Source organism: Agelaius phoeniceus, chromosome 5 (assembly GCF_051311805.1).
Source record: "Agelaius phoeniceus isolate bAgePho1 chromosome 5, bAgePho1.hap1, whole genome shotgun sequence".
In the NCBI taxonomy this organism is placed as follows: Eukaryota; Metazoa; Chordata; class Aves; order Passeriformes; family Icteridae; genus Agelaius; species Agelaius phoeniceus.
The window spans coordinates 14,679,179-14,822,036 of NC_135269.1; the positions used below are offsets into that span (position 1 = coordinate 14,679,179).

The window sequence follows — 142,858 nt, forward strand, 5'->3', positions numbered from 1 at the left end:
GGGGTTCATTATCTGATAATGAACAATAGATCGATACCGTGAGCTGCAGCCTGATAAGGTTTGTTTCACAGACACCTACAGAGCAGCCATACCAGCAGCCTCACATGCAACAGAACTTTGTCCTCTGAATCAGTTTTCCCCTGAACTTGTCAGCATCCTTTACAGCAGGATAGTCAGGCTCTGAAATGGAAAAAAATGATAACCAAAACCCAACCCTGAACTAAACACCATTTCCTTATTTGGGGTTTTTCTGAAACTTTAGTCCATAAAGGAGAGGTAGAAGGTGGATTGTTTGAATTTTCACTCTCTTTCCATTACTGCACACACACTTCAGCAGTCTCTTCTCACATAATTTCCTCCTAAACCAGTCACAGCCATCCAGAGGTAACCACATACAGTCTTGAGGCTGTTCCCTCTTGTCCTGTCCATTGTTCCCTGGGAGCAGGGCCTGACATCCCCTGGCTGTCCCGTCCTGTCAGGGAGTTGTGCACACCCAGAAGGTCCCTCCTGAGCCTCTTTTCCTCCAGGCTGAGCCCCCCCAGCTCCCTCATCTGCCTTTTCACAAGCTGTAATCTGGATTGAGTTTAATTTATTGCATGATCCACCTTCACCTTGTGTCTTTTGGGTTCTCCAGGTAGAGCCTTGCCTCAGCCTCTTCTTTCCTCCCAGGAAAGGAGTCTGGATTAATATGCAGACCTTACAGAACCCTGTGAGGCCCCTAAAATACCAGGGGCTGTGTATCAAACATCCGTATGTTTGGGGAGGGAGGAGTGGTGTTTTAGCCTTGAATTTTCAGGCTTTTTGGCAGAATGTGGAGATATCTGAGGGTCCAGACTCTCTTGCAGCACCTGCAAGGAAGGATAGTGGGATTTTTGTGTGGGATTTCTCTGCACATCATGTAGAGCTTGACAGCCTGGAGCTTCAGGGGCTCTGTGGGGGGAGGCAAAGGGATGTGAGCTCATGTCATTCCCCATCCTGACGTGCTCCTGGGTGCACACAGACTCCCCCCTGCCAACTGCCAAGCCTGAGTGATGTCACTGAGGGATGTTCTGGTGGCAGCACAGTTACCAGCTCCAGCTATGCACAGAACAAACATGGTGACAACTGCAGATCCCACCTCTTCTTGTGGGTGTGACAGCATCACTGTCACTGCATGGGAGGCAAAGGCAGACTGAAAACAGCAACGTGGGCTGCAAAGCAGAATCCAGCAAAGCAGAATCCAGCCCCTCCTGCCACAGAACAGGCAGCTCAGCCCAGGACTCCAGCTGCCTCATAATGCACATTTGAAAGAATTTGAACTGCCAGTCTAACAATAAAATTCCCAAAGGCTGAGCTGCGGCACAGAGGCTCCAGGCTAAACTGAGGGAGTCCCATGAGTAAATGTCCAGTTTAGGTTTCAGTTCTAAGCCTCTGCTGTGTCACATTGTCACTGTCATATTTTCTGAAAAATCCCTTTGCCAGGATTCCTTCTCCTGGGAAGCTGAGAGGCCTCAGAGAAGAATGAAAACAATAATTATCTGATTGCTTCTCTCTGTTTTGCTGCTTTGGAATGTGGTCTGGAGATTGTTTATCTAATAGGTGGTTGTTTGATTGGTTTAATATGAATTGTTTTGACTCGATTTTAATGACCAGTCATGGTCAGGCTGTGTCAGGACTCTGGAAGCAGTCACGAGTTTTCATTATCATTCTTTTGTAACCTTCTGTCTGTATCCTTTCTCTATTCTTTAGTATAGCATAATATAATATAATATAATATAATATAATATAATATAATATAATATAATATAATATAATATAATATAATATAATATAATATAATATAATATAATATAATACCATAAAATAATAAATTAGCCCTCTAAGAACATGGAGTCAGATTCTCTCCTCCTTCTTCCTGGAGACCCTGAAAATACCACATCACAGCCTGTTTGTAAGGCAAGGTGCAAAAGCAGCACCCAGAAGGCATGATCAGAGTTAGGGCTGAAACACAGACACCTGTTGCTATAAAGGAATGTCTGTGCTTGGTTATCCCACACTGCAGCAGGAAAAAAGATGTCCTTTAAACTTTTAAACTCACAGGCTGAAATTTATTTATCTGTTAGTCCTTCCCTGCTGTGCTCTATCCTACCATACAGACACAGCCTGCCTTGCTTCAGGTCTAGTAGAGCTCCTGTCTCTTACCCTGGCTGAGAAAGTCTGGGGTTCAGGTATCCCTTTAACCCGTGGGTTTGAGAGCCCTTAGCAAAGAAGGGCATCAATTCCAGGAGGCAGCTGGAAGAGCAAAAGTAGAAGGACTTGCCTGAGCCCATCAGCGGGCCAGGGGCAGGGGCCAGAAGGTGCTCAGCACTTCTGTCCCTCAGCATAGCATCCTTTTCTGGAGGTGTGCTGGGTTGGGCTGGGACAGAGCCCATTTCATTCACCATGGATTTGTGCTGGGAGCAGTGTGGGTGACAGCTCTCAGTAACACAGGGGTGGTTTAGCTGTTGCTGAGCACTGATTGCACAGCATCTTCTCTGCTTCTCACCCCCACAGCAGCCAGGAGGCTGCACAGGAGCTGCGAGGGGACACAGCTGGGACAGCTGACCCCAGCTGACCAAAGGGATTTCCCACATGGCATCATGATCAGCGTTTAAAGCTGGGGGAAGAGGGCACAGGGCGGATGCTTTGGGTGTTTCCCAAGTCACAGTTATGTGTGATGGAGCCCTGCTCTCCTGGAGATGGCTGAGCACCTGCTGCCCATGGGGAGCTGTGAGTTAAATCCTTCTTTTGGCTTTGCCTTGTGTGTGCAGCTTTTGCTTTATCTATTAGTGTTATCTCAGCCCAAAAGCTTTCTCACTTACTCTTCTTGTTCTCCTCCCCATCCCCCAGGTGTGAGGAATAGAGTGTTTCTGAGCTGCTGATGGGTTAACCATGGCAGCAGGCCAGGCTGATTGCTGATACCTCACGCATTTGTGGGTTGTTGCTTCAAAAACTGTAGAACCTGAATCCAGATTTGCCAGTTCCCTTCTTTCCATGTATTCCAGAGCTCTTTCTGGAAATACATACCCATGTAGAGTTAGAAATCCCTTAGCCATTAATGCATTTATTTCATGTCAAAGTGCTTTGGGGTAAAAAATTTCTGTCTGCTTGTGAAATTGGAGGCAAAGCACGACCATCTATAAATTCTGTAGATTGAATGGACAAATGGTGCTTGTAAGCACACACAGCTTACAATTCTTCCAGAAGGTATTGGAATTAATACCTAATGGCAGGAATGAAGAACAAAGAGCACTCCCTTCCACAAAACTTCCAGTGCTCTCTAGCCTTATTTCTTTACAAGTATGTGACACCTTTAATTTTTTTCCCCAGGAGGCAGAAATACAACAATGAATGAATTTTTCTTGATAGTTTCAAGATTCAAAAACTTACCACACTGGCCTCAGGACAGTTTATATAACCATGCAGATGTTACAGTCCCTAAATTATGATGTTTGCATTGGAGGGGGGGGTTTGACTTAAGAGAAATTTGTTGTATAAGAATCCAGTTTGAGCAACAAAGAGTGAGCAGTAAGATTATGTATTGCTTGGATGGAATTAACACATTGGAATTAGCCAAGCCTATAATATTTGCTACCAGTGAACTGCAGCAGTGGAACTGGAGTAGGAGGCTAAGTGTGAAGCAGGGTGGTAACAGGAGTGCCCAGTGTTGTGTGGATCTTGAATGTGGAAAAACAAGGAAGTAGAAAGAAGAACAAGAAATCCTTTTCAGTTCTAAGTTTCTCATCACTGAGAGGTTTCAGTAAAGAATCCCAGGATGGGTCAGGCTGAAAGGGACGACAGTGGGTCAGCTGCTCCCACCTCCCTGCTCCAGCAGGGCTATCCTAGGGCACAGGATTATGTCCAGACTGGAATATCCCCTGTGAGGGAGACTCCACAGCCTCTCTGGTCTCTGTTTCAGGGCTAAGGCGCTGCCTAGGACAGAAGTTCTGCCTCCTGTCCAGGTGGAACCTCCTGGGCTCAGTCCCTGCCCGTTCCTCTGGTGCCATTGCTGGGCCCCTGGAGCAGAGCCTGGGCCCTGCTCGGAGCCCTCCCTGCAGGCAGGGACACCCAGGGCTGAGGGCCCCTCTCAGCTGGGGCTCCTCTCCAGGCTGGACAGCCCCAGCTCCCTCAGCCTTTCCCTGCCAGAGATGCTCCAGGCCCTAAATCATCTCTGCAGCCTCCACTGGCCCCGATCCAGGAGCTCTCTGTGCTGTTGTAATAATGGACAAACTGGAACAATTGACATCACTAACACTGGACACAATTTATCCTGCTATGCTGAGAAATTGATGCTGGCTCTTGATTTCTCTTCTGTTAAAAATTGTTCTTATATAAACATCCAGCTAGTATTGCTCATGAACTGAACATCAGAGCTAATTAACTGTTTGGAAACGAGATGTCTGAGTTCTCTGAGGGTTGGGATTTTATGATCTGAGCGGATCTTCCCTGGGACACTTCAAAGAAATACAGTTTAGCAAGAGAAGCTTGAAAGCCTTCCACCACAAACCTTTGTACTTTTTTCCTTGCTGTTTCTGGTGCTTTTGATAAAATCCCCAAAAGTTGTTGAAAAGAGCTTAGGGGACAGTAAGTTACTGTCTTACAGTGTTAATTTCAGTTATGCCTAAATATTCCTTAGATGTCGTTCCTGCAAACGAACCAAGGTGATACAAACAAAAAGCAAAACCAAACAACAACACGCAGATGCACACAGAGAAAATTCCCCAAAACGTATAAAAACCATCAAAACCTATAAAACCCCCAAAACCTATAAAAGCCACCAAAGCCTAAATATTCCTTAGATGTTGTTCCTGCAAATAACCAAAGTGAAACAAACCAACCAAACAAAAAGCAAAACCACGCAACAACACACGGACACACGCGGAGAAAATCCCCCAAAACCTATAAAAACCACCACCAAACCCAAGATGGTCCCTAGGTGTGATTCTAAGTGTGCTGAAGGAGAAGGGAGCTGCAGGTGGCCACTGGGCTTTGAACTGAAGCCAGGCAGTAGCAGGACTAGGAAAGAAACTGTGCAGTATAAATTACACAGACAAGTGAACTCCTCCTCTGTCCCTTTTCTCTTCCTCTGCCCTTCTCTGACAAACTCCAGACCCTTCTAGCAGGTAGTTTTAACACTGCACTTCAATCTCACAGTCCTCAAAACCACTCTGCCATTGCACACACACTCTTTCCTGCAGGGAGAACAGATTTGAATCCCTCAGGCCTCTTTTACTGGATTGGTGGATTTAATTTCATTTAGCTTACATTAAAATCAGCTGTCTTAACTTCTGGGGTTTTTTTTCAAATGCTGGATATTGCTTCTTACTTTACCAAAAGAAGACGGTGTGCATAGGTCTCATTAAATAGCTGGAAAGGACATTTAAATACATATATTGATCCTTAGTTCTGCTTTGTTCCTGCCCACTTGAGGAACTTTAGGTACATTTGAGCAGCTTAATGCCATTATTAAATGGAGACTTGTGAGGCTTGGAGCTACAGAAACAGCTTGGTTGAAACCTTACAGTTTGCAGTACTTCTGTAGCACTTCAAAAGGACAACCCTGGGCTTTTTGTAACAGCAAAGATTTGTTAACTTTGAAATTCACAGGCAAGGTCTTTTCCACAAAACCAAAGTGGGCATTCTAGCAAGCCCCTGGTGATCTTTTAAGGGCTTTGTCTGGAATATTTCTTTCTGGAAATTGAGAGTTCAGTGGAAAGTTTGGGGGTTTTTCCTTCTGAAATGGTTATAGTGATTTCTGTCTGCTGTCAGATGCAGCAAGGTTCAACCAGATTTTTTGGGGGGTCAGGATTACATCCTGGCTTTACCTTTAATGTGTCAACAGAGAGTCTTATGGTGATAAATCAAGGGAGTGCAGTCCAGGGAGGATCAGCCCTGGAGTGGGGGAACAGTGTGTGGTGAAGGAGAAGCAGAGAGGAGTTGTTGTGGACTGACCCCATCGCCCCATGCCCCTGTGCCTCTGGGTGCTGGGTGAGGAGGGGAGTGAAGCCAGGAATAAAGCAGTGAAATTGAGGGAAGAAGGAGCAGGAACAAGGTGTTGCTTAAATCTTTTTGTTTGCATTTCTCACTTTCCAAATCTATTTTAATTTATAAAAGTAATTCACTTTCCATAAGTCAAGTCTGTTTTGTGCATGATGGTATTTGATAAGTAATTTATCTGCTTTTATCATGACCCATGACCTTTTTCCACTTATTTTCTCCCCTGTCTTGTTGAGGAGCAGGAATGAGAGAGAGGTTGGATGGGTGTCTGGCTGCCAGCTAAGGTCAATCCATCACAACCATCTTACCAGCTATATTACTTTACAATTTCCTTTTTTTTCTTATAATTTTCTTATATATTTGCTAAGCTATGCAAAGTTCTAGTAAAACAAAGGCAGTGGATCCTGTGGTTATCTCAAGAAGCTGTTAAAAATATTAGCAAGAGACCACCTATGGGAATATTGACAGAAATCGACTCCTAAGTGAATTATCCTCCTGAACAGTAACAAACCAGTTTTAAAAGTCAGGCACCTGCTAAATGAGCTGTTCAAATATTTTAGTCTTTTGTTTCACTTGCACTAAACCCCCTTTACATTCTGAAATTAGTTTTTGAAAGTTTGGAGTAGAATTGAAAATATTTTCATGTAATGATACACAAAGATAGCAGAAAGCCCACCCAGGGAAAGGAAAACCAGTCTCTTAGTCTGACAAGAGTAACACCCCTCTCATCTCCATCCAAGTTAAACTCAAGGCTGTTCACAGATGGGCAGCAGAAATTGATACCAGCGTTGCAAAGATGAAGGTCAGAGACAGTGCCAAGCCCTGAAAATCCAGAGCACTGTCTCAACAGAAGGATGAAGGTCCCCAAGGGGAGCAATCCAGGAAAACACAGGCATGTTTGCATTTAAACATAATGTTCCTCTGGAATTTTCTGAGTAGGTGTGTACCTGCAGATGATGTGCAGCGTTTTTAGAGACCACAAACCTTGTTCCTCTTCTGCACATTCAGAGAACTGGCTTCATTTTTGCATCCTCTTCTTGTTACTCAAACAGGCTTCACGCTTCAGATTTTATTTCACCAGAAAGAAAACTTCAAAGCCACTCACACACACATATAAAATGCTTTATCACTTCCTTTTCTTTTGTGAAGTCCAGCACATGCTTTAACTGAATAAACAAAGAGCAATTCTGAGAAATGCAAATCCTTTCTTGGCAACGTGGTGTTGTGAATGCAAGGCAAAATCATTGGGATTTTTCCTTTATTTCAGAAGGATATTCATATTCCTTTTACTGAGATGATAGATCCAGGAATAATGGCAGAGATAAGCAGCCAGGCAAGGACAGCAAGAAGCCAGCCTACAAAAAGGCAGATGCTGAAAGGAAGTAAAATGAGAGAACTCTAATTCCTATCAGGCTGGCAACCTGTCATTAGTGGGAGTTCCACAGGGCTCCATCCTTGGCTCTGGTCTCTTCCACATCTTTGTAAATGACCTGGACACAGGACTGGAAGGGGTACTAAGTAAGTTTGCAGATGATCCTAAACTGGCAACAGTTAGCACAATGTGTAAATGCATTGTTCCTTTTGACATCCTATTTTGTTCTTCTAGCTAGGAAGCATCCAGTTCCTAAATGCTACAATATTCTGTTGGGTCAGTGATGCTGCCCATAAAATATAAAAATGCTATGAAAATCCTGAACCACAAGAGCTCAGAGTTTCTGCTCACACAACTGGTGAAGACTTTTTGCAGTGTTTGAGCTTTATGTCTGAGAAATCTCTTTACATGCCTGAAAGCAACCATGGTCTTAGCAGGTCTTGGTGCTTCATTATCACTCAGATATGTTGATAAAATCAACCTGTTTCAGTCTGATGTAGTAACATTTACTTTCATGAATGTCCTTACAGTGCAACATGTAATAAAACCCCACTTCTCAAAATTCCACTTCAAAACATGGTTCATGTAAATGAAGATCAAAATTCCTGTAAGTGGCTTTGGAAGCTGCCTAGAGGTTTTATGATACAGATCAAAGGGCACTAAAGATGCTTTAATAGAATGTAGATGCTCTCATACAGTCAGAACAAAAATAAGAGGAAGTAAATTTTGCAAGGCTTTCACTTTACTAGTCCCCATGGGAGCTCTTATCAGGCTACTGATGTTCACAGGTTCAAAACCATTCTTGTCTGGCAGCACTGTGGTCATGAAGCTGGCACCCTCTTTTTCCATCCTGTATTCTGCCTTTGGATTTCTTCTGCAGCTTCCATGTCAATTTTGCCTTCTGCAGAGCAGCCTGAAGCAATGTGTTGTGTTGTAGAATCATGGAATGGTTTGTGTTGGAAGGGACCTTCAAGATCACCTTGTTCCACCCATGGGCAGGGGCACCTTCCACTAGCCCAGGTTGCTCAGAGCCCCATCCAACCTGGCCTTGGACACTTCCAGGGATGGGGCAGCCACAGCCTCTCTGGGCACCCTGTGCCAGGGCCTCAACACCCTCACAGGGAACAATTTCTTCCTGATATCCAATCTAAACCAATTCCCTTTCAGTTTAAAGCCATTCTCCCTTGTCCTTGTCACTAACTTTCTCTCTCCAGCTTTCTTACAGACCTTCCTCAGGCACTGGAAGGTGTCCAGCTCTGAGGTCTCCACACCTTCTCTTCTCCAGGCTGAGCAGCCCCAGTTGTCTTAGCCTGTCCTTGTAGGAGAGATGCTCCAGTCTTCAGAGCATCTCTGTGACCTCCTCCAGACCCATCCCAACAGATCCCTGCCCTGTGCAGATCCCCAGAGCTGCACACAGGCTCATTTCCTGACCACCTCCTTCTAAAACTTTCTTACTGGGAAATAGGCTCCCATTCTGCAGCCACCTGTTATTTGTGGATGATTTTGAGAAAAAAATGCAAATAGAGTGTGAGGAAGCCCTTAGACAACCTGATTTGAGCCACCAGAACATAGTACTGTAGTTTCAGCAACCTTTAAGTCTCTGAGTAATATGAAAATGGTTGCTGCAGGAAGTGGAGGTAATTTCTACACATGGGCAGCTTCTCTTCTCTTCTTGCCAGGGCTGATGTGAGCCCTGACTGTCTCACCCATGACCTTCCAGCTGTTTTAAGGCTGGATGGATCCACTGGTATGAAGTCAGAGGTGAAGCCTTGAGAGTGGAGATGAAAGTGTCTCTAGTCTTGACAAATACACACCTCTTCTCTGTACTCAGGCTTTCCATTTGCAGCACCTTCTGTGCCAGTCAGCACAAGTTCTTTAACTTGCCATTTATGTCCAGTTGGTGCTCTGTTTTTTGCAGGAGGAATCCTTATAAATGGGATGGGAAGTTGGAATGTGAGACCTCAGGCACAGTTCTCACAGGTATTTGTTCCTGCACTAAATGTTACATGACCCCCCACACTGCAGAGGATTATCAGGGGACCCTCCAGGAATCCTCAGGGATGTTGGGGTTAACAAGGGAAGGAAGGAAGGTGTCTGTGGGTGCAAATAGCCCTGACACAGGGGAAAAAGCTGCTGCTGCTTTTATCAGAGCCCTGCCCCAGCAGCCACCTCAGTGAGTCCTGCCATGGGGCAGCCCAGCAGCCTGGCTGCTGTGGTGATACCCATGAGACAGCTTCTGCTTCACCAGCTCCCCTTCCTTCCCCTCTGAGAATGAGAGGGGCTGAGAGTCCTGGAGACCTGCCTGGTCAGGAGGGCTGTGAGGGTCACCCTTTTGGGTTTGAGAACATCAAAACCTCAGAGGCTGTGGACAGCACTGATGGACACTACAGCCACTGCAGTTTCTGCACCCTAAAAGCTCTGGACACAGTAGATCACTATAACCAAGCTTTTAGAGAGCTTTAGTGCCAGCAGGAACAGGATTATGTCCACTAACTTCTGAATAGAAATAATTGGCAACTAAAGACTGAATTTGAATGGCTGTGGGCTTTGAGATTGATATCTTTGAGGAGCGTGTTCTATTTTTAGGTTTACCTTGCATGGCTGGAAAATAGCTGCAATGGGGTGTTTGGAAGAAAAGAATCTGTTTGATGAGTTCTTATGCAACTTATAAGAAAAATGACAATTCTACTAGACTTGAAGGAGTCATGCGTGGCCAGGCACTTAGACCTTCCCATCTCCTTTTAGAAATGTCTCAATCAGTTACTGAAATGTTTGATATTTAACATGGGAATATTAATATTGATATTTAACACTGCTGCTGTATTATCAGTCCCTCTTGCATAATTCCCTCCCTTGTAGCTTTCTGTGCACAGTATTCTGTGTCCTCAGCACCTGAAGAGCAATTTCAAGTAGAAGGAGAGTGTGTGCAAATATCACTGATGGCCAAACAGCTGCTTGTGCTGCCTGAAAGCTGCTGAGCTCAAGTGAAACCTTTCTGGTAACAATAACAATGATCCCTGAAAAAAGCCAGCATGGGGAGTGTCTTTGATAACAGAAAACAGCAAAATAGTTTGGCCCAGACAAACACAAACCAAAATCTGTAGTTGTACTTAAGTGCAGTTTATTCAAGACAGTTTTTGACTGTCTTTTTCTCTCAGAATCCTAGAAGGAACATCCAAGGTGCAACAGCTAAAAGCCCCCAAAATGCCTTACAACTTCTCCTCTCTCAAAAAGCCTCTTCCCAGGAACTCAGGGAGGGAGCTTTCCACACTGTAAGTTTGAGACTCACTGCATTCCGCTTAGAGTTCTGTTTGCATCAAAATTAATTATTTACATAAGTGATAAACCACCTGCACAGCTCTAGAAATGCAGAGCATGAGCTCTGATTTCAGCTGCACCAGAGGAAAGCAGGGACAACCTTAGGGCAGTTGACTGTGGAAATTCCTGGGTGTGAAGTTGGCATCAGGGGGACTTTGGACTTGGTCAGCAGGTCCACCTGCAGTGTTTCTTGTCACTAGTGGAACACCCACCACCCTCATCTGAGTGCTTTCCTGTGAGTTACAGGAGCCACTCAGGCTTTAATTGATTGAAGCAGAAAAACTCTGGAAAAAATATGTGACTTCATTCACTGTAGAATTACAATTTATATATCTTTTTATTCCTTACTATGCAAATAATACTAGCTCAAAATCATGCAATTATGCAATCAAAAATTAACTTACAAATGACAGTTTAGGTCAGCTGTGCAAAGAATGGACTAGAATTCAGTAGTTTAGCTTTTTAAGCCCATATTCAAACTAGGACAGATAGAATAATAATAAAAACAAATTGCCATGATGTTTCCTGCAAGAATATAATGTTTTCTGCAGTATTAGAACTTCCAGGTAATTTGTCCAAAATTTCATTATTTCGCCTATTTTTACAGGAAGTATGCCTGAAGTATAAATGCTTCCAGTGGGATTTCACAACCATTCAGAGTTTATTTTAATGCATCATAAAATCTTTAAGATCAAGGGGTTTTGAACATTGTGCATAAAATACTGCATTACTTTTTGGCAGAAGGCAGATGATTATTAATTTCAACCCAGCATCACATCCTTGTTGTCAGTGTTCTTTATGATATACATTGTAGATTGATCTGCTCACACTCAGGAAGATCTTCAAATATTTGAAATAAGGTTATCAGAGGAAATTTTGAAGGTACAGCATCCAGTACTCTTAAATTTGAAGTATTTTTTTCTATACCCCTTCTAGGAAAACAGAGGGAAGGTGGTTAATTATCACATGGGAAAGCCTCCCCCTCCTGAAAATACAGGATTTATTATCCAGGGATACTAAGTTTGCATCTGCATCTCATAAAGATTGCTTAAAAGGGGAAAAAAAAAGGAGGGAGGGAAGAAAATACTTTTTTGATACTATTCTCAGTGGCTTTTATTCTGCTTGTTCAGCTTCAGTCAGCTCCTCAGTTTATACTCAAAAGCTGTAAACTTGAACAGTGGCCTATATCCATGGAGATTTCTATCCATAAATGGGCTTGTTTTGGATTTGAACGATATGAATTTATTCTCCATAGTGAAGAGTTCAAAACCATGGAGTGAAGAAAGGTTTTCCCCTTTCCTACTCTGCCCAGTGCAGGAGTAACAACCTGCTATTATCTATTTCAGGGAGGGAAAATGCTGGGTTTTTCATCCTAAGCCAGAGGATTTCCTTTAACTGGGAGCTAGCAGAGTTTTAGGTGCTGGGACAGAGCAGGTTTATCTGCAGAACTCCAGGAATCAAACAGGTCAGTGTTGTGTAACTCATACTTCTGAAAAAAGCCTACATAAGCACTTCAAATTTCCATCAGTTTAAATGGAATAGAAATTCTGATACATTTTATGGTGAAGTAGAGACATCTAGTGACTATTTTGTGTGGTTCAAATGCAAAGGATTAATGTAGGATGGAAAAAAAACTTCCAAATTCTTGAGTATCCTTCTAACAATAGGTTAGATACATCTTTAGATGTATTAGATACATCTTTATATATAAAATAAATTTAGTCTGGCTTTGCATTACTGGCACTGAGGACAGTTTAGTGCCTAAGTACTGACACAGTTACTAACTCATGTTACTTGTTAAAGAATCTTCCTTAGAACAACTAGGCTTCAATCTCAAGCAAAAAATGTCCTTTTCTACTGAACCATCACCTGCCTGGCAAGGGAAGGGGAAGATGCTGGAATTAGAAGGGGAAGATGCTGGAATCAGAAGGGGAATGTTGTTAGAACTGGGAGTGGACTGGAATTAGATGGTCTTTAAGGGCTCTTCCAACCCAAATCATCCTGGCATTGATTCCATGATGCCTTGGACAGAAAAGCCTCAACCCTGTAATCTTCTGCTCACCCACCTAGAGGCCTAAATCTCAGCTGTTTACAAACTTCTGCTTTCCAGCCGGTACCTCCACAGTCCTCCCACTTCCTCCTGAAAGGTCAGTCAGGTGCTGCAGCACTCTGGACACTTCACATTTTCTCATTTTATTTCAGCAGCCAAAGAACACATTTTCCCAGAGTATGGGAGAGTATCACTTTCTCTCTCTGCTGTCCTCCTTTCCATGGCAAAAGAGGACATTGTGGTTCTGCTCCACTCTGCTGTGCCCCCCTGCAGGGCTGCATCCAGCCCTGGGCCCAGCGCAGGAAGGACAGGGAGCTGCTGGAGCCAGGCCAGAGCAGGGACACCAAGGGGATCAGAGGGATGGAGCAGCTCTGCTGGGAGGAAAGGCTGAGGGAATTGCGATTGTTCAGCCTGGAGAAGAGAAGGCTTTGGGGTGACCTCATTGTGGCCTTGCAGTGCCTGAAGGGAACCCACAGGAAAGATGGAGAGAGACTCTTGACAAGGGCCTGGAGTGACAGGACAAGGGGGAATGGCTCCAAAGTGACAAAAGTAGGTTCAAATTGGATATGAGGAAGAAATTCTTCCTGTGAGGGTGCTGAGGGAGGGAGCCCAGAGAAGCTGTGGCTGCCCCATCCCTCAAGGCCAGGCTGGATGGGATTTGGAGCAGCTTGGTCTGGTGGAAGGTGTCCCTGCCCATGGCACAGGGGTTGAGACTACAGCATTTTTAAAGTCCATTCCAATCCAAACCATTCCATGATTAATGCAAAACCTTTTACTTCCCAGGATTGTGATGGCCTATTTTCAAAACATCTCCATGATATAAGCTGAAAATGCCAAAATGTTCATCCTTCTTCTATGGCTGATCCCAAGAGGGCAAAATATTTACTCCCTGACTTACCACCATGATAACTCCAAAGAACCCCATTTTCTGCCTTAATTGAGAAAATTGGAAAATCAACATGCAAAGGAAGCAGAGGTCAGACTCAGCCCTGGTTTAATTCTGAGCTCATTAGTGCCCCAGGGATATGAGGATTAGCATGTGGTATAGAGCTGGTTGAAGAGCAGAAGTATCTCTGTGAGAAGAATTCAAAGTTTTGGTATCAGTCAAAGTTACCAAAAACCCCAAAAATTTAGAAAAAAACCCAAAATTTAGAAATTTCTATGGGGAGGAAAATCCAACTAAAAAAAGGAAGTGGGCCTTATGGAAATATTTTTAAACCCAACTTTTAGAAATAATTTTATTCTGTATGAAATATCTTTAAAAAAAAACAGAAAAACATTATTTCAAAAATATTTAGGTTTTGTTTTTCAGCAGTGTCAGATATTTTTTCTGTTCCTCCCCATATCATTGCTTTCTGGTTTCAACCCTGAACTATGGAAGTTTAGGAGGAAGTGATCTGATAATCACAAACCAAAGCAATCTAAAAATCACAAAATGAGCAATCTAATAACCATGAACTAAGTTTTCTGTTGAAACAAATTTTAATGTCCAGTTGGTTTGAGGAGAATATGAACACACTCAGCATGTTGCCAGCTCAGGTTCTAAATGAAAATTATGTGTGGGCTGAAAGTCACAGTTTATGAGAAAATTCATCAAAATCTCAGTTTTTAATAGAACATACAAGAGAAGGGAGTAAGAATTAAGAATTGTGTATCGAAAGCTACAAGGTGAGAATTTATATTTGGAAAAAACAGATTGTGATTTCCTTCCGCTTTGCAGACCTCTAAACAGTTATTTTGACCTAATGTGGTGTGATGGGAGGAGAACAGAAATGGGGCTGTGTTTTCTTCAGTGAGTCCATTTTGACGGCAGACCTGAGAGCTGAAAGCAACTTTTCAAAATGGCAAGTGAGGTGCTCTACGCCGTGGTGTCACCCAAGGAAAGAGTGACTTTTGTTCCAGAAGCTTCAGATACAGGTAAAAAAAATGCTCATCTTAATATTACTTATTTTCCTTTGCTCACTGACGCATTCTTAAAACTTTCACTCTTTCTTAAATTGTTCACAAGCGGCTGAAGTCAAGTGGAAAGCCTTTAAAAACTATTAATACCCAACTCTGTTTATTTTATATATATATATAGGCATGGCAAATTCATGTTTATTGATAAATGAATGCTGAATTCTAGCAAAAGTGAAGATTGACCTTTAAAATCCCATTCTGACTTTCAGTAAGATGGCTGAAATGGGACCTCAAACACATTAATGTTCAGACATTGAAGAGCTTTAATCAGATTATTGAAAACTCATTGACAGTTGAAGTTCACTGGATGGACTTACCTTTCCTGCAGTCCACTTACATTTTGTATTTTAATTTGATTCTGTTTCTTAGTCACCAGAAATATTTTTAAATTCTAAAGTGATAGGTCTGTTTCTATTTTCTTGTTTCCTTCTCTTTCTTTTTTCTTTCTTTTTCTCTTTCTCTATCTCTGTCCCTCTTTCTTTCTCTTCTAAAAGTTCTGTGTTGAGAAAAGTACAAGTCAAGGTTTAATAGAATTTCCTACAATTTTGAAAACTGTTAGTACTGCAATTTGTGCATAACATACTGATGCCTTCAACTATAAAACTGTATTTCTTAACAAAATATTTTCAAAAAATGATGTGCAAAATATTGCCATTAATGGATTTACGTAGGAAATAATTCATAGTTTTAAAATAAAAGTATCAAGTTTTACTTTTTCAATTCTGATCAAAAAATAGCTCTTTTCTTGTTGTAAGAAAATTGAGCATGGAAAATTTATTTTAAATTATAACGTTCAGAGATTCCGATAGGAAAGGAAAATATGTCCTGAGTATACCAGTAAAGCAATATTTGTTCTTAAAAACGAAATATGTATATTCACTCATTGGAACAGAGTACAAAAAGCACCTGTACAGGTATGAAATCCTTTCATTGCTAGCTCAGCTTGCCCCTTAAATTACATCACCAGTTCTCTGCAGAAGAGCTCCACTGCCAGGACAATCCTTGGGACTCCAGTATAAAACTGTCCCCTAAGGATTTATTGGAGATACACCCTCATGCCCAGCACAACTCACTGTGAAAGTGTCTCAAACTCAGAGAGTGTAAAAGTCTGTTCCATCTATGTTTATTTTTTTCCTCACCTGTCCCTTAAATTTCCAGTTATGTCTTATAGTTTTAAGTGCTTTCACACAGCTTCACTTTAGTGAATCATGCTTAAAAATTGCTGTATAAATTCTGAGAGCCTCCTAAGCCAAGATCATACTCCTGAAATTTGCCAATATAAGGGGCTTGGAAATTCAGAATCTAAGAAATTCTAATGGTCAATTATGAGGCCAATTAAGTAACCAAAATTTCACACAAAATGCTTTTCTTATATTTTAGAGTATGCCAGCATGGTGTTTAGCCTGTCATAATATTTTTTTAAAATATTTTTAATTGCAATATCTATATTCTTGTCACTTCTGTGCAGCTTGCATCCCTGTTGGAGTCCCAATAAATGCTTTACTTAAATAGCATCCTAAAGCAAGGATTTCCACAGGCTGATTGTAATATCTTGCACGAAGAAATACTTGAAATCAATTTTGAACTTGGCACCTATCAACAGCACCAGTGTGTCCTAGTGAGATATAGCAGAAAAACAAAATCACCTGTCTGTATAATATGTATAATATTTTTTCATGTTCTTATAGATATAAAATCATATCTATACATTCTTACAGTCTTCAATTTCTCTGTGTGTTCCATTGTTTTCGAACTTGAGAGCACAAGTGCAGGAAACCGAGCCCTCATCTTCTGCCAGATGCTGTTAAATTGTTCTGACCACTCTGCTGTTACCTGTGAAAGATGCTTAGTTCTGAAAATGGGTTGGATTCAATATTTTTTGTAAATCTAAGGTTGATCTCAGCATCTCTGGCACCTTTAGGAGGTTGCTTTTCTTCAGGCAAGAAAAAAACCTTATTTCATACACTATCAGTGAGCAAATTTTTTGAAAGTAGCTCTTGGGGAATGAGGCAAAACATGCAAAGCAGGCAGCCCTGGAGGTTGTGGTGTGTTGCAGTTGATATAAAAATACAGCTCCTTCCTTCCTCCCTTCTTTCTGCTGCCACACCTACCAAAAACTGCTGGGGTCAGTGACACCTCCCACACCTTTGGGGAAGCCCACCCTGACAACATTTCATATGTTTTCTGTTGGTTGCAAAAGTCTTGTAATACAGGATGAAATACTTTTTATAATGCTTGTGACCATGAGTGTCATAGCCCAGCTTGTGGTTTATTAAGAAGTAAATAGAAAAAAAAAATAGCCAAGGAAAGTGGCCAGTGATTAACTTCTGCTTAAAGACTGAGAGAATATATAATTGGGTGTGTAAGATATGGAATGACAAGGAAAAAATAGAATTCATAATAGAGTAGTTCAGTGTATGGTAACTGAGAGTCACCTAGAAAGACTTGTAAAATTGTCTAAAATTTAATAAATTAATCTTATTTATGTATTTATTTATTTACTTGGAATACTGCAGTGAAGAACCATTGTTGCAGGAACTCTTCTTGTACCTTCAGCCCTTTTTGTCCCTCCAGGTGATTCAGTCACATATGCTGAGGTGAATATGAAATGGAGATCTGACAGCCCTGGCAGCACACCCAAAATTACACATTCAGGTATGGCAACCACAGGACACTTCATGTTTTCTCATTATATTTCAGCAGCCAAGCATCATATTTTTCCAGAGTATGGGACGGAGTCACTTTTTCTCTTTGCTGCAGGTGATTTCAATCCATTTTTCCCTGCTCCCCACTCCTGAACAATGCTCAGAACATGCTTAAAATTCATTTTGTAGTAGAGGCACTTGAAAACTCTTCTGTTCATTTTAGCAGCAATTTCCATGTACTGCTTTTCACTTCTGAATGAATTCTGGGTGAATGAACAGGCCAATAATAGTATTTAAATAAAAACTGAACTACTTTTGAAAAGTAATAGCCAAAAAGCAAAAATTCTGAACAGCTTTTTGACAATTCCAGAAAAAATCTGCCTGTCTTTTCTTAAGTTAAAATTTTAAGGTAGTTAAACTATTTCAAACCATGTAAGCAGCCCTGAAAGAAAATTTTGTTCTGTAAAGTGAAATAATATATTGGATATGAGTTTTGACTCTTGTGTATGAGGTGAGAATGAAGAAGAGAGTATTGCATTCATGTGATGCATAAGAGGAATCAATATATGCATGGAAAAAATGTTAGCTGTGGGAAATGCTAGTGCAAACTAACATTTCCCCTGGGGTTTCATTTGGTCTCGCAACAAGGAAAAGGAAACTGAAAGCTTCAGATGTGTTTTCTGAATAAAAGTGGCAGTCAGGCCACTCCCAAAGAGGGAGTGGGCCAGGTGGAGACCCTGTTACAAAGACAAAACTAATTAACTGTCTTCACTGAAATGCCCTATGATTCTATCCCAGTGGATCCAGGCTTGGAATGCAGCATGGAAAGTGTCAGAAATGCAATTTTGATATAGGGCCATTGACCTGTCCGCCTTTTTGGCCCCTTTTTCTATCCCAGTCCTCAATCCCTCCCTTCCTTTCTCTGATTCTGGCTACACTGTCCAGGTTTTTAGAATTTTCTTCAAGGAGTATCAAAATCCATATATGCTCTACATATGGATAAATGCTACTAGGAGATCTCCGTCCCTTCATATTCTTACCTGGAACCTCTTTAAAACCACAGAAGCTGAATGTTCTGATTCTTGTTTGGATTGGGGAGCAGTTTAAATGGAAAGTATTAAGGAATGAGGATCAAATGAACACTGTGATCCTAGCCAGGATTAAAGTTGGAGGAGAAAATGAATGGAGGCACAGATTTAGAGCCCAATTAAATAAGTGTGTCTTTGTTGTGTTTAAAAATTATGGTAATCTGGGAAGAGTCTCTAGGATTTCAAATTACCTATAATTTTTTCTTTTAAAGCCTGAATGGGACCTTCAAGCTTTCCTCGTGGGTCTTCAGTTGTGCAGCCTCAGACAATTACCACAGGATAGCACAACCACTGCAAGCCATTTCCTAAGGAAAAGGCAGGGCATGTTCCAGAGTGGGAAGCGCTGGCAGTGCCGTGTGTGCATGTGGCAAAACTCTGGCAGAGCAGTGCTGGCAAAGCTGTGCTCTGCCACTAAAGGCAAGAGGTTGTATTTTTAGGTTTCTTCGCAGCAGCTGTGATGATAAAATTTAGAACCGATCAAGAAAAGGTTTCTTCTGACCCTGAGAGTGTGATTTTAATAGTTACACATAGGTTTGTATACATATAAACCTATATATACACATACACATATATATATAGTGTGTGTATATATATATATATAGTATATATATACACTATATATAGTACATATACTATGTATGCTATATATACACTATATCTATATATAGCATGTATAGATATATTTGTATACATATAAACCTATATATATGTATATATGCACATATATATACTATATTATCGTGTATATATAGATAGTATATATATAATATATATATCGGATATATAGATATATAGTATATATATTGTATATATACTATATATATACTATATATATATATATACACTATATATATATATTTATATTTATATATATATATACAAGTGCTGGATCTATAGCAGGAGGGACAATGATTTTTCATGCTCCATAACTCAGAACAGAAGTTTCCTTCTGTTCTGCCCGCAGTGACACCCCTGTCCCTTGTCCCTTTGGCAGTGACCTGCTCGGAGAACTCCCTCTGGTGCTACCTGGTCTTTGCCCTGCTCTTCTGCTCGGTGGTTCTGCTCATCACGGTTATCCTGCTTGCAGTGAAATGCTACAGCTGAAACGTTATAGCTGCTGACCCTGCTGCCACAGCGGGTAAGCCCTTCCCAGCCCTGCTAGATTTCCTCAGCATTGAGCGCAGGAGGTGCGAGGAAGCTCCCAAACCACAGGCTGGTGTTTTTAGGCAGCAACGGTAACACTCACAGCAGGCTGAGTTTCAGTGATATTCTCTAATTCTAGCAGCTTTTGTCTCTTTTATTTCCAGATAAGTCAGCACAGGAAGGTTCTGATTCTTCAATGGAATGGGATGTAGTGGCTGTTTTATTTGACATTATTTTGGCTGAAGAGACAAAATGAAGACATGCCATCACTCTGATCACTCTCCAGTTATGTCATCCCAGATCTCTGTAAAACCTCTAACCTCTCCGTATATGGACAAGACATGTATTAATTTTATTTGGAATTTTCTTAATCCTGTAATACCAGCAACCATCCAGCTATATCAGTGCATGTATCAAGACATGGGCTCAAGCTCCTGCATCAAAAAGTGGATTTGGGCCTTGTTTGGACAACAAAAATGACGAGGTGGAGACATACTTTTAATTCACATCTGACTTGATTCTGCACTGATGTGCAACACAGAAAAACTTTTGGATTATATGCAAGTGCAAAAATTCACGGACAAAACAGGGAATGTGAAAGGTTGCAACGAGGTTTTTTATAAAGCCAGGGCTTGAACTTGATTTTTCTTCTTCTGACAGCCTTTAGTTGGATTTATATGAAAGGGATATTGAACGTTCAAGAAACTGAATGTTGTTAGTAGAGAAGTCTCAGTTTCATCTCCTCATTGGCTTGAATTAAATTGTTCTGTTCCACTTGTCCAGAAGAGCATCTCACAATATATTGTTTCTGTCTTGGGGCAGTAATTGATTTTTGTATTTGTTTGGGTTTGGTTTTTTCCCACGTGCCATAGCTTCAGTTAAAACTGAGTTCCCACTGGAACTGAGGCACTGAAGTTCAAATAAAGGGGGATTAGATATTAGATTGTAATTATGACCTTATTGTCTCTTTTTATATTATTTCTGGATCTTATCCATTTTAACTTCTTTGTGGCAGGCTGCAGAGAATTTGCAGACTCTGAGTAGGAGGAGCCTATATAACAAATATTTCTAGAATATTTCTTGTATTTAAACTTACCTGTACTTTAGCTGTTGCTGCTGTTGGTAATGTACCCTATCTTTATAATACATAAATGCACAGAAGTCAATAAAGGGATTCAGTAAAGCACTTTTGCTGGTGTTTGGTTGGTTGGTTGGTTTGGTTTTCTCCAGTCTTCTGTTAGTCAGACTGGAGGAAAAATAACATTTTGTATTTGTATGAGTGTCAGTTTTTGTGGGGTAGCCCGTTTATAGCACACCTGTTTTATAGATCTTGCTACTTACCCTCTTTTTTTTTTCAGACTTACCCTTGCCCTCCCCTCTTCAAGATAAAAATGTAGCACATAAATCTCAAAAACCAGAAATTAGACGCAAGACACAGGCAAAATCAGGAGACTGGACATTTGGTAATATTAGAATATTAGAAATACTAGATGGGTGGTAGAAGACAGTGCAAGGTGAGGGTAACACAAGACAATCAGTGAGGTGTCAAAACCAAATATACCAATATTAATTTTAATAATATTATATTTTTTAAATAGTTGAATACAACTCTGTCTCAGAGGAAGGCTACATGACTGGTATTTCCAGGGAGGTCCATTTCTTTTTCTTTTCTGCTTGCAAATGTCGTCAGTGAACAGCCTCACAAGTACCCTGGGTCATATACCCCTCAGATTTCAGTGTGTGATGGAGAGAAGGAGAGATGTAGAGAGAAGGAGGATCATTTCATTGATTTTATGATAATTTCCTGGGTATTGGCTTTGTAGTCTATTTCTTTGTGAAGTATAAAAAGAGACAGGAAAAAAGATTTTTATTGTTTCTGACCTTTTCATCATCCTAAAAATATTGAAAGTTTCATGTCAGGCCTCCTAGTTGAGTCAAAAGAATTTCTTGGAGGTCTGAGAGGGGCTGATTCCCAATCCCACATCCCGTAATGTGGGATCTGGACAGGCTGGGTAAATGGGCTGAGAGGATGAGGTTCAACAAAGGATGAACAACAACAACAAAGGATGAGGTTCAACAAGGCCAAGTGCCGGGTCCTGCCCCTGGGTCACAGGAAGCGCCAGCAGCTTCAGGCTGGGAAGAGCCCAGCAGGGAAGGAAGGGCCTGGGCCTGCTGGCCCACAGTGCATGCCCAGGTGGGCGAGAAGGCCAATGGCTGCTGGGCTGGGCCAGCAATGGTGTGGCCAGCAGGAGCAGGCCAGTGACTGTCCCCCTGCTGTGGGCACTGGGGAGGCCTCACCCCAAGGGCTGTGTCCAGTTCTGGGCCTGGCACTGCAAGATGGACACTGAGGGGCCGGAGCGTGTCCAGAGGGGGGAACGAAGCTGGGCAAGGGGCTGGAGCACAAGTCTGATGAGGAGCAGCTGAGGGAGCTGGGGGTGTTTAACCTGGAGGAAAAGGAGGCTCAGGGGAGCTCTACTGCTCTCCACACCTCCCTGACAGGAGGGTGCAGCCAGCTGGGGGTTAGGCTCTGCTCCCAGGGAACAAGGGACAGGATGAGGGGACACAGTCTTAGGCTGTGCCAGGGAAGGTTTAGTTTGGACATAAGGTGGATTTATTTCATGGAAAGTGTGATTCGATATCAGAACGGGCTGCCCAGGGAGGCGGCGGAGTCGCCGTCCCCGGAGCTGTAGGAAAGCTGCACGTGGCGCTCAGTGCCGCGGTGCGGCTGACGCGGCGGCGAGCGTTCAAAGGCTGGCCTCGCTCATCTCCGCGGCCTCTTCCCGGCCGTGACAGCTGCCGTGACCCTGTGTAGGGCACAGCCGGCTGCGGGTTTCCCACCGCGGCAGCACGCCCTCGCACTGCGCCCCCCGGGCCCGCCTCGCTCCGCTCCCGTCTCCGCGGCAACCGGGTGGGCCGGGCGGGGCCGCACCGCCCTCGGCGCCAGGCGTGGGGCCGGCCGGGCCGCGGCGGGCGGAGCGTCCCGGGAGCGGCGGCGCGGGCAGCCCCGGCCCTTCTCCCTCACGGCTCGCCCGGCGGCCCTGCCGGCTCTCCCGGCGCCATGTGCGAGCCCAGCAAGCAGGACATCGCCGCCATCTTCAAGCGGCTCCGCTCCGTGCCCACCAACAAGGTAAGGGCCGGGCCGGGCCGGCGGGCAGCGCTCCGCCGCGGTGACACGTCGCACAGCCGGCGGGGCGGGGGAGGCGCGGGGCCCGCAGCCGGGCACGTCCGGCCCGGGACAGCAGGGAAAGGCCCGGTGGGTCCTCGGGGTGGCCGTCCCGGGAGCGGGGGAGCTCTTCCCTGCCTGCCCCTCGTTCCTCTGGCCGGCATCCCGCATCCCGAAGGAATGAGCCCTTGGGGAGGGAGGTGCGGCGTCCACCGGGTGCCTCAGGTCTGCTGCGAGTCAGCTCCGCTGAGCATAAAAGCAAGCTGCCAACCAGCTGCAACGTAGTGTTGAGTGTGTGTTTATTTTATTTTTTTCCCTGTTTTTATTACCCAGTGAAGTGGCACAGCCACCTGTGAAGTGATAAAAGTTTGTTGTTTTTGGATCCCGTTGTGCTTGTCCCGTGCTCAGGTGGGTTTTCCGTGGGATGAAGGTGTTTCTGCAGTGCCCATTGGGCTGGGAAAGGTGGCTGGCCAGGTGACGCGGCACAAGTGCCTTCCGCTGCTCTGTGCTGCTTGTTTGTGTTGGCTTTGCGATGTACGCTGAGAACATATGTGAAATATACACCCACCAGGAAACTTCGGATTAGCATGATGAAGGAACACGTTAGGTTTGTTTTCTGGGAATAGGAATCCGGATGTCTGTCTCTGGTCTGAAACTGACTTCCACTCTTTGAACACAATTCATTAAGACTGTGCAGGTCTGGTTTCTCAAAGCAGAGCTCAGAGGTGAGCACTCAGTTTCTAACAAAAGTATTCTTAAAACTTGCCTTTGCAATGGGGTAAAAAGTTTATCAAGGAAAGGTCCTAGTCCCAACAAGGACGGTGAGAGATCTCTTAGAAGCTCCTGAAATTCACTGGCACTCTGCCTGAAAATTGAGTAGTTTAGGGTTATTGTGGTGCTTTTTTTTTTGTATTGGGATCACCGGAGAACTAGAGAGTACTGTCCCTGCCTGGCAAGCGTGGAGTGCCTGGAGCAGTTCCCCTGTGCTGGACTCCTTGCTACTGTGTAATCAGGTGGATGTGGTACCTGTGGTTGCTCAGGTGTATCTGTCTCCCCATGTCAGGTGTCACACAGAAATTCAGTGTTGACATAGCAGTAGTAGCACAATGTGTGCTGCCGCTCGCCGTGGGCCAGTGGCAAAGAAGTGGCCCAGGCACAGAGAACTCGATAACAATGCCGCGGTGACCAGTCTGGGTGACCTAAGGCAGGGAGGGAGTGGAAAACAGCAGCTTAGATCTCACAACTCTCCCACTCCTGCCTGTCTCACTGTTCTCCTGAAATAAAAGTTGTTTCTTCCATCAGTTTCTCCTCTCATGTTTGTTTCCTTTCTGTTTCCTTTCGGTTGCCCTCTTCTTAAGCAGTCTATCTGCCCCTTTTATTTGCAACTCGTTTTTTGGGGGGAAGAAAGACATGGGAAAATGCAAATATTGAAAAGTGTTCTGGATTAAAAGCTTAGTAATTTGCTTTAGCTGTGCAGTTTATGGATAGAGTTTAGGAAGTCCTGCCTAATCTAGGCAGGCATTTGCATTTACACTGTTCTGGGTGCTCTGCAGTAGTTCTTAGTGCATGTGAGCTTAGGAAAATAATTCTCATTTAAATAAATGTGCAGTTTACTATGTGGATTAGAGTGTGTTGAAAGTGATGTTTTAATAATTGTCTTGTAATTAACACTTGTAATTTGATGTTAGTTCCCTTTATGATGAGGTTTTGAGTTCTTGGTGTCTTTGGGTGTTACATAATGTAGAGCTGGCTGATGACAGCAGACTGTTGATCAGCTGCCTGATGACTTAACAAACATGTTACAGTTACTAACTAGGATGTATTTTGTACCCATAAATATGTTCATAGTCCTTAAGCTACTTGATATTGTTAACTTGAGTGTTTGAGTTGTACAGCTCAACCCCTTTGAAGACTTGCACACTCAGGCTGTGCTGAAAGTCTCTTTGATTCTGTCAGACCTTTTAGATCTGTTCCTCTGGAAATGTTTTTTCATTTCTTTCTTTCATCCTGTCTCTGCTTGGAGTCCCAGTGTGTGTGTTGTGCTGGTGGTTTATAGGTAGCTGAGTTTTGTTGTTACAGTGTTATTTGGGTGTGGTTTGTGTTTGTGTTGGGTTTTGCCCCAGCATGGACTCTACTATCTTGTGTCCCTTAAGTCATTTTGAGGTGATGACGCTTCCAAAAGAGGCAGTGCTCTTGCCTTCCCGTGGCCAGCCCTGCAGCTCCCTCCCTTATGGTGGCATTCCTGGCCAGGTGGCTGTGCTGTGAGCTGGCCCTACCTTTGCTCTGAGTCCAGGTGCCCGTGCAGAGCCGCTTCCCAGCGGGATCAGCAGCTGGATTAGTGCTGATGCAAGGGAAGGAGGAAAGCATATCTGGGGACAGTGGCTGGTGACTAAGAGGAGCTGCTTGGGTGTAGATCCCCTTGGCTGAGTGTGGCACTGCCTCCTGAGTTCCAGCTGGGTTAGTGCTCAGGCCGCTGGATCCACAGCCCGGGAATGGCAAGGTGTGGATCTGCCCTGGGGCTGGAGTTCTGGGGGAGGTTCCAAATGTAGAGGCTGAAAGTCTCCGTGTAACCCTGACCTCAGGCATAAGTGCTCTTCCTGAACCTACTCACCTCTTCTGCTTGTGCCCAAAATAGCATTTCTATCAGCTATTTATTACTGCATTTCCACAGCCAAGGCCAATATTTTATTTATTTCTTTGTTAATGTAGGTGCTTTGCGCAAGGTGGATGATTTGTGATTTATTGACTGCTTGCCGTGGATTATACCCAAACCTCTGTGTTTGCTCTTGTACAAACATCTCAGTCAGGTCTTTGGCTGGTTTTTCTCCAAAGTGACTCTTACTGAATCTACACTGTGAAGTGTTTCAACACAAAGTAAATAAAAAGCGTGCAAGTGTATTTTGAAAGCACTGGATTATTTAAGCATATTCTTCAAATTTCTTTTTAATCAATATTTTAATATTTGAATTGCACCTAAATCTGTACAGAAAATACAATTTGTTTTTTAAAATGGAAACATTTTCTTAGGGTGCCTCTGAAATGGATTTTAATTTCTTCCCCCTGATTCTTCTTAAAATTTATCTGGTGACAAGAACTTTAAAAATTGAGAAAACTAAACAAAATTAGTCTAAATGTTAGTGGTACAAGCATCTATTTCTGTTGCATCACATTGATGGAAATAGCAGTTCCTCCTTTACTTTCAGAAGAAAATTGGATGTTCCTGCTTGCATCTCAGTCCTGAAAGGTGCATTTTTATGCCTGGGAATAATCTCCACAGGTGTCTGGTAGGGACTCCTGTGAGAGTGAAAATACTGAGCTGTGGCAGCCAACTCCAAGATGATGCAATTGACTTTAAGATGTTGAAATTATAAAGTGCTCATAATTGGAAGGAAGGAAAGGGAAAGGAGAAGAATCTTCAGGTATGTTTATAACTGAACTTTTAAAAATATGGGTGGTTTTTTTTTTAACCACCCACTCCAGATTCTCGTTTCCCATTTGTACTCCAGGGAATTTCCACAGGACTTCCAGCTGTAAGTCAGCTTTGCTCTCCTGTATCAGAAGTGAGACCAGGGTTGCTCTCTTGTCTTTAGTTTCAAGCAGAATCTTCTCCTTTTTTGTTGACCCGTCCTCCTTTGGCCTTGCAAGAAAAAGCCTGAAAGTAGTTGATTTAAAATGAAAATAAATCTCATGTTTTAAGGATCTGCTTCACAGAATCTGAGAAAAAAAATAACAAGTTCTGGCTACTTAGGCTGTGTGTTTTCTGAGAATATGGCATACATGAAGTCTTGCTCATTCTTCATTTTCCCCCACCCCTTCTGTGCCATTCTTCCACCTGAGCTTGTTTCAGGAGCTCCCTCTAACCCCTCCTGTTGTTCCCCATTCTGTGTTGCTCTCATTTCTGCTGTATGCCAGGGAATGCCCCATTTCCACATGCAGGAGTGGGATATGTAAGTAACATCAGTAAGTGTTAGGTCCCTGTTGAGAGGGAGAGGCAGGACTTGCACCTGCAGGAGCTGTGATCTCCATGATCTCTGTGTGTGTTAGCAGTCATTACCTAACTGCAGCTCACCCTGAAAGTGTGCAGTTGTTGGAAGAGTTAATGCTGGATCTGCTCGTGAACTGTGCTTGTGCCTGATAAATTTGGACTGCCCAAGCTAAATAGACCCACATTAAACTGAGGAGTTTAGCCTCAAACTGCTTTGGGCATGTAGTTGAAATTAATTTGGATGGATGATGGATGACATGACTTGAGCCCAGACTCAGGGCTTGTTTGACTATGTATGTACAAGAAAATAAAGACAAATCTCTGTCCAGGTTTACAGAGGGAGTTTCTGGCAAGAAGGCTTCTTAATTTTATTTTTATTTTGTTGTTCAGCTTGGCAAGGAGGTGCTGGAAGCTCTGTGGCCTGTTTATGATGTTCCATATGTTCCCACCTGTCTTGGAATAAACTTTATTTTTTATATCTGCATATAGCTAGAACTTCCATTGCTATCTGAGGATGCATTCAGTTTATAGGAGGACATTAAAGGATAAAGTTGCAAATCGGGATGCTGTCAATTTGTGTGTAAAAGCTTGTCTCTGTGGAGTGATTTCTTATTAGGTGCCCCTGGGTGGATGCTTTTATTGTAAAAATACTTCTCTGCAATCTTTGCAGATACTCTGAAAAAGCATTGATCAGATAATGTCATACAAGACTAGATGTGTACACATGGAATTGACTCAGAATAGCTGTTTCTGTTTAAAGTTATTGTATTCCTTGCATTTGATAATTTATTTGTATCAGATAATTTTTTCTGGTTCTTGCTTTCCTTGGTCAAAGAAGCACAAAACTCAGAATAGCTGAAAAAGAACTTGAAAGTTGTGGTCTGCTGACCTGCAAAGTGTATGAGACACACACAGACACAGCTCTTGCTGTTTTGGCTGAGTATTAGAGGTCCATCCTGGTGGAAATTCCTGGGTTTGTCCATGCAGTAATTGTGGACCTGGTTGCTTTTTAACCAGCGTGGCACAGACAGAGGAAAGGCTGATGTGGCAATTGGTGTGTGATGAATCATGCGAGTATCTGCAGAGGCTGTCTGGATAAGCCCTGCTCAGAGGCCTTCTTCACACAGCTGGATTGCCATGGCTTGCCCTGAAGGTCAAGGATTCAGTATAGGAAAGTAGATAATGAGGGCATTAGTCCTGCTGATAACTTTCTGGGGACTCAAAGGTGCCACATGAGGAGAGGCTGCCTTTGGGGAAATATTTCTTAACCACTTTCCAGCAGTGCTGCAAGTGCTGTGTTAAACGTGTGTTTGAACTAGGCTGATGTGGGTTCTCTGACCTGGTTTCTCAACCTGTGTACAGTGGTTATTTTTGGAAATGGGGAGGCTGTAGCTGTGTGAGCAGATTGTGTAACTCCTCTTTAGATGTCTAAAATTAGGATACATGGAGTTGTCATGTCAACAAATGCTGTAAGAATGAGTTAACAAAGTTGGATCACTGTAGGGGTGTTACACTGACCTGTAATACAACTCTAAGGCCTGGTTATGCTCAAGTCCTGTTACTGATGTTTGCTTGCTTGCTTTCAGGTGTGTTTTGACTGTGGAGCAAAGAACCCTAGCTGGGCAAGCATCACCTATGGAGTGTTTCTCTGTATCGATTGCTCAGGGACCCACCGGTCCCTTGGTGTTCACCTGAGTTTCATTCGGTAAGTATTGCTGAGTTGGGCAGCAAAATTCATCTTTTAATGGTCTTGTTTGTTCACACACCTGCTCAGAGAGAAAAACCCATTCTTCCTTCAGCTTCTGATTGTGTTGGCTTTGCTGTATCTGATAGCTTTTTGGTGATTGTGTTCAATTTGCAGCTCATTGTGGTGGCACCTGAGTTCTACCCTTCCAAGCCAAACTACTCTGTGGTTTTGTACATACATACACAACTATTCTAGTACTTGGGTAGTGCTCAGGCAGGCAGCTGGTGCAGTAAATCTGCACCCTGAGCTGGTTCTATTCCAGGTGAGTGTCCCAGCCACTGACTCAGGGTCTTTTGGGGTCTGATAAATAACTACAGATTACTAAAAAAAAGGTGGGAAGAGAAACACTTGGCAAAAAACCAGAAACAGTGATTTTAAGTGGCTTTGGTGGTGACACTAAAACCATTTCTTTGTGTTTAGGTCAACAGAACTGGATTCCAATTGGTCCTGGTTCCAGCTGAGATGCATGCAGGTTGGAGGAAATGCAAATGCTGTACGTACTCCCAAGTGTTTGCTTTGCACATTGAAGCTTGGTAGGCTTGGAAAATGTTGTCTGTCCTTACTGCCTCTCTTCCTGGGATTATTTTTATTTTTCCAGTCCTTTTTCTTTATTACAGCATCCCACCTCCCCATCTTTAAAGAAATCCTCTTGATGCTGATTTCATTGTCCATTCTTGCACATTCTCCATTTTGGTATAGTCTGAAAATGTTTTGGTTTTTTTCTTATAAGTCAGTGATGAACATCACTGGAAAGGCCAGATCAGGTTCCTTGTCAGTACACATCTAATTTAGACAGCTGCTCAAAGATGGCTTGTAAAGCAAGCTTATGGCCCCTTCCTGTGACCATCATTCCTTCCATGGCTCATGAAAAACCATGCCAAAACCCACAGAACTGCCAAAAGTCACCCTGGAGTAAAGATCTGACTTCACCTGAGTTAGCACTGCAGATGAGACATGCTGCATTGTTGGAGGGGGGCTAGCAGTGTCATGGTTTGGGCCAATTCACATTGGCTGGTACTTTCAACTTCATTTTTTATGTAGTTACACAGCATGTTTGTAAATTGAAGTTCTGTTGACAGCTGGTCTTGTTCTCAGTCTCCCTTTTTGTTTTTTGTAAACTCTTTGGCTATCTTTTCCCAGCTTTTTCCACAAATAACTGAGAGTTCTTCCTTAAGCTGGCCCACCCGGTGTGGGAACATGCAACTTCCAAAAGCAATTTCTGCTTTTCTTCTAATTCCCTGAATGCTTATCCCTTATATTTTTTTCATTTGTGCTTGGTCCTTAATGTTGTTTCTTTAAGAAGCTTCACCCAAGCTTGCTTTCCATTGTGTTTTCCTTGACAGTTTTAACTATCTTAAGCCTTTAGGGTTTTTCTAATTTTTTTTCCTATTTGCATACAAAAAATGCTGAGTTCAGGGTCATTGTAACTTTTCTTCCATTTCTGTATTTTCCAGTCAGATATTTCTCTTTGAATTTGGCATGCAGCAAGTCAGTATCTCAGGCTTACAGATCGGAGCAGTTACATGGTGTCTCCTCCCTCTTTTTCTTCTGCCTGTACTTGCTAAGTTATTCTTTTCCATGTTAGTACTGCTGTTATATAAATGTCCTCATCCAGTTTCTGTTATGTCACTTAGTACAAAAAAATCACAGTTTTGACTAATGAGAAGAGGGGGATTTCGTATTAAGAATAATCATCATATTCTTCATCATGTTAAGAATAGTTTCTTTTTTAGCCAAATGCTTAAAAGCCTTGATTAAATGATATCAATTCTGCTATGTAAAGGGTTTGAAGGAGTTCGAAAGAAGAGATGGCAACATCTGAAAAAGTCTTCTGTTAGTCTTAGAAACCCTTTTAGCAGAAGAATAATAATAAACCATAATTGTTTAATTTTGTGGGTTTTGTCTTCCTTCTTGGGTGTCACTGTTTCCTATCATACATTGTACCAAGAGGTGCAGAATACCCTCAGCAACTGCCCAAATACCTTAAATTCTCAATGGTCTGGTTTGCATTACTTCAGCAGATTAGTACTTGAAACATGAAAAAACAGATTGGTAAATTGTCTGGACATTTGAAGTAAAATTAACACTTTTCTTTTAATGGCACTAGAAAAACATTCCTTTTGGTTCCAGTTAAATACCAAATTCTAGTTTTACAAACTATTGTCTAGAAGCTGTGCTAGATTAATATCAATCATTTGTGTTCTGTAGTTGCCTGATGATGCTGAATCCTGGATAACAGCAGTCCTGAGCTTCCTGCTGTTTCAGATAGCTAGAAAATCCAAAGTGTCCTTAGTTCCTTGTGCTTTCAGATCAAATCTCTATGGTGATTGGAATTAGGGTTTCTAGGAAGCCCCTCTGAGTACCAAGTTAATAGGGGTATGTATTTACATGCAGAAATGCACAGTCCTCATTTATTAATTTTTTATAAATACACAAGCCTATAAACATATCTGGGCACATAGATATGTGCACAGACACTCTTTCATTTCAATGAAGACCATTTTTTTACACATTTTGATATTATTGAGCATACACTGATCTCCCCAGCCTGACAGAGATGAATCCAAGCAGTGCCTTTTAGAGCATTAGGAATGTCCTCTGGAGCACAGCTACTGGCAATTAATTGTACCTCTTCCTTCCTCTTAATCACTTAATTCCAGAACAAGGATTTTTTTAATATGTAATGGGAGCTTGCATTTGTATATGCTCTTAAAGCATCACAATGATGTTTTTTCTGTTTTATTTATATGTAAAGAAGTCACCAGAGTGGAGTTTCCTCTGTACTTTGCAGATTATTTAGACTCTATAATTTAAAAGACCAGATTTAGGCAGAGGAGCAGAGTAGTTTGCTGCATTGCAATATGTTTTTGTGCCAAATGTGATTAGCTTTTAAGCCTGTTCCTCACAGCATTTTCTGTGCTCTGCTTCCCAGTCTGCTTTTTTCCACCAACATGGGTGCACAACCAATGACACCAATGCCAAGTACAACAGTCGTGCTGCTCAGCTCTACAAGGAGAAGATCAAATCTCTTGCAACACAGGCCACGAGAAAGCATGGCACTGATGTGAGTAGTGTGTGTCCTGAGCTCTGGAGATTCCTGAAAAACTTCACCCTCTTTCCCTCTAAAGTCACTTTAAATTTCTAATCAGTAACACAAAAGATTATCAGTCTTCAGATAATGTGGCCGTTTCTCCATGAACCATGTAGTGGTTTTATTTCTGCTCATCCGAAATTGCATGTTTAGAGGAATACAGCATGAAAAACTCTAATGGAAATAACTACAGACTTTTTGTGTGATTTAAGTGGAGTTTGTTTTGATCAGGTAAATAATGTATTTTTTTGTTTTTTCCCTACAAAAATAACTTTTGGGAAATTAGCAAGTTGCGCAGAATTTGCTGTTCTCCATGAGAAATACTGAGGCAGTTCATGCAAGCTGTCAAGACATTGTTAGGTTGCTGACAGGAGTTAAGCAAAGTATCCAGAATTGATTTCTGAAGTGTTAGATAAGTTTGACAACAGTTCTCTTTTTCATACTCAGAAAACATGTTTTGATTGTTTAATTGAGGTTGTTGAAGTTTGTCAGATGAGTGGAAATTAAAAGCAAGAAGGCTTGATTTTTTTCTCTTATCTGTGCATCAAACAGCATGAAATTTAATAGATAATTATAATCTTAATTATTCATACTATGGACAATAGAATTCACATCACAAAGTTCAGAGAATATTTCTTTTGACTTAGTAAACAGCTTAAGATGTAAAATGTGTTCAAGTAAGTGCAACATACTGTGTGCATCTAAGTTTATGGCAAGTTCCCCAAATGACTCTTTGAGGAGCTGTGATTATTTTGCTTCAATTACAGGTTCCATCCAATAGTTTGATATTAAATATTGGAAAAATTCACTAAATATTTAGTAAATATTTTTAGCTATGCACTGCAAACTAAAGTTATTATATGCTATTAAAATTACTGAAGTAAAGTATTCAGATAATTGCATTTAGCACCAGCCATTGCCTCCCCTGTCACATGTTAAAAAATTCCTTTTCTGACTTAGTGATAGAGCTGATTGCTGAATGGTGAGGTGAGCTTGTTGTACCTTCACTGTCCTTTCTGACAGAGGTCATTAATCCTGCATGGAGTAGGAAGAGCTGTGAGAAAAGATTTGCCTGTGAGTAGTTTTGAAGTGCAGGTCACAGGTTGGAGTCCTGTCCTGCAGTCCTGTGGCACTCTGGGGACCTCATCCCTGAGACCTGGCTTTGCTCAAAGCTCTTGGCTCATCCACCAGGAGCACATGAAATATGTATGAATTCAATAAAAGAAGGACTGTCATCTATTGAACACTGGATAAATTTGTAAGGAAAAAATATGGACAAGAAAAAAAATCAATACTTTTTTAACCTGAAAACAAAACAGAGTTGTTTTAAGATTAATGCATTGAAAAGAAAAATACATTCATGCAATTAACCTGTAAAATTCTGGCCCTTATTTTTCAGCTGTGGACAGATGGGTGTGGAGTGCCACCAGCATCACCTCAGAACAAAGAGGAGGAAGATTTTTTTGCATCCCATGTTTCTGCCAAGGTACAAATTACCTGTCTAATTCTTGTTTGCTTTCTAAACACTTTGGTTGACTGTGAGCTCTATGGTGAAGATTAAACCCTGAAAGAAAACTTCATAGAGAAAAGGTAGGTCAGGGAGTTAATATTTACCTGCTTTTCCTTCTGTGAGTCAGAATTCTTCCTGGATGTGAACCACTTCCTAAGATGATCATTTTAAATGACCCAAATAGTAGCTAAATATGGAATGAAAGTCCATTTTATTGTAGACACAACAATTCCACTTGGAGCCAGGATTTCTTGCTTGGAAGTGCTCTGATATAAATGTACTGTGTGGTACCTTGAGTTTGCAATCAGCAAAGTGTAACAGTTCTTACAGCATTTGTTGGGAGCTGGTCACAGACCTGCCTTTTGAGGGGGATGTGTGTGAAGGGAGTGGGAGGATGCACCAGGAATGTTGGGAGGACTGCTCACAATCAAAAATGTGTAAAAAACAGGAAGTGCAAGAGCTTCTAGTGGGGAGAAGGTGTGGTGATTATATGTAAATAAGTCATCCAGCATACAATAAATAATCTAAAGCACAGTTAAAATGCATATTACTGGTTTTGGTGGTGAACATACAGTAAGCAGAATTCCTGAGAGGAAAAATAAAAGTGCTCAGGAGTAGGTTGAAACCATCTTGTTTTTAGTAAAGGTAGGCATTTTTTGTAATTTTAGTATCTGCCCTTATGAGTACAGGTTTTAATCCTAAAAGCTGTAATCATAAGAATTCAATAATTATAAACCAGTGATGTTTAGGCAGTCTTTAGCTAAGTGCTCATATTTATTTGGTGTATTCTATTTTCTGTGCACTTTTGATTCTGTCTGGTTTTTTCCAAGGCAAAGGATACAGAGTGGATGTTACCAGAACCAGTTTCTCTCCAGCAGAAAACTTCAGAAAACATTCCAGAATCCTGTGAAGGTATGACTGATTCTTTGTTAACAATAACTTGCATTTTTCTGATATTCTCTTAGTTTAGTCTCTTTTTAGCTTGCTTTAATAGTTAAATAACCTAACCATGCTTAATAACACAAGAATTTGGGGTTCCTGCTGCCCTTATAGTGACTGGGAAAGCTGTGATGGAAATACCACATTATGGTGTCTCTACCAGGCACTACCCTGAGTACAGTGACATGTGTTTTGGTACTTCATGCATTTTAAAGAGCTTTCTGATATTTTTACCCTTGTTATTCTTTATCTTTTAGGATCAGAACATGGACCAAGTGTTGATGGCCTTAGCACATCCCCACAGCCTGCATTAGGTAATGAGTGCAAGCAGCAGAAGAGAGCAGCAAGTGTAGGGAACCCAAATATCCCTTTGGAAAGAGAATGTCTGCCTAGGAGGAGCTGTGGAAATAGATTTTGCTCCCTTTTCAGCAATCTGAACATAAGAACTTGGACTGGAAAAATCCTGTGTTGATAATGCAATACCTTCAGTGACCAGGCTTTTATACTTAACTCTGAGCAGTTTGTCATACTGTGAGTTAGGAAGAAAAGCTGATGGAGACAGAATAGAGTAAAATACCTCAGTGATTTGTCGCTGTGAGGCTTGTCCTGCAGGGCCAGGCTTGTGAGAACAAAGTGTTCATTCTCAGCAGCACAGAATAAGGGCTGCCTGGGCCTGTTTCAGTTCTTTAGGCAGGTATGGTCTTCATCACTGTTTTTATTTGGGTTTGGTTATTTTAGAGCTGGAGACTACAAAAAACTTAACTGGATGCACTTCCTGCTTTTCTCATTTGTATCTTTAACGTGTTCTCCTAAGGCAGGTGCTTTTCTTGGTTGGTTTGGACATCACAAGTTCTGTCTAAAGGGAACAATCTCTGTTCTCTGTATGGCCCTTTCCATGCAAATTTCAGCTCAGGGTACTTTTTCTGTGTGCACAGGCATCCAGTAGGATGCTGTAGGAGCTGTTTATAATGCTTGTGATGTTTTAGTGGTGCAGGTATGTTCTATGTGTGTCACTGGTGGGTTTGAACACAGCCAATGCCTTTCTAGACAGGAAAAAACTCATCTTGGGAGTGGTATGAGGTCAGGTGGACCTCAAATCTAATTCAGAAGAGCAAGTCCTGCTTTCCTGTTCTGTTAACTGGCAGGAACCTGCAACAGACAACTGAGCTGTAATTTTATTCCTATTGCATATTTCCAAGAGATGCCAATCAAAGGTAGCTCCCCACATTTTCTTGGAGATATCCACAGCTCTGTTACATAGCTTGGTTTAGTATCTCAGCCCCTCAGTGTAGAAAGACATGAAAATAAATGGCAAAAACTGTTTTGAGGTTGATGTTACAGAAATTTTCTTCTGCAGTTCTGGAATTAATAAAAGTTGTATGTTAACTAATGTACATTTAATCCTTGCAGAGAACACCACCTTCATAAAAAAGAAGCCAAATCAAGCTAAGAAGGGGGTAAGTGTATGTAAACAATGAGTATTTTTAACTATGTTATAGGTCATTTATTTCAAGATCGTTTAAAGATATTTACAGACTTGTTTCTGCATGGGGTCTTTAGCACTTTCTTAGCATCTGGTCTCTGTAAAAAGGCATGAAGAGAGTTTAGTGTCTCTGAATGATGGTCCAAGGCACAGGAAAACTGAGGAAGGCAGCTCAAGTTCTGAAAGTGTGGCTGTTGCAACTGAAGAAGCAGCCCTAATAGTCACCCTAATGCCACCCTGAAGATGGGCTGTCAGGGTGATAGCTTCTTACAGGGACTCACTCCTTTTAAGTCTGGGCCTCTGTAGGACAGAAGATTTTAAAGGTTTATGGAGCAGATAATTTAGATTAAATCCCATGATTTTGTACTCCCACTAGAAGACCCTAATAGCCAAGAGGAATTTTTTATTCTGAGTGGTTTGTGCCGATCTGTTCCCTTCCAGTGAAAACAACAGAACTGGATTGAACAGTGTAGGTACAGTTTGTGATCTCTGTGTGCATGGCCTGGAGCTTTTACATGAAGGCTTTAAAGCAATAAAAGCTGAGGTTTTTTGTGAGTTTTGTTGCTGCAGTGTTGCAGGTGAGGAATTAAACACAGAGGAGACTAAGAGAAGCAGTTTGAGGGCTGTGCCACCATTTGAGTCAGCACCATTGTATCCATGTCTGCAGTATTAAGTGTGTTATAAATGCGATAATGGTTCCATTGCAACAAAATTTATTATATTATTCCTCTACAACAAAAGAAACCAAAATTGATCTATGTATTATATTTGTTTGAGCCTGCCAATATCTGAATATATTCAGTTAAAACCTGAATACTTCAATTTTTCTGTGAGACTTTGCTGCAAAGCCAACTAAATTTGTAAGAACAATTAGCAGAAGCAGAATTTTAAAGTCCAAGATATGGAAAGAAGTATTTTATGTGCTCCAAATTGTCCTTGCTGTTTTCAAGGACTGCTCCCAGACAGGATATAGTGTTTGCTGTTGCTTTCACATCTGGCTATTGAGTCAGCTTAGGTTGTCTCAGTTATAATTTTGGGGCTTTTGGTTTTTTCTTTTTCAACAATTCCAGCTTGGTGCCAAAAAAGGTGGTTTGGGAGCCCAAAAAGTGAGCAGCCAAAGCTTTAATGAGATTGAAAAACAAGCACAAGCTGTAGATAAAATGAAGGAACAAGATCTTCACAGTAGTAAGAAGACTGAGAAGGAAGAGCCACTGTAAGTATGAATTAATTACACAATGGCAAACCATGAAGCCTAATTTAATGAGCTAATTGACAGCATTTAAAATACTACCATAAATTAGCATATGCAAATAAAACTTCAGTTCTTCAAAAAAATTCCCAAACAGACATGGTTAAGATGAGCCAAGCAGTAATTCCCCCAGTGCCTTTTTTTGGCCATTAAATATATGTTTATACACTTGATTACCGTAGAAAATTAATTATTAAGAAAACTCTTGGCTCTTGAATTTTTTTCGTCTCCTGCTGGTTACCTGGTTTATTTTGGTTTGGTGTAGTGACCTCAATGCTATTGAAAGCAGTCTTTCTAAGAGCATAGGGAATATTCAGCTTGTACTTACTCCTAAGAGCAGAGGAAGTTTAGGTATGTCTCAAATTGCCTGATGAAGTTGTCAGCTGATTTCTACTGGAACTGCCTTCACTTTTCACCAAAACCCTTTCAATAATTCTGTCTGAGGTCTTGAATCTCTTGGTGCACCTTAGTTATTAAATACTCAGCCCTAAAGCTCACAGGGTGCTGTTCCTGATTCTTCTATGTGCTTTTGGTTTTTAATATTCCATTGGTTGTCATCAAAATGACACTACTAAATGGTTGGTCAGTGTACACTTTTACTGTTCCAGTAACATCCTGTCAGGTGCTAGAGAACCCATCCTATAACCATTTAAGAAGTATTCTGAATTGTTACATAATTACAGGATCACTTTTTGCTCATAATACCAAGGTCTTTGGTCTATACTCTCCTCCCAATTCCTTTTGCTCACTTTTCTGTTGCCCGTGCAGAAATGAATGTTTTGGTTGCATTAAAAATGCCAATCACAAGGGGATCATTTGAAGTGTTTTAACCACAACATCATGGTTCTTGGTGTTTGCCAAAAACTACCAGTGGAGAGACTCTGAAGTAACAACTAAATAATAAAAAAAGGATTGTTCATGTATTATTGTTCTTTATCAATATTGTCTTTGACTGTATAATTTAGTTTAGAAGAAAGTCCCAAGCAGTGTCTTGAGTTTTGTGTCAGAAATGTATAAATCCAGAGATCCAAGCCAACTTTTATTTAAAGTTCTGCAACCTTTCTGCTGCAGCTGAAACCCTCTAAAAATGCTTGTACACATGAGGGATGCACATACACTGAGTTTATGGATCCAGTCCCAGTGGAGGCAAGAGATCTGTATTTCCCTGAGATTATCAATTAGGTGGCAGCAGATACCAAAATGAAAGGAAGGGTGAACTCTGCTAAAATTGCATTTGCTTCCAACTATTTTGTGTGGTGTTTTTAATTTTAAAAGCTTGAGTAACAAGCTTTACTAAATTAATTCAATATGACTTTGTTATGTGGCAAGGAATGAAGTGATTCTTTTGTAGTTTAGTATTTGGAAGGAGGAAGAGTTCTGAGACTTAAATGTGATTTTAAATTCTTACACAATTTTCTTATCTTCTTCTGTGCACTGACAAGAATAGATAGCTGAAATTACATCTAAAAACTTGATCAGTACTCCCATTTGTTTTAATCAACAGCAAATAAGATTTTGATGTTCATAAAATAGATTTCCTGAGAAGGGCTGCTAATCTTCCTGCATAAAGTGCTGGGTAGATGGTATCAGTTATTCCTTTCTGCTTTGCAGCACATCTACCAGCAGCATCCAAAATCTTATTTGCCTTTCTTCTGAAAGTTCATTTGTACTTCATCCCAGTTGAGACTTATGAATTAAAATATTGCTCATTAAAATCAGTAAAAATTGTATCCCTTTTGACCTGACAAATTAAATTTAAGCAGTATTTCTGCAATTCTGTAATCAAGATGAAAAACCTCAGTCTCTGCTGCAGTGGTGTGACTGGAAGATATTAAGGTGGTTTAGAGGTAAGGGATGGAGACTTAGCTGGGCCCAGATGTACCTTAAGGGAAGACATTAGAAAATAGAGTGCTGAAATAAATATTGTTAATGTTCTACTAATATTCCTGGGTTGATTCAGTGTAGCATTGAACATTTCTCTGATAACTGTGTTTTTTTCCAGTGTATCATCTTTAAGGTTGGCCTACAGAGACCTTGATATTAAGGCCAAAGAAGAAACCTTAAACCTCTCTGGTAAGAAGAAAACAGAACTGGAGAGGCTTGGCATGGGATTGGGCAGCAATAGGAGGTATGTGAAGTTCTGGAAACTGTATTTGAAATACTCTGTGGTTTCATGCACTTATCCCTCATTTTACTCAGGAAATTAAGAAATGGACTATAGCATGTTATGGAAACTTGAGCAATATCAGCAAAAAAAATCTTCTCTTTGTCAAGGGGAAGCTTCTGATAGATTTAAGTTCTAACCTGCCAGACAGAGGTCAACCTAGATTGTGTTTTCCAGCTGTCAGAATGGTCTTTGTGTTCAGAAGTCCTCTTCCTGCTTGAGAGAATGACAGTTTTCCAAGGGTTTCCTTTATTTTAATTCCTCTTTCTTTAAATGTCTGTATAGCCTGGGCTTTCTCAGCAAGCTTCAGAAACTAGATTTGGGTTTTGATTTCTTTTTTTTCTTTTAGGGTATGAGATTTGTCATCTTTGACATGCTTGTTTTCTTCCTGTCCCCAGTGGCATTTCTCACTCAGTCGCCTCAGAGATGCAAACAATCGAGCAGGAAACGCCTACAATTGCAAAGCCAAAGAAGAAGTACATGGATGATGTGGAAGACTCTTACTTCTCTTCTAGCTCGAGGTATTCTGTAAGCTTTTGATTCTGGATGGGCCCAGAAGATTATGCAAGTTCCATAAAAATGTGCACAGTGTTTTTGAAAGCTGAGATGGAGGCAGTTTGAAGCTGTGGACACACGCAGCATGTTTTCAGGGGACATGGAATCAGAAGAGTGGTGGGAAAGTTGGCTTTACCTCAGTGACAGATTTGTGAAGGAGGGGAGGAGGCTTTGTTGGAAAAGTGGTCTGAACTATTTGTTTGTAGATTATATCTTGTCCAGAGTCTCGTCTCTGCTTGCACAGACAGTTGCCATATGAACTTTGTATTCCAAATCCAGTGAATTTTTTGTCAAAATGACTTGTGTTCATTCCTTTTTTCTTTTCTTTCTTGTGCTGTTGTCTTCAAATGAAATAAGCATTGAAGTCTGATATTAGATGTACTACAGTTGCATCATTCTCTGCATGCCAAATGCACAAACTTCAGTCTTCTTGAGGTATTGTGCTGGGTGTGTTGTGTGAATGTCTGCAGTCCTATTTCAGAGACTTTTATGTATCTGAACATAAAATGTGAGCAAAAAATAATTGCGACATTTTTTATCAGAGGATGAATTCAATGCACACTATAAAATATTGCTCTTGGGAGAAGAAAAATAATTAGATCTTACAGGCACTAATTGCAATGAACCAGCTGTTTCTGGACTGAGAGATGTAAACAGGTGTTGCTTTCATAAACTGCCTTTATTGGATCCATGCCACAGCAACATGAGAAATTGTACCTAATTGCTTGTAGACAGGCAACAAAAGCACAAAGGCTTTTGTGTCACTATTTTGTAGTGCAATCACTGCAACAGAAGTACAAATGTGGGTCCAAGGAAAGTGGCAGCAGTCTTGTAAAATAAAGCATAGCATTTCAGTGCTTGCCTGAAAAGAACTGTTACTGCTCTGAAATTATTCATCAGCTACCAGCAGGCAAAGGATGAATTATGGAGGAGCTTTTAATGTGTTGTGGTTCAGTGATTAGAGGATAGATTGTAACCTGGCTGTTCCCTGCTCTTGTTGTTCTGGTTGGAGCTGGGAGGATCTAATTGGAGTTGGTACACAAGTTCATTCTCTTTAAAAAAAGAACAGTCAGATTTGGACTTCTTAAGCGTATTATTATCCTTTATTTCAAGCTGTGACTTTGAAATAGAGGCCAAGTATCTTTAGCATCATCTTAGTATATGCCCAAAAGCAAAATAATCATACTGGATATTAGAGTGTTGATAAGTGAATTAAGCAAGCTAAAGGTCTCAAGCTCAAGATTTAGACATAAAATTGAAGCCTCTGAAAATCCTGAATTTTGATGTTTTCTTTTGCTACAGTTAATAAAATCTTTACTAACATCACAATGTAATTTTTTAAAATTTTGTGTTAAATGCAGTTTTCCTTTCTCTTTCCCACCCCAAATACTGAAGAAGTATTTTGCAAAGCTGCAAAAACCTGAGAGGAAAGGATAGAGAAAATAAACACTTTTACCCAAATCAGCTCATGCAGCCCCTGCCCAATGCCATTGGTGGCCATTGTGAGACTGGAAAGCTTCAAATCCATAAGAACACTTTGATTGTTTGTTATTATGGAATTTATAAAATTGCTGTGGTTTCTTTTTGTCCGTCAGGAGAGAGGCTCCTGCTTTTTGTAGAAGTTCATTCCAAATCTGCCCCTCATATTTCCCATGCTCAGTGCTGAGACTTTGCTGCTGCAGGTGTCACATTTCTCATAAACTGCAAAAACAAGTGGCCTGACCATTCATAGTGCAACCATGGAGAATTTTTTTTTTAAGAGTATTTTTCACAAGATGCAGGTGCAAACTTTAATATCCTATCTTGTTCTACTGAATGGTTCCATTCTCCTATCCCCCTGTGGTTTTGATCATCTTTCTCCCTATCCTGGTCATAGCGAAAATTCAGGTAAATTTATTTTTTAAAGCACAAAATCTTAATCTTTGGCATTTTAATAGGTTTTGGTGGTTTCTTTTTTTTTTTTCCCCAAATACTTTCCACATATGCTGAGGTATGTGTTGGTAATCAAAAGGGGAAAAGATCAAATCATGTACCGGAATTTACATACATGCTTCATTCTTTTCCTTTTCTTTATTTTGTGTTTTCCCCATAGTTTTGATGTGCAAGAGAAGATTGCCTTATTAAATTCAGACTCCCTTTCAAGAAATATGTTTTTGGCATTTAATTTTAATCAAATGTGTGGCAAAACTCACAAGTTCTTAATATTTGGACTAAAAAATAACCAGAACCAGAAATAAAGGCTTTCCTGTCTGTTCTGAGCCATTGGATTCAACTGTACAAAGCTTCTAAAGGAGTATTGTGAAATCCAAATTAGTCACTGACACCTGTAATTTTGGTCAAAACATACTTGCTAGTGAACACTTACAGCAGTCATTATCTAACAACAACTATATATATTCCCACTTTTCAAAAAATAACAAAGTTCTGACTTTTCAATAGGTTTTTCTTTCTTTCATTCTAGGTACTCTGATTCTTCAGATCTGAGGAGCAGCACTTTCTCTAAATGGGACGACAATTCAGATGCTTTTTGGAAGAAAGAAAATAATAGTAAAGACATTGATATATTGTTAACTTCAAAAAGCACAGGATTTTCAGACAGGTACACCAAGAAAACCAAACTGGTTTTTGTCCAGAAAGCCCAAGTTTTCATGTGATTTGAGTCCTGGTGATAGTAGTGGGATTTTCTTCAGTGTGTAGAAGGAGAATTTGGCCAGAACTTTCATCAGCAGTCAAGGGATCTCCTGACTGAGTTTCTTTTGTAAGCTGAATTTCTTCCTTACATTTTAAGCACTGTCTGTTGTGCTCAGAGTTGTTCAGTGCATGTAGTGGAGGTAATTCCCAAACACTTTCAGGAAAAGAGGAAGTAGACAAAGGATGTGAGGAGAAACTCAAATATTTGCACTGTTCTGAGCACATACCTGCTTTGTTTATTGTGTGATGAATCAAAGGAAACCTTGTTAACAAATGAATGAAAATTTGGAGTGCTCAGTTCTGAGGCTGAAGGTACTAGAGACATAAACAACAGGTCTGATTGTGATGGTAAAAAAAATATATTTTCTCTATGACAACTGTATTTCTATCTTTGTAACCTAGTAGAAGATGTAAGAATTTGGTGTAGGGGGGAGGATATGTGCTTGTTTGGTGTTTTCTGCCTCTCTTCTTTTTACTTTATATCATATTTTTCATTTACTTGCACAATTTGAGCACTTGAGTGCTTCTTGTTTGATTCCTTTCATTCTCATGTGGGTGAGGTTTCTGTCCCTGATGCAGTTTGTTTCCTTGCAGGCCTGCATCCCGGCGTAAGCCTGAACATGAACCTTCTGCAAACACAGATGAGGCACAGAAAAAATTTGGCAATGTCAAAGCCATTTCATCAGACATGTACTTTGGAAGGCAAGATCAGGCTGATGTAAGTAGCAAACAGTGATAAGTATTTTTAAATGTAAAAATATTCTTTGACTGTAAAAATTGTATTCTTGTGAGTTAGAGAGAAGGCAATAAATAGTTAAAATTGGTAGAATTTGTGAGCTTATAGAATTATGTCCCCTTGATTATTTGTTTGATAGAAATGTACAAACTTCAGATCATTTATAGTTTAATTTTAAGGAATTGGAGTTGCATGATAGGACTGTACCTCCATCATTCTTCTTACATGATAGAAGTGGTAGGCTATGATTTAGCACTCCTGATTTTTGATAGAATCAGGCTTAATTTGTTCTGGATACCCAAACCGATGCCAACAAACCACTGCTGAAACACCTTCCTGCTGTGCATTTGTTACATGAAAACATCATTTATGTTGTGAGGCTAACCAGGTAAAGAAATTGTACAGTGAACTGCATGGAGTTGAATCAGCCTAGAAAAAGAGATTAGTATTGTGCTGCATTTTGGAGGCGAGACAGAGATTTTGAATGAAAAACTAACAGTGTAAGTACTAATTAAAAATACAATTACTATTTGCAGGGAACTTGGAAAAATTTGAGTTAAAAGTGTAATGTGGTTGGAAGGGTCAGCAGGATGTTAACTGCAGTGCTTTCCTCTTGGTTTCACATATTTTAGTTGTTGTTTTTAATGGCTTCATAGTTTTCCAGCAGTTGTAGGGTAATTAACAGCTGGTGGGACCTTTGGGGTTGCAATGATAAATGTCACTCTTGGGTAACTCAGAAATGAGATGGTGGCAAACTCAGTGTAAGTGATGTGAAAACTGAAATGGGCACAACTTCAGTTCTAAATGTCTGTAGTCTCTCAGATTGTCTGACGTGACCTCAGAAGGTGACATCAAGGTGATAAAATCCTTTTTATTCTCAATTCTTTTCCAGTATGAAGCAAGGGCTCGGCTGGAAAGGCTTTCTGGAAGCACATCCATAAGTTCAGCTGACTTGTTTGAAGACCAGAGGAAACAATCAGCAGGTACAAATCAAACAGTCAGAAACTGGAGCATGTGGGGAATGCAGGCCCTGACTCTGCTCCTAATCACAGTCATCTCTGTGTTCTGCAAGCAGAATGCTAATAGCTCCCACAGGCATGACAGGTGTTGTCCTTGTTTGAAAATTAATCCCTTAAATTTCAAGTTCTCTATTTTTGATTCTGTAAGTTCAGTATTTTATACTGGGGACTGTGTTGCAAATAACAGACTGTTTTGTAGATAACATCTATCAAAGGAAAACTGTAATATTTTCCACTGAGCTAGCACCTAAATGGAATCTCAGGTAGTTTTTTTGATCAGTTACCATAAGTAACTCATTAGCTGTCATAAAACTGGATCTAGGAAAAATCATTAAATAAATGTTAGTGGACTTGAAATTCCCATGTAATCTGTTGCATGGCATATCCACTCAGGGGGATATTTCCTTCTACCTCTGGCCTTGCAAAATTATTAAGGAAGATCTTAATTTGTTTGTTTCAAAGATTTGTTGGAGCACCTCACATGGGAGAGTGTAGTTCATCAAATCAGAAAGGGAGAAAGATTGGACTGAATGAAAAGAAGCCCCTTAAGATATTGAGAATGTCTTATGTTTTCTTTCCAACACTTCTTGGATTGTGCAATAATGTGCAATGGAAAAGGTGGCACAAAATGCTGGAACATTTTATAGGCTTAATCAGTTGAGTTTCATTCCTTAACTTTTGAAGAAATTGGAAAAAGAAGAGTTACTGAAGAACTTGAAATCTGTGAATAATTATTCAAACAGCCTGGAAAAACAGACAGTGTGCAGCATCTGATTTTACTTTGGAACAAAGTAAGAGGGAAAAACCCAAAAACATGTGACTGTTTAGTTTTGAGCCCCTGAAAGCAAATTTGAATAAACAGACTAGCAGAGAGCACACACACATGGAGGAAGCAGAATTTTATATTAACTATATAGTTAATATAATTCTATAATATATTATGTAAATATGCTATATAATATAATATATTTATTTTAGGTATTATATAACTATATGGTTATTTATAACTCCTGATACTGGTTGCTTAAGTAAAACTGGGATTTAGGAATTGGAAATGTGAAAAAAAGTAATTAAGGAGGGAATAAGATACCAAGCAGAACTCACAGGTAAGTTGCTTTAGCCACTTGAAAGAGCATTTGCCACATGGTGTCATAAATTCACACCATATCAAATACTGAAACTTCCTTTCCTGCATGTCTCTGCTACACCCCTCACCCCAAAAACTGAGGGGTGGCCCTTCTTGGAGAAATGCTACTGCACTGACAGTTTGTCTGCTGGGGAATGAATGCCCAGGCTATCATTAGTTCCATAAAATAAACATAATCAGGACACTGTCAATAAAAACACCATTGTAGTTCTGGAGACCTTGCCAGGATAAAACATCCTTTGCTCTAAGGTTGTTTTTATGAGCACTGGTGAGGTGTCAGTGAGGGCTCCTTGCTTTTGTACAGAATGCTGTAAGGAAGTTTTTAACCAAGGAGAGGGCTGCAAGAAAAGGCCTTTTTGCATTATTTCAGAGCTGATGCTTAAGAAAATCAAGGGGCTGACTTGGAGGTGCTGATTTGGAAGGAAACCACAAGAAAAGGAGATGCTTTCGTGCCTTGTTTACATGAACTTAACCGAGCCAGCAAATGAAGGAATTCTTGTGGCTGAGAAGTGGTTAGAGATTCTCAGGTTATTTATATTGGCAGATTTTATTTCTGTGACTGATTTTAGTAACAACAATGCCTTAAGCATTTGATGAATGAACAGATCGTAAGTCCAGGTTACAGCTCAGAAATAGGGCTGTCTGAGGGAACTCTTCAAGGGAATCTGTAAAGAGCATCTATAATATCTATAAACCCATGCTGGGTTGAAGGATTGGAGTGCAAAGTTCTCTTAATGTGACAAGATATCTGTGCTACAAACCATCCTCTTATCTTAGGTAAAACAAATTATCTCCAGGATTGTCTGTCTCAGCCTGCTGAGGAGGCAGGTGCCTTTAACTTCCCAGGATAGAGGAGCTCTTCCTTCTCTCTCTTCCTCCTCCACCCCTGTTTGGAAGATTCAAAGGAGTCTCCATTTGGAAAATGGTCTGGTTTGGGATAGTTACTCCCTGGAGCCCCATTTATTCCCAAGATCCTTGGGGTGACCTCATTGTGGCCTTGCAGTGCCTGAAGGGAACCCACAGGAAAGATGGAGAGAGACTCTTGACAAGGGCCTGGAGTGACAGGACAAGGGGCAATGGATTTAAACTGACAGAGAACAGGTTTAGGTTGGATATTGGGAAAAAATTGCTCCCTGTGAGGGTGTTGAGGCCCTGGCACAGGTTTTCCAGAGAAGCTGTGGCTGCCCCTGGATCCTTGGCAGTGTCCAAGGCCAGGCTGGATAGGGCTCTGAGCCAGCTGGGATAGTGGAAGGTGTCCCTGCCCATGGCAGGGGATTGGAATGAGATGATCTTTGAGGTTCTTTCCATCCCAGGCCTTTCTGGGGCTGACTCTGTGATCACAGTTCTGTGATTCTGGTTTACTTGGATTTGTGCCTTTGACAGTATCCCATACTTGACATTAAGGCATGCCAGTAATTATTTTCACCAATGAGTGGGTGACAGTAGCTGTTAGCATGTTAATACTTAGCATGCAGTTAGTTTAGACTGCACTTAGAGTAGCTAATTATCTTTGATTTTATTTACCTTTAGACCTGCATTTTCCATAATAACAGCTGAGTTAATTCTGTCCAAATTTTAAGGAAGGCTGGATTGCCAGCATTGTTCTGGAGTTATAAAACCTAATTTATTTACATTTACTGTAATGTCAGTGAATTTTTCCAAGCCTCAAATGTAGTAAGGCAAAATGTTTGTGTTTGTATGGCATGGACATCACCCCTCTGCATGCACACAAATAGGGCTCATCACTTCAGCCACCTCTGAAGTGCACTCATCTGTAAATTGCAAGGGGATAAGAGCTGTTGAGGATACAGAATGACATTGTCACAGACTGAAAGTACACAATAAGTCATCTACTATCCAAACATCAATTGCTTTGCTGGGAATGCAGAGTGTAGAGGATGACACTCTTGAGTGGAATAATGAAAACCTGAAAACAATCCAAAGGAAATGCATTTAAGACACTGAGATCTCTGTCTAGTGCTCCTGGTCATACATTGTACTTCAGGGAGGAAAAAAGGTTAATTTTAATATTTTAAAATTCTGTTTCCTCCATGTGTGTGTGTTCTCCTTTTAGGAAGCTACAATATTACCAATGTCTTGTCTTCAGCTCCTGATATAACTCAGTTTAAACAAGGAGTGAAATCCGTGGCTGGAAAACTTTCTGTCCTTGCTAATGGAGTCATGACATCTATACAGGTGAGTAAAAATATCACAATCTATTAACCATCAGTTGAAGCCTTTTTTATAGGGATTTAATACCATGGATCCTGCCACTGAATTATCTTTAGGGAGAACAGAATACTTTTGGTTTTGAGCTCTGTAGACCTCTCAAAGTAGACAATAAATCTTTATCATTTAGAAAACAAATCTGTATCTGCTAGCTCACCTTCATTAGGATATCTTTTTTCTTAGAATTAAAAATCCTGTCATGAAAGTTATTTGTTGTCACTCTATTTTCAACTCATCACCGTTGCTAACTCAGAATGGAGTAGTTTGGGTGGAAGGGATCTGCAGTGATCATCCAGCCCAACTCTTGCTTGGCTCTTTAGTTGACCTTTGATCCATGTTTTTGCATGAAATAAGCCATCCTGACCTCAGTGTCCAGCATGTTTTGTGCTCCACTCACTTGGTAATTCCTCTATGGGGTCATTGGGAACTCTCAGATGTTTGAAAATCAGGCTGATTATTCTGGAATTCCACCCTAAACTCCAGTTCTTGGAAGCACTGGTCCATTTTCTGAAAGTCTTGAAGAATTCAGCAGCTATTTATTGCACAAATTGAAATAAAACTGATTTCTTTGCATGGAAAACTCACTCATACCTGGTTTTTATTTGTTTTTGCTTTTCTAGGACCGATATGGTTCCTAACTGAAGCTAAAGAAGGATTCCTCTTCAGGCACACAAGTAATCACTCTGCTGATTCAAATGAAGGTTGCCTTAAGACCGATGATGTTTTTACCTATTTCTTAGTGCAGATTTCTGACTCAGCCTCTTCTTAGTGCTGTTTCATCTTAACAGAGCAGAAATCTTGCAGCAACTTGTTACATTGCATATACTTTTTCTCTTTTCTTCCTTTCCAGTCTTTATTTCTTAACAGCCTTATTGTTAGATAAGCTGGGAGCTTTATTTTATTACTGGCTCTGTTTGTGAGGCAGGAAGGAGAAAGGAGGTGGTGGTGTTCAGTAGACTGTAGCAAAATATACATTTAATTTAAACCTGTGTTGCCAGGAAGTAAAAGCTCTTAAAGTCATAAATTGATGTGCATTAAAATGGTGGGGAATTAGTGGTTTAATACAGTATTCCAGCTAGAAGGTTCTGTGCTTAGATGTGAAATGTGGAGAAGTCAAAGTGTGGTAATGCTGAATAGTGGATTTCACCTTGTTGTGGGAACAGTCTATTTATTCCTAGTTTTGAAAGTTACAAATAAAATTGCAATATAGAATCCTTAAGTGCTTTTAAAAATTCTGTATTGTGTAAAAATTGAAAAAAAAACTTGAAATATACTAAGGGCCTAATAGAGTAGTTAATTAAATACTTGTTAAAAATGTTTAGCACAATCTTAGATTTTTGATAAATTATCAATTGCTGAATAAGGAAATAGGGGGCTGTGTTTTAGACAGTCTAGAATTTATTGCTGATGACATCCTGCATAAAAATGATTATGACCTTAAAGAAGAAACTTTTCAACCAAGAATAAATTCAAGTTAATTCTGTTCTGTAATTTTCTTAATTCAAATTTGTAAACTGCTGATATCTAATAAAAACAATTGATATAAACTAAGTTTTGAATTCAGTTTCTATGTGTGACCATCAGTATCCAGCTTTCTAAACATTGTCACCTGTATTTTGTCTATACAGTGGTCTGGTAAAATCAGCCTTTAGTTTCAGATAGTTAAACTTGCTTTCTTATTAAATTGCTGTAGTGATTTAGAAATCAAAACACTTTAGTTGGGGTAAAAAATAAACTTCTGAACTGAGATACTGTGTTAAATACAGTTAACAGTGTAGCTGTATTTAGGATTTCATTTCTACCTGCCTCTTATCTAATTCCCACTTCTGATAATCTGTTCTTATGGTTGTTGGGTTTAGATTTATTGATTAAATTTATTCATCAAAAAATTGCCTTTATTTTTTAAGAGAGTTCAAAGATGAGCATTTGTTCTGCCTAATGGTACAGCTTTGCAATAAAAGATTTGCTTTCCTACATCCTTTCCCCATCCTATAGAGATGATTTTGGTAATGTAACAGAAAAAGTGTAGTGCTTAGGGCATGCTTTGGTTTTCCCTAATTACAGGTAGCAGTTTTTGGCTTTCAAAGCATTCTTCATTTGACTCTACACATAAAATTATTACAAATAATCAGTGATTAAGATCAACTTTTTGGGGTTGTGATACACAAACAACATCCAAACTTGCAGAAGAGATGCTCCTCCAGTGTCTGGGCTGCATATTCAGACATCTGAGGATGGATGCAGATACTTCAATTAGGGCAGGGAAGGGTTAAGAGGTGTAGTTCTGTCCCCCCTCTTATGGTTCCTCATTTGTAACAATTTGTGACATCAGCTACACTGCAGTAAATGTGTCCTGGTTTTATGCATTGTTGCAAACCAGTCCTAGATGGAAAAATACTATATATATATATATATATATATGTTTTTGTGACAAACTTGTAAGGAAGACTTGGCATTGGTCACCAGTTGTGTGTTGTTGCAGTTCTTCTTGTGGTCTGGCCACAACTGAATAAAGAATTTATTTTGCTTGAACAAAGATAAAATGTTTGCATTTCAGAACCTGTTTCAGTGTTTTGAATAGAAAAGGATTTAAGACTTGAAATGTAACTTTATTGAAAGCTTTTGATAATAAAGTTTTGAAGGAAAGCATGCAGTAGTATCTAAGAGTATGCTAAGACTCTGGTAGCGAGGAGCAGCTGATACACAGAATCAATGAACAGGCAGCCAGCTCTTTCCACTTTATCCATGGCTTCATTGCTGGCAGAATCCTTGACCATATGGTAGAGTGTGGAGTGAAATTCAGACTCTTCTTCCAGCTCTTCTGAAAAAGCTTCACTGGTTTCAGTGAGCTTGAGGTGTTGCACTTTCTCACCATCGAACATCAGCAGAGACCAGTGGTTGCCTTTGGCAGAACCTGCCGTGAGATGTTCACTCACCTATTGCAGGAAGAAAGGCACTGAGGTGAAGCCTGTGCCATTGTCAGAGCACAAATTCCAATATTTGTGTGTCCCATGCATTTAACCTGAGAGTGAGACAGCCACTGCAGCTCTCACAGTGGGCTGTGCTGCCTTTCTCCAGCCACACATGGGAGTGTTTGGCTGGCTGGGAGAAGTTTTAACCGTGTGTTTTAGTTCACAGGTGGAGACAAACCAACAGAGAGGTTGCTCATTGCCTGCTTTGCAGCAGGGAGCAAGAGAAACCCTCCAGGCAGGAAGAAAGTCCCAGCTGTTCTTTAAAAAGCTGGCAGAGCAGATAGCTGATTTTCAAGGGGCCTCTGGAGAGCATGAAGCTCTGTCACCCCAGCTCTGGCTAAAGCCTCCCTTGGGGACTTTTCAGTTCCATTTGCCTTAGCAAGTGTCTTTGTTGCTGAGCCTTGTGTCCCCTGAGAGCTCTCAGGTGCAGCCTGTGACACTGAACTGAGGCAGGGGCTGAAGCCACCACGGTGAGTTAATTGTTTCTAACTGGGGATGGGGTCAGTGCCAGCCTGCCCTGGAAGTCTGGGACTCCACAAACCTTGAACACAACTTGCTCTGGCCCTGCTTCTCCATTCCACTTGCTGTGAGCAAAAGCAAAAGCAGCTGAGAGCAGAGCCATCTGTCCATAGGCCTTCCCTTCTGCCAGGGCAGCCTGCAGGGCACGATACAAATCAGACAAACACATCTCTCCATCTCCCTGTGCTGCAGCAGTGCCAGAGCCTGCTTTACTCAGCCCTGCCTCTGCTGGCAGCACAGCAGCTCCCAGGGCAGCAAAGGGTGACCTGAGGGAAAAACAGGGAAAAGCCACCAGGACCTCCTCTGTCACTCACCTTCCTGGGCACAGGGACATGCTTGGGAGAGTACTCTGCTGGGAAAATGTTCACTCCAGCTCTTTTCAAAGCTGCTCTGAGGGCAAGAGGACTCATCCATTTCCCTGTGATGTGGGAAAGCACCTCCTCCTCTTCCACCACTACTGAAGACAACATACACTGATTATCCTGTTGTACAAACCAGTGAAAGCAACTTATGGTCATGGAAGCTCCTTTCTGGTTTAGGCTTCAAATATTGATATTTTTGCTATGCTGGGTAGTACCCACATCATCTGCTACTCTGGGTCATGACCTTTCAGCCAGCCTTGTGTAGGAATCAGAAATTACACTGGTGTACTGATTTATACACCAATGAACAGATGGGTAATCATGAGTAGCTTGAACTTTGGGAAGAAACAAGGAGCATGAGTAGTGGGCTGCTAGAACTCCCTGTATTTCTCTTGGTAGAGCTGGGAGGAGAGGGGAACACTTTTCAGCTCTCTAACAGGTGGGACAGGCTTGAATGCAGCAAGGCAAAACCAGCAGCAAAGCACTGACTGAAACTTTCCAGAGCAAATGCACATTTCTGCTATGTGAAATGTACTATTTCTCATAGTAAATAACTGAAATTAAATAACCAGTGCAGTGCTTGGAAAGGAAGAGAGATTCAAATTACTCTTGTGGAAGCCTCCCAAATTCTTAATCAGGGACAATAATTATGGGGCTTTTTATCTGCAACTGTTTGATTAAAAAATTACTGACAGTACCTTAATTTGTATCTGAATGGTTGCAAAGACTGCAGTAACTGTGAAGAGTCCTTCATCCACACCAGTAGGGTGCAATTCCCAGGCCTGATAGGGCAGGTTCAGGTGAGCATCCTGGAGAAGGGCTACTGTATAAAAGTCACCCATGCTAAAGGTGATGCTCTTTTCTTCTGCTTCATAGGTTATCTTGCTGATGCCATCAGTTCTCCACCATTGGCCTGGACAAAGAGGATGGAAAGATGTACATGGAAGGCTTCTGGCAGTAATGCTGAAGTAAAACAAACCAAAGAAGTAGTATAAAAAGAAAATGTAAAATCCCCAAATCAATTAACATTCAAATCCCCAAACTATTTCTGGGCTCAAAACTGGCCCTTATCTTTACAGCTGGATTGTAACAAGAGTCCAACTCAGGTATAAATTCCACTATTCAAATTTGAAATAAATTTATGCCTTAAGTTCAGACCTGCAGGATCCCATCGGGCTACCACAGGCACTTTAAAATAAATCACATTATCAGGGAGCCTCAGGGTTATCTGTACTGCTTCCTGTGTGCCATCTTCAGCCTTTCCTGGGGAATATGGATACACCTCCAATCCAACATCCAGCAGCTTTGGCAAGAGAGGAAAAGGACAGATAAGGGGTTTATCAGAAAATGCAGGTTTTTTTCTTTGAGTTCATCTAATACTGCAAAGCTTTTTAACACCCATCTAAAATGGTTTGCTAATACTGCACCTTTCCAAGCTCAGCTTTGGAGGCAGGAGAAGAGCAGCTACCAGGAAGCCTTGGGCCCTTCCTGTGCTGCTGCAGGCACCCTCAGGGCAGGGCCCAGGGGGCACAGCCATTCCTCACAGAGCCCAGCCTGGGAGCAGGGGAGGCAAAGGCAGCTGTAATCCCACTGTCCCCACAGTGCCAGAGGGAAGGGGAGGCCGCAGGGGCTGGGAATGAACATCCTGGGCCTCTTCCCCTGCCCACAGTCCTGCTCTCTGGGTTTGGCTTTTTGGGAATTTTGCTTATTAAAGGTTTCCAGCTTCAGTGCCCTCTGTGGGGTAGGGCAGTGCTAGAGGAAACCAGAACCCAGTGCCCACAGTCCTCAACCAGCCTGCAGAGCCTGGAGCTGAACCAGCAGTGGTTTTTGGTACCACTGTGCTTCCACCTTTCACACGTGAAAAACTGATGATTTGTAAACCTTGCCTGGTCAGTTTGCTGTCAGGAACTCGCGTGCAGTGCATGTGACAGCAGTGACAAACCTCAGGAGCAGCTCCTCAGGGCCACCAGGGCTGCTCCCTGTCCTCCCTCACCTCCACCATGGTCCAGTCCCCGGCGTCCTGGGCCTGGGGTGGCAGCTGCAGGGCAGAGATGTGGAACACGCCCCCCACGGGCACCAGCTGCTCCAAATCCACAACCTGAGGCGCCTCTTCTCTGCCTCCCGGCTCCTCCTGCGGCAGGGCCTCCTCCTCTGGAAAGTGCAGCGGACAGCAGGAGTTCAGCGGGGGCTCAACCTCACCGGCATCGCCCTGCGCCGAGGCTCGCTCAGCGCCGGGAGTGCCTCGCTCTGCAGCGCTCCGGCCCCATCTGCTGGCGCTGCTCGGCATCGCTGGAACCGGGGACAGCAGCGAGCCGGGCAATGGAAACACTCGGGACTGGGGCTGAGCTTTTGGATTTGGAGTTCCAAATGCTTTCCGTGGGAATAAGGTTTTACTGACAGAATGAGTCCATCGTTACCCACAGAAGAATTTCACAAGCACAATAATACCATAGATTCTGGACAGGTTTAGGAAGATTCTATTGATATGAAAAGAAATGAAGCAAATAAAGAGATATATAAAAATAAGGCACTAAGCAGTCATGTGCTGAAGGTGAAAGACATAGTAATTAGGAAGAGCAAGAGGATTTAACATGAAACACAATTTTCAGATAACAAAGGTAATTCCTTTTTTTTTCCTATGCATAATTACGTATGTATCACAAATGTATGAACTTAACATTTAATTAGTTGGGAAATGTTAGTAAAAGGCAGAAACACTGTGGAAAAAATGGCCATAAATATTTTCTTTAAAAGAGCAAACCAGCCCACATAAAACATCACATGGAGGAGAGGAGTTGTTGACAGGAATCAAGAAAAAGGTGTTCAATACTGTAAAAAGAGCTACTCTAATTGTTATGAAACTTGCTCTGAGAGAATAAGACCATATCAAAAAATGAGAATGCTTTCTATAAAATGTCTTCAAGCTTAAAAAAAAAAAAAAAAGTGAAAATGGTGTTAATTTAATGTCAGATTTAGTTACATTCTGCAGAGGTTTTACTCTACTGTATCACACACCATCTTTTACAGTTATTCTGAACAACAAACTTACCAAGTAGCAAAAAACATTTCAGTGCATTTTACAGTGGTAGCTTACACTTTAACTTGTTTTTTAAAATTATAACACAAAAATATATAAGTATCTTCCAAAGAGACTATTTATTGTCGCAAGGTAACTTATCTCCTTAACAGAGGCACAATAAGGGTAAATCCAGAGAAACTGTCACTGTTCTGTTGTTGCATTTTTGGTTTTTAACCCTCATTTACCTGGCTCGTTGTTTTGAACTTAAGGTAACTGAGCATCCTCTCACTGCTCTTCTCAAACGTGATTGAAAGACTTTACAAACCATGAGCGTGCCAGAAAAAAGGGTTTTTTCCTTCTTTCCTTATTAAAACAGATGAAAAAGCTGGAAAACACTCAGGTATAATTGTGCACATCTGTGCACATCCACTTCATCTAATACTGTGGTAGGGGCTTTCAAAGCCTGACAGAAATAAAATACAAATTCCTCCACATGAGGCCCAAGACCTTTATGTTCTTTTGAAAACCTTGCTTTTAGGGTCTAGTCTGACAACTGGTTCTCTGGACTGTGCTCCGTCCAAAGTGTTGTGGGTGGGGTTTGTTTTTTTACCAGAAGAAAAAGGCTGTAAAGTGGAGCTAAATTATGCTAATAATTGTTTGCAGTTGTTTTATTTAAGTCAGTACCACAAGAAAACTCATTCTTGTTAAACCAAAGGACAATGCCACAACACTGAAGAAATTTGTAACTTATGTGGGACAGACAAACAGTTTTATTTCCTAGAATTAGGCCCTCTCACTTGAAGCACCCATTTAGGTAATACTCAGTACCATCCCACACTACACCAATGCCTACCATGATAAGCATTGGAATCATCATTTTCTGAGGAAGTAAATCTCCCCAGAGCCTGGCAGATTCATGAAGATTGTGTGTCTCACCCATAAATGTATGTACAATAATATACATATCTACAGAAACATTATAAACATGTACATAAGCATAAATAATAAATAAAATAAGTGTGGGGACAAACTCCATTTTCCTATCTGTCCTGTTATCTCCCCTCATGATTTAACAATCATTAATAGAAATGTCAACAAAACCCAAGTGATATCAAAACATCCCTGTATTTATAAGCTTTGCTCCATACACATGGAGATACTGCAGTGTTTCCATGGATCATGGAATGGCCTGGGTTGGGAAGGACCTTCAAGTCCAGTTCCACCCCCCTGGGCACCTTCCACTATCCCAGGTTGCTCCAAGCCCCATCCAGCCTGGCCTTGGACACTTCCAGGGATGAGGCAGCCACAGCTGCTCTGGGGAAGCTGTGCCAGGGCCTCACCACACTCACAGGGAATTTTTAACACATAAAATACCTAGCCTAAATACTTTTGTAGTGCTGCACATAAAAAATAACCAAATACCTTGTGATGATGCATCCAAAATTTCTGAATTCTTCTCAGTTTCCTCCTGTGTCTGTTTTATATCATCTGTGTTATTGCTGGTCCCTTTCAGTGAGGCAGAACTCTCCTAGAGAAAAAGCAAGAGACATTTTTCCATTAGTCAGAGACAAACACAATGAAGAAGAAGGTATCACCTCCTTCAAGGAGGCCCAAGGAGAAGGGATACACAAACATTTGTACCAATCTTGCTACAGGGTCAAGGTTTTAAGAGAAATAATTTCTATCTGGCTATCAAAACTATTTTGATTAAAGATACTCTCTGGTTTGGAACTGGATTTAGAGATAGAGACAAAGTAATTACTTCATTTCCACAGCAAATTCCATCTTGAGCTCCCTGAGTACCAAACAAGCACCCAACACTTTTTCAGCAGAGTGTGCACTCAAAACTTGTGCTTTTTGATGATTTTACAGTCAGCAGAGTGGCACAAAGTAAAATGCATGTCGAGGCTGAATCCAAACCAACAGTGAAACTGTGCCAGAACCCCATCTGCAGCTTTGGCCTGTGGCTGGCCCAGGAGATTTATTCCCTTTCACACTGTATTTCACTGTATTTACACCCAGCAATGTGGGGGAGCTCAAGGTACCTCCCCTGGATTTCCAGACAAATATCCAGTGCAGACAGGGATTCATCCATGCCACAGCACACTCCTCTGGAGGCACAGCACCCTCTGTGCCTGCCAGCATTGCAGAGAACACACATCTCCTCAAACAGGACAGGAGGTGAGAGGACAGAAGCTGAGAGAAGTGGAGCCTTCAGAGGGAAAAGGAAAATCCACAAAATGGATTGAGAGAAAGAGCACCAAGACCTGGGAAAGAAAAAGAGAGGGAATAAAATGAAGCAGCTTAAAGAAAATCTGAGTAATGTAGGTGAAAAGTGCCAAAAGATAAGATTTGTCATATAAAAAAAGAAAAAAGGAACCAAGAGAAGCAGGATTTCAAGCACTGATTCATTACAAAGGTGTTGGGGACTGAAAAGGAGAAAAGCCATGATCATGGACAGAGGTTCAACCCCTGTTTGATCCCTGTATGGATCCCAGAGTTCATTCACTTAAGAGTTGGACTCAAGGATCCTTGTGGGTCCCTTTCCACTCGTATTATCCCATGAAATTGCTCCAAAAATAGTAAGAAGACCTAAAACTTGATGTTTTGTCAGTTATTTCTGCATAATTTCAGGTGAGAACACAGAGCATTTATCTGAAAGTCACAGATAAATACACAGAGTAAAAACCCCAAATGAAGTATGGACAACACAAAACCAAGCAACCTCCATCACACCTAAAGCCAAGATATTCCATGGAAGAGAGCTGAGGAAGAGGACAGGCAGCCAGAAATCATATTTGAAAAGGCTCTCTCAGCAAAGGGTCAGCACACAGACATGGAACAGCCAGGCACTTCAGCCAACACCTGCTGAACTCTGAATCTTAGTCTGCATGCTGCAAATTTCCCTAAAATTGGATTCCTGCTGAGATTTTGTGGGACTGCCAGTTTTGCAGAAGCAGAATCCATTAATCTGTATTTATGCCAGAGATTTATAGAAATATCTTGCAATGGCACTTCACGCTCCATCCTTCTCTTAAACCAAATGCCAATTGCACAGCCTGCCCAAACTTCCCATCTTTGCATTCCCTTGAGAAGATCTATGACACTGTTGACACAAGCTGTCTTTTCCTATAAAACATTTAAGGATATGGCTGTCCTGCACAGGACACTGTGACTGAGCCTGAAGTTTACAAGAGGTTTTTACCCACCTTTCTGCCCTTAGAACCCGTTTCTTCTGCAGCAGGCACACTGGGTTCTTCCCTGCCTTTCTCCTCCTCTTCTCCTGGTCCTTGCCCAGTGTCCTCTGGCTGCTCAGCTGACCCCAGGGTGGCTGAGGCCCCCTGCCTCGGCAGCCCCTGGCACTGCAGCCACAGGGGAGACACGTGGTCGTAGTGGGTGTGCAGCAGGCGAACGGCCACGCTGCTCAGGGCCAGGGACATGGGCAGCTCAAAGGCGTGCCCTGCCCCCTGGAACACGTGGTCCTTGAACCTGGCAAGGGCAGGGACACAGCAACAGGGCCTGGTGAGATGGCAGCACTTCCTTTGGTGCTTCCTCACAATTGAGTGTCTGAGAAATGCTGTGGGATGGCACAGTGCTGGTGCTGGCAGCTGTCTGTGAGACCCTCCAGCAAAGCCACAACTGCATCAAAGGGATCAGAAGTCTCAAAAATAAGTCTTGACAGGATGGCAATGAGGCAGGATCAGATGACAGCTCTTCTAGAAACTACATTTCTGGTACAACTGACTAATTTATTGGGAAAAATCCCTGCACAGCTGGGTTACATCACTCTTAGCAGCTTTCAAAATAATTCAAAGAATACTTACTTTTGAATAAGATAAGCTAGTCACAAGTTCTAAAAATCTTCCAGTAAAGCAACACTTAGCTTTTTATTGTTGGTTGAATATTCTAAGTGCATCTCTCTGCTGCCCACAAGGCTTTAACCCTTAACCCATATGGGTTCTTCCTGCAGGTCAGTCTGACACTGCTCAGCACCCACCCTTCTACTTACCTTAACAAAACTCACAGCAACAGGTCCTTAGTCAAGCTAAAGTCCTTTTAATAACTTATTCCTTACATTTATGGAGTGGGAGTAGGAAGTCTGCTCAAAAATCTCATTTTGGCAATGTGCCATTTATATGGTAATCCAATAAAACCACAAGATTTAGATTCAGAAATGATAGTGCATCCCAGGCTCTAAAATATTTTCTCTAACTGAGCACAAAGTATCATTCCCTGCTTTGCAAGCAACTGGAACAACTTAGAAAATATTAAATGCATCAGCAAGAAACACTGCTTCCAGAGGAATTTCAATTCTCTGCATGAGCTTTACTGTTTTTCTTCCAAATTTGTTCTGGCAGTGACAGGGTTCTGCTGCTGCATTTTAAGAAAGAAATTTATATATCTCTAAACCACTCCTTAGCAGCAGCCAGCACTGAGAGTCTGCAGAATGGATGCTATTCAACAACAAAAAAAAGATTATGAGAAATTGATTCTTAGTGTTTACTCAACAAAGCCAGGCCTCATTTCAAATTAATAATTTCAGTGTACTGTACCTTGCTTTCTTCTTCAGATTGGCCCAAATACAGAAAGTAACATTTTTATCCTTTAGGACTGTGTGCATATTCCCAGTTTCAGAATCTTCATACATACTAGCTATCTACAAAGAAAAAAGCCAATTAAATCATATGTTATTTATTTCACATTGATTTACCTACATTTGCTCAAATAAATAATAAAAAAAATACATGTAAGAATGAAAAGGTACCAGACCAAGCCCAGCTGTGTTGTATTTATATATTAAAGCACAACAGTTACAAACTCAAATCTGTTGCTTAAAATTTTAACTACATTGCTTTTTTTTTCTCTGACTTCATAAATTCTGGGAGCCAAGTACTGCCAAATATGGGTTCTTCCATTATTTCCCTAATTCTCAGGATAAATTATAAAAAATAAACAAAAAAAAGGATTTACTGAGCAATAATGGACTCCTACCCCAGATGCACTGTACAGATTATTTTATCATTTAGGCAGCATCAAACTTGTGAAATACTAATTCTGTTGGGAGCTTAATCCTAAATTCAGGAAACAAGAATTCAACATTTCTTAATTTGCAGGGGGTTTTGACTGTGCACATACAACTGGTTCACTATTTTACTAATATTCCTTTGCTAAACATACTTTATATATATGATTAATATTCTTGAAATAGCAAGGTCACTACCTACACATGCAGCTCAGAAAACTGACTCTCCAGCACAATTTCATTTTCTAGTTTGAGTACTCTTCACCTTTCCCAAGATCTTAGTTTCAAAAATATTTTAATTACATGAACTTGTATTAAAAAAATGCGTACAAGGCAACCTTAGGAGTTGCTTTTCACATCTACAATTTTTTGGTACAGTCAACAAATTTCATACAGCACCTCTTGTTATCATCATCCCCAAGTCTCACAAAATTTTCCAGTAGTTTATTCTTGAGATTTCCCACTGTAAAGTTCAGATTTTCAGGAGTTTTGAGTAATTAAAGTCTGGTGAGTGCTATAAACATGATTTGAAACTCACAGACTCATCTCTGTGGCAGTTTAGGACCAAACAGAGCCAAGCATCATTGAAGGACACTTGGTGTTAACTTATGTGTGCAAATCACACCTTTGGAGCAGTAAACCTCACTCACTTTGAGCAGGTTCTGGGTAGCATCATTGTATTTCTGGTGAAGCAGATCCTGCAATTGCAGAATAACTTCCTGGTACTGGTCTCGTTGTTCGTCTGTGATCTCTCCTGGTGCTGCCTCCAACAGAAGAAACTCCAACTTCTCAACCAACTAGAAAACATTTACATGGGAGAAGTATCTGTTGTGACACCATCCTTAACATATTGTGTGTTCTGTCATAAAAAATGAGGCATACCTACTTCCTTTGCATCTAAACAGATTTTGGTCAGAAAAATAACCTTTTTTTTTTATATAGACAGATAAGAAATCCAACTCAGAATCAAACCAACCCAATGAAACCTGTATTACACATGCAACTTCCCCCCCCATTTTCCAGAAGGCTTGATTTAACTTTCTGAAAAACAACATAAAGTCAGAATAAATGAAACTAAGATCCTGAATTTACAGAGCAGGCACAGACTGCTAAAAATTGCTTCACAAGCTATCAATGGCTGGTTACTTCTGTTGGTAAAAATCAATTCTGGGAACTTTTGCTCTTACATGACATTTTACTGGCTCAATGTTACAAAATGAGGTTTTTGCCCACCAAAGCATTTATATCTGACATGAGCTTGTATGCTCTGGTTTAAAATGGAAGGGAGTATGGGTGTTGGAATGCTAGACCTCAGTGTAAGAAACACAGCAAAAGTCCCTTAAATGCATATTGAAAGTCAATACACATCTTCTTCAGGGTTAACAATAGATCTCTAATTTAGGAAAAATAGAAAAATTGAAGAAAAACTTCTAGGTGTTGAAGGTCTTTCACTCATTTGGCCATGAAAAATGGGAAAATAGAGTTAGAGAGGGCTGTTAAGGATATGTTAAACTTAAACTGAAATACACCATTTAAACACTTACATGCAGCACCACTTCCTCCTTCTCCATCACAAGCTGGACATCCTGATCTTGGTCATCACGCCACAGGCTCATGAAAGTGTTGATTTCCTGAGGTACAGTGGGGTCAGGAGTCCCATCACAGCTCAGGTAGTGCTCCCACTGCAGGAGAGTTCAGAGAAAAGTGGATACTGCACTTAGTGCTGCACACTGCTATTACAACAAAAAGGAGGATTCTGAAAGACAAATACGTTATAGTGACAAATTCACACCTGCATCTAAACAGGATTCTAACACCACTTGGTTTATTATCCCTATGCCAGGAAAAAAAGGTTTACTTTGATATTAATGTGTTAAGATGCTTCAGCCCACCTCACACTTGTTTATACCTATTTATCAGTGGGTTCTGCTCTGCTCCACAAAAGCAATGAATTCAGTACCTGCCATAAGGGAGGGGCTGGAAGAATAAAATGACTGAGAACAGAAACGAGGAAGGTGCAGGTGGAAGAGGCAGGTGGGTCTCAGATTCTGCCAAGAAAACTGAAAATTCCTACATTGGCAATAAAGTTGATTAGGAGCCTCTACTGCAACAAATTTACTCCTCCTTTCTCTGCCTCTGAAGGAGATTTCCTCTCCCTTACCAGCATCAATTATCCTGTTGCAGAAACCTCTGGTAGGAATGTGAAATCCTAGATTAGGGCTTTTTAAAAATAACTTTATTTTCAAATCAATTCTTGGTCATTCCTATAGAGGTGGAAAGAAAAAATCAGTGGCAGACTAAACCCACTTAATGCCAAACATAAGCCTAACATTGGCTCATGGGATCAATTTATCACCCATAATGGAATATTTTTCATCCATAGAATAGGATATTAAGAAAAGATTGCCCCCCGTTTGCTGTGAAGATTAACAACCCCATGTTACTGAAAATTGCATTGCAAAGGAAAATGTATCTTTTAAAGCAAAAGCACTTAGAGGATTGCATTTTCAACCACTTCCACCAGCATTCCCACTGACTTCAAACAAAGCAACAATAGGGGAGTGCTGAGTGCACTGGAAACTCCTGTATAGAAGACTGGTCAATTTTCAGTAGTAAGACATCTGATTTGAGATGGAATTCAAAATGCTGTCATAGCACACACATACATTCAAGAACTGGAAGCTCCTGAAGTCTCTTCCTTGCCAAACCTCTGGGCAGATTTTGGCAAGAAAGCTTACCTTGGCTTGTTCTCTGTAATCCCTTTTCCACTGCTGTGCAGAAAGAAACTTCTGTTCCAGTGAATTATGTTGGGCTAGTTCAGACTCCCTCTCTCCTTGATACTGATAAAAAAATACATATATCAAACAGAGCAGCTAAATATTTGGCTTATTTCTTACAATTATTTTACATAGAAGAAACAATTTGGGGATATTTGAATGAGTTATTATTTAAACAAATCCAAACACTGAAAACTTGCTTTTTTTATGAAACATCCAATTGAGAAGACTGCAGTAGTTTGAAATATGTTATTGTCATCACAGTAGCTGCTGAGTCATATGATAAACATAATGTGACATATGATTGCAACCTCTCACTTCAACAGTTTCCATATCAGCATCCTGGAGCCAGCCCTAATGGGAGCTGCTAAAATATGTAAGGATAATTTGGAAAAAACATGTAAGACTGTTTTATTTTTTCCCTTTTAGTTTCTGTTATTTTAAGGTCATCTTCTCCCTAGGAGGAAAAAAATATTCTGTGAAGTACAAGAGGAGTAGACAAGAGTGATTCTTTAAAAAAAATTAGTTTGTTGTAAATCTTTTTTTTTTTTCTTTTAAAACACAAAAATAGTTATCTATCATCGATCAGTTTTTGTTCTGAATGCTGGATTGTTCAGAAAAATAAATATACATAGTCTAATACACACACACACACACATATATATATATACACAAATACAAAGCACTGTATCTGCCTGAACAGGGAACCAATTAGGAATTTGTACCAAATATCCTCATAGGGAATATGAAAAATATATTCAATTGAAAGCACAGTGGAAATGGGAAATAAAAAAAAGGCATTTAACTGAACTTTAGAAACACATATGACAAAAGGTAATGTATTTAAATTTATCAAAACTGGAAAATATTGTTCCCAACAATAAGTGCATAAGGAAATGAATTCCTATAAATCACTGATGTTTTACAGGCCTTGTCTCAAGTTTAGAAATAGGATTAGATTTTTTCATTGAGTAAAAGACTAACCTTTGCCTCAAGCTTTTCCAAGTGCTCTCGATACAGTCTCTCCCTTTCAAGTCTTTCTTCTTCTTCTTGTTGAGCTCGTAATAGGGCTTCAGCTGAGGATTGGGAAAGAGATCAAGGGCATAACTATGCTTTCCTAAATAAAATCTAAGAGATTATTTGGTTACCAGTTGTAATGATAAAACCACTATAAAATGAGCAACATAAATGTTTATCTTTCACTGCACAGAAATCTCCCATATGAAGATTGATCCAAATAAATTTGAATACTACTAAAGCACACTGTCTCTGGCACTGCCTCATCAGTCTGTGAGTGCTCCCTCCATCTACAGCTTCAATGGACACAGGTTCTCAATCCAAAGTCTTGAGTGAAACTCAGTGCTTTAATCCTAAATTTGTTGTCTTCTTTCCTACAACCACTGGTTTCCTACAATTTCAATTTTACAGCTGTTTGTTCATTGAAATCCACTTCAGGATCTGTTACTCCACAGTTCTTGCTTCTCTTTGCTGCCATAGGGACTAGAAAATTAGAGAGGATGTGAAAACTAGAACTGGTTCAACCTCTAAGCCTTCAGCCTAAAATGGCACAGCCTGTGTGCCATCCAGATGTTCCCAAACAGTGACTTGATGTCATCACCTCCAAGTAAATCGTGTCAAGCGTGTGCTGCACTGAAGCAAGAGCAGCAGCAGTTCCCAAATCTGCCTGTGCCCACCTGAGCTCCCACTCTCACCATAAAAGCTCACCAGTGATTAGCACTCCCTTCCTGGCAGTCACAGCATGCCCAAGCCCCCACCAGGATGGATTAATGGCAAGTTAATTCTTCCCAACTTCCTAATTGCAGTAGGAATAACTAGAGAAGAGAGTATTGCTCTGATAGGGAAGTGAGGTGCAGCATCAAGGAACAGAGAGTTTGGCCCACACCAGGAAAGAGGGAAGAACATTTCCATTTGTGAAACAGAGCCAGCAATTCACATCTAGTTCAGGACATCACCTTTTGCCCCTTTATTTAAAATTAACAATTTGTCCATCACATTCCCTCAAAATGAAGTGCACATTACCTCTCAGCTTCGCTTCCTTTGCTTTCTTTGATTTTCCCTTTTTACCATTGAATTTCATGTTTGCAATAAGGGAGAAGAAAACAAATATCAGTATTATTTTAATACTCTTTGGCAGTTCTACAACTCTATAACTTTGCCCTTCCAATGTGATCCCTCAGTTAAGATTTCAGACTCCCTAGACAGCCAATGAAGGCCCCAGAATAGTAATGCACATACTGAACTAAATTCTTCTCTTTTTTATGATAAGGTCTTAAAATTAATGTATTTTTCTATGCTAGACATCCCCAAACACAGCCACAACATGAGTATTAAAATCCTTTGGTTTAATGTAGAAATTGAGTAGCAGGCAGATCTGCTAAAAAAGTAGATGCTACAACTTCAAACATTTTAGGAAATATTGGAAAATGTATTTTGGGACAAGCCTGGCATTTAGAATCATCTAATTCACAAGACAAAATAGCAAAGAGTTCTCTTTTCTGTTATGAAATCTCACTCCAGACAGTTCACTGTTCACCTCCAGCATATCCTAGAGTAATGATATTTTAAATTTGAGGTTCTCAGAAAGTATCTGACCACTGTTCCTTCTTCACACACACTTATTTCACACTTTGATTTCAACTATCACACATTCAGATACAAATAACTACTTGTTCACCTCACACTACTTGGCATGGCAATAAACACATTGGCATAAATATATGTATAAATGCAACTTTGAGTACAGAGATTGCCATGAAGCTGGGACAAATACAGTGGTGACAATTAAGTGCCACCAGAGTCTGAGTGCATCTTACCACATTTGGTACCAAAGCATTCATTTGCGAAATTATCCCAAAATAATGTCAGTAAAATTCACACTTCTACCCGTTAGGATTTCAGGGAAGAATTTGTTCTTTTCATTTTGATAAATAAATAAATAAACTGAAAATGGAAAACCTGCTTGTTTCAATTACTTGAAATCAAGTTTCAGTCAATTTCTTTTCACATTCCTATGACTTAACAGAGCACTGAGAAGAGTGAGATGCACAGCTGGGGAGGGGTAGATAAATTCATTATCACTGAAGTAAGAATAACCCACAGGACCAATTTATGCAACTCAGTTTCCCATGGACTTCTGCCTGTTGTCCCTTCACCCTCCTTGTTCTGTGTCTAGCTTATGGCTCAAACAACAGAATCCCAGAAGCATTCAGGGTGGAAAAGACCTCCAAGATCATCGAGTCCAAGCTGTGCCCAATCCCCACCTTGTCCCCCAGCCCAGAGTACTGAGTGCCATGTCCAGGCCTTCCTTGGACACCTCCAGGGATGGGGATTCCAAACTTCCCTGGGCAGCCCCTTCCAATGCTTGACAAACCTTCCGTGATGAAATTCCTGCTGATTTCCAACCTGACCCTCCCCTGGCACAGCTTGAGGCCGTTCCTCGCCTCCTGTCCCTTGTTCCCTGGGAGCAGAGCCTGATTTCCCCGGGCTGCCCAATCCTGTCAGGGAGTTGTGCAGAGCCAGAAGGTCCCTCCAGAGCGTCTTTTTCTCCAGGCTCAGCCGCCACCCCCCAGCTGTACCTGGTGCTCCATCCCCTTGCCCAGCCCCCTTCCCTTCTCTCCACACGCTCCAGCCCCTCCATCGTGCAGTGAGGGGCCCAGAACTGGACACAGCACTCGAAACGCGGCCCCGCCAGAGCCCAGCACAGGGGACAGTCACTGCCCTGGTTCTGCTGCCACCTCATGGCTGGGACAGAGCCAGGACACCGCCTCTCCTCTCTGCCTGGACACCCGTTGCCAAGCCAAACAAGCAGTGGCTGCGCTGGCCATGCTCCCTCTCAGCAGCGCTGCAGGAACATTTGGCTTCCCTGCTCAAGGCACAAAAGCTTGGTGTCCTGGAGACGCCTCTTCCCCCTTCAGATTCATTAACCCTGGCCAGCTGCCTCAGGAAAAAAAAACAAAAAATCGGATAAAAAAATAAACTCAACTGTGAACTACAGCGTGTTTCTGCCTACCTACCTTTTTTTTCGGAGCCTAAAAGATCAGAGGGGGGAAAAAAGGAAAGGGAACATCAGAAAACAATGTATCAGCTAGAAAGGAATAATTAGAAAAATAGTATTATTCTGTTAAAATTAAATGTGATTATCTATTGAAATCACTATAATGTGATCACTATATATTGAAATACTATAATGATAAGAATTTCAATACTGCAGAAAATTAGCCACTAATACATGACTCCTGGAATGAAGTTTTTTACCACGGAGCCATTCTGGCAACAAAGTGTGAGCCGCCTCCCGGCTGGTTCCACACGGAGCAGCCACAGCAGCAACCCACGGCCTCGCCGGGGCTCACACCACAGATAACGCGGCCTTCGGGTGCTTCTTTCAGCCTCAAAGCCTTTCTCCCACCTCCCGGGACTTGGGCAGCTCACAAGAACGCCCCGCTTTACTGCACCACCTCATCCTTCCCCATCCCACCATGTAACCCGTACCCAGGCCCCTTCCCCGCCCCACCATGTCGTGTCACAGGTGGCGGTGCCCGTGTCCCTGAGGATGCGATCCCGCCGCGGGTGGCGGTGCCCGTGGCGACGCCCGTGTCCCTCAGGATGCGGTTCCGCCGCGGGGGGCGGTGCCCGTGTCCCTCAGGCTCCCGGTGCCCGTGGCGGTGCCCGCCTCCCTCAGGCTCCCGGTGCCTGTGGCGCTGCCCGCTTCCCTCAGGCTCCCGGTGCCCGCGGCGGTGCCCGCCTCCCTCAGGCTCCCGCCCCCCCCAGGCCCCGCCCGCAGCCCCGGCGGCGGCGGCGCAGGCGCAGCTCGGGCCGGGCGCTGCCGGCGCTGCCGTAAAGCGGCACGGCGGCGGTTCCGGGAGCAGCGGGTGAGATCCCGGTCCGGCCTCGCCGGGATCCGCAGGGAACCGGGCATGGCTCCGGGGGGAGTGGGGTGGCAGACAGAGCCAGGGGGAGGCGGCGGCCCGAGGAGGCCCCGCAGCGGGAGCTGGACTGGATTCCAGTCGCTTGTGATTTGGTTTTGGCTGCCCCGACCCTGGCAGCGTCCGAGGCCGGGCTGGGCGGGGCTCTGGGCAAGCTGGGACAGTGGAAGGTGTCCCTGCCCACGGCCGCGGGTTGGGACGAGATGATCTTTAAGGTCTTTTCCAACTCAGGCTATTCTGTGATTTTGAAAATCACAGAATACAGAAATAAGAATCAGTTACTTTGTCACTTATCCTTACGTTTTGCCGGTACACACTGGACTCAATTTGTAATGCACTTGAAGAGTCTTTAAAAAAGCAAAATTTATGAATGTGACAGTTGCAGGAATATAAATGTATATGTATAAAATGGATATATCTGTATATACAATACAGGAATATGTAATACATAAATATATGTGGAGATAAAAATAAACACATAAAATATATTATTATTACCATTACTATATAAATATATAAAATATATTAAATATGTGTTCTATTTAGATATCTTTACCACTTTATATGTGTATATATATGTAGATACAGTATTTTAGCAGACCACAGAAGCAGCCAGGCCAGCAGGTGCAGAATTGTAAGGGTGTGAGAAAGCAGCCAGTGAACAGCACAAAGTGTCCCAGTTGTTGAAAGTTATTAGAAGTTTCTTGTTTTCTGTTTGAGGGGGGAGGGGAGATGACAATGAGAAGCTAAATAGAATAAAAAGTAGGAAAGAAAAAGAAAGAAGAGATGGAGTAGAACCAGAAGTAGAGCAAACAGGGCTTGGTGGGATATGAAAGTTTTAGGAAGGCTGAGGCGGTTTACTGACTCCCAGAGAAGGCTAATTTCAAACTGATTATCCTTCAGGTAACAAAACCCAAACAAACCAAAAAAATCACACAAGGACACAGTTCACCGAAATGTGAGAATGGCCAATTCTTTAAGAAGTGAAGTGATAAAACTGTACAAAAATGTAAGTGTCTCAAATGCCACCAGCACTTTCCTTAACCAGAAAACAAACCCCCTTTCACTGTGCACTCAGTTAATTAAAACCACATTATTATTCTTTTCTCTCCAAGCTGCTGTACCTTGGAAGGGAGTATCCCAAAGGAGCAGACTACTTCAGAAGCCGTTTGAAAGCAGCTTTTCTAAAAAACAAAGATGAGACAGACCCTGAAAAAATTAAGCAGCTGATTGCCCGGGGAGAGTTTGTTATAAAGGAGCTGGAGGCTTTGTACTTCCTGAGGAAATACCGAGCCATGAAGCAGCGCTACTACAGCGACGACAAGCCCTGACTGTGCCTGTAACCACACACCCCCAGGAAAGGTAACAATAAAAGAGCTCTACCTGCAAAGAAGTGACATGTAACTCCTTCTAACCCCTCTACAGCACAAATGAGGGAGCTGCTTCCCCACCAGAGGTCACTTGAAGGGTTTAGGGTGTGCAGGTTATGGGTAATAGGTTTTCCTGTGTTGCTTTTGACCTTCTCAAACTAAAACTTCAGGTATGAAAGGATTTTGCAGGAAGGAGTGGTTGCACTGCCCTGTTTTGTTTCACTTCAGTGCTTGTGTTGAACAGAAACTCTTCTTACCCCATAGCTGTGTGTTTGGGTGTCAGTTCAAGGTGCTGTGCTTGTTACCTGAAAGATGAACCTGATTTAAAATTCTCCTCATTGAATGATCTGTTTCTGCTGGAAATGAGCACCCTCTCAGAAGTGAGGCTCCCAGCCCTGGAGAGGGAGTGCTGTGTTCAGTTCTCCACAGTGCAGGAAAAACAAGGAGCTACTGGAGAGGATCAAGAAGAGGCCATAAACATGAGGGGTCCATAAACATGAGGGGTCTGGAGCATCTCTTATGAGGAGGGACTGCAGGAGCTGAGCCTGTTTAGTCCAGAGAAGAGAAGACTGAGAGGGGATCTCTTCAATGCATATAAATAAATATCTCAAGGGTGGGGGCCAAGAGGACGGTGCCAGGCTCTTTTCAGTGGTGCCCAGCAACAGAACAAGGAGCAATGGCCATAAACATAAAGCAAGAAGTTCCACCTCATGAGGAAGAATTTCTGTACACTGAGGGTGGCAGAGCCCTGAACAGTTGTCCAGGGAGTGTGGGGAGTCTCCTCTGTGAGCATCCCAAACTCACCTGGACTTGTTCTTGTGTCACCTGCCCCAGGTGACCCTGCTTGGGCTGGGGGGTCTGCAGAGGTCCCTTCCAACCCTGACTATCCTGTGGTTCTGTGAAAGTAAATTCTTACAGTTTTTAACCTCATCTGCTCAACTTGCAGAGGCACCACCTTGCTGTGTCAGGGAGACAACTGAGGGGTCAGCAAAGGGGTGAGTTTGAACAACAGTGCTTTAAGCACTTGGGCCCTGAAGACAACTCCTGCTACTGCTGATTTCTGCTGTTGTGCAACTGCTGCAGCAGGAGTAGAAAACTTGGTCTTTGCCCCTGGAAGAGGAGTTTGGCCATGGCTGTTTGCTCCAGGCTGTCTCTGTAGGCCTTGGCTCAGCTCAGACTTGTGTCAGAGCTGACACTCTGTTGGATTGGTTGGTGTTTCCACCAACTAAATGACACTGGAGGGAGGCATAATCTTTGAAATATAGGTAAGGAATCACTGCAGTAGAGCTGTTGGCAAGTTTTCACACTGGCACTAAGGAGTGTTTTAAGGTCACTCAAAGAATTGCCAGCAAAGGCATCAGCAAAACCAGGTTTAATATAAAAATGAAAGTGTGACAAAGTCCATTCAACAAAGTTCACTCCAGTATTTACTAGGTGGTTAAAGCACACAGAGAAAAAGCAAACTAAAATCTACAATCAATCAGTTAAAACCAAAATCAACCAAAACTTATTTCTGAGGATGCTGGGGATACAAAAAGGGTATGGATAAAATGAATTAGGGAAGATGCTCCCATTGAGTCACTAAGTTCAGAGTGGACCCCCCCCTTGCTGAACTGAGCCCCATATCTGACTAGGGGTTTATGCCTGCAGGTTTAACAGCACTTAGTCCATAGTTTAATTTAGAACAATTTAACTAAAGATTCATACAGAATTTCCTATAAGCACAACAGCAATTCACTCATAGGCCTGAGTTACTTAGAATCTCTGAGAGCACTAGCCATGGTACATTTTCTATAGCATATCCACACTCACAAACAGTCCTGAGGGAGTATGTACAAGGTATAAAATTCCCCTGGAATTCACTGAAGCACTTACCTTGGATACCTTTGCCTCCTGTCAGTGGCTGAAGGGTTGAGCCTCAAGGAAGGGGGGCATCATTCCATGCTCTGTTATCACTGCTGGTCCTCCAAATACAGCAAACAGGAGTTCACTGGCTCTGAGGGGCTGCACACAGAGGGAGACTTCTGGTCCATGCCCACTGCAGTCCAGCAGAGCTCCAAGGGCCTCACTCAGGCCCACTCTTTATAAGGTCACAAGTGAGGTGGGTTTAGTCACAGCACAGTCCAGGTCAGTTGAAATTTCACTTCCTTTGAAATTTCAAAAGCAAAAAATGCTGTTCCACTGGGGGTGTTCTTCAGGCAGGCAAAATAAGTTTCCAGGGCTGTTGGTTACAAAGCAGGAGCTCTTCAGACAGCACCAATTCCTGGGAACTGCTCCTGAAGGGCTCCAGAGGAGCTCAGCCCAGGTGCTGAGTGAGCATTTCTGACATTACAGCTGGCCTGAGGAGGAGGAAGAGGGAGGGGGGATGCAGCACCATCCATCCTCACAGAATTCTAGGACAGAATTTACAAAGTGATGGCAGAGTACAGTACCTTCTGATGAAATGCACATGCTCCAGTTTCTGCCACCACACTGATGGGAACAACTCCTTCCACATCAACTGAGCTCCTCTGCACGCCCACCTGCTCTGAGCAGCCACCCCTCTCAGAGACAGGGACACAAAGGGGAGAAAGGACAGCAGCTCTGGGACAGGCAGCACCAGCAGAAGTGCAAGGAAGACTAGAGAACAACTGCAAAACACATGGAACTCATGGGATGCTCTGTTACCCCAAATTCTTGCAGAGGAAAAGGAAACTGGGACAGACACTCACAATAACTATTTTTTATTACATTACAATAAATAGGAGCAGTACAGTTTGACAAAAAAATGACAAATTCCAGATCACCTCACAGCACATACTCCTAAAAACATTAAAAATTTTAAAACAAACAGTGGTCTTTTTTTTTCCTTTTTTTAACTTAATGTCTGGCATGACCAACATTCCTAGGTCACACAACCAAATTATGGAAAAACTGGATCACACTGCATATGTTCCACATCAAATAAAGCACAATGTACAAAATGTGCATGTTTCAGTTTACACTATACAAAAATAGTTAAAATACATTCCAGGTAAACATATTACATTAAGAAGTCATTCTAGTAAGAAGTTGGCACTCAAGAGGAAAAAGCAGAAGTATTTTCAACATGAAAACACAAGACAGTGGAATAAAGAAATGTTAGGAAAGATTTACCATCTATGTAGCTTTATGTAAACTTGAGACACAATGATTTGTTTTACAGTTTGATGGTCTTTGAAGGTAATAATTGTATTGCTTTATAGTCTAGACAAGAGCAGAAGATTGTGTGTGTCAGTATTTACCCATTATCCTGTTACTGCAACAAAGCCCACACAGCAAAACAGTAGCAAAAAATTTCAGGGCACTGAAACTGGTCAGAATAATTCCTCTTGGAGCAAACCAAGGACCTAGGTATTTAGCAGTTACATAAAGCTACTGTAAGAAGGTGTTACTCCCTGACACAAGGCAGTTTGACGTGGTGACATGGGCAGTGACTCCCAGGCTTGCTCAGGAGCAGCTCTCAGGACACAGCACCCAGGGATGTTCTGTGGAAGCATCTCAAACAGGGCAGTGATGGTGGAGCAGCCTGTGCAAGCTGCAATCCAACGTACTTCACCAAATCTCAACAAACAGGAAGACAAAACTGCACAACAGTGGCAAGGATGGGGTTGGGTTTTTTTCAAGTAAATAAGGGCTAATCTAAATGGATTTTGTACTAATTTAATTAGACTGGCACCTACAGCTCACTTTTGCTGAAAAACCCCAGCATTTGTTCATATATAGCTTTATAGTAGAGCTATAGAAACCCACTTTTGATGAATAAGACATTTCAGCTACAAATTCTCCTAACAGCTTTAAGTTAAATTAACATCAGAATTTTAGACCAGCCCTAATTTGACATGCAGTGTGACTCAGTTACCAAAATTAAAGTAACCTGAAGATTACTTCCATTTGCTCAAGGCTTACAACCCACTTTTGCTATGTTCTTCATCTATTATCAAAAGTGTATAAAATGTGCAAGTAACTGTCTCCAACACATTTTAACCTTGGAAGCTCTGAAATATTTTGTGACAGTAAGAATCCTGTTCTTACTCCTTATTGGTCCTTACAGTATAAAGTTAAGTTCTCCTGTTACTGCTTTTCAGAATATTTCATAACTTAGATTTCACACTGAAGCTGAGAGGAGCAGAGGGGTCTGGATTTTGGTGAAGGATGGGAACAGGGGGCACAGACATGAAAAGGCCTGATTTCTCCCAGACACAATGGAATTAAAGAATATGGAGCAATCCAGACACTATTGTGTTCCCTGCCAGCTTTGCAGGTCCCCACCTACCACAGTCACTCTGGGATTTTTTTGTAGAAGCAAAATTATACTTTTCACAGAAATGGTCCAAGTTACACGGTCCAATTTTTACATACATGTGTAAAATTTCCATGGAATACCTCAGGTTATGGCAATGCTGCTATTCCCTGTTCCAAATTTTCCAGTGTCCTGAACTATCCTACCTCAATTGTCTTGTGGTTTATTTTTTGGGTACACCAGAGTCACACCTTCCAGTGTCACTCTGCAGCCAAGTCAGCTCCTGTGGAGAAGTGTACCTTCAGGGACCTAAGCTCTCCTGAAACAACTCCACATTTACAGGGAAACACCAGGAACTGCAAACACTGCAACTACTAGCTTGTACTTCAGTGGATAACTAGGCTACTGCACTACCAAAAAGTGGAAGCTCCTGCAAAAATTCTGCATTAATTCCAATCAGAAAAAAAAACCAAAAAAAGTGGGGGGAGAGAAGAACAAAAATCACAAGAGAACTTAATCACAGAGAAAGACAACATTAAACTCTTGGTGTAGCTTCATGACAGTCTAGACACTGGAATGCCACTCACCAACCATTGAATCAGTACTTCACAGACATCACACAAACAACACTGACTCTGGAAATCATGTTCTATGCTGACAGATTGTGCAAATTCCACACCATTTCCATGGCATAGTGGATTTCCAAATTATTTGCATGAAGCAGCTAAATTCAACTCTTTCATTCACTCATCTGATGTTGCTGGAATTTAGAATTTCTCCCCTATTTTGCACAAAATGGGCATCTGGAAATATTTAATGCCACTCTTGGGGGGGGGGGGGGGAGGGGGGAAGAATGGTTTTACTCCACTACGCAATTTAGGACTGATTTTGATTTAATTCTTATAGAAATTCTGGGTCCATGTATGAATTAACCTAAGAATTTGAATCAACTTCTCTGTTAAGGCATTCTAGTATTTCCTAGGGACACTCAGGGTGAAATCCTGACCCTACTGAACAAAGCTACTCAAAGCTTTGACACAGGGGGATTTCACCTTGCTCTTCAGACACAAAAAGTCAGTGAAGCTCTTAAAGCAATGCATTAACAATAGCAAATCAACCTAATTAGAACTTTTACTTTTTCCATTGCCAGGTGTGCATTGTTGTATTTTTAGATTTTTTTCTTTTTTTTTTAATTTTTTATAGAAAAAATAGAGTATTTAAGGAGTGACCATGACAAATTGCAGTGAAATTTTTTTTGAAAGTTTTCTCTTTACATTCATTAAAGTTGATCTGAAATGCTACAAGACTAGATGCCTAGAAGCAAAATCTACAGGAAGACTATAAAGGCTTCTGGTCTCTCTCTATTGCAATCAGTCTAAAATAAAGGAAAGGCTGAAATGAAAGTTTCTTTTGCTAACTAGTCCTTTTTCCCAACCAAATTTATAAACCCAAAAATTCAGAGGGGATGTTAAAATGTGTAGAGCATCATTTGTTTGCTTTGCACACAGAACAGAAGTTCACAATCAGTAAGAAAAATAGGAAGTTAGCAACTGTGCATGCACCAAAGAGTCCTAAGACAGTTCTCAGGTTTTTTGTGGGTATTTTTTTGTTTGTTTTGGGTTTTTGTTGTTTTTTTTTTTTATTTTATTTTCACAGGCATTGCTAGTTCAAGAACCAACAGTCAAAGAATACTGGCACTTTAAGAGGAATGAAGTTTCCACTGTCATTTAAAACAAGCATTCAGGTAAAGCTAACAGGATCATGAAGCAGAAAGTAAAGTAATGCTAAAACAAATGCTAATAATTTAGTGTAATGTACAAAATTACTTCAGTACTTCTTAAGAATAAGGATAAATTGTATTTACATAATTATACACTTTGTCTTTGTCTTCTTTTTCTTCTTTTTACCATCTTTGCTCATCTTCTCTTTGTGTTTTCTGATTTCTCGAACTAATGTGTAGAAGGCATCATCAACACCCTGAAAAGACACAGAAGATACAAATCAGGATGAGGTTCAGACTCACTGCTGAGGTGCAGCCTGTGTTCCTCCCTGGCCATGTGAGGGGGGTTCCATCAGCACATTTTGCTGCCCACCTGCCATCCTCTGAACCATGAATCCTGGCTGCAGGACTGATCCTGTTCCTCCCAGGGATTCTGAGCAGCGCTGACACAACCACCTGAGGGACCTGCTCTGGTGCCAGCAGGAGCTGACACCTGCTGCCCTATTCCTCAGCTGCTCCTAAACTGGGCTTAGGGCATCCTGCAGGTCACTCACAGGTTGCCCACAGGTGAAATTCCATTGTTGGTGTGGGAAGGAAGGTAATGAAGTGTGTGCTGCCCTCATCTCCATCAGCACACCTTGCCCCACCTCAGGCTAGAAAAGTATCATATACAGAGTGTGTATTTATATAATAACACCTCACAATTTGGTTATAAGTAAATATTATCACAGATTCATAGAATGGCCTGGGTTGGAAGGGACCTCAAAGATCCTCCAGTTCCACCTCCCACTGTCCCAGGTTACTCCAAACCCCATCCAACCTGGCCTAGGACACTTCCAGGGATGGAGCAGCCACAGCTTCTCTGGGCAATCTGTGCCAGGGCCTCAGCACCCCCACAGGGAAGTTGTGAGGCATTAACTATATTTATGTTTCAATAATCAATATACAGCTCTGGAATATGAATTCTAATATTTGTACCAATAAATCAATACAGAAGACATAGTTATGGTTAATCTACACATTCTGATAATTTTTCAGGCACATTGGTGTAATAATCACACCACAATTTTATAAATATTTACACATGCAAATCATCAAATCAATCCCATGTCCTGATGATCAGTTATTTGATAAATCATTCTATTCACTTTGAAAGATAAGGACCCTTGAAACACATTCTCTCTGGTGCTGGATAGTCACTTAAACTCTCCATGGCTCCAAGATTTGAGCTACAGACACAAAAGCTAAAGTTTGTTCACACTGAGTGGTTTCTCATTATTTTCAGAGGTAATTACAGCTGACCAAAATTAACTCTGATCTAAAGAGACCAGCATATCCAAGAGACTGGTATGGACCACTATCAATTACAATGTTGTACAATGTACTTTGTTACAACTTAATTATGGGAAACAATTTATGGCCTTGCTCTGAGGTTGCTTCAAGTCCCACTAAAGTACTCATGTTGTCAGTCTTGCCTTTACATTTAATAATTTGAGTACAGGTGGTTATAAAATCCTTAAAAGAAACATTTTCTTGATTCCTTGCTGCCTTACTCTGTGTATCTTTTGAGAAATGTTACTGTATTACAGCAGCCAAATGCATCATTATAGGAGTGGGTCTAGAAATTCAGCCTCACAAGTTTGCCTTCAAGCTGCCAAAAAAAACCCAATACTCTACACTCTTCTATGCCTATTTCAGTAATGAACTGAAAGTGAACTCTGAAAAAACAAAAAGCCAAAAATCACTCAATGCATTACTGTTTCAGCCAAACTCCAAGTGGTGATGAAACCCACCACTAAAAGTCCAAACAACAGGGAGGTGTGAAATAGCTTCACTTAAAAAGCAGCACTCAGCACAATCTAAAATCTTCATGTTCATAAAACATTTATGCACAACTGATGTTCAAAGTCCTTGGCAGCGTATCTCCCAATATTAATAGCAGACTTTTGCACATTACAAGACCTTGCAAACAACTCGTTCTACATTTTGAGGCATTATTGACCAATATAAAATTGACGCAGCATACCTAGTGGGAGAACAGCCTCATTTCTGCAAAAGGTCATGTCACTCATTAGTTTTTGGAAAATTTAAGATACTTGGTATTACTTTAGAGAGAAGTAGTGTATTTTGCTTACAGCTTCAACATTAATGCACAAGGAGAATATTTAGCAATGTTCAAGCAGGAAAATGCTATAGAAGTAGCAACAGTTCATGATTCCATTGCAGATCTCAGCATTGAGGAGGAGCACAGCACTAAGAATGAATCACAACAGATAAACCAAGAATTTCATTCTTAAAACACAAGAACCATATAAGAACAACCTCTGCTCAAGACTGTTCACATGGCCTTATAGAACCACCTTTCACAATTGGCTTTCAGTTGGTGCCTTCAAATGAGACACATTAAGTTGCAATTTAAGTATTCAAACAAGCAATCTTCTCTCATTAAACTTGTTTTAAAATAAATGCAGAGAAAATAACTTGTACAAAGTAATACCCAGATGCTATCATGAACATATAAACACACAATTTCCCAATCAAGGCTGACATTTTTTTCAACCTAGTAAGATGATGATCTGTTAAATACAGCACATATTGCAACATAGAATCATAGAATGGTTTGTGTTAGAAGGGGCCCTAAAGACCATCTCATTCCAATGCCCTGCTGTGGGCAGGGACACTTTTCACTAGAGCAGGCTGCAGAACTGACTTGGCTTTCATCCTTGCATTTACACCTCTGTAGACCAAGCCTCACTAATTATTGATTATGTTTGGTCCTGCACAATTCATCTTCAATTCAGGTCATTAATAGAACATGAAAAACAAAACTATGCTTAGATCACTTCTGAGTTAGAAGCGAAGAACACAAGGTAAAGGGAGGTTTTTACTTTTCAGCCTGCCCATTAAATTTTAAATGTAAGTAGTGGATACTCTGTCTCCAGAAGGTCCCTAAGGCATCAATGCTGTGAGATCAAAGGCTGCCAACCTTTCCAGTCAGCTCTTTCAGTAGGGAGGGACTGCAGGCAGCTGACCTTCCTCCCTCTGACAATGCACTTATTGTGTGCAAGCCTTTGGGGAAGCTAAGATGTACCGAATGAGAGCACTAAATCCAGGCTCACATTAGAAACTCACAATTCCCTGTGCAGGCTCGGAACTAAACCCCAGAGCCTCACGAAAGGTGCACTGACAGACAGGCCTTGCTCCTGGCCCTTGTTCTTCCAAAGGGCAGAGGGAACAGAAACAGCAGGACTGATCCCACAGGAACAGCCTGCTCCTGGCTACAAGTTTGCCTTTGGAGCCCCACATGATCCCAAGGCTGCAGAGAACGCTGGAGATGTGGCAGCACCACCACCAGCATGTATGAGACTGGGCAATGAACCTGGCTGGCAATAACAAACACCAAAATCACAAGGAAATTGGAATTCCTTAAAATCCCAGTGCCAAAAATGACCCTTAAACAAGTTCTAAATTGTAGGAGTTATTTCCTCTATTTTTTAATATATAATGCATATATACATACACGCATGTATCAGCCACGAGGAATAGAAGTTATTTGTACACCTCTTTAGTACTATGGAGAGAAACCATTCAACTACAGTTTGAATCAAGAATTTAGGCATTTTTAAATTCAAATCTAGAACTTCTGTAATTCAAACTTTTCACTGTTAACCCAGTGAACAGTGAACTGTTAACCCAACTTGAATTACATTATTTAGATGTCTGCTTGTAGCGTGCTTTTTATTTAAAAAATCTGACACTTTCACAGAATTAGTTCTTTTGAGGATTTCACATGGAGTTTTGGAAATTTCTCCCTGCTAGCTGGAAATTGCAAATAGAGCAAAAGATGTTTTGTCCTTTCTGCTTTACTGTGTAACAGCCAAAGGAATGAAACTCTTGGAAAGCATCAGCAGTTCATGGCAGTCTGGGCAGTCAAAGTTTTCAGTTTCCTTGTGCAAAAGTAACAGAACTTAAGAAGGCATCCCACAGGCAGCAAGAAGATAAACAATATTCCAAGAGGGAGAAAAACCACTCTGAACCATCCAGCTTGATTATTCACTGAATAATGTCATTGCAATCTGTGTTACAATGAGTATTTCTGAAGTCTGAAATTCCAGCTGTAAGGCTCACACCACTAGGTGCTGCTCTCCTTAGCCACCTACTACACATCAGACTGAAATAATATATTTTTTTACTGACTGAAAAGTAATACAACCCAGGTTGGCTTGTATTTAAATATCAGACTTCTCATTCCATTCAAATCACTACTGGACTACAGCTGTGGAATATGCTTCCTCCAGCTCATTTTGGAATATGCTTCCTCCAGCTCAACTTCCTAAATAAAATGTTGCTGCAAATGCCCATCAATACCATGCAGAATACACTTGGGAATAAAGGCAAGTGTATTCCTTCCCTAAGCAGACTCCTGAAGTTCTAGAGCCTTAGATCCAAGACTATTTTCTAAACAGGGTGCAGGGAAAAAAGAACACACAAAAACAAACATCCAAAACTCAACCATATCCACTGTTGACAGAAGATTTCCCACATGGGGGGGAGGAAAAAAAAAAGGTCTGAAACCCCCCCCAAAAATACTTCTCTTGGACATCACTAGAAAGTAGGAAGCTGGCAGAAGGAAAGCCATTTATGTTCTGAGACATAAATAAAAACCCTACAATCTGCAAAAATCCTTCCACTGAAAACCACAATTCCCACCATCTTATTCCCATTCTCCCAACAGGAAGGGAAAGCAGACAGGACTCAGCATCTTTCAAGTCCCAGTATAAAAAAATAAATTCTACTTTGTGGTATGGTTCCATCAGTAACACACCAAGTAACTGCAAAGTTGGTTTCCAGAAGGCTACAGAGCTTAAGCAACTTAATTTCTATTATTCTCATCAAAAAGTCATCTTGCCCAGCTTCTCTTTGTTGTTTTTTTGATAGCAGGGAAGGATAAAACAAGGTGTTTTGATGGCATCAATTTTAGTAATGTTTGGATGCAATACTAGGGAGCTTCATGACTGAAGTTTCCAGTTTCCTGCAATGGAAACCTGTGATGCAAAGAGTGTCAAAAAGTGATTTAATTGTATCATTAAGGTTGGAAAAGACCTACAAGCTCATCAAGTCCAACCCCTGACTGATCAGCACCTTGTCAACTATGCCATGGCATTAAGTGCCACATCCAGTCATTTCCTGAACATCTCCATGAAAATGGACTCCATTTTCTTTCAAAAAAAAAAAAAAAAAATCTAAATAATTACCTCTGAGCAGTCATTCATCACTTAAAAGCTGAGACTAACAAGTCTGAGCAGATCTAGTAAAAACTGATATGAATCAAATTTCTTCCCCAGAAAGAGAAACAAAACTCCCTCACTGAGGAGAATATTCCCACACTGTGACAGTCTCCGGAGGATACGAACCAAATGCTACTGCTTCTCTGCCACATATTCTGAAGTACAAACACACACCTTGAAAACTGAACAGCTTTTCTTTTACAGAATAGGAAATTCCAGGTCATCCTCCACCTGGACAAGTATAGAAGGAGTAACAACTGACTCTCTGCACTGGTGCAGAAGGAGATAAAGAATTAATTTGATGGTTTGCTCAAAAAGCACTGGAAGTGATTTACACAAGGACTTCTTCTATACCAGTTTCTTCTGTCCTCACCTCCTCCCTTTTTTCTTACAGCAGAATACATAGATTAAAAAAAAAGATTTTGTGAGAATTTGGGTATTAGGCTTTTTTGGTGCTTTCTTGTTGGTTTTCGTTTAGTCCCCTCTCTTCCTCCAGTGTTCCTTCTCCCCCTCCTCTTGTAAAGGCTCTCAAAAAAGTGAAACCTTATTTTGTCCAAATCTGGATCACTCATGGCATTATAACTGACAAAAAAAAACCCCTAGAAATGGAAAAGGTAAATTTTTTAAGCTGGGGAAGAACAAGACAAAAATAGCACGGCACAAAGAAGGGCCTGAGAATTAAAAAATCCTGTACACCGGTTAAATACTGTTTTGCTGGATTAGGAACCTCCAATTTCTGTATCTGAGGAGGACTTGTGTTATAATCTTCTCCCCTCAGTTCATCAGCCTGAAGCTTCAACCAATATTCACCTCAACAGCATCTGCAATATATTCCTAACAAAACTCCTTCCTCCTAACTTCTTCCCACTCAGAACTGTGCCTCCGTTTCACAGCTGGAAAATTCAATATGCAGTAAAGACTTCTTGTTAATCCATTTATCAAAACCCCACGAAACAAAGCAAATCCATATTGAGGACACTGAAACGTGATTGGTTTTATATCTGAAATTATGTCATTGATTAGCCACAAGAAGTCTGATTGGCAAGACACCCTCAATCAGTTTTATTTGGCAAGTGATTTGCAACACTTACCCTGGTACATTACAAACTTACCCTGTTACATTACAAGGCATTTTTTAATTTTCACACACCCTGGAGTCTTTTCTTCTTTGCTGATTTTTTTCACTCTGTACTGTCGGATCTCTCGCACCAATGTATAAAAAGCATCCTCCACTCTCTGCATTGTAAAACACAACTCCTTAAAAATGGCTTTGTTAATGATTGAGACAAACTGGGACACCCATGGAAGGCAAAAAAACCACAACAAAACCACTGAAATTATGAGCTTTACTTGAGAGAGGTATTTGGGGCTCCATTTATGTATTTAAAAAAAGAGCAAGACTTTTTTTCTTCCATTGCTGAAAATGATACTGCTTGTGTTACTGAATATTCCCACATTTTTGTGGGCATGGATGTATACAGGAGGCACAAAACCTTATTAGATTGTGAACTAGGGAGTACTTATGAACACACATAGTTAAGCCACCCACTTGCAGTTTTGAGCCAAAGTGAGAACATGTTAGTGTTTGGGCAAAGAAAAGCAAGCTCCTTCATGTTCTGTTCTTTAGGTCAGAGGGAGAACTTTGCAAAAATCCATGGATCAAGCTAACAAAGTAATAAAAAAGCCCCTCCAGGTGATTTCCTAAATGGTTATAAAGAAATAAAATTTTCTAAGAATACTAAATTTGGGACAGTGCTGTTTTTCAAGCTACTAACTTCATAAAGCAAGCAACTCTGCTATTAAATTTAGGAAAAGTGGTATCTGAGCCATGGCAGCAAATGTTGATTATTGTAATCTTTAGGAGCTTTGTTACATCAGCAAGACACACCTGACCTGTTCCTCTGGGCCAGACTCAGCAACCACGAGAGTGCCTCAACAAGAAGTAAATGCAAACAATCTGTGAAGTTCTGCTGCTCAGATTCTAATCTGCTGCAGAAATGCTCCTCAGGTGTTCCAGAGATGACACAGAGCTACATGTTTTAGTTCTCTGGTGTCACACCTTACTTTTCTGCAGCTCTGCATTAAGGCCACTAGGACATGACATTACAAGCATTAAAAAAAAATAAATGTACAGAGACTGTTAAAGACATCTTTAACCAAATATAATATAAAGAGATACAGCACCAGCTCTAAGTTAAAATATTTCAAAATTAGTGTATCTGTGCATAAATTTAAGAATTTAGATCAATCTGTGAGGATGTTCTTATTTGAACAAGATGAAAAATGATCCACTGCAGCTTTTTAAGGGGAGAGCAAATCTGTCCTCTGCCTTACTATCAATCTCAGCACTTGTCTCCTCAATCAAATTAACAGGGTTATTAAATTAATACAAACTCATCATTTGAAAATAAAACCACAACACACTGATAATCATGGTGAGCAGCACAACCACTTAAGCCCCAAAGCTTTATTCCTACCAATGGGCAGTCTGGGCTTTTATTTGGCAGATTTTCCATAAATCCTCTCTCCATTTCATCTTCATATTCTGCACTGAACAACAAAAGCCAGCCAGTATTTACTGCCACAATTACTGGGTCATTCTGTATGACCTGTGCCACAGGTTATCACACTGAACACTTATTTTTAACACACTGCTGCTTAATCCTTACACTTTAAGGGTTCTTTGAGTGTTCTGAACTACAGCCTCTTCAATTTGAAGATTAAATGAATTATTTCTTGGATTGTATTTCCCTGTATATGCATAATGTGCCCTCTCAGGATGTAGTCAAGTAGGGACAAGTCTTACATTCCAGGTCTGTCAGGTTGCAAAATGTAAAGAAAACCACTAAAACAGGCAAAATCCAAGTAAAGCTCATACTTCCATGTTTTGCTGGAAGGAAGGAAAGTTTCTTTCTCAAGTGGAAACAGCAAACATTGATCAGCTGCTATGTGCCAAAGCACAGGCTGTACAAAAATCAACATTTTTGCAAATCTGTTTTGAAGTAGAAAGATGTAATTTGATTATGGAGCTTTCACATGAAAAATTAGGTAACAATTGTTGAGTCAACATTTATTGCCAACTTTCCCATCACCAGTAGGAGCTGTAATTTGCTTTAGCAATGCAGAGAGATGGAGAGACACAGAATGAGAAAAGAAATTGCTATTACTGCCACCACCAAGAATAGACTTATGAACTCTGCTGAAAAAGATTATTCTGAAAGAAAATCTGTACAGACACATATTTGCTTATAGCACTAGCACAAGGTGACATTTTAAAGAGCCAGATGCCAATCCTACTAACTTAATACCAATTTAAGACTCTCTAGTATTTTTTTTCCTTCAATAAGCAATGACCATATAAATAAAATGGGACTAACCAGTTCTTTTAGCTGTCAGAGCAGGAAGCAAAAATTCCCTTGGGCAGTTATTAAAAACTTCAAAATCTAAACAGCCCAAGGAACCCAGGACCTTGAGGCAATGTTTTTGAGGTGCTTTTGCCTCCTGAATGACAGCCAAACACTCAATTTAAAATATGACCATGTGCAAAGAAAGGGTGTTTCAAATCCAGAGCAAAGTATCCCAAACAGGAATTTTCCCAAGTTCCACTTCTGTAGTGCTTAAAGGAAAGTTAGCCCTGACAACTCAAAACTGCTCTGTGCTCATCCTTAAACACTTGATCACAGCTGATCTGAAAGCAACCAAACTTTCTACCCTTGAAGCTTTGTCCCTGGAGGAGGACTAAGCTATTCCAGAAAAGTTCTACCTTACAACAGGCAAATGACAAGAAAAAACTCAACCCCCAGTGTAGAAAGTCTGACCAAGTTAAAGCTCATTGAAAACAAAGTTTGAAGATGAAACCTGTACACAAGAACTGGCTTGGAGTGATACAGTATCATTAAACAGATATGGCAAACCCCTAAAAAATGGTTCAAGCAAACTAAATTACCAGCTAGCCATGAATTTTCACTGATGTGTAGGAATGAATTTCTGTAAATACTGCCCCAGCTACTTCACCAGTCCAGGCACAGGTTCTCAACTTAGTTTGATCACAAGGCTGGGGTTTAACCCACTGTACATCAGACAGCTAAAATAACCAAAATGCTTTTTTAACAGCATTCTGGTGATTTAGGTCAACTTCTTCATTACACACTTCAGAAGTGAGTTTAAGCATGTATTCTAAATAATGAGACCTCAAACTTTGGGAAACCCTTTACTATGCCTGCAGTAATGCTCATTCATCTGCTTTCCCTGTGAATCCAATAGCAGCAGGAATGTTCCAAGGGAAACAAAGCCCTACAGTCAAACCACACTGAGGTGGTTTGGCCTTACAGCTTTGCCCTGTGTAACTCCCAGGCAAGGAGAAGCCCAATAAAGAATGGCAGGTGCAGCTTTGGTAGCGCTAAATCAAGTTTGTCCCTCATCTCTCACTGATATTATTGATAATATTGGGAGCTTACATGCTCATGTAGACAGGGAAGAACCTGAATATAAAGGTTATGTTGAACAGAGAAGCAAAATCAGCAATCAAAATAAACCTAAGCCATTCATCGCCTTCTCCATAAAGATTGTGAAAAGATGAGTAAATGCTCATGGCCTTACAAAACCACCAGTACTGCCACTTGCTTACATTCAGAAACACGACTACCTCTAGTTTTCATAAATTACATTATATTGATTTCAGTCAGTGGTCCAATAGAAAATATTAATAATCTGTAGCCTTATACCCAAGTTGTAGGGCCCACTAAGGCAAGGTTTCATTGATGAATTCAATTATTTGTTTGAAAATTCACAGAGGGATTTGGCTTAAAACACAATCTTATTGCTGTGAGTTGAAGTTCACATCTTTATTCTCAGTCTCAGAACACACTAATTTCAAGAACAACTTATTTCTGTATTTCAATATTCTTTTCTGTCCTTGCCTGTGAATTTGTGAAAATCTTAAAAACTTAGCTGGAGTGACACATCATTCTGCATGAGCATGCAATGCCATCCTTTTAAAAAAGTGTCTTGGCCATCAAAAAAGTCTATTCTGACAACTCCCTCCTATTTCCACCTTCCAAGTTTCCTTCAGCAGAAACATTTCTGATTCCCTCTGAGCTCCAGCAGAACTGGGCACAGGAAAGGGTAGAGGCAGGAAAATGGTGCCTTTCAGCAGGGCATTAGTATGATGTTTCCATGTGGTGGAAGGTGAGGACAGGAATGGAAAAGAAGGTTCCTGCTTTGAAAGATTCAGGGCAGAGTTTCCACAGACCCCAGAGGACCACCAGCTGCATCTGTTCATACTTGGAAGGTCTCCATGAGGACAGAGAGGACCAGAGTTTTATTTATATATTGACTTTAGACAAAGAGTGAATAAAACTATAGCCCATGGGCCATATGCAGCTGCCAAAAATGGTTTGGCTCCCCTAATTTAAAACTACTTTTGAAAAAGGTGTGTGTACAGATATATATACACGTACACATATTTATATATATGACAGTGTGACTGAAAAATCATTCTAGGCACATACACACACACACACACATGTATATACAATCACATACACTAATATTTAGAGCATCTTGCTATAACTAAATTCCAGTTCTTTCTCTTCTCAAACATTTTATTTACATGGCAGCCTATGAAGGAATTTCATAGCACAACAAGCTCTGAACAGCACTGGGAAAGAATCAGCAGCCATCCCTAGTGGTGCCAACTTTTTGAATCCAACAGGTTCTAAACAGTCTACTGGGCATCTGTTTTCAAATATCCTTTTTAATAGAAGTGGCTATGCAAAAGGAGTATTTCCCCAACAAAGCCTGATGCTGTATAAGACAGACTGAACAAAGTCAAACCTAGATGTTGGTGCAGCACTTCTATTGTTTCAAACCTAAAAGGTAATTTCAGAGTTATTTTTTCACCCTCCTATCTCCATGACAGCCACCTTCCAAACAAAGCCAGTGTCATTATTCAGTCCACTTGTATGCTCCCCTTCTTCAGGACAGTTGTGCGGCCTAATTTATTCTCAGTCATTCAAGTTTGGTAATTCTACTTTGGTTTTTTTAATCCCACCTAACAGACTTTCTTTGTTGCCAGAAGTTAGCATTGCTTAGTGAGGTTTTACTAATTAGCCCAGGTTTCAACTTGTCAAAAACCTGGGTGGGTGGACTAGTAAAATATTTGCACAAGTAAAATATTCATTTTGCACTAGTAAAATATTTGCACTAGTAAAATATTCATTTCTCAGCTCAAAAAATGCCTTACAAGCAATGAGGAAATTCTGCCAAGTGATATAGCTGGATCTCTACAGAAATTCTGAGCAGCATTCTGCCCTTATTTACCTCCTGAATTTCTGATTCACAACCTGCACATAACACTCCTGATTATGCAGAGTAGGAGCCACTCAGGCCTGTTCTAATTTGTACTGACAGTAAAATCTTTGCTCTTTAAAGAGAAACCACCAACCAGCATTTTTCAAGATTGCTTTCTTCCAGAAGGACTGAACCAATTCCACCTCTATCCATAAAGTTTCTCCTCTCCTGAAAGCTCAGATGTGCCACTCTGTCACCTGTGTCCTCACACAGCCCAAGAGAAGCACCGAAAGGACCAGTGAGCTACAAGAGATCAAGAGTGAGCTCTAAAGTTTAGGAAAAGTATCATTTTACACAAACAACTAATTCAGGAACTTCAGAAACAGCCTTAAGGTCGATTGCTTAGGTGTATCAAGCATGTCCCCCTAATTAGAGAATCAACGCCTCAAGGAAAAATTCCTTTGTTATTAATGAAAACAAATCAGAATAAAATAATTAGCTGCTTGTCTGTTTAATCCTCTTGCTAAGGGAAAAAAAGCATTTCACCTCTAAGTAGAAGTGCTTTTATTCTATTAAAACCTCTCACAAGGTCAAGAATGCTGCAACCACCTGACAGAAGAGAGCAACAGCAGGCCAGGTCTCACTCTGAGTCTGCCCACTTGAAGCCAATCAATCACTCATCAATAAACAATTACCAATTATAAGCAAGTTGACAGAAAGAAGAAACACCCCAAGGATTTCCAATCTGCAGAAATGCATCCATTGATATGACTAAGCAAATGTCAATGCCTGGAATAATTAACATTATGGTAATTCAGGTGAGAGCTCTGCATCTGGAAGTTTTGAGCTTTACCTGTCTTGTCTTTGCTGATGTTTCAATGAAAGGAATTCCATAACTTCTTGCTAAATCCTGAGCTTGTTTTGTGTCTACTGTTCTGGAAGGCAAATCACATTTGTTTCCTACTAGCACCATTGGGACATCTTCTGAGTCTTTAACTCTCTTTATTTGTTCCCTAAAAACAAAAAGAGAAGACTGCATTTAACAAATATTATATAGAAGATTTTAAAACAGTTAAAACATTAAATTAACAGAGTTGAACATCATTCTTTATGTTAATCTACTGCACTGTTGGAAGCCACTAAACAATAAATTGACCAATCCTGTCACCATCAAGTTTAGCATCTTACCAAACAAAAACGAATGAACCAACCAACCAACCAAGAGCCTGACATTTTACAAACTACTATAGAGGTTAATGCCATTACACTGTTTTTTAAAAATATTTTTTTCACTTTTCAGCAGCTAATATCAGAATAAGCTTAACAAACTCTGGTATTAATCTTAGTACTTACCTCTCATATTCAGCACTCAATACTCAATTCATTTGCCAAAACACTGCCAAAAGCTCTATGTCTGCTGTCTTGATTTTGGTTGGGATTTGGGGGGAGGCTGTGATTTTTTTTTTTTTTAAAGTAAAGACAGCATTAAAAATTCTGCACTTAGGGGTTTTAAAGAACACCACTGGTCTGGCTCTCTACAGAGAGGTATTTGGTAAGAGTTTTTTCAAGCACTAGTTAGAAAGGATCTTGAAAGATGTAAGATGTACTTGTGAGGAATCTTGAATAAAAATCATTAATTTCATTATTTCTGCCTTCCCAAATAACCTAGCAGTGTGTTCCCTAATTGAAATAGACACTGTTTCCAGCTCTTTATGATTGCTCAGCTTCAAGCCTAGAAGGTCACCCACAGGTCTGTCAATGCACAGAAGAAATTCCACACTCAACTCCCAGCACTCTTTGAAATAAACTGTGAGGGTCTTCTTGTTTAAATCTGCAACTCTCTTTAAAAACAAAATTCCTCGTGAAAACCTGTATGCTCCCTCTTCCCCTTACACCAACATCTTTCTTGCCTTTCTCCCATCCTCCTCTAAACCCACAGGAAACCTATCTGTGATATTACTATTATTATTTTTATTACTACCTAACTGTGGATAGATTAACATGTGCTAGGGACTAACCTTAGGCTAATGAACTCAGTGATCTTTGGTGGGAATTGCACTGGCTTCTAATAGAATGCCCAGGGAGAATTCAGGATAACAGTAAGGCACTAAGTTATAAATGATCTGCTATGGTAATCACCACAGACTGCTTCTGTTTCTAAATTAGTGTAGTTGACAGAGAAAGCATGAGTTGGAATTCTTAACTAATTATTTCAAAGAAGATAATATGAAGGAATTAGTAAAAGTTGGTTTTTACTGTAATTTTGGAGCTCTGGTTTTGTGTGTCTGTCCTTCTCAGGCATCAGGGCTCACACAGGTTATTCTTCTCACAACATCCCCCAGGTATTTCCCCCTCCAGCCCCAAACAAAACCAGCAATTGACATTACTGTCTGTACAATTACAACAGCTTCAGTTTTTCAATCTTAGCAAACAATTTTATCAATGGAATGGACAGAATTTATCTTTGGGTAAGTCTTGACTCAGAATACCAAGTCACAATAAAGTACACCTCATTTATGAGCGAGGCAGATTTTCAGACTACCCAAAATTCCAGATAACAGATGCACGAATAAGCTGCAATATTGTTAATTTTCAGATTTTCCCTATTTCATGAGAGATTACTGCATTATCCAGAAGAAGAACAAGCCCCCTTCCCACCTAATAACAAGAGCTGCTGGATTATCTCTTCATATACACACCTATAATGGTGAATATCTTCAAAAGACTTTGTATTGTTTATGGCAAACACACAGAGGAAGCCTTCCCCTGTTCTCATATATTGGTCCCTCATTGCACTGTATTCTTCTTGACCTGCTGTGTCAAGAATATCCAAGAGACAGGTTTCTCCATCAATTACTACTTGCTTCCTGTAGGAATCCTAGGGAAAAAATACACCTTGGTTAATCACAAACAGCTAAGATTTTGAACATCAATAAATCTGGAGATAATCAAATTATTTACCAGCAATAAGAGTGACTGAAAAGGTTTGACTGTGCTTAAACTCGCTAATTTAAATAAAATTTTATTTTAATTTAAATACAATAAAATCTACTGATTTTGTTATTTCAACCACAATTTCTCCCTCATTCTATGCTAAAAGAATGCACAAAATAAACCAGAAAGAATACACAAGTAAGACAACTCCAAAAACCTTTGCCACTGAAAAGGAAATGAAGAATAAAAAGCCTTCAGTGTTTGGGACAGGAAATCTGTTTTGTATGCCTGAGCAAGTGTGCATAATGATATCTGCTGTTATCAAAGTTGAGCTGATATATTTGAAATTGAAGCTTTTCAGGCAGGACAGACCAACAGAGCCATATTAAAACCCTGATGGGCTGGTTCACAGAGATGTCAGAACAAATTATTTCAATGCTATCAAATCAAAGCTTTCAGGTCACTGACTCAAGTGGCTAAAATCTGTACAAAGTCCCACCAGCTAGATTTTATTACATCCCTGTTTAGGTGCTAGGCCTCTATGAGTACACAGCTTTAGCAGTAAGAAGGTGAGCATTACATGCCCAGTAATTTCTATAAACACCCCTGTGTCTGAAATAAAGCAATGAGCTTGGAAAGGTGTCATCAAGCAGCAGCATGAATTATTCCCAGTAAGCAGCACTTGTAACAAATAACAGGTATGAACACAAGCTCCTGCTGTCACCTTTCAGCTGCCTTAGCTCGAGATTAACACAACATTGCTGCTGTTCTGACACCATACAGGAGTGTACCTAAGCTAAGGGGAGGGAATTAAAGAATTAAAATTGCAGTTCTAGCCAGCCGCAAGGTGAATTCAGAACAACCTTCCTTCCTTTGTACCCATTTTAGGGCACAGCACTGCCACTCTTAGGCAATTTCTAGCCATTTGTAATTTTACAAAAGACTCTTTTCTTTCCTGCTGCTCATGCTAAGAAACAAGCAGGAGATAACTGTAAAAAATCAGTATCTTAAACCAAACCAACTCTGTAACCTCACATTTACTATTAAAAATCATCCAGGCTCACAATATCAGATAAAACAATTCTTACTGTTTACCTTGAAGATAGAAGTTTGCCTCCAACATGATTTTGAGACTATTTATTTCACAGAAGTGAAATTCAGTGTTCAGGTAATAAGTGGGGAAGTTACTTCAGAAACTTTTAAGCCATGCTAAAATATTGATTCAGCTGAGAAACACACAAGCTCCAATGTCTTTTAAATTATAATTAATATTCTATCTTGCTGCTTAAAGGGAAAAAAATTACAAAAAAACCCCCAAACCTAAGGATGCATCTTCATTCCAACACTTCCATTCAAGAGCAGATCCCCCATGTCCTAGGATACCTTTACCACAGTTCTAGCAGAACTTCTATCATTATACCAGACACATTTACAAAGCTTGCATTTTCTCTTCTTGCAATTTGACTGCTGGTTCAAAAATATGGAAAGCAGTTCTAGAAAAGCCTGTACTATTCCTTTCCATCTTAAGGACTTCAAAGGGAAAGAAATTCCCCTCAACTGAGTGCTAAACAAAAGCTTTAAGTAATTTTTATCAAAGAAAATAATTTTTAAGAGAAAATTCCTTTTAAGAACTGCCTACCATGTTAACAGTAGCAGCAAAGATGCACCAGCACAAAGCAGAGCACAGATAGAAAAATTACTATTTTGAGGTGCTATGTTGCTTTGTCACTTCTGAAGAGAAAATCTTAGTGACTACCTAGTGAGGGGATTTGAAGCAGAAAGAAAAGAAAGATGTGGGAGAAAAAACTGAAGCTTATGATTTACAGACAGGTGAAATAATTTTTATTTTTGGCCTTTTTCCCCTCCTCCTTGCAAAACATCAAATGTGAAATTCACATTTGACACTTTTAAGTAAAAACAAAATGCAAACTAGAAGATTAATTCCTGATTCCTACCCCGCTTCAAATGTGAAATTCCAGTTTTTCCCCAGTGTACAGTGTGTAACTTTAAAAAATTTCATTGATCACATAACCTGCTTTTATTGGTTTTTCACAAGCCATAAAAAACAGCAAGAATTATGTTAAAAGGGTAATAATTCCATTTGCTCACAAGCACTGATAAGAATATATGATATGAAATATCAGCTTTACACTATATACGGAATTTAGCTAAAAAATCGACAGTGCTTAATAAATCCTATCTAGGCAAGTAATTATTACCCTACAAAACTCCATTATACCAGAGATTTAATGCTAAAATATCACAGCTCCTGAGACTAAGCTATTACTAAATATTGGTACTTGTTTCACAAGGGCACAGGTCATTTAAGAACCCGGATTTAAATATCAGTATTCCTAAATCAGCCGAGGGATTTGGCTAATCCAATTTCCAAACCTCTGACAAGCAGCTAGGAAAGCTGCTCTTACTCTGGGACGTTGTAAAGACGACACGTATTTAGGGCTGAAACGTCCTGAAAATGTAAAAAAGGTAAAAATGAAAGAGACTGAAGGGAGCGCAAGTAAGATTTACTCAGCCTCGGCCGGTAGAGGGCACTGCCCCAGCTGCTCAGGCCAGATTTACAACGGTTGCTGCCCATTTAATTTAAAATAAAACACTTAAAATTACTTGGCTATAAATCCTTGCTCGGACATCTCCTTCAAATAAAGCATTGGACTGTGAAACACACATAAAGCATTGATGTCCGAACAACTGCAGCCACCCAAACACTCATTTCCAGTCCTCCCCCTGCCCTGCCATCTGCTCTGCTCAGATTTAAGTAATAAAGCACTCAAGCAGGCCCTGAAATTTCACGTTTTCCAATCAGGTTATTTGTTGAATCATTGGGTTTATTCCACCAAAAAGCAGCAGCAAAATTGACACTGTAAAGGCACCTGTGATTAACTAATTAGTGTGTTTTTTCCTCTGCTGCACCATATTATGTCCTCACAACAGGAGAATTTTACAAGTGTGGAGTTTCCTTCTGTTAATCACAGGAAATACTTAGAATTATTCAGTAACTGTGTAGTTATGAAATATACCATGGACAACAAACACTAAACTCTCTTTCCTATCTTACCCCAAATTATTCAGCATGATTATCTGCAGGGAAAAGAAGTATTCTGCTGAATGGCAATGAAAAAAAACAGTATTAAGTGGCAAACAACAGTAGTGACACCACTGAACTATCCTAATTATTCACCAGTCAAGGCAATTTTAGCCTTATCTCCTCATACTGCCTGAAACCCACTCCACAGCCATTGTCCTTTGATCAGCATCACAACTGCACCTATACAGGAAGCACCATCACCAATCCTCAACCATGTGGATTCTGCTCAAGCATGAACTCCAGCATTTAAACCCAATTTTCATTTCTGTCTGCCACTCCAAATCACAACCTGCCCTTGTTGGCACTGAAATATTGCTTACCCACATGTGAGCACACACAAAGCCAGTTACCAGGGGGAGGAAAATACAGTTTCCATCCCTGAGGCCTCAGAATTTACAGGATAAGAACAGGATCTAGTAGACAAGAACTTGTAAAAGGAACAGAAATGAATGCTGCTGCATGTGACAATCTGTGAACGCTGGCAAAACCTATTAGGCTGCTTAATTACCAGTTAATTTGGTGTCATTCTCAAAGAGCACATGATTCTGGACACAGCACTGAATTTGTGGCTCCCCCATCCCTGGAAATGGCCAAGGCCAGGTTGGACAGGGCTTGGAGCACCCTGGTCTTGTGGAAAGTGTCCCTGCCCATGGGAACAAGATGATCATTAAGGTCCCCTCCAACCCAAACCAGCCTATGACTCCATGAATAAAAGACACAGTTCTGGGATTTTCAGGTTCATTCTATAAGGAACTGTATTTCCATTTTATTACTTTACATTAAAAACGTATTTAATGTCCTTCAAATCACTCAGCTGGTGGAATAGCAAAATCCCTCAAGTGCTCCAGGAATACTGGCATTTAAGTTTCTGTGTTCCTAAATTGTTTACACAGTGACAACTTGTAAGATGGAACCTGCACAGCACTTTCTGCAGTGCTTAAACACACCTCTAATCTAAGAGACATCCAGGTAATTATGAAAAAGCATCAAAGACAACAGCCTCCAAAGGTACTTTTGCAGGAAAAAGTAAAATCCCATTTGGCTTGCTCCTCTCAGCAAGTTTGGTGTGACTTTAGAGTGTTTGGGGTTGCTGTTTTAAGACTTCCTATCTTAGTAACTGAAAGAGCTGCTCTGCTGGTGTAAGTCAGACAGAGTTTCCTGCACAGGTCTAGTCATAAAAGATTCTGCAAGCAAGATGTCATTTGGCCATGCAAGAGACAGACAAGGAGACACATGGAAAGAACCTCAAGTCAACACATCTCTGTTTGTGCCACCAGTAAATTTGTGCCACCTCAGGGCACTGGCTCCTCCTGCTTGTGTCTCCCTGAAAATCACTACCTACACACTTCCCAAGTCTCCATTTTAGGCCCAGATTTAAACCCTTGCAATTCCTTCAAGTGAGCCTGGAAGTGCCTTCCTGGATAAACATATAAATGAAGTCACGAGCAGCAGAGCTTCAGTGCTGGGAACATAAAAACCTGGGCTAAGTTACGGTGTCATTTCTCCTTTTATAGAGTCTGAGGTTGTTAAATGCAACGATCCACAGGAGATTTCAGACAACACCAGTATTTTTCTTGTATTTAAAAGGCAGAGCTTGCCTGCTCATTATAAACCTTTAAAACAGCACAACTTTTAAAGCTTATATACTTATATACCATTTCAAACTTTGAGGTACTGAGCCATGTATTTCAAAGAACACATTCCAGAAGGTATCTTGTAACATCTTCTCTAGATAGGGAAACACATACTGGTGTGTTTAAAGAGAGAAAGAAAACAAAACAGAACAGGCTCCAATTTTTGCTTCATTCACTGCAACATCCTAGGACACATTTCTCCCTGTGTGAAACAGATCCCAGCGATAGGAGCTGTGAAAGACTGGCACACACATTTCACAACCACTAATTTTCCTTCTTATCTAAGGAAAAACGTCCCATTTAAGACGTTGCACAAAGCTATGAAGGGTTTCACCAAGCTTTTTCAAGTGAGTTCGCTAATACTTGGTCATGGAGATACTAAACACACGCATCCACACTGCTCAAGGATACATGGCAATTAACACCATGCTTTTAATTGATCAAAACTGGTAATTTGTTACTGCAGCTGTTGTTCCACAGCCAGATCAAGAAGCACAGCAATTCTGTCTCCAATGCAGAACATGATCTCTGAGCTCTTTTTACTATAAAGCCCTGTCCTTGTGGTAAGTATCAAAAGGAAACAAGCACCATTATTCACTGATAATCTCCCCTCACAAAAAGTATGAGATGGAAGTGTTTACCTCTATTGTGGGGTCATATTCATCCACAAAGTGATTCTGGATTAGCTGTATTGTCAAGGCGCTCTTGCCTACACCACCAGCTCCAACCACCACAAGTTTATACTCTGTCATTTTTTAGCAGACCTGATGACAAAGAAACCAACATTAAGCAGAGCTGGGCTCCCACTAACGAGGATGCTGCCGGTGCCTTCTCATTCAGCGTCAGGATCCTCTACTATTACCGGGAAGCAGCTCCCTCCCTGCAAGACAAGACAAAAAGGGATGAGGGAATGCTGTTCCTCAAATATTACACACACAGGGAATGTAGAGCGGGCACTCGGCCGACAGGCAGCGGTCACACCGAGATTAAGAGAACACGAAATAAGTATTAAAAAAAAAAAAACCCACTAAATTAATTTAAAAGGCACTGAATTCCGGGAAAAGCGAAATGAGTATTTCGTGCAGGGAATTAATCCGTGCAGGGATTTAGTTCCCCGCTGCTTCCTCCCGGTGCCTGGCGGAGCCCGCCCGGGTTTCCCGGAGCGTCCCAGCTCCCCTCGGGATGAAGCTCACAGCCTTCCGTGCCCGGACAGGGGACACGGAGAGCACGGCTTATCCCGGCGGCTTCCCCGACACAGTTTAGGGTGGGTTTAATTAATTTTTAATTGCCGGGCGAGCCGTGCCTGCGGGACCCCCGCGGCTCCGGGGCATCGCCCGCCCCGCCCCGGCTCCCTCTGCCCCCGTCAGCGCCGCGCCCGCGCCGCCCCAACTTTCCGGGTTTAAGGATTTACGAGAAGGGGTGAGGGGCAAAAAAAATAATCCATGAGGGCTCAGGGAGGGGTGGGGGATCTCTCGGGCGAGCGCCAGGTCCCGCAGGGCGTTGGCCACCTGTCCCCTCCCGCCGGGAAGGACCGGGAATGCGGCTCCGGGGGATGCCGGCGGGAGCGGCGGGGGAGCGGGATAGGAGAGGGAAAAGGGGACGGGAGGGGCGACGGCGGAGGAAGGGGGCGCCGGCTGCGCTTCCCACCTCGGAAGGAAAGCGGGGAAGGAAGGAAAGAAGAGGGTCGCCCCGGCTCGGCGGGGTGGGGATAGGCGGTACCTGGCTGGCCGTGCCGCGGGAGCTCCCGGCACCCGCCGTGCCCGCGTCGCGTCCTTTCCTCTGCTTTCCTTTCCCTTCCCGCTCCAGGTCCCTTCCCTTCCCTTCCCGTCCCGGTGCGAAATGGCGGGGGACGGGCAGGGCTGGGCGGGCGCTGCCCAGGGAGCCGAGCACCGATGCACGGATGGGCGGCCGCGATCGATGCGCTCGGTGCTCCAGCGCCCCTTGCGGCAGCGCCGGCACCGCCCTCCCGCTGCCGAGCGGGAGCCGCAGGTTCGAGACCGCATCCGGCCACTCCCGTGTCCAGTCGTGGGATCCTCAGCATGAGGGAGACAGGGAGCTCCTGGAGCGGAGGCTGCGGAGGTGATTTAGGGACTGTAAAGGCTGAGGAAGCTGGGGCTGTCCAGCCTGGAGAGGAGCCCCAGCTGAGAGGGGCCCTGTCTGCAGGGAGGGCTCCGAGCAGGGCCCGGGCTCTGCTCCAGGGGCCCAGCAATGGCACCAGAGGAACGGGCAGGGACTGAGCCCAGGAGGTTCCACCTGGGCAGGAGGAAAAACGACTTCCACAGATTGCCCAGAGAGGCTGGGAATTTCCTTCACTGGGAGTATTCCAGAGCCATCTAGGCGTAATCCTGTGCCCTGTGCTGTGGGATGGCCCTGCTGGAGCAGGGAGGTGGCACCAGGCGCCTCACTGAGGGATTCCCTGGGGCCAGAGGATGAGGATTTGGGGCCAGGGAGAGGCTTGGAGGAGACATTTGGGAAGAGTCTGTCCGGGAAGGGCGCGCTGGAGGGCGGTGAAGGGAAATGTGCACAATTCCAGCATTTCCTCACTGTTTCCCCCTTCCCGCACTGCCCATGGGGAGCTGGAGGGGAAGAGGCACAAGAGCCACCATAAGGCTCAGGACAGGCTCATCCTGAGGGGACATGTGGACTGCCCGGACAGGCAGTGCCTGGTTACTCATAAAGAGTGTTTTTATCCATCATGGAAATGTCAGCAGAGGCTTTATGGAACTGCTGCAACACTTACCAACCAAATAAAGTTGGTCAGCTTTCAAAATAAAACGCAAAGTTTGATTTTTAGCTCTGAACAAAAGTTAATAAACACAGTGTTTGGGGTTTTTAAACAAGTTAAGAGATGTATAGTAAACCATAGTTTCTTATTAAAAGGCTAAAACCATAACTCCCTGTAACTGAAATACAGAATAATAAATGGCTTGAGTGGGAAGGGACCTTAAAGATCATGCAGTCCCACCCCCTGCCATGGGCAGGGACACCTTTCACTATCCCAGGTTGCTCCAAGCCCCATCCAACCTGGCCTTGAACACTTCAAGGGGTAGGAAACTTTTTATGATCCCCATTTCACCTCTCCCACAAATTTAGGTGCCAGTAACCTGGTAATTTTTGTGTTAAAGGTTATTAGGTAGTTTCCCAACAGCCACAATAAAAAAAAACCCTCACAAAAATCCATGTGACAAAGTAACATGAGATCATCTCGCAAATCAGGGTTATTAATTAGGCTGCCTCACATGAGCAGATGTAAAACCCAAAAGTCAGACTTGCTTTCAAAGAACAAGTAGCCTGGTGGTAAAACCACAAGCTTGGGATGTGGGAAACCCTGAACCCACACAGCCACAGCTGGGATCAGAACAGTATCCGGAGAGCAGCTGCTGTTGGCAAAACCTTCTCCATGAAAACTTCAGGTCCTGATGACAGCTTGTGCTGTCCTATCTCCATAGGATCTCAGTAAAATGTGCAAACAATCCTTTTGCATGTCATGTGGCAAGAAAATGAATTGTTAGAATTCTGGAAAAAGCAGAATGCAAAGCTGCTTTTCTTGTGCACAGATTTTGTTTATAAATGTCTATTTTGAAATTGCTTTTTGCTGTATTTGCATTTAATTTAGAAATATCTTCTCATGCTCATGTGTGGAGTGGTTTGAAAACAAGATCAAATAAATGAGCTGATCAAGAACATTAAGTGCCAGCCCATTCACTGCATTAATATGAAAGCTGGTGATAGTCAGCACAAGTGATGGAAAACCTCTTAGATTCTGTGCCAGTCTTTTTCTCTGACTTACCATCTTCATTTTAGTGATTGTTTCTTTGGTGTAATTTGCACCGAGAATTCTGAACACTTGCAAAGACGATGCACACCCTCAGATCCCAGAACCCTTCAGTGTGCTGCAGCTACATACTTCTGCTAAGTTAAAGCATATTTTCAATTCAAAGGTTTCTTCACAATGGCAATGAAATATTCCAGTCCCTGTCTTCTGGATCCTCCATGGATATGGAACATTGAGGGCAACACCAGTCACAGCTCCTTACTCCAGCAAGATGCCTCCCTTATGATACCCAGCACTAGGCCAAGTACAATCCCACATTTACAGTACCCACATTTCCTTGTTCCTAAACATGATACAGTGAATGCAGTGACATTTTCACTTTGAGAATACACGAGCTTTCCTCACCTGTCAGCAGCTGTGGGCTGGGGGGGCAGGACATGTAAAATTCAGCTCCAGCCTGGGGATGAATAGTCAACTTTCCCTGTTAGCAGAGAGCATCAGACAAGCTGGGACAAGAGTTAATTTTCCTGTGGCTTTTCCTGGCATTGAACTCTATGCAAAGCAGATGCAAAGCTAGTGTAGTGTTAGCAGAGAAAGGTAATGGGTTTTGTGCAAATTCAGGTTTGCCTGCTGTGAATTAGGAATATTAGTAAAGGGAATTTATTTTTAGATAAGCCAAGGGTGGTAGTGATACCTCCATTTGGGATCTGCTAGCCTTCAGGTTCTACCTTTTCCTCTTCTCCCCCCAGGAAAATTAAGACTTTTAAGGAAGTCCTGCCAACTTCCTTCTGCTGTTGTCTTGTTGAGATCACCTACAGAAGATTTTTCATTTTAAGTTCTATTTAGAACAGTACAAATGTGCTTGCAGTTTTTTGTCTGCTGACACAGCAGGATACAATTATATTCCCCAAGACTTTTACTCACTAACTCTAGTCAAGACAGGATCTACAAGACATTTATACAGTGAAATTAAATATATAAATATTTGCATCTATAGATAAATGTCTCTACATGTGCAATTTGGAATATATGAGTTTATATTAAAATAAAGGCTATAGTTCTCACAAGATGGTGACTTTAATGCCCTGTCAAATCTCCTGGAGTGGTCTGGGGAGCTCCAGTAATTTTACATGTATAGATTGAAGTCTAAAGAAGCTGAACTCACCCAGAATATGAGTACAGCAGGTGTGGGCTCATGCTGAACGTGTGTGTATTGCTTCATCATTGCAAATCTCTTTCAAATTATTGGATGGACCCCAAGAAATTCACAAACACTAAACCAAAAATTACATTTCAAACCCTCAGCTATGTAAAGCACAAGTCTAGGTCCTGCTCCATTGGCTTCAGTGGCAACTTGGTTGGCCAGTACCCATTTCAGGCACAAGAATAGCATGAGGTCCTGCAAACCTTCCTTCTTTTTTAAAACATGTAGGCACTAGAGGAAACATGGATAATGTATTTTTCTCCAATAACATTAGATTTTACTTGAAAATAACATGCTAAGATACATGGTATTTGTGAATGGTTTGACTTTTGGTTTAATTCAGCTGTCTCTGACTTTTTGAATATGGTTCTCTACTAAAAATGGGGTGGGGAAATGAACAGTTCAACGGTGAACTATTCTTTACAAAACTGGATGCTTTTGCCATCCCACTAATGTCATCTGGCATTAATTAACATAGCATCTCTCTAATTATATTGTCAGCATACAGCCACCAAATTAAAATACAAAGAGAATCATTAAAATTTCCCAATTTGACTTCAGCATTTCTTTTAAAGCACGATTTTTCAACTTTTGTGTATGTAGGAAATCATCCAAAGCCCACTGAAATTAATGGGTTTCATCCCAGTGGGGCCCAGAAATGTTTGGAAAATATCAGTGGGGTGTCCAAATTGCCTCTCTAAACCAAGTGATTTGATGCCTCTTTTCTGTTGTTGGCACCAGCAGCTCAGCACCCAAAACTGAGCCTGCAGGGCTCAGGTGGGTCCCTCAGGGGAGTGAGGGCCATCCTGTGGGGAGGAAAAGAGGGCATTAGGCACAGTGGAAGTCCCCCATCCCTCTGCTCCCTAAAAGGAACACAAGGAAGAAGGACCTAAGTAGATCTGTGCTGCCTGAGACAGCGTGGAAAAGAGGGGGGCTGCAGCATAACCTGCCTCCATCCCAGGTTTATGTGTTACACCAGGATCAGCTGCCCCCTGATGCTCCCCTCGTGAGTTTTGTGCCTCTTTCTTCCAGTGGGGAGGGCTGTGGAGGAGAACTGGTGCCTTGGCAGAGTGTGTGCTCTCAGGCAGGGAGGGCTCAGAGCCTTGAAGAAACCCTTGGGTCCCAGCTAAGTCTGTCCTGCCTCAGAGCACCCTCTCCGTGGGCGAGAGAAATCCATGTGTGGGGCTGGTCCAGGCTGAGGGCAAGCCCAAAGTAAAACACTGGTTTGGTTTTGCCTTTTGGCATGGCCTAGAGCTCAGGCCTGCTCTCAGTGAATGGCATTGCTGCCACTTATTTGTGCCTGGCCTTCCATTGGCACTGTCTGCCCTTCAGCATCACTGGCCTCTGCAGGCATCCCTTGGTGATGTTAAAATCTTTGGGATCGAGCTGATTTCTACCTCACCAAGAGCTTCATCTCTCTGGAGTTTGGAAAAACTATACATTGCCCTGAGATGATCAGAAACACATGGAAAAATATTAAAATGGTTCATAAAGAGGAAAAAAAAAAAAGAAATATTTTCTTTCCAAGACTTTTACTGCTGAATTTTTACTTCAGGGGGAAAGAAAGAAGATGCTTGTCAGCACTTTAGAAACGACGTTCCTTTTTCCACCTCAACAGCCCTTTGCCTATTTTGCCTAGACCTGTTAAGCTGAGTATGTTGCTATAGCTCAGGACAAGGCATGGAGAGCTAATATTTTTCAAAGAAATAAAAAATGTTCCAGCAGCAGTAGCAGCTCACGTTTTTCTTGGACAGGATGTATTTCCCCAGCTCCCCTGGGAAACTCGAAGCAGAATCCCAGGGTAGCCCTTCTCACTGACTGCTGTGCTTGGGTGTCAGCTGTTTGGGGAGTATGAGCCAGACTGGGAAAATCGTTCTCTGGAGATGCTGGGCAATTTGAAGACTTAGGGAAGGCTGGAAGCTTCTGACCTCAGTAATACACAGACCTCTCAAAGCTTGGAGCCTGAAACGCCAAGGCATGCAGGCTTGCAGTTCAGGGAACTGCCTCGTGGCTTTGGAGCAAGCAAGTAGTTTAAATTGAAATCACCAGTTCCACACAGAAAATTCCAGGGGGCAAATGCATGTTTCTCCATCAGGGCCATCATCTGGATGCTCTTATTTGCCATCAGAAAGCTGGTTAGCACAGGGATGTGTTAATTCCTGCTGGGAGCCCTGAATGCAGAGGGCAAGGAGCACGCTGGGCTCATCCTGCATGGCCTTTCCCATGGAAAATGGGGTGCTGCCTCTTCCACGGAAATGTACACATCTCTTGCTGTGGTACCTTCATGACCTGTCAATGATTCTCATTCACTGCTGTCCCGAAAGCTAAAATATGGAGTGGCATTTTTGGCCTGTCACAATAATGCAAGACCAGATTCCCCGTGCCCTGTGGCTTCTGTGTTCATGCACACCAGTGGCAGAATCTGTTTGGGCAGGGCACTTATGCAAGGCCACTAAATGGAAGTGGTGGAGCTTTACACAGGGAGAGGGGCAAGCACACACCCCCTTTGCCAGTCACGAGGAGCTTAAAACACACGTGGTTTCTGAGCAGATCATTCTGTGAACTGAAACCAAGCTTGAATATACAAATTTTGTACTCATTCCTCTTGGTCACATAACACTTTCTGGTAAGTGGTAAATGGTCAGGGACAACCCCCATAGCCAGACCCTCCACCAGCATAAAGGAGTGAAGTGTGAGTAGAATGATACGAAAGAACCCTCTTGCAGCCAGCTTTGGGCTTCTCAATTTGGAGCTCAGTTTTGGAACTCAAATGTGTGGCCAGAGGCAGAGAGGACCCTTGCATCCCTGCAGCGGGAGCAGAGATGTGTAATGAGGACAGAACCTCTGGTGAGCTGAACTGTTCATTCCTGTTTCTGTCCAGGCACAAGGAGGCATTGGACAGTGATTGCTTCTGGGTATGTCCAGTGCCAACCAGATTAATCATCTGTATCCCAAATAACCAAGCTCTTCTTGGCACAGCAGCTTCTGCACGCTGCCAGAGCTGTGGGCAAAAAAAAAAAAAAGGCCCACATTACTCCTGCCTCTCCCCATCCTGGTCTGCTATCCTCACTCTATACTTGGGGCGAGCCTAAATAAATTATATGTGTTATTATGTATTTTATATCAAACTAAACATTTTTTTTTGTCCTTAGTTTATGCCTTTGGTAGTTACTACCATAATAACTAAACAAACACAGGAAGAAACAATGTCTGCAGCAGCAGCAGTTTGGTTACCTGCTTCCTCATACACACACACACACACACACACACACACACACACACACACTCTCCAGGGCTAGAATTTCATGTCAAGAAAAGCTCATGGTATACTCGAGGTTGCAGGTCCTGCTTTGCTGTGCAGTAATTCAGTTTTCACTCAGCTTCATTTCAGGAGACTCCACTGTCCATTCAGCAGCTTACACATGCAGAATTTTCTGGGTGTGGCTGCCTTTACTCCAGACTTGAATTAGAATAAATGACAGCAAAATGTGTCTAATGGGGGTTAATAAGTCCACAACAGCGTGCAGCCCAAGGCAAGAAATCTGGAAGCACTACAAGAATCATCCTAGAATCTTAAAATCACAGAATAATTTGGGTTGGAAGGGACTTAAAGGCTCATCCAGTTCCACCCCCTGCCATGGGCAGGGACACCTTCCACCAGACCAGGTTGCTCAGGGCCCCATCCAACCTGGCCTGGAACACTGCCAGGGATGAGGCATGTGAACACAGCGGGAAGTATTGTTGAGGTGTAACACCTTTAGATGGTTCTAAAAATAAAAGTAACTTCTGTTTAATACCAGGATTGCTTGCTCCTGCAGAGGCAGCTAAATAGATCCTGACACAGAGTACCAGGGAAGGAAATGTACATGTTTATTTTGGAGTGTTTGGATCATTGGATAGAAAACCTATAGGAAAATGGAAAACATGCAGCAGTAATTTGTTTCTAAAGGGAAGGGGGAGAAAAGTCAAGGAAATTCCCTCACAGCCTGCTTGGAGCCAGGTTTTCAGCTGATGTAAAGCTGAGGCTAGGTTAAAATTATTGGAAGCAGCTCACAGCCCATACCAATAGAAAGCAATAGGGCAGTGGTGACTTGAGGCCCTGAGGAGGTGGCACTACCAGAATCCTGCATCAGCGTCTGCCCAGGGTTCTGTGCTAGGATCAGCTCCAGCTCTGATCCAGAGTGGAGCTGTGCAGTCAGGCAGGGGTCCCTGTCCCTTGTTACGTGCCAATAAACCTGTCCTGTGTTACGTGCCAGCATCTTCCTCCTCCCACCAATCTGTCAAGGCCCTCCCTGACCACATTAAAACACCACATGAGCTTTGCAGCAATGATTCTTATTCTCTTGTCTTTAGGTCCCAGCTCTCACCAGCTCTGCAGACTGAGAGCATGTTCTTTGTGACCTCCTCAATACGTTTGCGTTATCAGCTATTACATCTTTTATCACACATCATTGAATTTGATGCATCAGGGCTTCTATACAGCTTGCCCCTGCTCTCTAGGAATTCCACAAATAAATCACTGCCATGCACTGCAAACTGTCAAAGAGTTGCTGACATGCTCTGCAGCAGAAAACTGGATAACCTTTGGCACCAGAACGCTATTTTTAAGTGCTTTAATAAAGAGCTCCTTTGTATTTGGAAATGCACAGCTATGGTGAGAGGAGTTAATGGTTTGCACATGATGCATCACACCCATGATAAAATTCTTCATCGAAAAGTTAAAATCCCAAGCAGTAACCACACACACAAAATCATTAAGGATACTCTGTGGCTTGAAGCTCTTGCCTCTGTATGAGCTTTCTGAGCAGCCGTTGTGAAACTGAGCCCAGATTTGTAAAAGCCAAGCTTAATGATCCAGATGCTTTTCCACACCATGGGGTCAGAGCCTTGGGCAAAGGTTCCCCCCATTCACAGTCAGGGGTGGGGGAGGGAAAGCGGTGCTGGATGTGTCCAAACAGCTGCCTCTTGGTTTTGTGAGTGGCCCAAAGAAAAAGGACACCAAAGCATCTGTTCCCTGGGACAAGGCTGTGGTGTTTCTGCAAAGGGGAATTGGCTGTGTGCTGTTTCTAACCACCCTTGTGGTGATCAGCAAGTGTCTGTATGTTCTTAAAATAGACACATTACCCTAAGGAAACACCCAAGTCAGCACCTCTGTATCCTGCTGTGAGAGAGGAAACCTGACCTACAAGGCACCAAAATTTGCTGTCTCTTGGCTAAGGGGCAGAAATATTCGAGCTAAGGCCTGACTGCTGCTTGCTTTTCTTGGAGAGTTTGCTTCCTTCAGCTCTCATGGAAGTCAGTTTTACTCTGGGGTGACTGCAGTTGGAATTGCTCAATAATTACACAATTGGCAGTGAGAAAAGAACCAAGCCTCAAGGAACTGCTTCCTAAGTAAAGCAAGGATATGATCGAGTAATTGATCAGTTTATAGATTCCTCATTTATTCTCACTAATTGCTGTTTAATATGGAAATATTTCCAAAATTTTGTCCCAGGAAATTGCTGCTCTTTTATCTGATGCTGAAGTCTGACTATATGAATAATTTAAAACCAGACAAGACAAGCCACCAGAGAGTGTGTTAAGCAAAGTGAGGATAGAGTTGCAGCTGATCAGAAGAACAGAGAAGATGGTCTTCCATCTTCCTCAGTGCCGGCAGAGGAAAGTTCTGTACCACAGTTTGCTAAACTGATGTGCTTCAAAGAGAGAGGACTGAGAGGGGATCTCATCAGTGCATATAAATATCTCAAAGGGTGCCAAAGGGACAGTGCCAGGCTCATTTCAGTGGTGCCCAGGGACAGGATGAGGAGCATAAACTAAACACAAGAAGTTCCACCTCAAAATGAGGATGGACTTCTGCACACTGAGGGTGGCAGAGCCCTGGAACAGCTGCCCAGGGAGGGCCTGGAGTCTCCCTCTCTGGAGACATTCCAAACCCACCTGGACATGCTCCTGTGTCACCTGCTGCAGGTGCCTGGGCAGGAGGTTGGACTGGGTGATCTCCAGAGGTCCCTTCCAACCCCAACTATTCTGTGATTCTGTGACAAGGAATGTCACCTACACACTTTTGAGGAATGTCTCTGAAATCCCATCAAACAGCACTGCTGGTAAAGCTCAGAAATCTGTTTGGGAAGATGACAGAGGACTGCAAGATGTCATTGTACAAATGGTATAGTTCACCAAAAATAAGACCCTGAAGACTTACCCCTGTCCTCACCCTACAATTATGGGGAGGGAGTGACCATGGAACACAGCTTTTAGGACATCATGGAATATATTTGACCTCTGAGCAGTTCTTAGAGCACCTTGTCATACGTAATTAGTGAGGATGCTGGTGTTTATTTAGGGCTTGTGGTTGTGAAAAATAGAACAAAGCCATTTGGGGGCTGGGGGGTGGGGATGGGCAATAATCAAGGCACTAAAGTAATTTCTCTGCTTTCTATGCTTTTTTCTCTCAGATTTTCTATCACAAAATCAAATCAAACCTCACCTTATCCAGTTAGCTCACTTAACTCACTCTTTTTTGACAGCACATGCTGTGCAAGACTTTTTCCCTACATTCCCTTCTGCCTACCATCCTTCCATTTGATTCTTGCTCTATCATAAAGCTGGAAGATCTTACCATTGCAAACTGGTTTTGAGACCCCGTTGTCAGACTGACAGAAGGCAGCAGGGAATGAGCTTACCTTGCTATTTTCCTCAATAGTTCACTTTGAGATGAAAATTCCTCCTTGGCACATACAGTCCTAAATGAAAGAGCAATTTCAGACTTGCTTGCCTTTTGATTTTCTTCTTTAGTCTGCACGTGTCTCACAGATATTTCTACAGCCTGCGCAACTTATGGGCCAGTTTCATCTTACCTCACTCTTCCATTTTTATCAAAGCTTTCCTTTTAACAAAGAGATGCTCTGTAGAAAAACTTCAAATCAAAGTTCCCTTGAGCTTTGTGAGAGGAATCACCCTGAAATTTCTTCTTTTTTTTTTTTTTTTTCCCATGATGTTCAAGACAGTGTTCTGGATTTTTTTTTTTTTTAATTTAAAAGAAAACTTGGTTGGGGCTAAAATTAACACTTCTTTTTGAAATCATAAACTCAAAGTAGCACCTGAACTTTGCAGCTTGTGCTTAACCATTCCTTTAAGCATTCATTAATAAAATACTTAGTGAAGGCAGAGAAATAAATTAGTCTTGTCTGAGATCACAGGCAGAAGTGGGGGTTGTGTGTGGCCAAACAGCACAATTAGAGAGCATTACAGAAATCAACTCAACTGACTCTCTTTAAGCCTGCTCTGCAGTTCCTTTGTTTCAAGGCAAAACAAGATAAAGGCTGGCTAGGTGAGTAATAAACCTATATCACAGACATTAATATACAGCAATCAGATAGTAAATCTTGTTCAAAAGGCCTATTGTGCAAGACACTGCAAAGACAGAGTTCCTGCCTGGCTGCTCCATAGAGGCAAAAGGGAGAATGAATCAATTAAACAGATTATTAACATGAAGCATAGTAAAGTCAGTGCTGGTCTTTCCATGGACTTCCTTTGATTGCAGATGCCATATGCACATGTGTGTACATGTCTGTCCTGCCTGTGTTTCTAGATGCACACATTTGACTGGGATGCAGGTCTTGCATTGGCACTTCATAGGTGCAGCAGTGCACGAGGTCATGGCCTCAGAGAATGCTTTGTGGGGAGGGACCTTAGAGATCATCCTGTCCCAACATCCTGCCATGGGCAGGGACACTTTCCACTAACCCAGGGTGCCCCAAATTTGTCCATCCTGGCCTTGGACACCTCCAGTGATCCAGGTACAGTCACAACTTCTCTGGGCAACCTGTGCCAGGGCCTCACCACCCTCACAGGGAACAATTTCTTCCATATACCAAATCTAAACCTTCTCTCTGTCAGTGTAAATCCATTTCCCCTTGTCCTGTCTCTCCAGGCCCTTGTCAAGAGTCTCTCTCCATCTTTCCTGTGGGCTCCCTTCAGGCACTGCAAGGCCACAATGAGGTCACCCCAAAGCCTTCTGTTCTCCAGGCTGAACAATCCCAATTCCCTCAGCCTTTCCTCCCAGCAGAGCTGCTCCATCCCTCTGATCCCCTTGGTGTCCCTGCTCTGGTCTGGCTCCAGCAGCTCCCTGTGCTTCCTGTGCTGGGCCCAGGGCTGGATGCAGCCCTGCAGGGGGGGCTCAGCAGAGAGGGGCAGAGGGGCAGAATCCCCCCTGCCCTGCTGCCCTGGGGCTCTGGGTGCAGCCCAGCACAGGGGGGCTCTGGGCTGGGGCAGGGTCAGCTCTCATCCACAGCAGCCCCAAGTCCTTCTGCCAGGGCTGCTCTGGATATGTTCATCCGCAGCCTGGATTGATCCCAGGCCTCACTTGGTCTTGTTGAACCTCATGAAATGTCCATGGGCCACTGCTCGAGCTTGTCCAGGTCCCTCTGGATGCCATCCCATCCTTCAGGTGTGGTAACAAACCACTCAGCTTGGTGTCATCTGCAATTTGTGAGGGTGCACTTCATCCCTGACTGTACTGAAAAATGAACCCACATTTCTCCTGGCAATGCCTGCTGTGTTTAATTGCTGCCACTCTCCTGGAATGGGTTGGTGTCCTAACAGTTGTACTGTGACCGAAACAGGGAGTAAGGGAGGATCTATCTTGAGCAGAAAAAGAGGATTACATTTTAGAAAAAAGGTATTTTTATGGAGAAGAACAATTTTCATCCAAACAAGCTGTTCTATGAAGAGGAGAAGGACTTTCACTATTTGAATTTTCTGGGGTTTAGTGTAAGCTGAGGTACTCAAATCCTACACTGAAGGCATGAGCTACAAAGGTTAAACCTAGCAAAGCACAGTCTTAGCAGTGTGGGGGCAGGGTAAGAATGCATCTTTTCTCTTGCAGTATTTCAAGTTCTCACAAATTTTTGAAATATTTTGTGCGGCATTTAGTGAAGCCACATCAAGACTCCCTCCTCAGCCCTTAAGAGATGCTATTGTCTTTTTCAAACACTCTTTTTCAAAGCCTACTCCTTCACTGCTAAACTCATGATAAAAACCAGTGTGAAAGGCACAGAGAATTTTCAATACATGAAACATTCCATTTGTGTGGCAAACAAGTAGCTCAGGAACTCGAGGAAAAAAGCCAGAGTCACAAATTCTCATGAACAGGGGACAAGTTTTAAATGATGTTTGAGGAAGGTGGGTGCATTCCCTCAAAAAGATTGAGTGAACCCAGTGTGAAGTGCTCCTGTCCATGAGAACTTCCAGACACAGGGTTTTTAGCTTGGATTTAGCTTTTATTTGTGAATGCTTACTCCCTAATTGCCCTTTGGTCCCTTATGGAGGAGGCTGGCTCCTACAGAAAGATCGCTGTACCTTTTACCCAAATCCGGCTTCCCAGCCTGTTCCTAGCTTTCCCTAGCCTAGGAGGAGTAATCTCAGCCTCAAAACCCTACCCAAACTTCATCAAATAAATGCACTCTGCCTACCTAGCTCTCCTACTTAGTTTCAGTAGGAAAAAAATCATGCTGCAGATTCCATATCGCTGTGTTTTATAAAGTTTTTACAATGTAAACGTACCAAGCCTTTGCCAAAATGTGCCCTACTTCTGACACAGCCACAAAAGTGAGGGGGGAAAATTGCTCAGTTTGTGGCACACACTGATGGCTCTGAAATGTCTTTGTGTGAAGGAATTTCTATAAATTATGTATAAACCTATTTTTGTTCATTTAAAGGCATTTCTTCTGGTGGCTTATTGTCTCAAGCTAATGTAAGCAGTTATGCCACCATCATGCATTTACAAATCGGGCTATAAATAAATAACAATTAAATTGTTTATACTTTCATTTTCAAATTTCACATCCTACTGGCGCCAAGAATGTATAACCTGAAGGTTGAACTGTACAGGAATACTGTAAAGGAAGGATGCACATGGCTAAGCCTTGGCTTTTTAACATCTTGCTTGCAGATATTTGCTTTTGCATCTAATGGGAAGCGAGGGAAGATCCATGTTTCAGTTTATCTGAACCGCCAAAGTTTACAGAGAAGGAAAAGAGTGGGTGGGGAAAGAGGAAAAGGGAGGGGAGGCTGGGGAAAAAAAATCAGCTGTTGTCTATCTATATTCTAAGCACAGAATCCTCTGATCTACTGATATGTCATTCATACCAGCAATTTGATACCTTGAAAATATTTTGCACGGGGCTGATGATGTTGCAGAGAGTTTTCCTCCACCTCCTTTAACAAACAGGGCCATGGGATGATTTTCCTCTCTTAGCCTGAGTCATTTCCTCTTCCGTTGCCTGGAGCTCTTTCAGCTCCAACTGACAGCAGCCATCTCTCCATCAGGGGAGCCCTCCAAGTGCCCCTGCCTGGCTGCAGCTCGCAGGAATTCCGCATTGCTCTTTGGGGAAGCTGTTGTGACACTTGCTAGGGTGTCAGTGGAGTTATTGTGCTTGAGCTGCCCATCTGGACACTTTTATTCTGCTTTTTTTTTTCTTTTTTTTTTTTTTTTTCTTTTTTTTTTTTTTTGTGGTTTGAATTGTTCCAGTTCCAAATGAGCCTATGCTAAAGCCACATGGACATATCTACATGGAAAAGTAGCTTGCAATAGCTTGTAAGAGCTTGTATTCTACCAATGTAGGGATGGTTATTCCCACCCTAATTACCCTCTGGAATTGCCTACTGAAACCTTGAGTAGTTTTACATAAAAAATTGTTTCTATTACCTTTTTTGTGCTACCAACTGCAAGCAACTCTACCCAGTTATGTAAAATGAGAACTTCCCTGATTTCCCTTTTTCACAAGCATTCTGAAATGCCTTCAGTGAGTGATATTTTATAGATTTTACTGGAATACCACAGATAAAACACAGCTCTTTTTAAGAAAAGATCATGTTGATGAGATGTTGCTATAGAAATACTTAAAATATGAGCAGCTTTAAACTTCAGCCGTTGTGTGGAGAAAATGAAAAGACAAAAACTTACAGGATTTTTGGCACTTCAGGCTAAGCCTGGAAGCAGTGGGGTGGCAGGAGCAGGTAGCAGGCAAGGAGACCCAACGTGTGAGGCAACAGCATTTCATCAGGCAGAGCTGGAGGAGCCAAGACAGGGGCAGTGCATGGTCCCTGAGAGCCTGGAGCTGCTGGGGCACAGTCAGAGGAAGGGCTTTGGGCTCAGGAAGGAGTGGAGTGTGCTGCAGGGAAAAGGGCTTTGGAGGAGAGACAATCCCTGCAGAAGGGAGCAGAAGGGAAGTGGGGAGCTGGAGGGGCAGAGCAGGGACAAACCTTGTGTCAGGAAACCAAAACAGAAGTACGGGAGGCTGGGAGGGGCAGGAGGGCTCTGAGATGAGGTGGGTGGGAGCTGGGATGTCTGGGGCTCTCAGAGAGTTGGATTTACCATGGATGTACTCCTTCCCAGGCATTCCCAGTTACACTTGGGGTTCAACAGGGGGGACCCTATCAATTACCTTCACCTTCCTCATCCTCACACTTGCTGTGAGGAAGGCAAGAGCTCAAAGCTCTGTGCTTGCAGCTGGTGGAGCCTCTTTGCACTCAGAGGGTTTTGGCAGCAGAGCTGACAACCCTGGCTACTGCAGCCCCTGGGGAGCCTTGAGAGGTTCAGGGCCTCCCCCAGAGCTGTGTGAGCCACAAACCTGCTTGTGAATGACTTTTGAATTCAGAACTGAATGTGAGTTAGGCTGGGACACTCTGAGGAGAGCTTTTTGTGCTGGGAAACCACTGCAATCCAAGGGGATTCAGGCTGTGAGACCCTCAGGACACCCACTTCAACAAGAATGTCAAAAGATGCCCATGTTCCCATCCACAGACCAAAAGAGTGAATTCTCTGTCCAATTCTCTGTCCAAAGGACTGGAATTGTATTTTCAGAAACTATAGGGACTCCTGAGCAACAAGTTAAATGCCGCTGCTGCTGTGACTGCTCAGGAGTCCACTTACTCATCACTGTATTTGGCAACATCTTAAATTACTTCTCATAATTTCATTTAGAGCATGGAAAACCTTTAGAGAAAGAACTGAGTGATAAGGTCCTTCAAGTTGGTTTTATGCTGAGAGCTTTATCTTTTAAGAACCTAAGTTATGACATATTTTAAAAAGCATTTGTCCATATATCAGGCCTTTACAAGCGTTGGGAGGGAAAAGGAAGAACAACAGACATTTCATCCTGAAACATAAAGGAATAATGTGGATCTTGGCTTAGTTCAAGTTAATTTCAACTTAGATGATAAATCTATTTTTCATATATTTGTGACTTGGCTATAAAAGCATATTTGAATCCTTTAATATTGGCAGTCAAAACTTTCAGCTCAGGAGAATATTTTTAGCAATATTTTATTTTTAAAAAAGAAAACCATAAAAAGTTGTTTTTAATTCTAGAAAGTTAAAGGGAGAGTTTTAAAAAGCATGGGTTGGGTCACATTTTGACACCCATGTTTGTTTTATTTTCCCGTAAAGAAAAGAAACAAAAACCCCATCCAACATGCTTCCAGCCTGACAGATAATAAAAGACATTTCAGATTGATCCTTTTAAAAGCTGCTCACAGGCTTTTTTCATAACCAAGAGTAAACAGTTCATCTCAACTAATAACCCATAAAAAAGCTCAAATCAAGGGACTACTGTGAATTTTAATGGCTGGGTTTAATGAGCAGATCTTCAGCTTGTGCTGATCATTGTAACTCCAGGAATGGCAACAGCACTACATCACCCAGCACCCGCTGAAGATGTGGATCGTAAATATGCACTGCACTCCCTCCCTCAAAACACGTGACTAATTCAGCAATACTGAGGCAGTAATTAAGGTAATTAATGCACTGGAAGGAATGAAGGCCCAATGAGAACAGACCAGTCAGCTCAGCTTGCCATGTACAAAAAGCATCAGGACAATTTCGGCCACGTGTTCTGGGGCAAACACCTCGCCACAGAATCTTTAGTTTCACAGTTTCCTTCAGCCTCAAAATTATAGAGGGGCTGAGTCAATCCTGCCAGGATTTGAGTTAGTGGTTCCAGGCTGAGCCACTGGCACAGCTAAGCTGGGGGGCAGAGAAGGTGTGGAGCACATAGAGCAAACAGGAAGGTTCATTTCTGTCCTTTCACTCACACCCTCTGGTGTGTTTTTTGCTGCACAGTCTCCCTTCTGTGATTTAGGCTCCCTTTAACATTGTGGGCCAAATGCAGCTCTGGCTGCCAGGGTTCACCTCTTTGTGCTGGCCCTGTATGGCAAAGGGTTGTCCTAAAAGAGCAGCTGCTGTGTTGTTGACACTAAGAGAAATCCAGATTTGGTATAAAGATGATTCATTCACCTGCTCCCAGCTCAGACCAGGAAACTCTTGAGGACACTGTCTGGGCCAAACCTAAGGCACCCCCTGCAATGGAACAACCCCTGTGAGACCATTTTAGAGAAGTTATGGCTTTAAATACTCTGGAGCCAAATTGATCCTGGACCTGCAAAGTTTAGAGGGATCAGAAAGATCACTTTGACAGAATTTACTCTCACCAGAGGTTCTGTATTCAGTTCAGCCCATTTGGGCCTGAAGATCTAGTTCTTCTAAGTTGACCAAATCAATATTTAAAAGCAATTCTCAGCCCAAAGGAGGTCTTTGAGTTTATCTTCAGATGTTTTCCATCCAGCAGTGACTCCTGTAATCCCAATTACTACCTCAGTCTCTGTCCCTCCAGTCCTGCTCCTTCCACCCTCATCCTCCCTTGCTCTCCCTTCCCTGCCTCCTTCCTCCAGGGGCTGGGTCCCCCCCTCTGGGCTGCACACACCCTCCTGTTGGTTTCTGCACATCTTCCAAGCACACATCCTTCCTGCAGCCCTGTGTCACCGGCGCACCTCCCCTGCCGAACAACCGGCCTTTTCTTCCACCGCCTACCTCGGCCCCAGCACCTCGCCACAGCCCAAAATAGAATAGAGCCAGGAGGGGGTGGCTGGGCAAGGCTTGGGCTGTGCTGGGCTCCCTTTCACGCCCCACAAAGCCGTGGGGCAGCAGCTGGGATGTTTGCAGCCTGTTTGCAATTAGCAAGGTAGCCGTGCTGGAGGAGGTGGATGTGTGCTTTCACTTAAAGGTAGGGCTCTGCTAACATCATTTAGGGGGAGAATCTCACCACTCAGCTATTTCAGCCAGGCTTTGAGCTGCTGCTGGAGCTCTTTCAGCTCCAGCCTAGGTATTATATAGTCCCCCTCGCTGCAGAATTGGAGCACCTCCCAAGTATTTGGAAACAGAAGTCGCAGTAACAATCTCCCATTCTTACTTGGCAGCGAGAGGGAGAAATACTTGGCGTAACTTATGCATTTGTTTGCATATTCGTGGGTGGGATCAAGTTATTTGTTGATGTGTACATGGGAAGAATTAAATTTCTCTCAGTAAGTTGAAAATATTTTAGCATAAGGAAAGATGACTTCAGAGGCAGTTTTCCACGTCCACACAGTGCAGCTCAATGAGCTGCCTTGTGTCCCCTTGTGTTCCCTAGGTTTTGCCCAGAGGGCAAAGGTGTGGTCAAGGCAAAGATCTGGAGCTCATCGTTCCTGTTAATTAGCTAATGGGGTCTCCCCAACATGAAGAACTTTCTGTCCCTTCCTTTCTGCTTCCAGGCAAAGCCACAGCACTGCTTTGGAAACACTTCTGTGCTCTGGAAAGCCTTTTGAAAGGGCCGAGCTGCCCACCCACGTGGCACAAACACCAATTGTTTGTTTGGAGAAGTCTCTCTCTAACAGAACATTCTTCACCCCATGCCCTCTGTCACCCAGACAGGGCTGACTGCCCTGGGATGCAGCTCCTATCAGGAGCTCGCTGCCTGGATCCCAGATATGAGTGTACATGATGTGTACTCATCAGCTCACACATCTGTACTCTGAGGGAGGACACACCTCAGAATGAGGTCAGCATGCTGCTGAGAAATACAGCATAAACCTTCATGGGTTACCAACCCAGCAGGGATCAAGCCCAGAAGGTGACTGAGCCTGGAGTACCAATGGGAAATGATGAAATTGCTCACAGATCAATACTGGGAGGGGAGGGAAAGGGTGGAAATGGAAGAATTCAATCCCCTTGGAAGAATTCAATCCCCTTGCCTGCCTTAAATATAAACTGGAGGTAAATATGGTGGGCATAAATAAATGTGAGGAGAAATAGGCAAGCTGGAATATCTTCCCAGACTGAGATTTTTTTACTCTCTGAGCACAATCTGAAGATATAGGGCCTACTCTAGCACTGAATGTCTGGATGTATTTATCAGGAAATTTCTCAGCTGGAAAAGGATAAAGAGCAAGGGGCTTTTTCTGTCTGGATGTGTCCTTGAAGAGAGTAGATAACCTTAGATTTCTTTCCTTTCTGTCCCTTGTCTAGGCAAAAATGAAATGCATTGTTTCTTATTGTTCTCTTGTTACTAACTAATTTCTCAACAAAGATGTGAAATTTAACACATACTCCCATGATACTGGCATAGTTTTACTTCTTGAAGCTTCAGATTTTCTGGTGAACTGTCTCTGAAATAATGCAAAACTTTGGCAAAAGGAGGTCTATAAGTAATGCCCATTCTGAACTTTAGAGGCTTGAAAAAGCCAAACCTGCTCCTTCTCCCTGTGAGTTAACTTGGGTGCTGTGGAGCCATCCCCCAACCTTTGGAAAAGTGGGAGGTATTACCCCACAGGAGCGTTCCTTGGAACACAGTGCCCTACAGACAGGTGATGCAACAGCTGAGCTGCTCCTGGGATGTTGGATGTTAATTTGCCTCTGTTGCAACCTGTCCCACTCGGCCTGTCTGGCTCCTTGTCCCTGTTGCTGCAGCTCCACTCACCTCCCAAAACCTGAACCTGAGGCTTCCTGGTGCACATCTGCTTTTCCCACACCTGACCTAAACCAGCTTAAGCCTCCCATGTTGCCTGCTTTGCCACCAGTCTCTTTTGGCCACACAACTAGCCGGGTGAGCTGAGGGTGCTTTTGTCTGTCCCAGATTGTGGCTGACTGACCAGGGATGACCCAGCAGCCTCTGTATGGTCACGTGCAACCAGCAGCACTCTGAGCTCATTTGGGCTTTTCCTCACACCATCTGTGGCTCTCTGAAGAGCTTTCTACAGTTTTCAGAGTATGGTTTATTGACCCCACACATACTCCAGCATGGTACACCATGGTTTGGCTACCTGGTCTTACAGGTAATCATTTCTCCAGGCACCTCCAGAGATCGATTAATCCTACCCTCTGCTCAAGGCAGGATCAGGCTGCTCAGGACCATACCCAGCTAGATTTTGAATATCCCCAAGGTCTTTCACCCTTACAGTAAATGGTAGATTCTTCCATATTTGTCCTTGTCACATCCCTGGGAAAAGCCTGGCTCCATCTTTATATCCTCTTGCCAGTTCTCTATACACGTGGATAAAATCCACCAGCCTCTCAGCCTCTCCTTGTGGGACAGATACACCAATCCCTTAATCATCTTACTGGCCCTTTACTGGATTCCCTCTGTATTTCCATGGTTCCCTAATGCTAGGGGACCCCAGGACTGGATGCAGCACTCCAGATGTGTCTCAGCAGTGCTGAACAGAGAGGAAAGATCACCCCTTTGAACCTGCTGGTAAAGCTCTCCTAATGCATCTGGGGAGGCTCTTGCCTTCCTTGCCCTGGCAGAATGCTTCTTTCTGACACTATTTTCTGCTAGCAAAGGTGTACACCCAAAATACACAGGAAAAATGAAACTACTATAATTTTCCCTTCCTGTCACTGAAGCACTAAGGTTGTCACTGGACTTATCAGGAATAGACTGTGATTCATGCTCGCTGGCAAACACGCACGGATCCTACGCAGTCCTGCCGCAATCAGAAAATCCCTGCCATGGCTCTGGGCTGCTGGCACTGCTCTGACTGTCATGATTAACAGCAGCCACCAGAAAACACTTGTACCAGGGCTCCTGAATGATGAGACGTAAACAGCCCCGTGTGGATCACTGGAGTTATCCTGCATAGCTTCCTGCTATCCTGCAGAAAGGTTGGGAGCTGCTGGGCACAGTGACAGCATTCCAGACCCTCATTTTGACACTTCTACTCCTTCAGGGAGTGTGTATCTCATTGGGAGACCCTTAGCTTGCAATTGCCTTAAGCATAAGCCAGGGTGAGGTAAAAGCAAATAAGAGCAAAATAAGCTCAAAATATAAGCAATCCAAAATCCATAACATCTTGTAAAGATTTATGACAGCAGAGGTGACAAAGAGGACAGAATAAAACCATTTATCATGTGATGAAATCCCTAAATCCCCCTCCTCTCCTCCTTCTCCCTTAAGCTGATAAGATGTAGATCCACTCTTAACCCACATGGTCAGACTGGATCCCTGTGCACACTCCTGCCTCCAGGCAACATTTACAGCTGGTAGAACCACACCAGTTCTGTAGGTTCACCTTTGTGTGGAATTTGTGAGGGAATTGCTCACATTCACATCTCAGCTTCTCCCAGTTTGGCCCTCCTTCCTGGTTTCAAACCTCACCTCCCGAAACTGTACCTTTTTTTTTGGAAATACCAATCCCTGTGCCAGGCCTGATGTGTCAGAGCTGTGTCTGAGGAGGTGTAAAACACCTTTTCTACCTGACAGGACCAAGTGCAAATACTCAGCAGCATTTCCCTGAACTTATTTTCCATGGGAATATGCACATGGCAACCACACTGAAGGCAGATACCTGGCTGAAAGGCATCCTGGCTGAGATTTCACGTGACAGTCATTAATTACTTCAGACAATGACATACATGGGAAAGCTGAGCAACCAGTTCTTGGTTTGGGGATGTTGTTTGCAGCTGCACGTTGTAAATTTGCAAGGACAAATCAGAACCAGCGTCACGCACCTAAATTTAACACTGGTACCTCCTTGTTAAAGTGGAGCCCTGTTTTTCCCCCCCTTCACATGTCTGTAGTGGCATGACTGGGCAAGATGCAGAGCAGCTCCCTCTCTTGAGGATTTTATTTCCCCCTTGATAATAATAGTAATAATAGCAATAATAGTAATGATAATGATAATAATAATAATAATAATAATAATAATAATAATAATAATAATAATAATAATAATAATAAAAAACAACACTTGAATAGTGCTTTTCATCCATGAGGTGCTTCAGCAGTGTTAATACAATTAGCTAACTTAATTTGCCCTTCTCCTTCCCCCTGAACATGCACAGGGCAGGCAAAATGAGGTGCCAAAGGAAGTGAGAGAGGCCCTGGCATCCATCCCTGAGGCTGCTCCCTCGGCCAGGCAAGTGACACAAGACCTCCTTACAATGCCCCACTCCTCCAGCTCAGTGTCCCAAGCACCTTTAAGTAGCAGCTTTTGTTCTTTATCACCCAAGGCAAACAGCTTCTGGGAAGCTCCTGTTTACCTTTGCTCTGTGTGCCACCATCAGCTCTCCCCAGACCCAGGCAGGCAGGGAACAGGTGCCAGGGCTGCCTGTTTGAGTCACCTCGGTATAAAAGCTGACTCATAATTGCAGGGAAGGTAGAGTCTGCTTTCAGAGCTTTGGGGAGAGATGTGAAAACTGATTGTCACATTAAAGAGAGGCTGTCAGCCCTCTTGGTCTCTAAGGAAACAGGGTTTGACAGTGAAAATGGATAATGATATAATTTCTGAAACATTTTTTAGAGTTTATGACTCCTAGACTTTACACAAATCAATTAAGCTTCTCTATGCAGCCACTACAGAAACACATCTAAAAAAATACACATTTATGGATGAAGTCTCTCAGTTGTTGTCAGGGAAAAAAAAATTTGCATTTAAGTGAATGGAAGAGAACAGGCACAAAGACCACCCATTTTAGCTTAGATTGAAGTCAGAGCTGATCCCAAGCTATGTCAGGCACAGGTGAGTCTCCAGTATGTGAAAGTTAGTTCATATTCAGGCACTTCTGCACAGGGTGTTTGCTTTCATTACTGAGGATGGTCTCCCAAATTTAGAAAAGATTCTTCCTTCACTAATGAGCGAGGAGGGAAATGAAGTAGAATGGACTTCTCAGGAGGCAAATGAACATGGCAAAATGACAGACCTTTAATTTCTGCAACAGGAGGCCTTTCCTACCTTTGGACTAGCAGCACTTCTCTCCAGCCCCTTCCCTTCTCTGCAGCTGGCAGCTGGGACCAGCAGCTGGAGTCCAGCTGGAAAAAGGTCATGGCTGCATTAACCTCTGCTGGGCTGATTTCCTGCCCTTCACACCAAGGGGATCCTGGACTGGGAGTATCTGACCGTACTTTGGTGAAGGACTGGGAATTTCTGACTCTACTTTGGTGGAGGATACTAAATGACCACCTGCAGGGCTGCATCCAGCCCTGGGCCCAGCACAGGAAGCACAGGGAGCTGCTGGAGCCAGGCCAGAGCAGGGACACCAAGGGGATCAGAGGGATGGAGCAGCTCTGCTGGGAGGAAAGGCTGAGGGAATTGGGGTTGTTCAGCCTGGAGAAGAGAAGGCTTTGGGGTGACCTCATTGTGGCCTTGCAGTGCCTGAAGGGAGCCCACAGGAAAGATGGAGAGAGACTCTTGACAAGGGCCTGGAGAGACAGGACAGGGGGCAATGGATTTAAACTAACAGAGAGTGGATTTAGATTGGATATGAGGAAGAAATTGTTCCCTGTGAGGGTGGTGAGGCCCTGGCACAGGTTGCCCAGAGAAGCTGTGGCTGCCCCATCCCTGGAAGTGTCCAACGCCAGGTTAGATGGGACTCTGAGCAGCCTGGGATAGTGGAAGCTGTCCCTGCCCATGGTCAAAGGAGTTGAAACTGGATGGGCTTTGAGGTCCCTTTCAACAGATTTTTCTATTATTTCAACAGTCTTTCCATGATTTTATGCTTTTGGCCCATCCAAAATGCAGGAAGAGTTTATGTCCAATCCCAAGGGAGCTTTATAGGCTAATGAGCATGTACAGTACTCTTATATAGCATATTGTCCAAAGATTATCAATCACTATTTTTAAATAAAGGAAATACAATATCCCCATTGTATAGAAATATCAGGCACAGGAAGTTGTATGTAAACTTCTTAAATGGACATAAACATCTCTGTTAGAGCTGCAGTCAGAACCCAGGTCACTGCTCTAACCTCTTGTTTCTCTCTGCTGGGTGTGTTACTTCAGATATTTCACAGATAAATAATTTCAGAGGTTAGATTTTCTAAATGTTGCAGAAGAGCACCATGATTACTCAGAAGACAAGAGCAAAACCACAGACTCACAGTCCCTCTTCATTACCTCATCAGAAATGCACTTGAGAGGGCAATATCTATTCCCCACCTGGTTACACACCAGGTAACTGCCCAAAAGGGATCCAAGAGTCCTGCCAGGGAGCAGATCTGCAGAACAATGCAGTTCCACTTCCTCTCACTGTGATGATTTTTCTGGATCAGTTCCCTGGGAGACCATCTAATCAAGCGATCAGTTTGATCAGAGGTTTCTATCAAGGTTTTATATGCTCCTGCCTGGTGAGAACAGCTTATTGCCAGCCAAGTTCTGGCATGTTTGAAAGATTGAGAAATAACAGATTCCAGAAGCAACAATTCAGAAGAATTTCTGCCAGCAAAGGCCCAGATCCTGCAATCAGAAGCAGGCTAGCAACCTCCTACACCTACAAGGCACTGGTGACTGAAGTGAAACTTTGCACTCAGGACAGTTCATGCACTCCTCGTTATTAAGCTGAGCCTAAGGCTGCACCTCCCAGCCAGAGACAGATTCCCAAGGAAATGGGAAAGCTCCAGGGGCAGGATTCACAGCAAGCAGCAAGCACCTGTATTCCAGCCCCACCTGAACTGTGTGTGCCCTTGGCAGAACAGGAGCCACCTTCCTACTATCTCCTAATGAGGTCTTCCTCAAGAATGACTGCTCCCTGTTTTCCTTTGCCTTGCTTTCCAAAGCTTTGTGCATTCATCCAGTTGTCTCACAGAACCCCCTCTTTGCTGGTTTTCATCCAGTCCCCTCCTGCATCTACTGCTGTTTCCAGAGTGCTGCTAAATACTTGGAGATTATCTGGATTATCACCCTCACCTTCATTACTACCATCTTTCATGCCAAACAGCAGCATTTCTCCTATCATGGAACATCCCACAATCAAGTATTTCATCTCCAGTGCTTAAACACTGTCCCAGTTTGTTCTCTACTCTTCCACCATTATGGTGATGGGCTGAACAATACACCTGACTATCAACTAAAAAAGAAAAACAAACTGGGAAAGTTGAAATCTAGACCTGCAGCTGAGATCACCACTGCAAAGCAACAGTAACAGCAGCAGCAAGAACTAAAGTACAATTAGACTTATCCAACCTTGTGGATGTCCAAAGAACTGACATGAGTTTGCTTCAAAGTCAAGGTCACAGAGCTTGCCTAGTTCACCATTAGTGTGACACCAGAACCTCCACAGCTTTGGAAACCCCTCTATGGAACAGGAGAGTCACCACAGAGCATCCCTGAGCTCTAAAACCTTCTCCTCCAACTGCACCAAGCTCTCTGGGAAACATTGGCAGCTTTGGTGCTAAACTCTGAGGGCTCAGGCATGTCCTGCTGAAGTCTCACTGAAGAGGTTCAGACTCTCATTCCAAAGAAAATTTACCTTATGGGTTTTAGGAAGGATGAGTTCTTTTAATTTCTCAGCCAGTATATGTAAATTAGCCATAAACCAGAACTTTAAATGAGTAGAAGTCCTTGCACCATGTCTGTTCACAGCTGCCAATTGTGAAAGTGCCAAGTGTTTGTCCTGGACTGCAATTAAAAATGAAGCCAGTAGAGTTACAGGAGAGCAGGAGTTTCTGTGTGGGTATGTGGGAACAAACCACTTATTTCCAGCACAGCTGTCCCTGGGAGAAAACCACTTTCTGCTATATCACCAAAGGAGAACCCATCCTTTGGTGTTTATTATGTAACTTGGAAGCACTAAGCTGCCTGTCAGAAATAGGGGTGTGACTACAAACCAGCTCTGCAAATTCAGGGAAATTCAGCTCTGTAATGCCTCTGTCTGGGCAATTCCCTCTGGACAGGCAGGGTCCCCCTAGGTCCTGTGCAGCGCTGGCAACACGAGCACTTAGCACTCATTCTAATGGCCCTGGGATGATTTCAGCAGAGCACTGCAGTGTGATTTGAGCTCAGCACCCCCTGAATCAATTTTCCATGGTCTATAATCTTTGCTGTAAACAGCCTGCTCTGCAACTAAGGAAGCAGAAAGGGTTTTAATGCCATCAGTTTCACCCTCAATACCCTCACATTAAGCTCAAAGAGCTGAAAGGATTTCATATGATTTGTTCCAGGCTTGTATCAGACCCTACATCGAGGCACCTCCCTTGTTCTAGACCACCACGGTGGCCTCTCATGTTTGGGTCTCTGCAGCACCAGCCCTGTGTTCAGCCGAAATTAAAGCAGCTGGAGGATTGTGTCCAAAGGAGTGGGGAAACTCTCTCAGGGAAGCCTCTGCCCTCCCCAGGCTTGGCATGTGCCCATGTTGGGAGCAAGACAGAAGTTCCAGAGGCTGCTGTACCTTCCCTTCCAGCACAAACCCCAAGGAAAGCCAGTTCTGCTGTGTGATGTCCCCTTTGAACAGCTGCACAGCCTCCAAGGGGTCACAGGGCTGGGGAGGGGTGAACTCCTCTCTTTGTTTCTCATTTCCACCCTGCAGTCAAACATCCATTCTCTTGTTAGCCATCCAAACTATAACAAAATCTCCAAAGGCATTTTCCCAACCTTCACCCCCAAATAAGCCACACAAGAGGATGCCACAGGGTGCTAGAAAGGCTTTGAAGTCCCCATGAGAGAACTTTTCTGTGAAGTTCCCTCCCTTATCATGCCTAAATTATGCTTCTAAAAAACCAGCAGCATTAGAAAGATAAGCCATAACCTCCTTTTGCTTTGTCTCCATTTAAAACTGAAGCCTGTGAAAAGCTGTAGATAAGGTCTGACATAAATAAAAGGAGTTGCCAGCTGGGGTTGAAGCATGACACTGGGCTATCTTTAAAATCACAGGATAATATCATAAGCAAAAGAGCATTTAATAAATGAGAAATCATTCCTGCGATGCTCCGAAACCTCAGAAATACAGCAGGTTTTCCATAATTTAAAATAGTGGGGTGTTTTTGGTATTATATGGAATACTCTGAAATAATAACTATGCAAACCCCCTGTGATGCAGCAGATGATGAAGACTGCTGACTGGAGTAGCATTGTCACCATGTGATAGATATCCTGGAGAAATTTCCTACTGACAGAACAGTGTCCCCCTCTATATATGTATAATTTTTTTTTGTGCTTCTGTAGTATCTCTTTGGAAGGAAAAGACTGCCCAAGTGGCCACTGTAGCTACTGAAAAAGAGTAAAACTAAAAAGAACAAAAGGCTGAAGAACAGAGAGCCAAATGTGAAAAAACAGTCTCAACTTCTGATATTTCACATAGTTCTGCCTTATTTTTTTAAAGTCTACAGTACCAATGTTTGGATTTCAGAAGTCCTCAAAACCATTCAGTGTTTGGATCTCAATCTCAGGTTCTGGTTTGAATTTACTCTTATTTTCAGGCTCTGTTTTCCCTTACAATTGATGTAAGTACATTTTTTGTAAGGCCTCATAATGATTAGCACACCTTTTTGATTTTTTCCTTTGTCTTCTGTATGGATTTGAGAAAAACCCTCAAACCCTAAACTTTCACTTGAGATCAAGGAAATGTCTGATTGAACAAAAGAAAAAAACAAACAAAAAAAAAGAAAATAAAAAAGAGGGAGAAGAGAGTTTTGCTTCCAGAGTCCTAAATCTAGCTAAATCTAGCAATTATTTTATTTTGGTATATCATGAAACAAAAAGCAGCATTTCTAAATGACCTGAAACACTTAAATTTTTACACGTGTTGAATTTTTTTCTGGTGAGCTCAGAAACGGGGCCCTGCCCCCACCAATGCATTGGAAGGATGGAAGGGAGGGAGGAAGCAAGGAAGAGAGGAAGGAAGGAAAGTCAGCTGGGCTTTTCCTGTGATACAAAGCCGAGCAAGCAGAAGTACCCGGGTCTGATCCTGCAGCTGTGGGAGCCTCTGTGCTGATGAACGAGCTGTTAATGGACAGAAAGTGGGACATCAGACCCGTTTCCAGCAGCACCTCCTTCTCTCATGCACCCTTGACAGGGAGAATGGCACTGCCCAGCACCTTGGGATGGTGTCCAGACTCAGTGAGGCTGAGTTTTTGTTGCAATTTCTTGGGAAAACACCTGTGGAATAACATTTTGCATCCTCACAGGTGGGCTCTTCCAAAGACTGGTGAGGTGCTGTTGCAAGCTGCTTCCCAGGGGCAGACCATGGAATGGCCTAGGTTGGAAAGTACCTTAAAGATCATCTCATGCCAGCTGCTGTGGGCAGGGACACCTTCCACTGTCCCAGGGTACTGCAAGCCCCGTCCAGCCTGGCCTGGAACACTGCCAGGGATGGGGTAGCCACAGCTTCTCTGGGCACCCTGTGCCAGGGCCTCAGCACCCTCACAATAAAGATTTTCTTCCCCATACCCGGTCTAAATCTCCTCTCTGTCAGTGTGAAGCCATTCCCCTGTGCAGTGGGTGTTCCCCACGTTGTGCAGCAGGGGAAACCAAGGCACCACAGGCTCCAATCACTTGCCCAAAACAACACAGTAAAGCTGCACCAGCCCAGCAATAAAGCCCACGGGTTATGAGATAATGATAGGAACTGTCATTTTCTCATTATTTCACAGTTTGATGAGGGATAACACATTACAGAACAGCAGCTGTCCCTGTCATATTGTTAGCCTTCACTTTTTGGATATGTGAACACTTTACTGAAGGAGTTGGGAAGTGCTGAGTTTTGTTTCTGTGTCCCAGGCCTGTGTATTCTTCATGCAAATGCCAGCTACAAGGTGTTGTCACAGTGAGAGCTGAGGGCAAAATACATCTATTATAACACACTCAGCTTGTTCAGTTAATCTTTTTGTCACTCTTCACGGCTTTTCTGTGGTAGGTTTCTGCATGCATTGAAGGTGCCTGGGCAAAAAACATTCAGTGCACTCCATCATACACACAAGCCTTTGCTGAAAATTAATTTCAGATTAGCTTGTGCAAGAATCCATGCACCAAATGCAAGCACACAACCCAGCCAGGCCAAGGGAAGAGCACCCAAGGGGTTCAATCAATCACAAAAATCAGGCAGTGTTTTGGAAAAAACACTTCCCAACCATGTAAAACCGGCTCCCCATCCTTGGTGTGCCAGGGCATGCAGGTGGTTAAAGGCAGCTTTTGTCTGCTCTGCAGATCTGCCTTTCCCCTGACTACTGACAACAGCTCACCAGGCTAAACTGGGGCTTGCACTGGTGGGGTTTTGCTGTTGGCTGTGAGTTTTAGTAAGAACCCTTGGCCAAATTCATTCCTGGCAAAATTCTGACTTGCTCTACAATGATGCAATCACCACCCTGCAAATCCTGTTACTGGTAGCAGTTCCGACACCTGCTTAAAAATCCCTGTTTTGATCACTTGCAGCCAAAATCAATCCTGTGGTTCCCTTCTGGGGCTCTGCAGGAACCACTAATCTATTCAGGGCTGTACCAAGGGTGGGGCAGAAATCAAGCCAGGTCTGGATGTTCCTCCAACAGAGGCACGAAATGGGGGAAAAGAACAAAACAAAGAAGCTCCTCGTGGGTTTGGACATCAGTGGGAGACAAGCAGGGGAGAACTGAATTCCTTGTCCTGCCCCAGACAGGAACATGCCTTGCTGCAATCCCAAATATCCCAAACCCTGAACTGAGCAGACTGAAAGTTCTTGCTTAGCTGATGGATAGGAAAATGAGGTGAGCTTTATCTGATGCAGCAGGGACCTGACTGCACAATCCTTAAGGAAGCTGTCAGGGTCAGGTTCAGAGCTTCAGCTTTCCATGGAGCAGCAGGGATCCAGCTTCAATGCATCAAATGAAAATGCACTGAGCCTGGTTCGGTGGAAGCCTCACATGCCTCATCTCCAGGGGCTTGTTCCTGGAATGGGATAAGGAATGCCAAGCCCAACAGCTGGGCTGATTACCTGTCTGCAAGAGGAACATTAGGAAACTTGGAGTGAAAGAAAATGGAAGTCACAGAAAATGAAACTCCAGAAGAGGCACAGCATAACAGGGCAGTGTGACATGAGCATGGATAACTCTGGAGTTCAGTGACAGCTGAGCAAAGGACTTCTAGGTGACCCTTCTGTTCCACCTAAATGCTGTTGTGGCCTTGAACCATCTGGAACCCTCAGTCTCACCAGGAGAATGAACTCCCTGGCTCTTCCTTTCTGCCCTTTGCATTGCTCCAAGTTCCCAACACAAGTCCCCTGCACACTGCACAAAATAAGCCTGACCCAGATATCTGAAAATGCATTTTTGTACTAAGCAGGGAGGTTCCTAATCCTGGAGAAACTCAAATTTTCTGCCCTCCTAGTGATAACATGCATGAAGGTAAAAGGCTGAGGCCACTGGCTAAGGAGTGCAAATGACTGGAGTCTGAAGTGTGGCAACCTACACCCCAACCTACCCAACAGGTTTTGGTTAATTGTAAAATAAATGAGCCCTGGCTTTAAAAACGCTTTAACCCAAAACACTGCTCCTCACTTACTTGAGAGAGTTTTTGTTTACTGGTATTGAAAGCACCATATGGGAAACTTATTACAAGTGCCTATTCTTAGCTGAGCAAACGTCACAGCATTGTCACAGCAAAAAGGGATCTCTAAATGCCATCACTAAAGCCTGCTGCCTGAGACTCTGGTCGTGCTGTGCTGGCACATGCCCAGAGATCCTTTAGGCCTTGAACACACAAATGGTGTGCTTTTCAAAGAGTAAGGCCAACACCATCTGATCCCAAACAAGCTCCCCGGTCTCAGAAGAAATGAAAAAGAAGGGCAGCGCAAAGGTGTTTGTAAATAGGACATGCCAGTGGGCCCCAACATATTTCCAAATTCCATACAAAAAAGTATTATCCACTTTTTGGTAAAAAAAAATATTATCCACTGCGGGATTTCTTGCTGAGAGTCCATAAATTGGTCTGTGTTACTAATACAGGGCACAGGATGAACTACAGATGTGGCCTCTGAACTATACACTGGGGTCTAAGCAGATTAATCAGGTAACTTTGGGACAGCTTTAAAAAGCAAGCTGTAACTCTGAGGGCTGCAATTTGGGGAAACCCACATGTCAAAACATCTCCTTTCCTTGGAAAGTACTGAAAAATATGAACCACTAGCTTGAGGCCACTTTCAGCCAACCCTCCCCTCAGTTTTCCCATGTATAAAACAGGCACAGAGTTTGCAGAGTTACCTTGCACTGGGTTTAATGCTACAGACCCGTATTTAGGAGGGAAAAAATGAAGCTATGCCAGAATAACTATTTTGAGTCTCTTCATACAAGAAACAATTTGCAGAACAGGGTTTAGAGATTACTGTATGGCATATTCTATAGACAGAGATGTAATGCTGCAGGAACTAAATGTGAGCTCTTTAATCCCAAGACATATTTACACAAACGTGTTCTATTTCAAAACCGCCTCTAAATTATTTCAGGCAAGCGGAGAACGCTCCCTCCCCAAAGTGTTAAATTATGCACAGAAATTGCAACTCTGTTCCAGTAAAATGCTCATTCTGATGCTAGATTTATTTTCCCCTCCTGATTAATTGCATGTGCTGAAAAGACCGCAGAGCCCCCGACAACCTGAGGCCGCTTTAGCGAACGCTGCTGAGGTCATGTAAAAAAGCTGCAGAGTGGCCAAGGCAGGCAGCTCTCATAACACACCACAGGGCTGGGATGACACACCTTCTGTACACTCTGACACCTGGGTTCCTTTCCAGAGTACGGACCTTTATGAAGGAGCAATTTTAGTCCACAGACTAATAAGGCAAGACAAGTTGCCCAGGTTGGAAACATGGGAGGAGCCGCTCAGAAGAATGTGGCTCTCAACACACTGAATTAATAATTAACAAGACAGACAGAAGGACATGAAAAAAAAAAGAAGAGAGAAGAATGAACTCATTGAGAGCCACATCTCCAGATGAGGCCCAAAGCCACTCTTGCAATGTTGCTGTGGAGAACTGTCCACTGAGTGTGACACCTCCCTGTCTGGGTTGCTAGCCTGTGTGAAAAAGGCAACCACCTTCCTCAGCAACTCCCCATGGTTTGTGTTTCCTCTGGGATCCTACTCACCATGGCCTCACTGCTGTGCTTCCTTGGCACTGTCAGGCAGATGGCAAGCCAAACTCCACCACACAAAGTCCAGGTTTTGTACTCTGACTCCAGCTTGCAGGCTTTAATATTCTTGTACTGATATGCAGGAACTCAAGCTGCTAAAAGGATCCAAAGATTAGTGCAATTTACAGGAGGAAAAAAATCAGCAAAATTTACATAAAGTAGCCTGAGTGCTACTCCAAAAAAAAAAAAACCCAAAAAAAAAAAACCCCACAAAAACCAAAAAAAGGCTTGAATACTGCTTTTTGTAGGGGTATGAGGCATTTTAGATCTAGAGGTGATTTTCTTTTCTTTTGGCTGTGAACTTATGTCATCCTCTGAATCTGGCTCTGCTGGTAAAATCTGTTACCACCCCAAACCCCTCTGCTGGATGTTGGCCTCTTCCAACTGCCTGTGGAGCAGTTCCAGTTCCAGAAAGGAGCACTCCTCCTTTCCCTTCAGATGAGCTCAGACTGACTATTGCAGCTATTCAAACCAGCCTGCCTGATTTTTGCCTGAAAAGAATTGGGATGTGCTCCCACAGACCGGCAGCTTGCTGGGAGTGGCAGCTTTCAGCCAGGAGACAATTACAGACAGCCAGAAAGCTGCATGTGAAAAGTGGCATCTTCCTACAGCCCTGTTGAAATAAGCAGTCTGGGAAAGCAAATGTGGCAATTCTGGGCCAAATTCTGGCAATGTCTTACTTGTGCTGCCCAGCCTCATCCCCATCCCTGGAAATGTTTAAGGCCGGGTTGGATGGGGCTTTGAACAACCTGGGATAGTGGAAGGTGTCTGTGCCCATGGCAGGGGGGTGGAATTAAATAATCTTTAAGGTTCCTTCCCATGCAGGCCATTCTGTGATTCTGTGATCCTGCACCTTAGCCAGATGCTTGCATCCCCCAAACCAGGCAGTGTGACCCCTTTTTCCTCCCCAGGGTGCCCTGTAAGGTCTTGCACTGACCCTATTGCTCACCAAAACCACGTGAGAATTAATTCAGCTCATTAACCTAGCACAGAAGGAGTGACTTTTTTCAATTATTTGCCTCAACATTTGCAGTCTTGTGCTGTCTGAGAGATTTCAGCCAGCTCTACTTGTGGACTGACAGCCCAAACTGGAGTGACTGTGTGGGACAGACTGGTAGCACCCACCCTGGAGCCCTCATGGGGATGGATGACTGGGAGCAGATCACCTCCCTTCTGCTGCCAGCAAGCCCTTAAATCTGCACAGTCCCCACCGGATAGCTACAAACTCTAGAGAACTGCCTTTACTTTGTTGTGATGCAAGGGAATCGACATTAATTGGAAACATCAATGTAACAGTATCCCTGCCCCAGCCCCAGAGTGCTTAATCCCACCAATACTGCTCAAACCAGAAAACTTCTGCTGCCTTCAGACAGTCCCAAACTTCAACCTTTGTGGAACGTGTTTAAAGAAGCAAAACCCAAAGGATTATTCCCTTTATATATGTTATATACACCTCTCTGTATACACCTCTATACTGGTATAACTGCATTGATTACTATTCAATATCTTTAGTAAAAGATATTTACTGGCACAACTCCCAGTGTGGCCACAATTATGGGAAGCAAGGTTGTGCTGCTCCCAAAGCCATCAGCAGCCTGAGGCATTCACAAAGCTATTCAGTTTTCATCAGGGGTAGTGATTTAAAAACAAATAAACAAACCAACCACAAGTGTATCAGAGGTTATAACTAGAATGAGACTTTAGTAGGACAACAGGCAGGCAAACACACGCAGGTGAGTGCCTGGGAGAGGGACAGGGGGGCCTCAGCATCACTGCTGGATTCAGGCAGCTCACCAACAAGCATGAGTCCCTGCCAGGACACACCAGGGGCTGCTAAATTTCAGTGCAAGCCTTGCAGAAAGGCAGTCACCCTCACAGGCTGCTCGGTCACAGATGGAGCTCGATTTCTCTGTGCCAGCCCGGGCCCTGCCTCTCCACCTGATCCTGCCCTGCAGAACAAAAGCCTCCTGCTCAGCAGCTGCGGGGGACAGCTGTGCACGCCTTGCTGCCCAGCTCCATTCGTTTCGGCTGGGATGGGCATGAGCCTCCTTCCTTGCTTTGCTCCCTGCTGATATCAGGTCGTTTTCAATTTGAAAGCAGTCCCTTTCTTTGTACACACTGAGTAGAGGGGCGGGGATTTGGGAATCCTTTATATTCCTGACCAATGTGAGCATGCAGATGGTGTTTGCTGGTGATGCTTCACACCCAGCCTGACTCTACTCTGTGGATCTGGTTGGTTTGTGCTTTCATTTATTATGGAATATAATCCAGAGCATGAAAAAAGTACAGAATTACTGGCATCTATTCCATGCACTGGTCATACATTACTATGTAAACTTGCCTATATTCAGGGATTCTCTGTTGATTTAACCACAGGTTAAAAGTAGCAAAACCTCCAGCTTTAACATTACACGTGAACATTGCAGTCAATTCTCAAGCAGATGTCTACAAAAGCACAGTTAGAAAAACAGAGAAAAACCCCAACTAAACAAAACCAGGTCACTTGAAGCACATTCCAGCTATGAAATACATTTCTCCCTCTCTCCCACTGTGGCAGCTTAAGAATTCCAGAAAGCCCATTGTAAAATGCACTTACCCATCACAATACTTTAGCCCACAATTCCTTCAAGGGCCTGACCCACATGATCTTTAAATTACTATTCTAATAAGTCTGCACTGATTGAATGGGCATTGGTTGTAATTTCAAATGCTCAACAAGAATGAGTCATTTGTTGCCTTTTTTAATGATTTACTCCCAAGATCTCACCCTTTCCCAGATCCGCTATGGTTTCATCCTGGAAACCACTGTTCTGCTCTAATAGAACAGGGATCAAGTCAATCGGTGCCCTTGCAGCACCATCAAGGCAGAGTGCTGGCAAGAAACTGGCAGCAGGGACATGAGGCGACCCAAAGCCCTGCTGGCAGCCAGCTCTCAACACATGGGTAGGCTTTGGGGTTGCTGTGGGGTTTTCTTCTTTCCTTGGTTTGAAGGAAATCCTAATAAAAGCCGGGGGAAAACTTGTCAGTCTGCCTCTGCTGTGCCAAGCAGTAAGAGTTGGAGCAGTTCCTGTCCCCATCCACATTCACATCCTTCTAATTATGTGCAGTGTGGTGGGCTGCCACACCTGAAGGATGGGAGGGCATCCAGAGAGACCTAGGCAAGGTTGAGCTCTGGGCCATGGGAATCTCACAGGGTTTAACAGAACCAAGTGCTGGTGCTGCACCTGGGTCAGGACAACTCCTGGGATCAATCCAGGCTGCGAGGTTGGAAAGAGAAGGCCTTTAAAGTCCTTTCCAACCCAGGTATTCTGTGATACCTTAGCAAAGTATCCAGGCTGCCTTGTCAACAGCTTAGGGAGGTTTAGCTTGGTTATTGGGAAAAGGTTCTTCCCCCAGAGGGTGCTGGGGCACTGAACAGGCTCCCCAGGGAATGGTCATGGCCCCAAGGCTGCCAGAGCTCCAGGAGCATTTGGACAACACTCACAGGGAGAGATTTGTGGGGTGTCCTGTGCAGGGCCAGGGGTCGGACTGGATGATCCCTGTGTGTCCCTTACAGCTCTGCACATTCTGTGATGTTTTACTTTAAAACAAGAGTAAAGACATTTGCAACTCTTATTCACAGAATCAGCACTCAGCTGTGCTGTGGGAAGGAGAGACAAGCACAGGTACCAACCAGATGAAAGGCTATGTATGAAAACACACAATACACCCAGAAACAGCAGGCTGGGCTTCCAAATGAAGGGGAACTCTGCTGATTTCAGTAGCACTGCAAGCTGTATGACAAATGACAAGTGTAGCTTATGGAGACACAAAGCGGCTGTTCTTGACAGAAAACCCCTGCGTGCCTGTTCTGTGGAGGGCTGAGAGTGAGCTGGCGAGTCGGGCTTTGATCACCAGAGCCGCTCTCGGGGCGGAACAGCTACAAAATCCTGCTGCCCTGGCAGTGCCAGGATAATGCCATTTGACACAGCTACAGATGCCGGGACACCTCCGCCAGCCCTGGAGCATCACCGAATCTCCCTTCCAACCCTCACCGCCGAGCCTTTATCAGGCGGGGCGGGCAAAAAGCCTCGGCACAGCGCTGAGCTGTGCTCCGGAGGGGATGGCCGTGAAGCGGGGTGAAAGCGAAACCCGCGGCGCCCGCAGAGCGGCTGGGGGAGCTTTCGCCAGCGCTCTGTGAACTGGAGGCCGGCACTGGGAGGCCGCAGCGGTCCCAGCGCCGGGAATGAGAGATGGGAATCGGGGCCGGGACACGACTCCCGCCGGGAGCGGCTCGTGCGGCTCCTTAAATAGCGGCTATAAATACAACGCCGACGGCGCGCTCCCATTGGCTGAGCCGCTCTCCAGATTTGCATAAGAGGGCGTGGCCGGAGGGCGCGAGGCGGGGCGAGCGGCGCGGTTTGCCCGGCAGGGCCGCAGCGCCCCCTAGCGGCCAGACGGAGAGCGCACCGCGACCCCCCTAACCCATCCCCTATCCCCTTATCCCCCCCATCCCTTCATCCCCCATCCCTTGATCCTCCGATCACCCATCCATCCCTTCATTCCCCTATCGTCCCATCCCTTCATCCCCCATCCCTTCATCCCCCTATCCCCCCATCCCTTCATCCCCCAATCCCCCTATCCCCATGTCCCTTGATCCCTCGATCCCCCCATCCCTTTATCCCCCTATCTCCCCATCCCACGACCCCCTGGTCCCCCCATTCCAGACCAGCCCTGGCCTGGCCGTGCTTTATCCTGCCCTGCCTTGCACTACGCTCCACCCCTTGGTCCGTGTCCTTGTTCCCGAGGCCACCCACAGCACCTCGGAAAAATTATTAGTGAAAACTGAATGAGAAGGCTCTAAATTTCAAGTAGTGCCCCCCACCTCATGGGATCTAGGTGCATGCAAATTGCATGAAAATTACTCATTGTAAATTGGTATATTGTGGTATAGTGTAATTGGTATATTGTGTTTTGCTTCTTCACCCCAAAGCGCTGTTGAAATACATTCCATATATTGGATGATAATCATAATTAATGCACTGAACCATTTAGGAAGGAGAAAATAAAGAGTATGAAGGGTTTACTGTAAAAATGTGAGCCTCAGCACAGGAATTGGAGTTGCTACTTTGCTACAAGCAAAGCCTCTACCCTGTTGGCTAGAAAATGTCTCCATTTCAGTTGCAGGTCATAAAAGAGCATCATGGAAATGGACCCTGGTTTTATGTGCTGAAAAAAAGATATGGGAAAGGAGACTAAATCTTTGTGTGTCTGGACCAAAAGGGAGGATAGATTGTAAGATCTTACTTCCCCACTCTGATGTTGATGCTCAGCATGGTGCTGTCCCCCTGCCTTGGAGAGGATTCAGATCTGGCCCGCAAGCAGCATGTCCTGGTGATGTGTTTCTGGAATTAGGAGGGGTGGGAAGGACAAATAAGACCCTTGGAACTGGGGGTGTCAACAGTGTGTCACACCACAGTCGATGATGACCACACAAACCCCAGCTGGGCACAAGGCAGGGGAGCACACAGAGCCAGGGAGATCACGCCAAGCCAGCCTGGGGCTGGACCAGCTGGGTGGGAGAGTGGAGCCCAGGCCAGGCTGGATGGGGCTCTGACAGCCTGGATAGTGGAAGGTGTCCCTGCCCATGGCAGAGGGGTTGGAATGAGATGATCTTTATGGTCCCTTCCAGCCCAAACCAGTCTGTGATTAAAAAAAAATAGGAAAGCAGGATGCTCTGAACACCTGCTTCTTGCAGAGCTGCACTTTCTAGAATCAAGTGTTGTGTATTCACTGGAATTGCCCAAAAATTTCTGAGAACACAGCTTCCCTTTGAAAAAGACTTGCCAGGTAAAAAAAAAAAAAAAGTAAGATGTTTTGTGGGAGCAAGATTTTGCTTTCTCATATCCCAAGGGGCTGTTTGAGACCTCCTTTAAGTCTGTTATCATTGCCGCAAGCTGAATATCTTATTCCAAATGAGGCCAAATTAAGAATGAGGACTGCTGTTGAGTTTTTGCTGACTCATCCTGAAATAATATTAGAAAATGCTCATATTTCTTGGCATGAAAATCCAGAATTTAGACAGCTCCCGGAATTTAGAGAATTGCCCTGATTCTTCAGCAAGACACAGACCTTCTCTGCTTTGCCTGCAGGAGGAGGAATCTCTTGGGCAAACAGGAGAGAGATTTCCCATGCCCTGCAGCAGTCACAGGGCCTTGCCTGAAGCCCAGCTGACCCCAAAGCCCACCCACACTAAATACTTGACCTTTCCCAAACCTTTGATCTGAGGGGCCTTGAGATTGCTGCTGTCCCTCCAGACTTGTGCTACACCCACCACAGCACATCCCAGGCTCACCTAAACAAGGGGATCCACACAAACAGTGACTCAGGGGCAAGCAGCTTCCTTAGGCAGAGCCTAGACCTGCAGACTGCTGCTTGAAAGGCAGCAGACAAAATCAAAAGCCTGAGTATTCCTTCAGATATGAAATACCCTTTTTGTTTGGTAACAGCTCACAGCACAACTTGGAGGTGGAAATACATGAGGATTGATCTCAAGGCTCCTGTGTGGGGTGTTTTTCTTAGACCTATGGCATTCTGAGTCATATGATTATAACAGACTCCCAGCTTTAATTAGAGAAAAGAAAGAGTTTCTGCAACTCATGACTGTGCAGGAAGATGCATTGTGGTAGCTGTAAAGGAGACACATATAAGGAGAGAGAGAGGGAGAGAAGACAAGCCAAAAAGCAAAAGGAGCCAGAATCTGTTACATGAACAATAACTCGAGGTTTCTGAGTTCTTGGCATTGGCTGTGCCTCATCCAGCTCCGAAGGCCAGAGCTGTGAGTGGGGGAATTGCAGCTCCTGTAGGAGTTACCCCTTTCCCACTGAACAGGCAGAACAATGTTTGCCCACATGCTGAGCTCCTCAGTAATTCTGCTTGAGCTGAGGTGACCTAGATCTGCCCGAGAGCCTTACATATTCCTGAGTGCAAACATAAATACACTCTGCTCCTGCATTTAATTTCTGAGCAGCTCTAATTAAGCTTAGCTTTGTTTAAACACATCCAGAGCTCCCTTGGTATTTGGCCTTCAGTGTGAAGACTCTGCCATTCACAAGAAGAGCTGGGCCATAAATGAGAGTGAATGGCAACTGCTCCTGAATCGATGATGCTGCTGGTGGAGCCTGCGGGTTCTGCTTCTGCTGCAGCCCCAGGGACTTGTTTGAGCCTGATGGGCTCTCACAGGGCTTGTGTGCTGAGGGCAAGGGAAGGGAAAACAGAGTGAAAATGCTGAGACCCACAGGCTGCAGGTCTCAGTTGTCATGTTAACTCATGTTTCACGGCTTTGTTGCATTTGTGTGCCGGAGAAAAGCAGGGAATACATTCACAGCCCATTGTGTAGCTGGGTTCTGTGTAAATAACAGTTAAAATGGGCAGTTTGTGTTTCTCCCTCTCTCCTGATTTTCCCATTTCAGCTGGCAAAGAGTCCAGGCTTTTAATTTATTTTTTTTTCCTTGCAAGAATGAGCCATTTCTGATCTCCATCCCCAAGAAATGACATTGATTCGTAAGGGACTCAGACAGACACCTCTGCAGACCAGACTTGGTAAAGGGCTGAAGGCCAGACCTTCCCCTGCTCTGGTAATGTGCCATAACTTCTGTCAGACTCACCCCCACTACCCCTCTATCTCTGCTTCCAAACCACCAAACTTTGCTCCTTATGCAGCCAAAGACTGGGTAGCTCCCAACAGGCACAGCTCTGAGGGAGGGTGGATGGCAAAATCTGCTCCAGCACAGGGACCTTCCCACCCTGCTGTCCACAAAGTCCCACTGCCATGGGCCAGCTGGCTGCTTGCAAAGACCCTCGAGTCTCCTTGACCTCAGAGATGTCCCACATGCCTAAGGGTGGTGGTGCTGTGGCTGGATTTGAATCCCAGTGCTCCCTGTGTGTAACAAGGAGGTGCACTCTTGCATCTTGAGCACTGACCCTCCACCCCAGCAGTAAAAGCCAATCTGTCTGAGCAGGGCAGGTAGAGAATGGGGAGCTACTCTTGTGTAGCTGCCCTTTCCCTGCTTTGTTTCTTGCTGATGCCAAAGAGCTCCAGAAGTTGAAGCCTTTTGGAGCAGCACCACCATGGTACCCGTGGAGATGCACTGCCTCAGCAGCTGAAACCTACCCAGACCACAGCTCTGTTTGCTCTTGCTATCACAACAGCAGTTGTTTTGTGTAATGAAACACACTTACAGGTGTTGTAATCAAAACCTACTTACGTGGTGCCACCAGCTAGGCTAGCTTATCACTTTGCCTGTGCCTACATTCACTTCCAGAGATGCCAGTTTTCCTCCAAAAGGCAAATAGAACCAGAACCTGGTCATGAGAAAATGCAAGCATTAGGGTAGGAAGGTCTTGTTGCATTAAGAGATTTAAAGTACAAAATGATAACACATTTTACAGTCACCCATTCCACTGCAAAGTTGCTATGAAGTACTTCAAAGGCTGACTGCTCACCCATTTTAAGGCATAATAAATGACCACACAAGAGGTAGTGCCATAAAGACTCAGATCTGTGATCTATAAGTATTCACACCATGCAGCCAGCCAAGTCCTATCAAATCCTATATTGCTTTTGGCACTTCTACACTGTTCAATGCTCTTGTGAGTGCCAGGTTATCCTGAACTTTATTATATATGGATTTGAACATTCCATCAAGTCCTTCTCTTGCTGGAACAATAAATAACCAGTCCTAACTAGGCACAACTCTGGAAAATTAAAATTGCACTGACGTGGAAAATTAGCCCCTGATAGCAAGACTTCAGCAGCAGGGCCAGTGGGACTGTGCAGGCCAGCCAGAGAAACACTGAAGCTGGTGGTGGCAAGGATTTAGCTGCTTGAAGCAGAGGTGTCTTGTGCTATTTTAGTCATGACTGCTTGTCATGCCCAGCCCTTCCCTCCCAGTCCAGAAGGGCATGGGACTCTCAGGGGCTGCGTGTCAGACATGCCAGGCCCATACAGGTGTGTGGGGCACTGTGGGATGTACAAACCAGCCAGTCAGAGGCTGGGCAGGGTAAACAAACCTGCTTAAAATAGCACTGCATGACTTCATTTAGGCAAATGAACGTTGCCTTGGCACGTCTGAAACCCTGCCCTGTGCTGTCACTCCGGTACCTGACGCAAGGCAGGGGGAGACTTGGCCTCCTGGGCTACACAGATCACACTGATGCAGTGCTCAGAAAAAACCACGGTGGGGAAGGAATGATGAGTTGGGTGGAAACTGGAAGGGTGTGGCCTTTTGGAGGGGCCACAACTTGGGGCTTGAGGGTTTTGGTTCCCTCTAGGTCATGCCTGAGGTGACACCCACCTGCAGCAGGGTCCTGCCCACGGCTGGGGCTGTGTGCCTCACTGCTGGCTCCCAGGCCTGCAAATGTCTGAGGGGATCCTGCAAAGGGAAAGAGAAGCAAGGCCTCATCAGCGCTGGGGAACTCATTGTGAGCTCAGAGCAAAGAGGCTTCTCCCTGCTGCAAGTGTCTGCTGCAGCCAAGGAGGGGAAAAAATCATCTTTGTACACAGAGTTTATAAATAAGTAGGTTACACCGAGCTGTCCCTGACTCACGCTGCTGTCATCTCAGGGAAGCAGCTCCGCCAGGCTCTGACCTCTGGCTGCCCAGCAGGATTACGTGGGGAGGCAGCTCACTGAAGGGGCTGCCTTCAGCCACACCACACAGCTCCACTGCCAGCTCCTCTGGAAACAGGGCAGAACTGTAAATTTGCCATCTTTTCTGGGCTTGGAGAGACAAGTCTTGCCGTGCCCAACGCCCCTGCCACATTTCCCATCAATTTGTGATCAGGCAGGGAAGAGAGACCATGCATCCCTATAGCACAGAAGGCTCTCCCTGGGCAGCCTGTGTAGTTTCCTGGGGAAAGGGACAAAAATTTAAGCTTTTACCTCATTTATAACTGAGCAGAGCATCACTTCAATCTCTCCTCTTATTTCCAGTGATGATATCTGCACCAGTAAACCAAAGAGAGTCCAGGCATGGCCTCCAGCAGCAACACAGAGCTCTATGTGGTTTTTAAGTGTTACACATTCCCTGCCACCGTTTTGGCCCATGGTGCCCTGGGATGTCCCAGCTGGCAGCCCTGGAGCTGGTCCTGACCGCAGAATGGGTGAGCTCACCCTGTGCTGGCGAGAAAATGAGGTCAGCCCTGAGGACGTGAGCTGGGCTCTGGGCATGCTTGCCTGACCTCAGGGCAGAGAAGAGGCCCTGACCAATTGCTCACTGCTGTAGATACTGCCAACATGAATGGACTATTTGCTCAGGAAACCAGAGCAGTGCTGCCTCGTGCCACAAGAGTTAATAAGATGGCTGCTAAGATGGCTCAGTCTGATGCCATCCTTTCGAGTGCTGAGGTGATCTCAGGGGCTGCCACTCAATTTGCAGGTTTTCTGCAAGAAGCAGAACACCCCTGACCTCTGCTTTGGCAAATACTCGATGCAGATGCTTCCACAGGACATCACTGCATCCTCAGAAAGCCCTCGTTGTGCTGGTGTGTGAAGTGACTTCTGAAGGGAAGGTATGGAGCTGCAGACAGGCAGATGAGAGAGATGGAGCTGTTGCTGGGCCCAGGGAGCTGCAGCAGGTAAACCTCTCCTGCAGCCTCTCCCCATGAAGTGCTAATGCAGAGCAGAGCTTGCAAGCAGTGCCTGCGGCTGCTTAGCACTGTCAGCTCGCTGGCATCTCTCCCAAAACTGCTGAGGCAGCACAGTTGCCCTAGAAAAAAGTCCTCAGAAACTTCTGTGAAAGCTTAGCTTAACACTTCACAGTGCAAATTCCTGCTCATGGATGATGGAGGGACAGCCCTGCCCAGGTCCCTGAGGTCCCAACGCAAACAGGGGATGATTAACACACCCCGTGCTGGCCTGGGCTCCTCCTACAGCCCGTGCTCAAGGCTGTGTCTCAGGGGATTGAGGTATCACTCCAGGGAGCAGGTGGCCATCCCTTGGCACCCTACACAGGTCCAGTCCTTTCCTACATCTCACACCAAGTATAGGCTACATTCTTGCCCTGTGTAAGCCTAGTTTGAAGCCCAGAGCATTGCTTTGTATGACCAGGCAGGAGTCTGTAGGCTGAAAATGTTTCTCCTCCCAGAGAGAGGCACTTTTAGATGTAAGACCTGTGGCTCTGGCTGCATCAGAGTGGTGTTTCCTCCCAGCTGCTCATGGCCAGAGAGCTCCTGGCTGCAGCCTGGACTCATGGCTCTGCATCCAATTGCAGCCTCAGGGAGATATTTTTTGGCATCCCATTGTGACTGTGCTTTTTCCTCAACCACCACAGACCTTTGCTCCAGGCCATTTTGATGCTTTTGGAAGTCAGCCTGTGTCTAAAATGCAAACACAGCTTTGAGCTGAAAGATCACAGAATGCCTTTGCAAGGAGTTAAATTTGCAGCTATGAAAAAACAAAAGCAGCAGTCTAAGCAGGTTTACTTAGGGCTCAAAAAGCAACCTGACATTTGAAGTCTGTCAGGTATTTTCAGAAGTCTGCCTCTATCAGCATCACCTCTACCCGTGGAGTTGCTTTGTGTCCATGCTTATGTTCTACGTTGCCATTTTTCCCCAGCACAACCACTGTGTATCAGTGAGGATGTCACAAAATGCCTTCTGAAGGCTGGAAAGAAAGAATGAAGGGTTGGGGAGCCAGGAAAAAACAGGTACAAAGCTCTCATGGCATTTGAGCAGGAAAGCTTTGGACACCCACCCAAAGCCAGATCGTTGTCCTCACGGTACCTTGCTGGTTCTCAAAGCATCCAGTTAAAGATGAGCCCTGCTGCATCCCTAAAGATCTGGCACTAGGTATGCAGCAAACAGATAAGGATGGCTACAAGCTTCCAGGACACAAAAGAAGTACCACCTATTTTCCCTGGAATTCAGATTATTCATAACATGCTAGTGATAATTTTGCATCTCACCTAACAGGTGGTCTATTAAGGTTTCTTGGCTGCAGTTGCAGAAACAGTACTTCTGGGCTTTACAAGCAGCATTTATCATGGCTGGCAAGGTAATTTATTTGTGTCTTAAGTACTTGTAATTAGACTGCCTCATAGCTAGTACAGTGAGGAACAAAACAGACTTCAGTAACACGCAGATAAATAATTCAAAGAGCATTCCTTAAAAGAAGCATTTGTTTTTCCTCTCTGTTCCCACTGTCACTTTGAGTTCCTTGATCTAAAAGCTGGGATCAGTCTCCCCGGGGTTTGCAGGTCACATAGCTGCCACCCCTCCTGGGAAGTTGGAAAGTTCAGAGAAAACCAAAGCATTTAAGAAGGAAAGAAGTTCTGTAATGTCAGCTTCTCTATTCTGGAGAGCCAGCTCCCAGCTGCTGCCTCTCCAATAGCTACTCCACCCAGCCCTCAGATAATAATCACAAGCTATTTCGCCAGCTCTGTTTCCTTCTACATTTTTGCTGTTAACTCCATCAGCTGAATTGATAGCATTTAGCTCAAGAGCACAGAGACTTATAGAGCAAAACATTGTTATTTGGGTTCTGGGTGATAAAAAGTGATGCCCCTTGTCCTGCAAACTACACAAGCACGTGCAAAGCTTTGTTTCAAGGAGTAAGAGTAAAGTTAAGCAGGATTCTTGAAGAGACAGGGCCAAAAATGCATGGGGTGCTTTGCCAGGGTGAGCTGATTTCCTACATGGATGTGGATGTTTGTGCTGTTACATTTGCAGGAAAAATCACTGCTGTACCCTGCCCTTCAGGCTGTCCCTGGGGGAGGAACAGCTCTGCTGTCCAAGGGCCCAGCTCTCCTGCTCCCACTCAGGCAAAAATCCCTCTGAGAGCAAGAGTTGAGATGGCAGGGTGGAAATTGCAAAACTAGATTCAGATTGGCACCTGGTCAAAAGCCAGGAATCTTCAGTGATAAAACATTTTTGTTTTTCAAAGCATGCATCAGATTTGGAAGCATATTTTAGCTTTCAAAAGTGTTATTTTCTCCCTCAGTTACTCACAGTTTCCCTCACACACAGGATTATTTTAGCAGCCCCAAATACGTGTATCTGCATGTGCAAACTTCAGCAGCACGTTAAAGAGACACTGCCCAAAACTCTTCAGTCTTCATGAAGTGAAACTCAGAGTGTCTGACATGGAAAGTTTGTTTTAGCTTAAGCTCCAATAATTCAATCCATCTGCCACAGAGACCTAATAAAACTCCTTTTTCTGGACTGCTTTTCTCTAAGGCTTCTCTTCATCTCTAGGGTTGCTTTTCCTGGCCACATTTGCTGTACACAAGCAGCATCCATACTCAGGACCTGGTGTTTCCCAACAAAATCTTCCTTGTGAAACCCAGGAGGGCTTTTTCTCTCACCTGCTCATGTGACATGCCTTCAGAACATCATCTCTGGTGTCCCAGCATACAACCCACATCTGCAGGGACCTGTGAAGCTGGAGAGATGCACACATTTTCCCAAGGCAGCAGAGAGCACTGGAGCCAGCACACCAAGGAAACAGCTGAGAGAGGGTTACTGTGCACACAGAACAGCACAGCCATGTCCCCACCTGTCTGAGGGCTTCCCTCAAAGCCCACTAAAGAGTTCAGTGTACTCCATTACTCACAAAGGTTTTTTGGGGGTCTCAGTTGCCCAGATAGAGCAGAAGTTCTCAGTGCCCTGGGACAAGTCTATTCCCAGCTGGCCAAGCTTGGCCTGCAATAGAAACCCCATTTTTCCCCAAAGGCACCTGTACCCTCCATGGATTGATTCCCTACTGGGTGAAGAACACTTCATCCTTTCCCTGGCATTCAGTCCTGAGAAACTAATCCAGCCTGGGCAGCAGCCTTCTCCAAGTCCAAGGGACATTCCATCTGCATGGAAAGCAGCAGCGTCCAAGAGCTTTCCATTCTATGCCACCATGTCAAATGAAGGTGTTTCCACCCCCTAGCCCCCATCTCCATTTCAATGTGGCAGGGAAATAGGGATTAGAAGGTGAAGCAGCCCTCCAGACAGGGTTGTTCTGCTGGCACAGGGGGGCTGAGAGGGGCCCTGCTGTCACAGCATCATAGTGCCACAGAGTAATCTGGGTTGGAAGGGACCTTAAAGATCATCCAGTTCCACCCCCTGCCATGGGCAGGGACACCTTCCATATCCCAGATTGCTCACAGTTCCATCCAGCTCCTTGGACACATCCACGATGGGGCAGCCACAGCTTCTCTTGGCAGACTTCACACACCTGTGTGGCCAAAATCCTCTCATCAACATTCAGCAAATGACAGCAGATGCCAAATAGGAGAGAGAAACTCAGCTGGGTGGATTTCAGAGTGTGATGTGTTCTCTCAATGATTGCTTAACTTGTGGGAGAGTATGGAGTGCCAAGGGTGTGATGAACACCCCAATCCATTAAAATTGGTGATGGTAATTTTCAGCAATACAAACATGGGGAAGATGTCCTAACCTTCCGCTCCAGGCTGTGTTCTGCCACCTTTATTTATCCTGATTTCGATGGGAACAGTCAGGGACTGGAGCAATAGTTGCTGCAGGTCGATGACAGAGTCTGGCATGCAGGGGTGACCAGAGTTACAATTTCTCCTTGCTCAGCTGTTAGAAGTAGCTCGGATGTCTCTGCTAAGCTCCCATTTATGGGATGGTTTGGCTGAACACCCTCTGCTTCATCACATTGCTTAGTTAGTCCTGGTGTCACACAGCACTGCTTTCTAGCACCTACTGCAAGGATGAGAGTTTCCCAGTGGGGGAAAGTTGATTACAATAAAATCAGCAGCATCTTGCCATTAATTTCATGGCTGCAGGATTTGACCAAAGAAAATCTCTACAAGTTTGAGTACTTTGATTCCATGAAGAGCATACAACTAGAAAAAAGACTTTGCTCAAGAAAAGTATCTGTAAACAGAAGGGAGCTCAGCTAAAACTGGAAGATGTGAGTCTGAACAAACTCAGCACACCCAGTATCTGCCAGTCCGATTTGTAGGCAGGAAGTTCCAAGATGATTGTTGTTTGGGCAAGAACCAGAAGTTTGGGCTCCATTTCTGAGCTAGATAATCAATATGGGTCGAGGCCAAACCCCACAGCTTTTCTAAGGCTAGGCTATTTCTTGCTTCATATTATTAGGCACAAGAGACAGAGCTGACTCGGATTTACAGAATCTTGGCTCAGACACAGTTAGCATTAGCATGACTACCGAGGATGAGTGTATTCTCAGTTAAGGCCCCTTCAGGAATTGGGATTTTTCATGGAATTTCAAAAGCCCACTGGAGGTGCAGCGTTCATTTGTACCACACCATCACTGGGGTGTTGCATGGGGAGGTGTAAGATTACATCCAGGGTATACTGGGGTTTTAGAGTTTTTCCTTATTTCAGCCCTAAATCTGAATCAGCCCAGGCAAATCCTGGAACTGTTGCCCCCTCTGCATCCATGCTGCTCCTGCCTGTGGTCAGGCTTTCCAGCATCAGGAGCTGCAGAGGCTTCCATCAGACACCCGAGTTCCTGCAGAAAAATCCTTTCCAAATTGGTTTTCCCTGTGCTGCACTGCTGAAATGCAGCTGACTGGAGAGAGCTGGATGCAGTGCAGACACACCACAGAGCAGCTCTGAATTTGAAGGGAAGAATAACTCCTCCCAATAAAACCTCCAAGGGGAATCAAGGCAGCGGTTTTGGCAACAGCCAGGATAAAAAGCATCTTTTTCTCTGGGAGGGTTGTCTGGAGAGTTTTTGGATGGCTCTGAGAACTTAGGACAGTTTTCCACCTTATCCAAAAGATGGCACTGTGAACATTGCAGCCAGTCTCTGCTCCTGCCCGGGTCTGGTCCTGCTCAGCTCCAGAGGGCTGATGTCACAGCCCAGCCTGCTCTGGCACCCAGCTTTTTACAGCATTTTCCATAGCTGATTGTCTTTGTCCCAGAAAAAAGAGTAAATCAGAGCCTGACTTGGCTCAGGCACTGTTTGATTCCTCTAAAATCCAATTCCTAAGGTTTTGGAGAAGCTTTGTGTTTTAAAGTGAGATGGGAGACAGGGAGAAACAGGAGAGGGATGAGGGGGAGAGGGGATGAGAAGCTGTGAGAAGGAGCAGATGAAAGCACAGTGGCTGGATTTGTGTCAGCAGTGGGAGAGGAGAGGAAAGCAAAGGAAGGAAGGAAGGCGACAGGGTCCCTCTTTTGCTCACCATGAGAATTACCCTGCTTAACAAGGGGACATCTGTGG

At 43.0% G+C, this 142,858-nt stretch overlaps 4 protein-coding genes and 1 long non-coding RNA gene across 11 annotated transcripts; 3 read left to right on the plus strand and 2 right to left on the minus strand.

Moving 5' to 3' along the window:
- The first annotated feature begins 2,643 nt into the window (after positions 1-2,643).
- Positions 2,644-20,776, plus strand: LOC129119805 (uncharacterized). The gene is made up of 5 exons (XR_008534153.2): positions 2,644-2,748; positions 14,476-14,672; positions 17,289-17,369; positions 19,442-19,585; positions 19,755-20,776. It is a non-coding gene; the product is annotated as an uncharacterized LOC129119805 (long non-coding RNA).
- A 1,725-nt stretch (positions 20,777-22,501) lies between these two features.
- Positions 22,502-48,849, plus strand: ARFGAP3 (ARF GTPase activating protein 3). Of its 2 annotated transcripts, none has more exons than XM_054631247.2 (16): positions 22,502-22,717; positions 28,325-28,443; positions 28,906-28,978; positions 31,418-31,549; positions 32,976-33,062; positions 33,917-33,998; positions 34,283-34,339; positions 35,436-35,482; positions 36,579-36,721; positions 38,760-38,885; positions 39,320-39,442; positions 41,938-42,075; positions 42,762-42,885; positions 43,796-43,886; positions 47,144-47,265; positions 47,919-48,849. In XM_054631247.2, the coding sequence occupies exons 1-16, from the start codon at positions 22,649-22,651 to the stop codon at positions 47,934-47,936; spliced, it is 1,551 nt and encodes a 516-aa protein (XP_054487222.1). In that variant the 5' UTR covers positions 22,502-22,648; the 3' UTR covers positions 47,937-48,849. The 2 variants fall into 2 exon arrangements, with proteins under 2 accessions (XP_054487222.1, XP_077034475.1); XM_077178360.1 differs by lacking the exon at positions 22,502-22,717 and adding an exon at positions 23,143-23,161.
- Positions 48,850-49,886: 1,037 nt separating this feature from the next.
- On the minus strand, positions 49,887-66,754 carry LOC129120024 (dynein axonemal intermediate chain 7). Of its 5 annotated transcripts, XM_077178357.1 has the most exons (16): positions 66,502-66,754; positions 66,005-66,019; positions 64,011-64,047; positions 62,955-63,046; positions 61,932-62,033; positions 60,738-60,875; positions 59,844-59,990; positions 58,724-58,827; positions 57,380-57,659; positions 55,593-55,698; positions 53,145-53,302; positions 52,310-52,454; positions 51,850-52,064; positions 51,104-51,271; positions 50,812-50,925; positions 49,887-50,234 (listed from the first exon to the last, which is right to left on the minus strand). In XM_077178357.1, the coding sequence occupies exons 1-16, from the start codon at positions 66,502-66,504 to the stop codon at positions 49,959-49,961; spliced, it is 2,100 nt and encodes a 699-aa protein (XP_077034472.1). In that variant the 5' UTR covers positions 66,505-66,754; the 3' UTR covers positions 49,887-49,958. The 5 variants fall into 5 exon arrangements, with proteins under 5 accessions (XP_077034472.1, XP_077034471.1, XP_054488269.2 ...); XM_077178356.1 differs by lacking the exon at positions 66,005-66,019 and having other exon boundaries at positions 64,011-65,924; XM_054632294.2 differs by lacking the exons at positions 66,005-66,019; positions 66,502-66,754 and having other exon boundaries at positions 64,011-65,998.
- A 150-nt stretch (positions 66,755-66,904) lies between these two features.
- Positions 66,905-74,415, plus strand: ETFRF1 (electron transfer flavoprotein regulatory factor 1). The gene is made up of 3 exons (XM_077177963.1): positions 66,905-67,000; positions 67,821-67,922; positions 68,029-74,415. The coding sequence occupies exons 1-3, from the start codon at positions 66,905-66,907 to the stop codon at positions 68,242-68,244; spliced, it is 414 nt and encodes a 137-aa protein (XP_077034078.1). The 3' UTR covers positions 68,245-74,415.
- KRAS (KRAS proto-oncogene, GTPase) lies at positions 70,991-95,408 on the minus strand. 2 transcript variants are annotated; one of them, XM_054631441.2, is made up of 5 exons: positions 95,237-95,408; positions 94,159-94,281; positions 88,543-88,721; positions 86,697-86,856; positions 70,991-74,521 (listed from the first exon to the last, which is right to left on the minus strand). In XM_054631441.2, the coding sequence occupies exons 2-5, from the start codon at positions 94,267-94,269 to the stop codon at positions 74,405-74,407; spliced, it is 567 nt and encodes a 188-aa protein (XP_054487416.1). In that variant the 5' UTR covers positions 94,270-94,281; positions 95,237-95,408; the 3' UTR covers positions 70,991-74,404. The 2 variants fall into 2 exon arrangements, with proteins under 2 accessions (XP_054487416.1, XP_054487415.1); XM_054631440.2 differs by having other exon boundaries at positions 94,159-94,397; positions 95,237-95,407.
- Between the last annotated feature and the right edge of the window lie 47,450 nt (positions 95,409-142,858).

Excerpts from the sequence above, each read along its gene's own strand:
- ARFGAP3 (XM_054631247.2), top strand. The coding sequence starts at position 22,649 with ATGTGCGAGCCCAGCAAGCAGGACATCGCCGCCATCTTCAAGCGGCTC. Across the intron at positions 39,443-41,937 it reads TACTTCTCTTCTAGCTCGAG|GTACTCTGATTCTTCAGATC; the intron begins GTATTCTGTAAG and ends CTTTCATTCTAG. Across the intron at positions 42,886-43,795 it reads GAAGGCAAGATCAGGCTGAT|TATGAAGCAAGGGCTCGGCT; the intron begins GTAAGTAGCAAA and ends ATTCTTTTCCAG.
- LOC129120024 (XM_077178356.1), bottom strand. The coding sequence starts at position 64,068 with ATGAAATTCAATGGTAAAAAGGGAAAATCAAAGAAAGCAAAGGAAGCG. Across the intron at positions 63,047-64,010 it reads AAAGGAAGCGAAGCTGAGAG|CTGAAGCCCTATTACGAGCT; the intron begins GTAATGTGCACT and ends CCCAATCCTCAG. Across the intron at positions 51,272-51,849 it reads CCATTCAGATACAAATTAAG|GATAATCAGTGTATGTTGTC; the intron begins GTACTGTCAGTA and ends TTTGTACAACAG.
- ETFRF1 (XM_077177963.1), top strand. The coding sequence starts at position 66,905 with ATGGCTCCGGGGGGAGTGGGGTGGCAGACAGAGCCAGGGGGAGGCGGC. Across the intron at positions 67,001-67,820 it reads GGACTGGATTCCAGTCGCTT|CAAAACCCAAACAAACCAAA; the intron begins GTGATTTGGTTT and ends TCCTTCAGGTAA. Across the intron at positions 67,923-68,028 it reads TGATAAAACTGTACAAAAAT|CTGCTGTACCTTGGAAGGGA; the intron begins GTAAGTGTCTCA and ends TTTCTCTCCAAG.
- KRAS (XM_054631441.2), bottom strand. The coding sequence starts at position 94,269 with ATGACAGAGTATAAACTTGTGGTGGTTGGAGCTGGTGGTGTAGGCAAG. Across the intron at positions 88,722-94,158 it reads AATATGACCCCACAATAGAG|GATTCCTACAGGAAGCAAGT; the intron begins GTAAACACTTCC and ends TTTTTTCCCTAG. Across the intron at positions 74,522-86,696 it reads CATCAGCAAAGACAAGACAG|GGTGTTGATGATGCCTTCTA; the intron begins GTAAAGCTCAAA and ends GTGTCTTTTCAG.